Source organism: Chanos chanos, chromosome 9 (genome assembly GCF_902362185.1).
Source record: "Chanos chanos chromosome 9, fChaCha1.1, whole genome shotgun sequence".
Lineage (NCBI taxonomy): Eukaryota > Metazoa > Chordata > Actinopteri > Gonorynchiformes > Chanidae > Chanos > Chanos chanos.
Genome location: NC_044503.1, coordinates 13627022 through 13771200, shown reverse-complemented (window position 1 = coordinate 13771200; position 144179 = coordinate 13627022). Strand labels below are relative to the sequence as shown.

The 144179-nt window shown below is 39.0% G+C and overlaps 8 protein-coding genes, 1 non-coding gene and 2 pseudogenes across 9 annotated transcripts in view; 6 read left to right on the top strand and 5 right to left on the bottom strand.

Annotated features, from left to right (window-relative positions):
* Window positions 1-25419: 25419 nt before the first annotated feature.
* Window positions 25420-28070, top strand: LOC115821075 (pepsin A-like; annotated as a pseudogene).
* Window positions 28071-32603: 4533 nt separating this feature from the next.
* LOC115821076 (pepsin A-like) lies at window positions 32604-36892 on the top strand. Its single transcript, XM_030784834.1, has 9 exons — window positions 32604-32656; window positions 32896-33037; window positions 33150-33267; window positions 35181-35299; window positions 35512-35711; window positions 35956-36069; window positions 36217-36361; window positions 36454-36552; window positions 36755-36892. The coding sequence occupies exons 1-9, from the start codon at window positions 32604-32606 to the stop codon at window positions 36890-36892; spliced, it is 1128 nt and encodes a 375-aa protein (XP_030640694.1).
* Window positions 36893-53016: 16124 nt separating this feature from the next.
* On the bottom strand, window positions 53017-55957 carry LOC115821395 (pepsin A-like). Its single transcript, XM_030785222.1, has 9 exons — window positions 55905-55957; window positions 55602-55743; window positions 55159-55276; window positions 54290-54408; window positions 53900-54099; window positions 53688-53801; window positions 53440-53584; window positions 53264-53362; window positions 53017-53163 (listed from the first exon to the last, which is right to left on the bottom strand). The coding sequence occupies exons 1-9, from the start codon at window positions 55955-55957 to the stop codon at window positions 53017-53019; spliced, it is 1137 nt and encodes a 378-aa protein (XP_030641082.1).
* Window positions 55958-56961: 1004 nt separating this feature from the next.
* On the bottom strand, window positions 56962-57033 carry trnag-ucc (transfer RNA glycine (anticodon UCC)). Its single transcript has one exon. It is a non-coding gene; the product is annotated as a tRNA-Gly (tRNA).
* A 6839-nt stretch (window positions 57034-63872) lies between these two features.
* On the bottom strand, window positions 63873-65986 carry LOC115821394 (BEN domain-containing protein 5-like). The gene is made up of 7 exons (XM_030785221.1): window positions 65815-65986; window positions 65591-65721; window positions 65051-65178; window positions 64718-64845; window positions 64471-64547; window positions 64100-64319; window positions 63873-64000 (listed from the first exon to the last, which is right to left on the bottom strand). The coding sequence occupies exons 1-7, from the start codon at window positions 65984-65986 to the stop codon at window positions 63873-63875; spliced, it is 984 nt and encodes a 327-aa protein (XP_030641081.1).
* A 2927-nt stretch (window positions 65987-68913) lies between these two features.
* LOC115820107 (pepsin A-like) lies at window positions 68914-72222 on the top strand (annotated as a pseudogene).
* A 3885-nt stretch (window positions 72223-76107) lies between these two features.
* LOC115820335 (pepsin A-like) lies at window positions 76108-80261 on the top strand. The gene is made up of 9 exons (XM_030783874.1): window positions 76108-76160; window positions 76383-76524; window positions 76672-76789; window positions 77628-77746; window positions 77950-78149; window positions 78666-78779; window positions 78916-79060; window positions 79143-79241; window positions 80124-80261. The coding sequence occupies exons 1-9, from the start codon at window positions 76108-76110 to the stop codon at window positions 80259-80261; spliced, it is 1128 nt and encodes a 375-aa protein (XP_030639734.1).
* A 4128-nt stretch (window positions 80262-84389) lies between these two features.
* On the bottom strand, window positions 84390-96833 carry LOC115820334 (zinc finger protein 335-like). Its single transcript, XM_030783873.1, has 27 exons — window positions 96640-96833; window positions 95948-96218; window positions 95670-95747; window positions 94508-95554; window positions 94037-94183; window positions 93547-93711; window positions 93196-93454; window positions 92855-93032; window positions 92588-92700; window positions 92442-92460; window positions 92152-92268; window positions 91796-91872; window positions 91500-91660; window positions 91013-91230; window positions 90772-90862; window positions 90550-90638; window positions 89064-89347; window positions 88390-88456; window positions 87984-88187; window positions 87651-87793; window positions 87310-87449; window positions 86856-86956; window positions 86388-86474; window positions 85787-85870; window positions 85531-85596; window positions 85302-85407; window positions 84390-84750 (listed from the first exon to the last, which is right to left on the bottom strand). Exons 1-27 carry the CDS (start codon window positions 96829-96831, stop codon window positions 84626-84628), a joined length of 4629 nt encoding a protein of 1542 aa, XP_030639733.1. The 5' UTR covers window positions 96832-96833; the 3' UTR covers window positions 84390-84625.
* A 2818-nt stretch (window positions 96834-99651) lies between these two features.
* Window positions 99652-103913, bottom strand: mmp9 (matrix metallopeptidase 9). The gene is made up of 13 exons (XM_030785220.1): window positions 103779-103913; window positions 103279-103508; window positions 102769-102917; window positions 102526-102654; window positions 102012-102185; window positions 101757-101930; window positions 101362-101535; window positions 101098-101253; window positions 100794-100989; window positions 100527-100666; window positions 100282-100432; window positions 100016-100119; window positions 99652-99770 (listed from the first exon to the last, which is right to left on the bottom strand). The coding sequence occupies exons 1-13, from the start codon at window positions 103911-103913 to the stop codon at window positions 99652-99654; spliced, it is 2031 nt and encodes a 676-aa protein (XP_030641080.1).
* A 15838-nt stretch (window positions 103914-119751) lies between these two features.
* Window positions 119752-123125, top strand: LOC115821391 (arrestin domain-containing protein 3-like). Its single transcript, XM_030785219.1, has 6 exons — window positions 119752-120018; window positions 120287-120339; window positions 121638-121785; window positions 121987-122083; window positions 122274-122530; window positions 122997-123125. Exons 1-6 carry the CDS (start codon window positions 119752-119754, stop codon window positions 123123-123125), a joined length of 951 nt encoding a protein of 316 aa, XP_030641079.1.
* Window positions 123126-125667: 2542 nt separating this feature from the next.
* Window positions 125668-144179, top strand: part of LOC115821390 (arrestin domain-containing protein 3-like) — a 23644-nt gene continuing 5132 nt past the window's right edge. The window contains exons 1-7 of the mRNA XM_030785218.1: window positions 125668-125923; window positions 126231-126291; window positions 126528-126675; window positions 126885-126981; window positions 127187-127443; window positions 127933-128024; window positions 135975-136065. Of these exons, the coding sequence (XP_030641078.1) occupies window positions 125668-125923; window positions 126231-126291; window positions 126528-126675; window positions 126885-126981; window positions 127187-127443; window positions 127933-128024; window positions 135975-136065 (1002 nt within the window). The remainder of the gene's footprint in view (window positions 125924-126230; window positions 126292-126527; window positions 126676-126884; window positions 126982-127186; window positions 127444-127932; window positions 128025-135974; window positions 136066-144179) is intronic.

Below are 144179 nucleotides of genomic sequence, written 5' to 3'. Positions count from 1 at the left end.
CTAACAGGCTAGATTTGCTAGCAACTGATATAAACACAAACACCAACTGGAAACTCTCTGACCAGTCAGCAGTCTGCAGTGTTTCCCGTCATGTTTTGATCTACTCAGCTCACTTAGAACCATGACAGAGATGATTCCAAAAATTGTATTGGATACCAGGTACCAGGTACTAGATTTGCGTAATGAAAAACCGACAAAAGCGGCTCAAGTCGAGTCGAGCCGGTACCATGCAGTGGAAAAAATTTTCAGTTGTATTTTTACAGCTGTTGCCAGTAATGGAAGAACCATTCACTAGAGCGCTCACAGATTGTGTAGGTCCCCTGCCAAGGATAAAGAACAGCACTGAATATTTGTTAACCATATCAGACATGGCCACTAGGTTTCCTGAGGCAGTACCACTGGGAAATATCAAGACTAGAGCTCAAAGAGGTGCAGCATGACCTGGGATCAAATTTTACCTCAGGGCTATTTCAAAACATAATGCATGAGATGGGAATCAAGCACAAAATGTCATCTGCATATAATCCACAGTTTCCTGCTTTTTGTATTCAGAGATTCAGTGAATGACCCTACTGGTTTTAGTCGTCCATTTGAACTGGTATATGGACATCAGATGAGAGGTCTGCTTACATTGTTAACGGCATGAGTATCAGGAACACCCGCCCGATCGGCGCCACGCATCAGCCTGAACTACAGCATGCATGAACAACATTTACACGCATGCGTATACCAGTTATAGTTTATGACCCAACCTGATTTGCACTGCGTGTTTGCGACATTACATCATGTTTCTGTGTCCCCTGCCGAATATGCACCATGCACGTGCACTTTTTGTTATGCCTTTTTTCAAACACAGTATTGCAGCATTGTACTGACCACATGCATTGGTAAGTTGGAAATTTTAGGTTGTATGAGCTCTTAAAGGATTTCCTGTCTCGCGATGTATTTCAACCCAGCCTAACTATAAGGGTGTGAGGACTGGTAACCCAGGGTCAGAGCAGCCCCAGTGACTTAATGCAGCGTTTCTCAAACTCCAGTCTGCAGACCGGCGGAGGGGCAGGTTGAGGAAACTGCCAGGTCTCAGCCTCCTTGACTGAACTTCTTGCTTTGAAAATAGTAATTATTGTAACTGCCGGTCCGCAGAGCACTGCCAATGCGCCAGTCAAATTATGCTCTGTGTTTCTGTCACTCGGCAGGCGAAAATAGTAACATTTTATTTAAGACTCTAGAATGTTAAGTGTCCTCGCCGGCGAGAACTTAAAAAGTTCCTGTTTTCACCTGGCGAGTGACAGAAGCACAGAGCATAATTTGACCGGTGCAGTGGGGGGTTTTGTGGACTGGCAGTTTCCTGTTGTGAGTCAGAGTTTGCAAAATGCTGTCCTAATGGATAAGGCACTGGCCTCCTAAGCCAGGGCTTGTGAGTTCAAGGCCCATGTGGGGTTTTGATGAGCAGAGTGGCGCAGCGGAAGCGTGCTGGGCCCATAACCCAGAGGTCGATGGATCAAAACCATCCTCTGCTAACCAAGCTTTAGTTTCACTTTTAAGGTGACTGGTTGCAAGACTGAGAAGCAACAGCATCATGGTTTGTTCTTCGAGTCAGTGAGACAGGCTCGTGTACAGGGCAGGTGGGGACGATTCCAAAAGAGGAACCCAATTCGTGTATGTGTGTAGTCTTCCGGCAAAACTAGTGGAAGAACACACATAACCTGTTTTTGAAGAACTCAAGGCTTCTGTTCATTTACTTATAAATCTATGGTGTGTAATGGAAAATTCGTATACAGTGTAATGAATCTCTCTGTATGTTGGTGTAGCCCAGAGGGAAAATAAATAATTTATACAATAAATAAAAATAAATAAATATTTTATAGGAAAGCGAGTCACTGGGAATCAGAGGTGGATAAAGTAAAAGTAGAACTATTTTTTGTTATAAAAAATTACTCTATGTAGAGTTAAAATATCCCTCCTGAAAAATACTTAAGTAAGAGTGAAATAGTCACTCACCTACACTTTACAAAAACGGCTGTCAGTTTAACTCTACTTAGAGTACTTTTTTTTTTTAGCAAGAGTACTTCTACTTTTATTTTTGCTATCTCTGTAGTTTAATACATATGATATTAGTTTTTGAAGATTGCAATGAAATATGAGTAATGATCTCATTTTTCAGGACGCTGATGTAGATCAGTCCTACTAACACATTGCCACTGGGATTTTCATTGTTCAGAGTTAAGAAGGAGGACAGAATCCTAAATCTCCGCATCTGAATCCATCATCCATAGACACAAGCTATGTGCCTTCTGTTTGGTCTGACCAATGCATCACAACTCAGCTACCCAAAGTGTGCACATCACACTTTTGAATTCATCCAGCGGGTGATGCTTAGTCTGGGCAAGAATAACCAAAAATCAAATTGACAAACCCTGTTACATTAGTGTCTGAATCTTAGATGAAATCTCTCACTCACTCATTATCTAAGCCGCTTATCCTGATTAGGGTCGCGGGGGGTGCTGGAGCCTATCCCAGCGCACAGAGGGGAAACACCCTGGACAGGTCGCCAGTCCATCGCAGGGCAGACACACACACTCACACCTAAGGGAAATTTTAGTGTCTCCAATTCACCTAACCTGCATGTCTTTGGACTGTGGAAGGAAACCGGAGCTCCCGGAGGAAACCCACGCAGACACAGGGAGAACACGCAAACTCCACACAGAAAGGACCCCAGCACCCGGCCGGGAACCGAACCCGAAACCTTCTTGCTGTGAGGCAACAGCGCTACCCACTGCGCCACCGTGCCACCCTTCTTAGATGAAATCATAGGTGAAATAGCCAAATGCACACATGATAATGTATATAGACAGGACAGCTGTGTCATGTTTTGAGTATTTATTGTTTATTTGCTTGCTTATTTGCTTGCTTTCTTGTTTACTTGTTTGTACCATTTCTGGTAATGAAGCAGTACTAATGCAAAACTATATAATATTACACAATATTATGATTATACCTCATTATGTTCCATGGTACTATTACTACTATACCATATTTTCATTAAGACAGATGTAATCATTCTGGTCGGTGTGCATCACTTTCACAATACCTGAATCAATTTCCCATCAACATTCAGCAATCTAAATGTGAACATAAGTAAAGATCATTCGTAATGTTTGCCCTTGCGACACAGACTGTAGATTGTGCTGTTGCAGATTCACATAATGCTTTTGTTAAAACTTTCATGTAAATAAAGTCTTGATTTACATCACTGCCTGTCCTTGTTATGTATGCTCTTTGCATTTTCAGAGTAATGTTATAAGTCAGTAGACTGAAATTGACTCCTGTGAAATATTTGTCATGAAAAGCAGTCAATTATATTTGATAAGAACTTGACATAATCAGTGCTATAAGCATAAACTAGCAGGTGTATGCAAGTGTGTAGTAGTTACCTTATTTAAAAGTCACAAAAACAACAATAACAAAACAATATTACAACAAAAGAACACTTTTGAGTGAGAAAGTGGTGAAGTAGGATGTTAACGTACATGCTTTATGCATAAACCTATTTTTGTAATCAATACTTTTGTTGTCTTAGGGTCAAAAATGACCTGCCACTATGTTTAACAGCAGAGCAAAACCCCTAGAAATCTTTTTTCAACTTGAATTTTGATGGCTTTTCCCAGAGTGACCCCAAAATTAGAAAAAGTGAAACATTGCCTTTGTTCATATTTCCATGACACCTGTACACCACCAGGCCACAAAGATTGTCTGTCTTAGGGTCACTTTTGACCCTAAGTTTGACCCTAAGTTATAGAATCATTAACACACACACAAACAATGAGAAGTTGACATTATGTGTGCTACTGATTGAACTCAGACAAAACTAAAACTTTCTTGTGCAGGTACAGGTCTCCCCTCTATGACAGGTGTGTTGTAATAAAAATGAGTGGTGTCCATTGATTAAATGCAATCTTTCTGCACTGTGAGGAGGGAAAACGAGATATTCATAAAGTCTGTGATGAATGAATGGTTGTTTCTTCATGCAAAACAGATCTGGGGCTTAAAATTCAGTACAGTTTACCCCTCCATTTCTACTGCCATGAGAAAGAAATACTTGCGCATTTGTGATGTCATTGTGTCTGGCGATAAACATTTTAAAAGAAAAAATCTGTGCGAGTGGTAAGGCCACGTATTTCAGAAAAAGAATCGTGTTTTCAGAAAATCGCTTTTCGCTGTTAGGGTTAGGCTTAGGGTATCTCGTATCTGAAAAGCGACAAAAGTCATCTAGGTTCTCTTTCAAAGGTGTAGTGTGAAATCCCAACGTCACCAGCTACACGGAGGGGGTAATGCTCTGGGAAACGAACGAGGTACCAGGTACCAAAAAGCGAGTAGAGGCAAATCGAGCCGGTACCATACAGTGGAATGCGGCATAATTATGGGCTGACAGGCTTAGACACACCGTAACCACATGGTAAAGAGCGTCTGGGCATTGTCCTTTGTATGATTTTCTTCAAAAAGAGTTCTGCCCCATGTGCCACTTTCATTTTGGGAAGCATAAATACGCCAAATACCCATTCATACCCAAGAAGAAAAAAAGAAAGGGTTTAATTCCCTGTAAGTCCCACTGTGCGTTTTTTTTCTTTTGGTTTTTCGTTGTTGGATAATTTGACTGCAGGGGAGAATGCATCACCAAACATTAAGATACGTGATTACATTTAAAACCGGAGAGAATTGTGATGTCAAAAATAGAATGTACTGAACGTTCTACAGAATGCCCCAAAAAGTCAGAAAGTAACAATAATCTCAGTCGTGAACCGACACCAAAGCGATCAGACAGCTGTTATATTTCTCTACATCGAGCTACTCTTCAACTCTGAATCCACCGTTGAATCTTTGTTACCGATAACGAATTATTTGATCGATTAGTAACAGTTTTAAAAAATATCTATTTAATATATCGAAAATATTACTTGATTCAACTAATCTTCGCCGAGGACCTACATTAGCTCACAAGGCTATCTGCGAGGGAAACAGCTTACGTACTGCTGTATTAGCGGCTACATCTTCATTCATATTTCCAGTTATATTTGGGGTTTGGACAACGTCTAATCGACGACATATTTGCAGTTTTAATTGATTTTTAACTTTGATCTTTGTGTACTGTTTACTAAACATTACAAATGCAGGTTCACTTTGCCGTTTTAACAAACCGCTTTGGCCAGCTTAAACTACGGCCAGTGATATACACTGCCAGTTTAGCTGCCGCTGCGGTGGGAGCTTTTTATTTGTTTTCTAGGTTGCGGGATGACGAGGGACGGAGTGACCGGGAAAAGCAAACGGTGGAGACTAAACGCCAGACCGCTGACGAAGGTATCTAAATTTATTGAGAGGATTTAAGTATCGGCATTAGATAAAAAAAAACTGTAAGTTCATTAGTTAGGCTATTTAAGATTAGCTAAAGGTACTCTTAATTTGACACCGTTGATTTAGTTGACGTGCTGCCATGGCAACGTTGTAAGCATCGCTCTATTTTGGCTTTCCATTGTTGTGGCAACCGTTACTAAGTTCCTGCACGTGCGCAGTGAAGTCCGCCCCCCCCCCCCCCCCGGCCCGCTTAGAGTTACCTGCAAATCAAGCAATGATCTGACAATTAGTATAGATGTTCTTTACAATGCACAGGCTAAATTCTTTCATATTGAGATGAGTCACCTGTCCAATTTGCCAGAGTAGGGAACTGCATAAAGGCACTGAGCTACGGTTGAATACTGTCTTTTTAATTTTGTATTTCAGTAATAACTGAATTCATTGAACCCATATATCAGTTTTTCCGTGTTATAAAATAAGTCCAAAAAGAAATTACAAACACTAAAACCAATATTTTCAGTACTTCTGTATTGTGAGCTTGTAAGGAAAACACTGCTAGGTTGTCTCAGTGCAAAAATCTGCTTTTTGCTCATTGAGTACCAGAGCAAGAGTTACAGGACAGCACATTTGTTTTTACCAGTGTATTTTCCAGTGACGGGTCTTTTCTCTCGTATCAGTAACCATAGAGGGTGTGGGTCTAGCCATCGCTGTGGAGTGTGTTGCCGACCTGACAGACAACTCCGTGAGACATCGGACTTTTGGAAAGGACGCAGAGCTGTGTGATGTCACCAAAGCAGAGGTAGAGATATTTTCCCCTTTAAGAAATCTGGGTTAATGGGGCTATTGATAAAAGAAATAGCCTTGGAGAGTCAGAATGGACAGGTTCTGATTTGGCTTTTTTGTGGTCGTTCATCTTCTGCAGGAGCTGAATTCTCGGAACGAGCAACGGTTGCCTTTTGTCTGCAGCCCCCGATACTGTGGACCCTTGGTTGCCGTCAAAGTAAGACAGTGTATATTTTTCATACAGTGCATTTTCTTAACAGAGCACTCAATTTCAATCAGTTCTGTCAGTTTCTTTAATCCAACTTCCTTAGGGTTGACTTCTAGTTGCCGTCTTCCGATTGGTCTGTTGTATTTTCAGGACTTATTTCATCACTAAATGCATACTTACATAAAAGAATATTTTGAGAGAATGCGAGAGAAACTGAGATCTTGAAGTATATCTAGAGTGTGCATACACTATTTTATGAATTTATTGTGGTGTGTGGAGTTTTATGGTTCCAGAACATCTGACTGATCTTTTGTGATCATATTTCCTGTGTAGCAGAAGAACACAAAGAATGAGTCTGTGCAGAAGTTTCCCTATGACATTGTATACTGTGATCCATTGGTCGTTTTTATGGTAAGAAATCATCTTTTTCTTATATGTATATACTGTAATTAAATATATTTCTATCCATTTTTCTTTGATGATGAAGTGAGGAACTTTGGAGAATGTCAGTGTAACAGACCTCTGATTTGCCCATTTGATCCATAGGTGCAGAGGGCATTGAAGGAACACCTCTGTCCTTATGTGTACAGACCATTAGACTGTGGAGTCTGGATGCCAGTTACAGTAAGATTTTCAGTCTCTTTCCCTACAACAAAGAACAAGTAGAGCAGACAGAACTGTTGATTTTTAGTCTTCTGATTTTTTTTGTTGCTATAGTTTGTAATGTTACAATTTATGGGTCATTCTAATGGTAAGACTGTTCAAGTTTCAAGTTTATTTGGAGCCCAATACCACTGTTTGTCCAAAGGGTTTTACATGTACACAACATGTAAAACTGTTAACTAATAAGACTGTTGTGATGGGTGTCATCTCAGCTGAGGGAGGTGGAACGTTCTCTCACTGGAAAGTCTATCTGCCAATTGCAACTCAGACTACTGGTGTATCAACCCATTGTTTTACCCAAAACATTTCTTTTTGTTTCAAAAGAGTTAGTGGCAAAGTCCAAGGAGTGGCTCTCATCCCCAGTGCTGCATATTGTGCAAAATATTTACCTGCTTGCTAGTATTTGAAGGAAGTGTTTTAGTGTTTACGATGTGAAGATGTGAACTACTGTCTGTGTTTTACTACATTAAAGTTTAATGAAGTTTGTTTTCCCACATTGCAGATTTTCAAATGTGTCCTCAGCACAGGAGAGAGAGCATGGTCATCGCGAAAGAATCAGGCTCCACATTTTGAACATGTTAGAGGAGTAAGTTTGGTGAAATTTCTTGTATTCTTAGTGAAGTTATTGTACACAGTTACACTGGTAAATTTGCTGTTTGTGGAAGTAAAGGGCATCTGTCTTAGTATTAATCTGTCTGTTTTCATTGTTTATTTGTGTTTCCTTCACAACAGTATCCTGCTGAAGTTGAAAGCACAGACCTTGCACGGTGTTTCGAGATGTCACGCTTCATTCGGTTAAACGATTCAGTGGTACGCTTCCAAAACTGTTATTTACTGATTTGAGTTTATTTTCTTTCATAAACACATAGTCATGACCAATTCTGATGTATTTTTTGTACATTTTCTGGTGTTTGTACAGTTTTGTGAGATGAAATACCAGCACCTGGACCTGGTCAGAGGATCTCTGAGCCAGCGCTGGTGGATCTCAACGCGGGAGTATTTTACCCTGAATGCAGAGGTAGTGAACTTATACATATGAAAGCGTCACAGGGTCTTCATTTCTGGCCTCTGGGTCACTGAACTGTAAGAAACATGTTTGTTGTCCTTCTTGTTTTCAATGCTTATTCTCCAGGATCCTCCGGAGTGCTTTGCAATAGTGCAGGATGTCACTTGCGTAAAGGTAAATTCTGAGGCTCATTTGTGTTGGTCTATTATTTTCTGAAATCAGTCTTTTTCAGTCTCTTTGTTTGTCATGAACATGGAGCGTTTGTCTGCATTTTGTGTTTTAGCGCTTTCAAGGGCAAATTCTAAGGGTGACATCCTACCGCCAGGAGGCCAAGTCAGTGACCAAGAAATTTTGGGGATTCAAAGTAAGAGTTTGTCCAGTTGTCAGATTCAAAAGTCAATTTGTTGTGATCCATTAACATACAAACCTGTGTTTTAATCATGTCTGTTTGGTGTGTATCACAGCAAAAAGATGTAAAGAGGTCATACAATGTTATTTCATTTGGACGGGACGGAGTGGTGGAGTCTGAGGAGCATGAGGAGACATACTTCATCAGTATTCCCACTGAACCAAGGCCTCCTCCAGGGTTTCCTTCAGGACCACCTCCTGGATTTGCCCCTGGACCACCTCCAGGATTTGCCCGTGGGCCACCCCCTGGATTTAATCCCGGACCGCCTCCTGGATTTGCCTCTGGACCACCCCCAGGCTTTGCCCATGGTCCACCTCCTGGATTTACTCCTGGACCACCCCCAGGATTTGCACCTGGTCCACCCCCAGGATTTGCACCCGGTCCACCCCCTGGATTTAATCCCAGACCGCCCCCGGGATTTGCCCCTGGTCCACCCCCAGGATTTGTTCCCGGACCACCCTCAGGATTTGACCCTGGACCACCCCCTGGATTTGACCCTGGTCCACCCCCAGGATTTGACCCTGGTCCACCCCCGGGATTTGCCCCCGGTCCACCTCCAGGCTTTGCGCCTGGTCCCCGCCCTGGATTTGCACCTAGACCACCGCCTGGATTTGCCACTGGACCACTGCCGGGACTTTAATCTTTCACCACCCCTGGATTTAATCCCTTACCACCACCAGGAATTTCCACAGATCCAGCTCCTGCATTTAACCCTGGACCACCCACCGAATCTACCCCTCGACCGTCACCAGGATTTGCGCCAAATTCAGCCACTGGATATGCCCCTGGACCACAAGCTGGATTTGCTCCTGGACCACCCCCATGATTTTCCACAAATCAACCCTCTCACAGACCATCCTTGGGATTTGGCTGTGGGCCAACCCCTGGAATTGCCCCAACTGAGCCCCCAGCATTTGCCCCAGGTTCCCCCACAGGTCCAACCCTAGGCCCTGATTCAAGAGATTTCACAGGTGCTGCTGGACCTCAGGTAAAAAAGTTTCTCTTTCCATCGGTCGGAACTAACATGTCGGCTTCAGTTCAATTTTTGCTAATATGGATAGGGCCAAGTCGTTAGATTCTTACAATGTTCTGAGTATTTCGTCTCATTTATAACCAAATGATGGTTTTTCTCAGCAGATATTTGCACATGTACCAGTTGAGGCCAGATCGGTGCTTTCCATATGGTGAGTTTTCCCTTGTCTTTTGCAATTGTTGTTAAACGTAATGTGTGAAATGTCATTTTTTAAAAAACCAACCTCTCAGCCTTCGGTCTATATATATATGGTTCACATCACCTTTTTGATACATCAACTGACAAGTGGATTTAATCAAGGGGAAAGTTTTAAACTGTTTTTTTGTTGGTTGGCTGGTTACAGTCTGTACTCCCAAAGCCTTGGAATCCAGGATTTTCCTCTGAGACTCTCTGGCCTTTGTGAGGCTTTTACTGTAAGTGTGAGGAGCCTTCTCTCCACGAGAGTTAACACTGGAGTATTTCTCTTATATACCATACACCAGGATTTTGCTCTTTTTTGTAATCTTTCCATATTTCTCTTTAATCCTCAGATGCTAATGATGGATCAGCAGAAGCAGAACTTTGCCAGTTTGACTGTAAGTGGTTCTGAGCAGACTAGCCTCTTTATTCAGGAGGAGTATTCAAGCTCCTTCCTTTTCAAACCCAGGCCTGAGGACCCACCGAATAGCACATGTCCAATGTAGCCCCATGTGAATGTTCCTCCTTTGCATCATTTTGAGGGTGCTGATTGGTAGACAAGTTGTATCAGGTGTATTAGTGATGGGTTAGAGAGTTAACGATGGGTTAATGAGTTTTTGTCCAGTGGGTCTTCAGAGGTGGATCTGAAAAATGGTGTTTTAAGACAATAACCAGTGTTTTAGAGCTGAATTTGCATATTTATCAGCATTGTAACTCACGTTTACCCCCTCAGGACCAACAGACACTTAAGCAGATTTATGACCGGCTTGTGCTCTGCGTCCAAACTCCGGCCAATCACAGACCGATACAAGCTGATCTGGCAGAAAGCGCGGTGTCTAAATGAACATTTTCTACGATTTCATAGACACCCTCCCTCGTTACCAGCTCTCTTCAGTCCTTCATTCTACATTCTTTTCCTTCCCTCCCTCCACATCATCATACTTTCATCCTCTAATTTCCCCTTTTATTTTGGAACAATAAATGATGGAGCACTATCATCAGTTTGTTGTGTCAGTTTTAGTACATGACTGTAAGACTTGGTTGTGATTCAAGTCCTATCCAAGGATTTGATTTACTCTTCAGAAATTTATTACAATTTTGAGGATGAGTATCACACACTCCTCATGTGTCAGCACACCCAAATATGTAGAGATTTTATGAATTTTTATGTAAAAAGGTGCAGTGAACATTTACCAGAGGTGGACAAAGTACACAACCCTATTACCTGAGTCAAAGTATAGATACTCCTGGTCAAATATTACTCCAGTACAAGTATAAATTGTTCAGTTAAATTTTTACTTGTGTTCAACTTCAATTTAAGGTGATCAGGTTAGATAAACCTGATTTATTTGAGTAGGTAGAACTAATTTCATCCATGTTGTTCCAGTTCCTTTTACAAGGCTTTATTTGACTTACTGATGTAATGTTAATGCAGTTTAATTTAGTGTTGCTACTTTGTTACTAGAGCTGTCAGCAGAGGTGGACAAAGTAAACAACTTCATTACTTGATTCAGAGTATAGACACTCCTGGTTAAATATTACTCCAGTACAAGTAAAAGTTGTTCAGTTCAATTTTTACCTGAGTTAAAGTACTGGGGTACTTGCTTTTAAAAATACTGAAGTATTCAAAAGTACATCTTCTTTTTAATGTCAACACATTGTTGTAGTGTTGCCACGATGCATTTACAGAGCCTAATGACTCTGAAACAACCTACTGAATGCACTGACTTGCTTGTAGAACCTGTAGAATGAAAAGCTTGTGGAATATGCTACAAAGCCTATAGAAACACACTAGGTTAACTCAGACTGACCTTAAAGGGATAAGCATGTCACAATGTTGTAGGCTAGGTTAATTTACTTCTTCTAAATAGCATCGCCTGAAATGTGAAACAGCTGGATGACTCTCGTCACTGCTTGATTCCCACCCCTCGTCTTATTGGGACTGGGTCCTACGTGAATCCACTGACTTCGCGTGACCTCACTAATAGTACTATGTTTATCTGACAAAATTAGAACATATATTCCTGAAAGGACTTTTATCAGTAACGTTAACTCGGCATTTTCGCTAGCTTAGCGAAAATGCCGAGTTAACTAGCTAGCTTTCGCTAGCTAGCTTTCGCTAGCCATTAATATGCGTCAGCCGGTGTTATGTCCCAAATGGTTTCCAAGCTAATTGGTTTCCGCACGAGTTCGCATGCTCTGTCACCAGATTCGTCTCACATTCACAAACATATCAGTCGCGATATTCGAGTCGCGGGAAGTAATTAGCTTGAGAACCAGTTAATTTCAAAAATCTCAAACTTAAGATATAGCTATTGGTGCTCTGGTGACGAACGTTTATCTTTATCGTTTCTATCTGCCGTAGTAGCAGCCATCAGTTTAAACCGCCAAGTTCAATTGTTAAAAAAATGTGCATGCACTTAACTGACAGCATTGGAGTAGTTTACTGTCATTGTTTTTTCCTCCTGTGACGCACACAATATGGCCTATTTCATTTTAGAAAAGAAAACTCATCCGCTGGCTTCAAAGCTATGCTTCGAGGTAATGAGTAACGAGAACTTCATAGAAATGTAATGGAGTGAAAAGTACAATGTTTGTTTTTCAAATGTAGTGGAGTAAAAGTCATGAGTTTTAAAAAAAACAAAACAAAACAAAACCCTCAAGTAAAGTACAGATATTCGAAAAATGTACTTTAGTACAGTACTCAAGTAAATGTACTTCGTTACTGTCCATTCCAGACATTTATACCTTGTGTTCTCTAAGTTCTTACTGACAATATGAGGTTTTTTTATCGCTGTTCCTCAAATGACACACAAAAAAAAGAGATATAGCAGAAGACTTACAAGATGTTTTTTTTTTTTTTTTTTTTAATATTTCCCCCAAGACATTAAGTATAAAAAATCACATCACTCTGATTACAGATTTTTTCCTACTTTTATTTGATGAAATTGTGAGTTCCCTGTTTTTTGTCCTTTCTGATTTTCACTGACATAATATGTTTTTTACCTGAAGAATCTTTCAGAGAAGCCATAGCAAAGTTATCCTCAGTGTGAGACAGAGAAAGTAATAAAAATGTCGTGTCATGTAGAGACCTGCTGTCTTTACTCTGTATGAGGCAATAGGTATCAAGTCTGAGTCTGTGTCAAACACTTGTTTCATAAATTCATTCTATAAAGCACTCTGTGACCTGGGTTCTCAGCCCCTGGACCAACAGACAGACTTGTGTCTGTAGTAAAAGGTGGACTGTTTTCTTGGTGAAAGGAGACACTCCTTTTTAGTTGTGTGCTTTATATGATATGGTTTTGTCTCATATACTCTCCACACATGGCTTCAGACAGTACACATAAGAGAGTCACAGTATAGAGTCTCACACAGGATCAGTTTAGATGTGGATTGGAATGATTTATCATTATGAGATTGGACAGCTTTATCGGAGTTTGTTTTCCTTCTTATGAGTGAGGTTGTAATTGATGATGTTTTCTTGAAATATCCTGATGAACACAGTAATCAATTTTTTATTACTGTACAATGTTTTGCTGTCTAAAACATATACAGTCACAAAACTCTATCTAGTGTCTTTTGTGTGTCTTTTTGTAAAAGTGCTTCTGCTTCTGGGAAGGCTATTTTCCCTTTCATTCCAAGAGGTCGCAAACAGTGCTGTGTGCCCAAGGGAACTATGGGAAGTTGTGCTGTGGATTTTGGTAACTGCGAATCTGAGAATCCCATGTCAGCAGGCCAGCAGTCGCATTCTAAAATATTGTGTGCTCTCACTTGTCAGAACTTTGGCTAACTGCAAGTACATTTTGTGTATTTGTCAACTCAAATCCCCAGGTCTGTCAATATGTAATTATTACAAGTTTACTGTTCTGTGAAGCTTGCTGAGTGTTTTAGTTTGCATTATTTGATTGAGCCTCTGTTTGTTAGTAATAGCTCCTGGGGTGTATAAAGTGCAAGTAGAAGTGCTATTATTAAAAAAAATGTGCTCTAAGTAGATTGAAACTGACAGCCGTTTTTGTAAATTGTAAATGAGTGACTATTTTACTCTTAAGTATTTTTGAGGAGGGATACTTTAACTCTGTGTGCCCTTGGGCAAGGCACTTAACCCTAATGCCCCCTGGGTGCAAGGAATGCTGCCCGCTGGCCCTGTGTCTGGTGTGTGTGTTCACAACTGGTGTGTTGGATGGGTTAAATGAAGAGGACAAATTCACTGCTCACTGTTCCAGTGTGTGTGCGCGATCACAGAGATTTACATTACATAACATTACTTATGATGGATTCACACTACGTGATTTCAGCTCGATTTTGACACGATTTTTTGTCGCGGACAAAATTCAGGCCCGAATATGAACGCCAGGAATGATGAACTGGCACCTTTACCCCTTGCAGTTTGATATAATCCTAGAACAGCGATGTGTCGTCTGGGACGCCCCACGACACGCAACGACGAAACACGATGACACACGACACAAAAAGTCTGGCACGTCAGAAGTTTCTTGTATTTTCCTGCCTCGTTTGACATCTCCTACGACATGTTCCTTGACTTTGACCAAAAAGATGAATGACAGTCGTCCTCACCGACATCATATGAACTCGCGCAAGGTCGTGAAAGGCAGCACACAATGATTGGTTCGGGATCATACTTGTAGTGATGCTGGTCTGCTGGCCAAGACATGGCAACAGTTTATGGCACTGTGATTGCCTAATCTGACATCATGACCATCGTGAAAGACAAAAATATCGTGTAGTCTGATCCTGGCATTAGAGTACTTTTTTTTAGCAACAGTACTTGTACTTTTACTTTATACAGTGTTGGGGTATTATAAGACACCAATTACTTCTTTTCAAATACCTCTTCTCAACAATGTACCCTAGTAAGCATAGTCAAGGTCTGGTTTCTCTCTTTCTCTCTCTCTCTCCTCTCTGTCATTCTCTCTCTCTCTCTCTCTAAAACATTCATTTTAATATAAGTAATTATATCATTATGAATCTTAACAAAAATGATTACACTGATTAACTCACATTAATTAACTCACATAAGATGGCTACATAATCATCACAGAGATAATTATAATACCAAAACAAAGGAACATTTTTATTTCCTCCAACAGTGTCTCTGCACAGAGATGAAATTCCGCTTGAGTCCTGAAATTTGCTATGCCAATCAGAGGTGGCAAAAGTAAAAGTACTTTTCTCTAAGTAGAGTTAAACTGACAACTGTTTTTGTAAAGTGTAAGTGAGTGACTATTTTACTCCTACGTATGTATTTTTCAGGTGGGACATGATAACTCTATTGAGAGTATTTTAAAAATTATATATAGCAAAAGTACTTTTTCCTTTTGCCACTTCCGGTTGTGTAAAGATGTGTTAGTGTATGCAGTCATTGAGCATAGTGAGCTTTTCCTTTTATTGTAGTTTGATTTCAAATCATGACATCAATGTCTATATTGTCTAAAGACACACAAGAACATTAATTGAACAGTAAATTTGTGTTTGTTTGGCAATACCTCAGCAAGTGGATTGGGTATATTATGTGGTTTTGTGGTTTTAAGCCTGAATCCTTTTAGCTGTCGCTATGACAATGTAATTTGGCACACACATTAAATGTGAGTGCATTGTTGGATGACGAAATGTCACGGGTCACGATTCGCCGGAGGTGCGAGGGCCCACCATCGCCACTGGCGGCTATATTTAAAGATTAGTATTGCCTTTTTTTTAATTGAAGTGTAACCAGGTTAAAAAGTGTACATTTATTTTTTTTATGAACTTCACCAAATCCTGATATGGTTGCTATTATCTTATTTTATGTTTGTATATAATGTATCTATGTAATGTGTCTGATTTCAATACTGAGCTGTTTCACCTGCACTGTTTCTTTAAGAGATTGTAGTTCGTTGTTGTCATTATTGTATCGCTCTCAGTCTGCGGTTGTTGAACTGAGGAGAGGTTGCTGATGTCCTGTGTGTGTGCATGTGAGGCTGCATGTTAAACATTTCTTTCCGTTTTGTGTTACTTTGTGCAGACGGTATTTCTCCTCTAATAAAACCGACAATTGGAATCATCGGTGTGATCCTTACACTACTATCAAGTTAAGCAAACCAATGGAACACAACGCAGATTATAGAGGTTAATTTAACGGAGGTGCAGAAAGAGGAACACCCCAGTTACAGAAGGAACTGAGGGAATCACTGGCTGTGTCTGAAATGGCATACTAGCGTACTGCATACTAGCCTAGTATACACTGCATACTGCGCACTACTCCACACACTAGTACACAGTATGGTACGCAATTATGAGAACTTTCGTGTAGTGTACTACACGTTTGCTATCGGTTGGGCTATCTGTTCTGTTAAAATCGAACAACACACGACAACCACAAATATGTATCAAAAGTAGCCCTATAAGAAAGCGTATGAAGACTTATTACACCAAAATATGCAACTGATACATTTATATTCGGAACTGCAGCTGCAGTTGAAGTTGAAGCTGGTTCTGTCACTGTCTGCCATGTTTTTAAAATTTTTTGACAGTTGGAAATCACCGCATTGCTTCATGGGATGCAGTAGTCGGCGAAGTGAGCTCGGGATATGTATACTAGAAATTTTCGCCAGAGTAGTACATCATCCGGGTAACTGTCGTGTACTGCAAAATTTTTATTTTCACGTACTGCATACTACTTACTACTTTTACGTCATAATTAGTATGCGAGAAGTATGTAGTATGCCATTTCGGACACAGCCACTATCTTCCCCCTTGTTAGAATATGTCACAACTGCACCTGTGTTCCCAAAGGAATTCTGGGAAAGTGCCTTGTGCATTTCGGCATACAGTGCTGTAGTAGCCTGTTCTGTTGTTTTTCAAACTTGTGGATGCTGCAAGCTGTACTCTGTGTATTCTTCAGTTTAGTTACTGTACTTGGTAGAAATGTGTACATAGTGAAAGATTTTAATATTGCTTGAGGCAGGGGTGGAAAAAGTAGAAGTGCTCTAAGAATAGCTTAAGTATGTCTAATATCAGCTTTTGGCTTCTCTCTATTCACTTATAAATGGTGTGTTACTAAAAATGTCCATGCAGAGTACAGTGAAGGGGCTCTCTGTATTTTTCAAAGCTGTACCATGCTTATATGAGTCAAAGGAACAGGTGAGAAAGGGCTATATTCCCATTTGCCCCTGTGTGCCCAAAGGGAGCTCTAGGAGAATGACTTTTGGCTTTTCTCAACCACCACTGAGGAGCCTATTTCAGGGGGTCCAGTAGTCGCTGCAAATCAGTATCTTGTCGGATCCTTACCTTATCTTATGCATAATTTATGTATCCATAAGCCCAGTCTTACTGATGTTGCTCAATGTGTATTTGTGGAAGAGGTATCAAGTCTAAGTTGTATGTTGAACATTTTTTGTGATGCATGGTCAAGCAATGTCTTCAAAGTTTTTCACTTGTATCTTTACAGCTGTTGCCAGTAATGGAAGAACGATTCACTAGAGTGCTCATCAATTGTGTAGGTCCCCTGCCAAGGACAAAAAAAGCACTGAATATTTGTTAACCATATCAGACATGGCCACTAGGTTTCCTGAGGCACTACCAACAGGAAATATCAAGACTAAAGTTCAAATAGGTGCAGCATGACCTGGGATCAAATTTTACCTCAGGGCTATTTCAAAACATAATGCATGAGATGGGAATCAAGCACAAAATGTCATCTGCATATAATCCACAGTTTCCTGCTTTTTGTATTCAGAGATTCAGTGAATGACCCTACTGGTTTTAGTCGTCCATTTGAACTGGTATATGGACATCAGATGAGAGGTCTGCTTACATTGTTAACTGCATGAGTATCAGGAACACCCGCCCGATCGGCGCCACGCATCAGCCTGAACTACAGCATGCATGCACAACATTTACACGCATGCGTATACCAGTTATAGTTTATGACCCAACCTGATTTGCACTGCGTGTTTGCGACATTACATCATGTTTCTGTGTCCCCTGCCGAATATGCACCATGCACGTGCACTTTTTGTTATGCCTTTTTTCAAACACAGTATTGCAGCATTGTACTGACCACATGCATTGGTCAGTTAGAAATTTTAGGTTGTATGAGCTCTTAAAGGATTTCCTCTCTGCAATGTTTTTCAACCCAGCCTAACTAAAAGGGAATGAGGACTGGTAACCCAGGGTCAAAGCCGCCCCAGTGACCAAATGGATAAGGCACTGGCCTCCTAAGCCAGGGCTTGTGGGTTCAAGGCCCATCCAGGGTGTTGCTGAGCAGAGTGGCGCAGCGGAAGTGTGCTGGGCCCATAACCCAGAGGTCGATGGATCGAAACCATCCTCTGCTAACCAAGCTTTAGTTTCACTTTTAAGATGACTAGTTGGGAGACTGAGAAGCAACAGCATCTGTTTCATGGTTTGTGCTTTGAGTCAGTGAGACAAGCACGTGTACGGGGCAGGTGGGGACGATTCCAAAAGAGGAACCCAATTCGTGTATGTGTTTAGTCTTCCAGCAACCCAGTGGAAGAACACACATAACCTGTTTTTGAAGAACTCAAGGCTTCTGTTCATTTACTTATAAATCTATGGTGTGTAATGGAAATTTCGCAGTTCCATCAGTGTAGATCTAGGTATGATCTCCTTACTGAAATCATTTTCAGACCCTTTGTACTTGGACCTTTCTCCTACTTTAAAATATCAACAAGACATAAATATTTCACCTTTTGAAAAACTTACCAGATGTACCCAGCTTTGCCGAGAGACTTGGCCATCCTCAAGTACCTTCTGCACCGTTTGCATTTCATGTGTGCTTTTAAAACTTTTTTTCTTTTGCAGCCACTCTGTAAGTTTCAAACGTTTTTTTTTTTGTTTCCCTTACGTGGACCCTCTTAATAAGCTGTCTATCAAGACCTGACATCTTTGTATGTTTTGAGAGTTCAGGTGCGATTTTTTTTAAACCACTTTCACACATGTGGCGCCAAACGATCTGACAGAACTTTCCGGTGGGATCAAGATTCGACCACCAACGAGCCCACATATTTAGCTAGGTAATTGATCTCTTTGGTGATTCATTTTGAAAATACTGCTATATAGTAAATGATCTGCCTTTAAAGTAAGAAATGTAACTTTAGTTAAGCTGGCAAACCATAATGTTTATAGATAGCTATGTAATGTTAGCTAGCTAAGCTAGCTGTCTAACTTTTGCTTGCTAGGTCTACCTGTGTGAGTAGTTGCTGTCTATTGTTGCTTAACGAAACCCAAAAGTCTTTTATGCACGGTGATGAAAATGTTAATGTCTTTGAATGAGACTAACCATGCAGGTGGTATTGTGTGTATTAGCTAGTTCGCTATGATTTGGTAGCTAGAGTTAAGTTAAGTTTAATGTTACAGTGCAGTACTTGGGGCTCTGCTGATGCGTGTTGATTCATTATTTTTTGATGTCGACACACAACACACGTTGAAGACCAGGCAAGCAAGTGGAGCAGGACAAAGACCATGGTAATGGAAGTGTGTGGGTACTTTGTGCTGTTTTATTGAGCTAGCTAACTATGTCGTAATTGAACTGCTCCTCCAAATTCTGCGGGGGTTATCACTGAATTGGTTTGTAGCAAGTTAGTTGACTGGTAGAGGAGTGTAACTGTACGTTCACACTGACTGTACGTTCACACTGAGCGCGGCGAGAGCGTCAAAGTGACCGGAAGTCATTCATTTTCAATGAGAGCCAGCGTCTTTAAGCAGCGAAGAACGTCGCGGCAAAGGGCGTTGCGGCGAGGGTGGTTTGGGCGTCAAAATACAGTTGAAGTTCGGTTAACTTTATGGTAATGAGATATGATGCGGTTTGGCGGCAACCAATAGAAATTTTGAAGCGCTCCGCTCTAGAGAATTGTAGAGAACACAACAGTACAAACTATTGTTCCCACAAAACTTTTGGTCCTAAGCAAAATGGAGGAGAAACTGATTATATTGGTGGTGGGTTTCCCCATGTTGTACTGTAATGTAGGTTATGCACAAACGTTAGTGTTAATTAAAGACCAATGCTAGTAAACGTGTCCTATAAACTCCATGCTGGAATTTGACCTAGCCTAGCATTAACACAAAAGACACAAAACAACAAAAAGCTTTTAAGTAGTGTTTTTTGTTAGTTTATTTTGTTACGAAATATGTAATTAGCATTGTTAATTTATTTCTGTCATCGATTAATTTCTCACCTTCACATTTAAAATATCTCATAAGGTTAACTTATAGCTTACTGGTGGTCAGTCAGCACAAAGATACAGTTTGACCTGTTTGCTTTGTGGCCCCTTTAAAAAACATTTGCATAACCAAGCTTTCCGAAGGAACTTGTACCCGCCTATTTCATCAACGTCAGATCGTCCACAGTGTTCAACAGTGTTGTTGGCAGGGAGGTTTGAGCGACTTTTGATGCTCTCGCCGCTCTCAGTGCGAACGTACAGTAACTGTGGGAGGGATGGTATCAGGGTATGGATATGTACGAAGTTGAGTCCCACTAGGATCAGTGTGTGGGACCTTGATCTCCATTTGGCTACATAGCTAGTTAGCTAAATGATCTGGACAGAGCTTAGTACGAAAATAGTAAAATTTGCAGATGATACAAAGCAAGCGGATCTAGCCAATAGTTTGGAATCAACTAAGGTGATTCAGGAAGACCTAAAGATAGGCTAATCCAGAAGTTTGTTGATACCTGGCAGATGGTGTTCAATACAACTAAGTGTAAAGTCCTGTTTATAGGAAATAAGAATATTAGACAACACTACATAATGGAAGGAACAAAGCTAGAATGTGTTCAGTTTGACTTGGGAATTATTATTTATGAGTAACAATTGACTAATTCATGTTGGTTCCATTATGTTTTTATAAATTTGTAGGTAAAGACGTTATGCTAACACCAGTGACCCAAGAACTTCTAGTATGGAGGAACAAGACGATGGTCCTGCAGAGCCAAGTTGAGGAGTTAAAAGCCAGCAACACTACGATTCAATGCCAACTTGAGGAGCTTATTATGAGGAAAGGTAGATGACAATTTTATGGATTCCTTAGACATTATTAATTAGATTATTCATTTATTAATTATATATTATGGTGGAACTATTGATTCTTGACCAATGAAAAGTCTATGCACTGACAGTTATTAATGAATTGTTTACTTGCGCAGGGGATTCCAAAAGGGCCTTAAAACGTGTCTCTGTTCATGGTTTTTGGTGTGTGTGTGTGGGTGTGTTGGAGTGTGTATAAGCAAGAAAGAGTGTGTGCGTACAGGTGAGCCGCACAAAATCTCTCCATCACAAAATCCTTATGGTGTCTGTTGTTTGTCAGACGATCCTGGTCCCAGTATCTCCTCAATGCAAGAGGATTTGTGTGGTGATGAAGACTCATCAAGCGATGAAGACTCATCAACGAGTGATGAAGACTCCTCCACAAGTGAGGAAAAATATCATCACCAAAAAAAAGAAGTCCAAGAATAACAAGAAAAAGAAGAGCAAGAAAAAGAAAAAGTGGAACAAGAGGAGAAGAGAAAACTGAAATAAAGTGAGGTTTGTATATTTGATACCTCACTCTCTCACTGCATTGCTCACTCAGTCCGCTTTCTTATACACCAGCTCCTCACTAATTCCTAATTCAGTAGTCTGGAAACGGCAGTAAGCTGAACTGTTAAAATCCTGGAAATACCATTCAGTTATGTTTTATTAATTCCGAGCACCACTGCAGACAGATGAGCATTAAACAGAAATGCTATCGCACTTTACATCGATTGCAAAATACAATTAAGTGCACAAAGGAACACTATTGTTAAACAATACTATTTGGAGGCTGGTTGGCAATAGCAAGTTCACCTAAAGATCACTTATGAGGCAGATGCCAGCTTTCCATACTTACTTTTAAAAGAGCCTGGTTCTCATATCCTCCTATAGCACATTTATTGGTTAACAACTTTCGGGTTCTCAGAAATAGATACATGGTTTTTTTTCCCTGTTGCCATTTAAAGTTATGGTTTGTAGCATTTTGGTTTTGTAAGCTGTATCAGCTACCGGTACACAAACTCCTGCTGCTGATTTGATTGGTGGCAGCTATAAAGGCAGAGTAGATTATTTACAAATAAGGCAACAGTTACGGAGTGGTTAAAATCAAGGGAGTAACATTTTTTAATTTTATTTTGAAGTCAGTTTTCATTTGCAGTCCTGAGTCGTTATAGTGATTCATAAGGGCATGTAGATCTGATAAGTGCTAACCCATTCATTTGCTCAGGAACCTACTCATTCAGCCACCCGGGCTAATCCACATAGTGACTTATTCATACATACTTTTTTTCTCATTCAAACATCCTCACTGCTGCTTATTTACATAGGCTACGTCGTTTTGATTTGTTGGCTTGTAGGTTTTCTGTTTTTCTTATTGTGAAGAATGTCCACTTGCTTGCTCACTTTTATACTACTATTTTGTTAGTACTGAACAAAGTGCATAGGTATGATTATGCATTGTATGTATTGTTTTATTGTGTTTTACATTTTTTAAAGTAATTTCTTCTTTTCTTTACTGTAGTAAATACCATTCGAGATGTGGTGAGGCAATATAGGAGGCTACTGAAGATGACAAAAAGGGGTGCGACCATGACCAGAGCATTCCAAAAAGAGGGTGTGTCCTGGAATGCTGTGGCTCAGCTTGGACCAATCGCAGAATTATATCTTGCAGACCGAGCCCAGTTCAATTCCCTAACCTTCACATCAGGAAAAATGTCAGTTTGCCCAATTGTGTAAGGAAAAAACGACGGGAAATTGGAAGAAAAGTCACTGATATGAAAAGACAGGGTTTGCTTTTGCCTTTTCAGCTGCAGTAAGTTATGTCATGGGACACAGTTACTAACAGTAGAATTAATGTTATTTTGGTTTGTTCTTCCTGTCATTGGGCATTCATTGGTTTGCACAGGATGCTGTGGTTTCTTTTGTTAATATAATTGTTTTTATGTTACATTCATGAAACAGTTTAAGTGGAAAAATGATGACTTTTGATTTGATTTATTCCCTGGCACTGCGTTGACTGGGTGACTATTGAGCATTGACAGTATTCACACATTATATTTTGTCTTTTGGAGCAGCACAGTATTTTGTTTTTCTTCCAGTAAAAATGCAACATAATAATTTTATGTTGATTAAACATCTGAATATGAAACAATGTTTGTGCTTTTTAACTTGTTTTCCAAAGACCTTTTTGTGCTGACTTTAAAGTCAGGATATTTTTGAGCTGACAGTATTATGGGTAACTGGTCATTATCAGACATGCTGATGAAATACCCCTGAAAGTCTGCTGAACATTGAATTTGAAATAAGCAAATTGTAGATTGTATACTTAATTCAATAATTTTTCCCTTTATTTGGATGGTGCAAATTCAAACATGCAGGTCTTTACCAGAGAGTTGGTACAGCCCTTAGTGACTCTCTGTAGACTAGCAGTTGATGCACCACTGATAGTTAACTGAACACACATATATTTGTATAGAAACAAGGGGACAACTTTTCAGAAGAGCCAAGAATGATGTGAAGCTTTTACTGAGAGTCTGCTGAAAGACTGATCTATCAACATGAAAACTACGAGAGTCTGTTGCACTTTACAGAAATAACACTGATAATATGCTCACTATCTACAGATGAGTGTTGAACTGGTTATCACATGTACCTGATCATCTGTAGATACTGTATTTATAGTCAGCTGATCATCTCCCAGTATCTCTCTGTTGGTTTATCTGATCATCTGTAGATATTGTTTTTATAGTCAGTTGATAATCTACAAGTATCTACCCGTTCATTTACCTGATCATCTGTTGATACCTTATTGAAAGTCATTGATCATCTACTAGTATCTCACTGTAGATCATCATCAAAAATAATAAGGTCATGTCTAATATAGTTAGTTGATAGTATGTAGGTATATTTCTTAATTGAACCTGAACTGTCTACAGATGATCCTTTGTTAATAGTCAACAGATATGCTGTTGATATGCTACTTGTAGTCTGTTGAGCATCTACAGGGGGACCATCAAAATAAAAAGTTACCAAACAAGCAGCCGAGAGTCAGCCGAGAACCAGATCCATATCACACTGAGCACTTCCACACCAGCGCCGAGAGCACCGCAAACACCAGCCCAGCAGGCGGAGCATGTATGGTTAACTGCACAGTCTGCAAACAAAGCACCCCTCAGATGGTTAAAAACAACTGCCTGTCTTTCATCTCCTCATCCTCCCACCACAGCACACACATGCAACTGTCCACAAAGTTCAGTTGTTTATTCTGAATCTCGAAAGCACAACCCCGGATGTACAGCAATGACCGTGTGCTGTTCACTAGTTATTATTACCCTGCTGTTTTGCAGAGCATCTGAAGGAATGATCAAAAACAGAAAAAAAGATCAGTCCAATTCTTCTCTTACTGTCAACATCTACACTGTACAACTAAATGCTGAGTCACAGTAATGAACATGATACGACTATATCTTTACTTTGTGTGTTGTGTGGGTCCATAGTGTGCATGTGTTCACAGATATCATCGGGAAACTTATGTAAGTTTGGCAAGGGCATATTGTTCATAAGCCCTTTGCAGAACTTGCCTGACCAACTCGGAAAAAAATTATAGTAGCTCTCTGAAAAACTGAACACGACAAATGCACATTACAAAGAACTGGTTAAGACAATGAAATTGTGTAGCAAAGTAAATTCTATTGACTCAACAGATGAAATTTTATATGTTTTCACACTCGGATATTCTTTGATGAATTGTGTGTATTAAATAACTAGATTTCGAGAGTTCATGGCAATAATGGCCATAACATCAAGTGTATAATGCTGGATGAAAAATGAAAACTTTATAAAGAAACAAACTAGGATGCAGAGGCATTTTTACTATTTGGAGCATATTATACGCTGTGAAAAGAAATGATTTTGAGATCTAAAACCAGGTGATAAATGAACTGCAGAAGCAGTTGATGTTGTAAACAAGAAAGTGTTTTTCATCCGTTGTTATGCGACAGACACTTTCCTGCTTTTCCTGTTTCTGGAAAACGTTGATAAGATAAAATGAAAGAGTAGACTTATCAGTGGTCACAATGAGTAATGTACACCTTATCTAATGTTTTCTCCTTGAAATAATGTATTCATTTATGTAAGATGTGACATATTATTTGTTACATCTTTTCTTCTTTTGGTCAAACTAAAATTTCTAGCCACATATTTGACAATGTCCTGGAAATATAATTTGCCACCTGAACAAAATCAATAAAGTCCTTTCTCAGAAATCAAATAGGATGTATGTTAATGATAATACATAGGACCTGCGTGTGTTCTTACTATGACTGTTTTTTTAACCTAAAATGAATCACAGTATCCTATGTTTCAAATCTGTGTGGGGTGATTTTACCTTTAGCAAATAAGAGAGCTTAGCACTATGGAATATTAAGGAATTGTTGTACTTATCAAAATGTAAACATTATACATTAACCAATGTGCACATGACTCTTACAAACAGATGTAAAGGACACATTCATTCACTGTTTCCTACTGAAAGCCCCTTGTCCTCACCTGACCAAAAAAATTGTTATGAAACAGTTAAGACATTGTTTCAGATGGTTATTTACAGTCTGGTTAAGATCTTGCCCTCTTATCACATTAATACGATTTCTTGAAGATAAGATCACAGGTACTCTAGCATATATATATAAAGCAGAGGTCTTGGGATGTTGTGTTACTAGGTGGACAGAACTACTCTGATCTCATCGACGCGAAGCAGAACGACTCGCAGCAGCAATGAAGTGGGCCGTTGTCCTCTGTGCTTTGGTGGCACTCACTGAGTGTGTCAGGTAAGCAATAATCGCACTTTCAGAAAGACAACTGAAAGCAGAAGTCTCTTGCTGAGAAGGTTGCTGTTACATCAGAAATGTTTTCTGTTAATGTACTTCATGGGGTGCTTTAACTAGATGCAAACAAACATGATAAATTACAGTTTATAAGATGAGAATTGAGGTCATTATATTCTTTATTCTGATGGTAAAAATAGTTAAACTTTGACTGCAATATAGGCCTAAAAAGGAATTTTCTCTTTTTGTCCATCTCTCTCATACTGCAGGATGCCCTTAATCAAAGGAAAAACAGTCAGAGAACAACTGAAAAAAAGGGGGATGTGGGAAGCATATAGGAGGAAGTATCCATACAACCCCATAGTTAAATTCATACAAAATGGCGTTGAAACAATGACCAATGACGCTGATGTGAGTCTCTCAGAAGCAGTGCAGAATCTAAGAAGTAGATATATTTGCATTCATACTGAGTGATTCTGTCCTTATAATAATGCTACACATACATGCTTCTGTCTTTCTACAGTTGTCTTACTATGGTGTTATCTCCATCGGGACTCCACCTCAGAGTTTCAAAGTGATCTTTGACACTGGCTCCTCCAACCTGTGGGTGCCCTCTGTTTACTGCTCCAGCCAAGCCTGCCGTGAGTATTCCATTTTATAGAGCTTTTTGAGTAATTATTATGTTGGTGTTTATTATGTTCTTGACCAAACTCATGATCCAACATCCGAAACATATATGAGTTTCATTCTAAACTGAGGTTACACAGGTGGTCAAGTAAAGTGACTTCCTCTCATTCAGTTGTCATGGTAATTGTGTAAGACCTAATGATTGGGGGAGTGAAAACCTGCTTGTAAATTTGTTTGATGTATCATCTTCTCTCCCTCAGAGAATCATGCTGAATTCAACCCTCTGGCCTCTAGCACTTTCCAGTGGTCCTCCCAAACCATTTCAATCCAGTATGGCACCGGCAGTATGAATGGATATCTCGGATATGACACCGTGGTGGTGAGTGAACAAAAAAGTATCATTTGGCATGGACAATACTGACAACAAAGTAAATAAGTAGGTGAATGATTCTTGATAATCATGGTGTGCACATGGATAGCTGCTGTTCATGAAAACCTGCAATGCTATGGTAGTGTAGAAAGATAGTGGAGAGAGGTGTAAAGATCACTCTGACCTAAGCTGCAATGTTCTTCGCACCTCCCACCTGCAAGGTTGGTGGGATCACAGTGTCCAATCAGATCTTTGGGCTGAGCACAACTGAGGCTGCTTTCATGGCCAGCATGCAGGCTGATGGCATCCTGGGCCTGGCCTTCCCTTCCATCGCAGCCTCTGGGGCCACACCTGTCTTTGACAACATGATGAGTCAGAACCTGGTCTCCCAGAACCTCTTCTCCGTCTACCTGAGCAGCAAGTAAGACTGGCTCTTAATTCATGAACTGAAAATCCCTTTCTGAAAATATTTTGACTATTTGTAATTCAAGAACAGAATTCCAGTGAAACTTGATATTGGTTTTTGTGCCCTGGAATAGTATAATAATTTAGTAGTTTATAATAGTTTAGTCCTTTATTTTAAACTAAATTATACGAAGGTCAAACCAGAAAATAGTGTTGTTGTCTGCTCTAATGCTCAGTCCTCTTTTTTGCTAAAGTGACCAGAGTGGCAGTTTTATCCTTTTTGGTGAAGTGGACAGCTCCTACTATAGTGGAAACTTAACTTGGATCCCTCTCTCATCTGAAACCTACTGACAGATTACTATGAATAGGTAAAGCACTTACACTGGACAGACCAAAAAGCAGCTGAATTTAGAAGTATACTTAGAATCACTGAATTAGAAGTAAAGCAGTAAAATTAAAGAAATTTGGTTGATGGTTTTTTTTTTTTGGTTGAGATCATTCACTGATATGTTCTCCTCCTCAGTTTTACCATTGATGGGAGCGCTGTTGGTTGTGCTGATGGTTGCCAGGCTATCCTTGACACAGGGACGTCCCTCATCGTGGCTCCCAGCACTGATTTCAATAACATCACCTCTTGGATTGGTGCCACTGTGGACGAATACGGAGATGTGAGTGGACTATGGTCATTAGGTTTTGGTTTCAAAATACCACTGGTCCCCACATGAATTCATCTTTGTAAACACCACCTCATTGATAACAGGTCATTGTGAACTGCAACAACATTAACAGCATGCCCCCTGTGACTCTCACCCTCAATGGAAACGAGTTCACCATCCCTGCCTCCGCCTACGTCTCACAGGTCAGTGCACACATGACACCGTAAGACTCATACAGTCGGTACCCTTTCTAATGTTGTTAAGGAAATAGGAGAAAAGAGTAGAGTGTTAACCATTTCCTCTCTTTCAGAAGAGATTAATAGGGCTCTTCATTTTTGAGTTATGTAAAAGGGTGCAACAGCTCTACATTAAATGTCTTATTGATCTTTTACGTTATTCCTCCAGAGCAATGGTGAGTGCATGGCTGGTTTTGGAAACGGTGGCTCTCAACAACTGTGGATCTTGGGTGATGTTTTCCTCCAGCAGTTCTACGCTGTCTTTGACAGACAGTACAATGCAGTGGCCCTGGCACCTATAGTTTAAAGAGAGTAGCACATCTCCTCTGTTCAAATTGCGATTTATGTCTAAAATGTCTTACATTAAACGTGTATTTTGCAGTAGAACATTTTTGCTGTGTCTCTGGTTTTTCATCCTGTCTACGTTTGTCCTTTGGTCTGGATGACAGAGGATAATCTGAAGGAATGATGAAATTGACTTTTTAGGCACATATAAGTCAAAATTCAGTCAACACTATTACAATTAATCACTATTACCATGTCTATTACTATGATGCGATGCGGATGCAGTCTTCGATTAATATGGGCACATCTAAAATATTCACGTTTACTAACTTATCTACCATAATTACATTTTGTTTGTGTTCTTCTTCATAGATTTTTTTACTACATTTTTTACTACTACATGTACTGCATTTGCTGATGTTAGGGCAGCACACCAGACCAATTAGAATACAAGAAGCCTTGATCACTGGGGCTACTGATTGATTAAGTATATTCCTGCATACAAAATGTACATAGAAAGGCTTATCTGAAGCAGTCTAGCTGCCGTCTCTTATACTTTATCTTTGACACTGAATGTACCTGGTGTACTCATGCAGCTGTGTGTCTGGTCTGTTATTAATTTAAAAATATGACTGAATCACCTATGGAACTCATTCTGTTGCTATTGGGTAGTCAGACATTTAGCTTTCTCTCTGAGAGTAGTGTTAGGGTTACTCTGGTACAAGGTGCTATAAATTTATCTTTAGACCTCAGCAGATGTTTTAGCTCACTTTGCTAACATTCTTAGAGCTGAGATGTTTCTGATCAGAGAACCTCAGCTTTTATTTTGACTCAGGTGTGTTTATTTCATTTTCTAAATCAGGCAGCCTTTGTTTTTGATTCAACACTGAGGAAATAAAGGATCAATGAGAAATCACATGTGACCTGTGATGAAGTGAAGCGAAAAACTTTCAGGACTTATATTTCTTATAGTGTCATACACACAAAATGTCCCCTCAAAGACAATAAAGATCTAAAATGTTGTCTTAAAACAACACTCTCATCAGCTATTTTTCGTTTTCCTGTTTATTTAATTAATATTAACTTGAGTTCATAGTCACACTCACAAAATTATATTGTCTACACATACAACCCCTTTCAAACTATTTCATTATGTCAGCATAATGTGTACAATAACAAGTTGTTGTATATGGTGACAAAAGTGACCAAAATCCCATGGAAGAATGGGTGACTTATGGACAGTTCCCCTCAAATTCTCAGGAGAGCTGCAAGGAAGATAATGGCACTTTGACACATGAGAAATGCGTGAAAATGGCTGACAGTAGTACTGCTGCAGTGGTAACACGCCAAACTTAACAGTCATCAGAAAGAAAGTTGCATACAACATTTGTCATGGCTAAGTGCTAAATTACCATATATGCTCAGGATATTAATTGTAGCATTGAATTGTAGTATTGAATTCCAATTCGAGTTCACTTGAATTATGGTTGGTTAACTACTTGAGGGATATATACCATCATATTTAAAGCTGTTGTCACTGTTATTAGTTCTATCTTCTATGTTTTATTACTGTAGTATCTTACGGGTTATATTACTGAATGGAAGCATGTTACTGCTGTCGGTGTAGTGCTTATGATTTACACCTTGCTTCCTGTTTAGTATCTTCACCACCAAATACATGTGCTGTGCCCATACAATATGCCCTATTGATCAGATTTTAAAGATGCAGGGTACTCCCCAGATGACAGATACCAAATTTCATGCTGATTGGTTGAACAGTCTAAGAGCATTTAAAAATCTTAAATTTACAGATTATTCCAAATGGACAGTGAGAAAGTTAATGAAATGTAGTATGATGTATGGTGACAAAAGAAAAAAAAAAATCATGTTAATAGGCAAAACACTTCAAAAGTTACAAGCCTTTTACCTTTGTACTTCTGTTAAATTGCAATGCCACTTCCTACTGATCAAATGACTTAACAATTCTTGAAAACCCCCAGAGAATGGTAACAATGACAGGTACCAAGTTTTCTGTCACGACACTAAAGTGTTGCTGAGGTATGGTCTCACTTCCTGTTTGGCATCTTCGCTGCTGAATTCGTTCAGCAGTACAACCGAATGTGTTTGAGAATAAAAAAGAAGACAAAATGGTAAATTTGGTAAAAATCTGTAGGGGAAGGAAAGCGAAAAATAACGTTTTGGTTAAAATTCAATACGATGGAAATCAAACATGGTGGAAATCAAAATCGCTAATGTGTGCAGATGCTGTCATGCTCCAAGGAATCAGAAGAAAAAAGAATGTAAAGAGTGGATGAGGCCGACTCTGGTAATGACAATGAGTTCACCTGCTTCAAGTTCATCCATCATAACATCTTGATGGATGAAGCCGAAGAGCTGCTGCATGTTGACATATTTGGCTCAGTCCATGGTTCAGACAATCACAGGGGGCCCCCTTGTGGTGTGATAAGAAGAAAGACTGATACTCAGTGATAGCCAAGTTAGACATACATACACAGGTCGGCACGCAGATGTTCAAGAAAGGCCCTGTGCTGCTCACTAGCTATTACTGTCCTGTTTCGTGCAGAATTTCTGAAGTAATTATTAAAAACAGAAAATTTGTTCTTTTCTTCTCCTATCGTCAGCATCTACTTTGTACACCTGAATACTAAGTCCTGGCAAATAAACAGCATAAAACCCTGTCTTTTCTTTGTGTGTTAAGTGAGTCCATAGTTTGCATTTGTTTAAAGATATTATTAGGGAACTTATACAAATAATAACTTTTGTAAGGGGCACATTGTCCATACACCTGTGGGTGATTCAGCGAGGTGGGTGATTCAGTTCTCTTTCCATTCTGAGACTTGCATTGGGTGCTCCTCTGGATGGCCACCAGTGTTCACTGAGCGTGTTATCAAGGTGCATGGAAAGTGAGATGAAGGAAACCAAATTTTCATCACAGCAGGCAAGTTCCATCTGACTGTCTCTTTGCAAGCCTTGTTCGTAGATGGTACAGAGTGCTGACTCATTCCAGTAAATGGCAGCTGGCATGGTCCAGCACATAATCAGCCACCAACTGATTGCTCTGGGTCAGATGGATCAGCCTCCTACCTCCATCTTTACCACCCGTAGGGTGGTCAGACACTGCTTGGAACAGGGCTTCAAATCACTTGTATGAGGCAACTTCCTCTACTACTCTCTCAGATGGAAGTGGCCTACTTCAATGCTCTACCCATCAGGCAAGAAATTACCATAGCCACTTTGGATTCATCTGGAAGAGAGGGTTGGTGAGCAAAATACAACAAGCAGTGTAGAATGAAGCCCCTGCATTTCAGTGATGATGGGTGGGAATCACCAGAGGGTCCGAGGAAATCGGAAGTGTGGGAAGAGGAAGCGGTGAGATGGTGAGCAGCTGGATCTGATAGATGACCTCAACAAGGCAGAACAAAGTTGGGTGAGTTTGTGTAACTGGTGTGCCACCATACTGCTCAGTGCTGGACCCAATGAAGCTGAAATGAGCATGGCTGAATTTTCGTTGCTCAGGGCTGGTTCGCTGCATCCATGACAGGATGAGGTCTTAAGTCAGGGAGATCTTGGGAAGCCAGATACATTTGCAAATGTTTATACACTAGTGACAAACTTAGGCAGAGATTTCTGAGCAGCAGGAAGTTTGGACTCAGACAAAACAGGCTAAAAGGTACACAAGGACAGGTATAAGAGGACAGAGCTCAGAACTAACCAGACCACACAAATTCATGGACATACGCTGGTCTTCTGACTGAGGATTGATGTGGATACACAGGAATAAAGCTCAGTTACACATGGTAAAGGGAAGACTTCACAAATGTTAAACAGAAATGAACAGAAATCATGTGGAACAGATGATTAACTGAATCGCTGATATGCCAGTGATAAGCAGAACAGTGATGTATTCATTTATGTAAGTTATGAGAAGTTTTTATGTCTTATAATTTTTCTTCATTTGACAAAGAAACATTTCTGGTCACGTATTTCACAATGTCCTGGAAATATAATCTGCCACCAGGAAAAAAATCAGTGGAGTACTTTCTTAGACAACAAAACAACAGAATGTTGATAATAATATGTAGGACCTGAGTGTGTTCTTCATATGCCTGCGTCACAGTATCCTGTGTTTCAGATCCGTGTGAGGTGAGTTCACCTTTGGCAAATGAGACAGCTTAGCGCTATGGGATATGAATGAATTGCTGTACTTATCAAAATGTAAACATTATGCATTAGCCCATATGTGTGTAACTTTTACTTACAGATTTAAAGGACACATTCATTCACTGTTTTCTACTGAAAGCCCTTGTCCCCATTTCACAAGAAAAAATATTAGGAAACAGCTAAGACATTGTTTCAAGTAGTTATTTACACTCTGGTCCTAATCTTGCCCTCTTATCACATTAATATGACTTCTTAAAGATAAGAACACAGGTACTCTAGCATATATAAAGAAGAGGTCTTGGGATGTTGTGTTACTGGTTCGACAGAACTACTCTGATCTCATCGACTCGAAGAAGAACGACTCGTAGCAGCAATGAAGTGGGCAGTTGTCCTCTGTGCTTTGGTGGCACTCACTGAGTGTGTCAGGTAAGCAATAATTGTACTTTCAGAAAGACAACTGAAAACAGAAGTCTCTGTGTGAGGAGGTTGCTGTTACATTAGAAATGTTTTGTTCCTAATGTAGATAATGGAGCTGAGATAAAGTTTAGAACGTTGAGAGTTGAGGTCTTTTTGACATGCAAGCTGATGATACGAATCATTAAAATATGATTTCAGTGAAGATCAAAAAAGTAACTTTATTTGTCTGTCTTTCTCACGTACTGCAGGATGCCCATAATCAAAGGAAAAACAGTCAGAGAACAACTGAAAAAAAGGGGGATGTGGGAGGAGTACAGGAAGAAGCATCCATACAACCCCATAGTTAAATTCATACAGAATGGTGTTGAAACCATGACCAACGACGCTGATGTGAGTCTCTCAGAAGCAGTGCAAAATCTATGTAGTAGCTGTCCTTGTATTCATACTGAATGATTCTGTCCTTATAATAATGCTACACATCCATGCTTCTGTCTTTCTACAGTTGTCTTACTATGGTGTTATCTCCATCGGGACTCCACCTCAGAGTTTCAAAGTGATCTTTGACACTGGCTCCTCCAACCTGTGGGTGCCTTCCATTTACTGCTCCAGCCAAGCCTGCCGTAAGTATTCCATTTTATAGAGCTTTTTGAGTAATTATTATGTTGGTGTTTATTATGTTCTTGACCAAACTCATGATCCAACATCCGAAACATATATGAGTTTCATTCAAACCTGAGGTTACATAGGTGGTCAAGTAAAAGTGACTTCCTCTCATTCACACTGTAAAAAATGATTTGTTGTTTTAACTTAAAAAAGTGAGTAACCTGGTTGCTTTAAAATTTTAAGTTGAAAAATTATATGGTGAGTTAGCACAGTGAGGCAATCAAGTTGCATCAAATAAAGATAGTATGTTGATCTGACTAATATTCTAAATCAGACAGTGTTCTATCAACTAAAGACTTTTTATTAACACAACATTATCTTTAGTTAATATGACTTGAAATTATACATCATGTCAACTCATTTGAGCATGGAGATGCATTGAGTTAATTCCGAAGTTTACGTTAACTCAACAAACAATACATTTGTACTTGTATGTTTGTAGTTGTATTGATGTGTATTTTTAATTTGTCTCGACTAAGATCTTACTCAGTTCATCTACATATAGCTTGTATTAACTTTTCAAGAAACTGACTTGGTTGCCTTAAATATCTTAGCTCTCTTAACTCATCAGTTACACAGATGGTCAAGTAAAAGTGATTTCCTCTCATCCACACTGTAAAAAATGATTTGTTGTTTTAACTTAAAAAAGTGAGTAACCTGGTTGCCTTAAAATTTTAAGTTCTATGAAAATCATAACAAAATGACAAAAGCCCTTTTCTACACTGTAAAAAATGGATTTGTTGACTCGGCTTAACCCAGTCAAGACATCGTTTAGCTCTGACTGAGTTAAGTTATGTCAACGTGTAGTATCAAGCTTATTACACTTACATAAATTAGTTCATACAACTTGCAGTTTGTTGACTCAACTTCCTATGTCAAATAATTTGGACTAGAAAGGGTTAGATAAGAGAACCGAAAAAGACGTTGGTTGATCTTATTTTATCAAATTTGTACAAATGTGGGTCAAGTTTGCTCAACGTAAAATACCTTCCTTTCTTCAGTTCTTTGAGGGAAACAGTGCTTTTCTTTACAGCAGCAGCTCAATGAACTTTCAGACCATCCAATTTTACACATATTGTAACAAAGACAAAACACAGCTCATTACCTGTGTTACCTTAGAGAGCATTTAATAGACAAGTTTTACCTTACATTAGGGACACCACTGAGACATAACCATGTGCACTAGTCAATTTCCAACCGGTAACACACGTTCAAGTCATTACCTGAGTCGATAAACTGAAGATAACAAGCGCACACACGAAACACATTACAGAACGGTAATCTTCTTAAGTAATAAAAACTCTTTAATAAACATTACTGCACAACAAAATTCCACTCCCAGCATGTCCTGTACAAACCAGGAAGTAACAGCTACAGAACTCTGTTACAGTATGTTCAATCATCGTTATCAAGTAAGTACATTTAAATTTAGTCTAGCCAGTTCATCAGCAGGCAATACGAATTAATCATCTAGTCTCTGTCTCAGACAGCCTGTCACCACAACTTTTGATGCATATTTCATGCTTAGTTTGGATTTCAGAATGCGCAACACTGTGTCTGTGGTAATGACGTCATATTGCAGGCGCATGCGTGTGACACAAAATACCCAGACCTGACATATGTTCTGAAGTTAACTGAACAAATTACTATGAGTTTTCAAGTCTTTTTTCAAGTTGGAGTTGTTGTAACTCATCATATTTTGTTGAAATGTGCAATGAGTTCACTCTGCTTGATTGCGCTAGTCCACCTGACTAAAACCCCAAATCCTTTTTTACAGTGCAGTGGTCATGGTAATGTTGAAAGACCTAATCATAGAGGGAGAGAAAACCTAGCTGTAATATTTTTTGATGTGTCGTCCTCTTTTCCTCAGAGAATCATGCTGAATTCAACCCTCTGGCCTCTAGCACTTTCCAGTGGTCCTCCCAAACCATTTCAATCCAGTATGGCACCGGCAGTATGAATGGATATCTTGGATATGACACCGTGGTGGTGAGTGAACAAAAAAGTATCATTTGGCATGGACAATACTGACAACAAAGTAAATAAGTAGGTGAATGATTCTTGATAATCATGGTGTGCACATGGATAGCTGCTGTTCATGAAAACCTGCAATGCTATGGTAGTGTAGAAAGATAGTGGAGAGAGGTGTAAAGATCACTCTGACCTAAGCTGCAATGTTCTTCGCACCTCCCACCTGCAAGGTTGGTGGGATCACAGTGTCCAATCAGATCTTTGGGCTGAGCACAACTGAAGCTGCTTTCATGGCCAGTATGCAGGCTGATGGCATCCTAGGCCTGGCCTTCCCTTCCATCTCAGCCTCTGGGGCCACACCTGTCTTTGACAACATGATGAGTCAGAACCTGGTCTCCCAGAACCTCTTCTCCGTCTACCTGAGCAGCAAGTAAGACTGACTCTTAATTCATGAACTGAAAATCCTTTGTGAAAATATTTTGGCTTTTTGCAGGTTAAGAGCTAAATTTTGTTTACACTTGAAAGTGATGTGGATTGACTGAAAAGGATTTTATAGCAACATTGTGCACTATCATGACAAGTTTGCTCCTTTGTTTTGAGCTACATTATATGAAAGTCAAACTAGAGAATAGTGTTGTTGTCTGCTCTAATGCTCACTCTTATATTTTCCCAAGTGACCAGAGTGGCAGTTTTATTCTTTTTGGTGAAGTGGACAGCTCCTACTATAGTGGAAGCTTAACTTGGATCCCTCTCTCATCTGAAACTTACTGGCAGATTACTATGAATAGGTAAGGCATTTAAATTGGTTAAATACGCAGCTAAACTTAGAAATACATTTTGAAACCCTGAATTAGAAACACAGCAGAAAGTGAAATAAATCGGGCTGAATGTTTGCTTTGGTTGAGATCATTCACCAATACGATTTTTTCCCTTAGTGTTATTATTGATGGGAACACTGTCGGTTGTGCTGGTGGTTGCCAGGCTATCCTTGACACAGGGACATCCCTCATCGTGGCTCCCAGCACTGATTTCAATAACATTGTCTCATGGATTGGTGCCACTGTGGACGAATACGGAGATGTGAGTGGACTATGGTCATCAGGTTTTGGTTTCTAAATACCACTGGTCCCCACATGAATTCATCTTTCTAAACACCACCTCATTGATAACAGGTCATAGTGAACTGCAACAACATTAGCAGCATGCCCCCTGTGACTTTCACCCTCAATGGAAACGCCTTCACCATCCCTGCCTCTGCCTATGTCTCACAGGTCAGTGCACACATGACACCGTAAGACTCATACAGCCAATGCATTTTCTAATATTATTAAGAAAGACATGAGAAAAGAGCAGAGTTATCCTTTTCCTCTCTGCCAGAAAAGGACAATTAAGGCTGTACATTTCTGAGTTTTGAAAAAGGGTGCAGCAGCTCTACATTAAATATCTTACTGATCTTTCACTTTATTCTCCCAGAGCTATGGTGAGTGCATGGCTGGCTTTGGAAATGGTGGCTCTCAGCAACTGTGGATCTTGGGTGATGTTTTCCTCCAGCAGTTCTACGCTGTCTTTGACAGACAGTACAATGCAGTGGCCCTGGCTCCTATTGTCTAAAGACAATAGCACATCTCTAATGATATAACAGTCTATTGAATTTGCTATGTATGTCCAAAGATGTTTTTAAAAATTAAACATATTGTTTGCAGTAAAAAGTATTTTTACTGTCTGTTTTGTTTTTCATTGTGTACATGTCATTGTTATTTGCTCTGGATTACAGAAAAAAGTCAAACCAACACTATTACTATTAATTACAATTTTGCAATCTAGACACAGTCTATGATTAATAAGGGAATATCAAAAACACTCACGTTTACTATCTTATCTAACATAAGTACATTTTGCTTGTAGTCCAATTCATAGATGTTCTGGTTTATTTTTTGACTACATAACATTGTCACTTACCACTGCTAATTTTACAGTTTGTCAGAATTAATCCACATCTTCCAAAAATTTTCAAGATAAAATTGAAAGAAATGAGTTACAATTAACTTCTGGAATCCTAGTTTTAAGGCAGCAAACCAATGATATATACATTTTGCACCTGTTACAACAGCCAAATAACCAGGTGTTGCTATTGACAAATCCTTGATTTGATTCTAACATTGGAAAGACAGCCTGTTTCTACTTAAGAATGCTTCCAAGTCTGGGACACTGTTCTCAATTCAAGATGCAGAAAAGTTGGTTCATGTTTCTATTTGTTCGAGGCTGAACTACAGCATTGCTCAGTTCTCTAGATGTTCCTTAGTGTCATTAAACAGAGGTGGATAAAGTAAAAGTAGAAGTACTTTTGCTATAAAAAAAGCACTCTAAGTAGAGTTAAAGTATCCCTCCTCAAAAATATTTATGTAACAGTAAAATAGCCACTCATTTAAAATTTACAAAAGCGGTTGTCAGTTTAACTCTACTTAGAGTACTTCTGCTTTTCTTTATCTACCCCTGAACAGGTCACAGTTACTTTAAAATACAACTATCAGAGCTCTGACAACATCTGGCAAAACACAAACATTAGCCCTGCCTCTTCATTTCTACATTTACTTCCTGTTAAATATTGAAAGAGCTAGTAATTCACACATCAAGATGAAGGGTATTGTACCAAAATTACATTCATTTAAATACACACACTAGAATTTGTATACCACAAGTTCCAGTTATCAAAAACATTAGCTAAATTTTCATAACGCTGTTTATGTTGCACCCACAATTAGTTTCATATTTTCTTTTATATTTCAAATTGCAGGCATGCAATTCTCAGGGAATGTCACGCTGGAGTGGAGTGGTGCAGGACCCAAGCACGAGACACGAAGGTTGCGCCGACAAAAAGGAGGACTTTACTTGAAAAATGAAGAACAAAATACAGGTGCAAACTGGAACAAAACCGATAACAAAAAGGCGCAACCTAACAGCGTGCATATAAACACAAACGATAGACCAAGGACAGGTGAAACACAAGGGCTTAAATACAAGAGGAAAACTAAACAGGGCTAACATGATTGGATGAAATTAACAAGGGGGGGAACGAGGTTAATAAATACAACAAACAGGATCAGGTGAGGGGTGGAAACACACAAGGAACAGGAGCACACGACATTTCAAACTAAAAGTCCAAAGATGAGGTGCAGGCTGTGACAGGGAAGCAAGTTATTAAAGCTAAATGAAGGTCAAGTATTAAACATTTTATCATCAAGTTTCAAGTTCAGTCTTGGGTATTTAAATTTGTCGTACAGGGGTTCTAGGAAATATAGTCAAAAACAAAATAAGGTCGAGTGCTATTTTAGCCAGTCGGCACCAAGGTCAAAACACAACATCAGTACATGAGCAGGAGATGGATAAATTATACACAGGCACAGAATAGTGTACTAAAAATGTCAAAGAATGCGGGCAGATCTTTTTTTTTTTTTTCTTTTTGTGACTTCTTGTTGCCCATCACAACCCAAACTCTAATGCACACACAGACATTTGGGACATTAGTTTCCTTTATACTGAATGTGTGTCACCTTGAGAGGAAGCGGCTACAAATAAACAAACTTATTTTTGTTATTATCTGAGTTTTTCTGAGGTTTCAAAATATGTAGGTCAGCATTTATCACAGTTTTAACCTTGTCACAACTTATGTGGGGTATTTAAGATTATGTTGTTGCCTTTATCAAATACCTACAGTATCAACCCCTAGACAGGCTTGTAGAACCTGTATGATAATCAGACATGTGAGAGCTACATTGGTGCCAGCTTGGAATAATGCCATGTAGGTTATGGTGGATTAATTTTTCTTTGTGCGAGTAGTTTCCATTATATATTCATGTTAGTTTGTTAGCTACAAATGTCAAAGCAATCTTCACAATAATTTTGTAGTATGTCAACAAACAACACTTCGTGTAATTTTTTTAAATATTGTTTTTAGTATAGATTTTTTTGGTATATATATGAATTTATTTTAATTTATTTTAAAGGGGAAAAGGCAAGATAAAATGAGGATGGCTGAGAGGGAGTTAGTTGGGGTTTGAGTTTTATCAAGCTGTCTTTGATGGTAAGCTGGTTAATTGATTGTAAACTTGTAAACTTGAAATCCTCATCAAAGTAATCCTATGACTAGCTAGCACTGCTAGCATCTGAGCTGATATATGAGGTAAATTAATTAAAAACTACATGCCGGACAATACCAGTGCCATAACCCCCCCCCCCTCCTTCACAGGCAGGTAATTGTAGAAGTAAGATAAAATATTCTGAAGTGATCTGGCACTGGTGCAATTCACTGTCACTTTCTTGAGGAATTAATGGCCATGTAGTTCCACCATTCCTCCAGTCTCATTGGTTACCCTCCCAGTAATGACATTCATGAGCACTGCTTCCTCACAAAAATTAAGCACTTTTTATCTCCATGTGGTATGACTGAACTCAGAGGCCCTCTGCCGTAAAAATGTACCACTCCAATATGGGAAAAAATATATTTGAAATATATTTCGATGAGCACTTTTGAAAATATATGTAAAAATTCAAAATTGGCCCAAGAAATATATTGTTAGTATAACATATATCAGTATATTCACTATGGCTTAATATATGTCAATATATTTACTATACCAGCATTCAATGGGCAAAAAGTAGGGAAGCACCCTACACCGGTTGCTAGTCCATCGCAGGGCAGACAAACAAACAAACATTCACACCTAGCAGCAATTTAGTGTCTCTAATTCATCTAACCTGCATGTCTTTGGATGCCTGACTGGGAATCGAACCCAGGACCGCCTGGCTGTGAGGCGACAGCACTACCCACTGCGTGACTGCACCACCCTATTTATGAGCTATTAAATATATTCACTTATATGTATATTTCTGTTTGTATGCACATATATGTGCATATATTTTTGACTTTGAGATAATTGTTTTGGTGAAATATATTTTGAAATATAAATCTGATCTAGTTCAATATTTTCACAAAAAAAAATGCATTTTTCAGTTTAATCTGAATTTGTGTTCTCATTCATTCTATTCTCATCCATCTTCACTTCATGTTAAATCTAAGCTCAGCCAGCTTTGAGTTGATGGTTGTCCCTTTGGAGGCCTGGGGGTGTTTCTTCATAGCTGCTTACTTTTCAAAAGATGTACATCGAAACATGTGTATAAATGTAATAATTGAACTAAGTGCTGTTTTAATGTAGCTCGATGTCTTAGGGAAGCAAATGTAATTTGTCATTTGACATTACAGTCATTTAAATGAAAGTATACAGTATATAGTATAGTAGTATGTAATATAGTAAACAGTAGCAAAATCTGTTATTGTTTTGTGGGGAAAGAGGAGGTAGAAGTAATTCCTGAACTACTAAAAGAAACAGAACATTTTGGCCCTTCTTTAGCTGTATAAGCGAGGTGCTTCTGAGACTGAAACATATACATCTGAAGAACAGTCAGCTTCATGACTGCATAGATTTTGTCATATATTTTGCATTTCATGTTATAGATTTGAGTATATTTGAATATATTTCACAATTAATACATCATACATTTTGTTATGTTTGAAAATATATATCAAAATTACTAAGATATGTGAACAACAATGCAAATATGTTGCAGTGTATTTACAATATATTCCACATATATTTAGACATTTTAAAATATATTTCAATACATTTTTTTCTGTATGGGTTTAGCCTTTTTTCTGGCCCTCATTTAACCACTTACCTTAAATTTAGGCCAAATGAATTGCATCATAATTTTATCCAAATTATCTCATTTTTACTCTCAAAAACTGATATTATTTGCATTTGTCATAACAGGTTCAAATACACTTTACTAAATAATTTGTGCAAAATCTTGTTAATAAAATAGTCAGAATTCCAGTAAAGGAATTAAGCCTTATTCTACAATGGTCTGGATATATGACATACATCTCCATAGTGTCATACCATTTTATTTAAACAGGAAACCACTTTTTAGAACATCGCTAGCCAAGAGAGGAAGAGTGTATTCAGTTCAGGGTGAACTGGAAGCAATTTTCAATGGGCAAACAAGTGCCTTTGCAGATGAGTCAGACTGGTAACTGCAGTGGTCATAATAATGACATAACCGAGGATGCAAAGGAGCGGGATTATAATGAAGGCACTGATCCAAGTGAAAGTGAAAGCAAGGGCAAAAGTTAAAATGAGAACCCGAGGATACTGCTCAGGGAGGATAGTTTGTCCTGGCACATCACAGTGCAGACAGAATGGAGTCAGTTTCAGTATTGCTGGCTTAAAAGAGTTTCTAAGCCCTGAAACCACTGTTACATGCGTTGATTATGAGGCTCCCTCCAGGTATACATTGCAACCACCTTTACAGTACAGTCAGAGATTTGTGTCTTCAGAAAGGCTATACAATGTGGTGGTGAGCAGCAATAAATGCAGTCTCCAGATATATGGAAAATTATTGACACCCATTGTCAAGGAGAACAGGTAAATGATTGGCAGGTAGCTGAATACAGATATAACACCCAGTACCAGGGTTCACTAGGAAACTGATGCATGTTACAGCCTCATTGCAAACATAATTTGTCCTAACTGTCTTCAATCTTTGCTTTCATCGATCCATTTTGTCAACAGCCTAGCCTTTTTGGGAGAATGGAAAAAGGAGAAACTCTGGAAATTAGCCCATGGTTGGATGAGTTAGGGGAAAACTGGGTTCAAGTAGTGCCAAAGGAACATAACTCTATAGATGAAATGATGACTTCTCTCAAGGGAAAGTTCAGCTGCATCAGACAATATATGCGTAGAGGCTACATCTCTGTGGCTTTGAAGACTGGGTTAGAACAGGACACTCAGGTGTACACTTTGGCTTTGATGTGTTTTTAATTTAACGAGAATTTTCAAATTTTGTATCATAACTTAGGTGGAAGTTGAAACCAGTTTCATGTTGTGAATAAATTCTTTTTTTTTTTTTTGCATACCTCTCAGAATTATTATAACAGGTGCTTAATAATGTGTGGTCCCATGTGAAAATGTGTATGTTGTCATCCTCTGGATTTGGTTACAGGAATTTGTGCCTTTGTTAAAAATTAAGAATGAGGAATATGGTCTCCTGAAATGTTTTCTTTTATAAGCTCATGGAGACCAGAAGTTAATGAATATCTGAAATAAACAACTTTTTTAAAACACACCTAAACAGTTCTGAAAAGTTGTTAAAAGCATGCATATACATATACATATATAGTGCTAATGTATATGATAGCAAGAGAGTGTGTATGTAACATCATTATGAAATTGCACCATGGAAGAAATGCATCATTTGCAAGTATCAGTTAGCAAGAAACACATTTTGACATATCTTTTATTATATCAGCTGTTATATCTGATGTTCACATTCAGATTTCCACTGTTGATAACTAGGAGAATGTTTTAAATGTGATATCTGTCATAGTATGCTGTATTTTAGTTTCTCAGCTCCATGTGGGATAACTTCACCTTCAGCAGCAGACACAGTGTGGAACTGGATGTGTATGTTGGTGCATATCAGATGTAAACATTATGCAATGATGTTTACATTTGATATGTTAATCTTGTACAACAATCCCTGTGCTCATGATTTATCTAAAGAGATATAGGCCTAAAGAACATATTAATAGACTGCTATTTGTCCTTGTGCTTAAATAACAACAAAACTGTGACAAAATAGCAACGCCATTGCTTCAGATTATGTATACTCCAGATCTAATCTGCTTTCTTTTCATACTGATGATAGGAGCTCAGGTACTAGTGTGTTTAAAAGATACGGGTCCTGGAATGCGTTAGTACTGTTCTGGTACTGTTCTGGTCCATAGAATGACTCTGAGCTGCCATGATGAAGTTGTATGACACTAGAATGTTTCCAGCTAATAAAAAGTGTAATAAAAACCTCTCTCTCCAGTTGCAGGATTCCCCTGATCAAAGGGAAAACAGTCCGAAAAAAGGCTGCGAGAGAAGCATTGTGGGAGGAGTAAAGGAGAATTATCTGTACAAGCCATTGGTTAAGTTCAGGCATGGACAATGACCAATGATGTTAATGTGAGTGTGTTAGAGTTAGTGCAGGTCAACAAAACTCCCCTGTTTGACTCTTATGAGCCATCTAGTATTTCACTTGTTCAAATAAAGCGAAAAGCTATAAATAAATGCCTTTTTTTTCCTTACAAATGAAAACCCTATGTACTGCTAAATTGTCCTATGCTGAGATGAAAAATATAGTGACTTTCCCTGTGATGATGCTATGATGTACGAAGCCTCAGCAGACTCTTTCCCTTATAACATTACATATCCAAATTTTTCTTTTATCTCTAACCAATGTCATCTCCGCCATGATTGCACCTCAGTGTTTTAAAGTAATCTTTGACACTAGGTTCTACAACTTGTGGGTGCCCTCCATTTAGTGCTCCAGCCAAACCTGCTATGAGTACTGCATTTTGTTGGGGAAATTGAATATGAATTTTTTTAGATACATTTGTGATCAATTACTCAAAAATGGAAACAATGTAATTACTTAGACAAATGATGCGTAGTAAGGCTGTTAATGCAAATCTGTAGTAATTCAAAGGATGAAGACTTTGATTTCGACCCAAGAAAACAGAGAACAGGTAAAATACAACAAAGATGAATAATGGGACTCTGATTGAATGAATAAAGACAAGGAAAATGAATAAAGGTCAATAAGGGAAACATATGAGTCATATTTTTCTCACATATTCAACCTAGTACAGTGAAAGACAAGTCAAAGTGATAATGATGTACAGATCAAAGGACTCTTTGATGTGACGCAAGATTGTTGGTGATAAATCTATACTACACACTGGAGCTCAATCACAAATTAAAACATACCAAATGCTGTGAAGAAAAGACAGGTTTAGCAAAGTTTAGCATAGACAGCACTCTGTATTTTTAGCCACACTGGAAGATCATTTTTTAAATTATAGCCTACCACACATGCCATATTTTTTTCCTTGTCCCTTACTGTGTGCCACATTAGAACTTGCATTAGACACTGTGTAGTAAGCCTCACACTATAAACTATATATAATTTGGCTCAGTTCAATTCCTTTCTACCTATCTATTTTTAAACTCCCTTAACGGCGAGCTCAAATAAGACTGTGTTGTAAGGGAAACAAGTCGTCACTCAGGCTTCGGTTTCTTGTCAGTCTGATAAGAGCACACTGATGGAAGGAGGGATAACCCTGTCATCCCGTGTTTCTAAGCACACAATGTCTGACTCAGAAGGTCTGACTGACGGACTGAAACAAAAACCCCAAGTAGCTGGAGTTCCGTCATATATTCCATCATATATTTTTTTTTCAAAGAGAGAAAGGTCTTTGCTTTAGATTTTCATAATCTAAGCCTTTCAGCACATACTCATACATACACTCATCTGCACACATTATCAAGATGATAAACAGTTTTATTAAAAAGACACTTAATAAGCTTGGTTGAGCTGGTGACAAAGGGAGGGAGAGAGAGAGAGAGAGAAAGAGAGAGACAGACAGATGAAAAGAGAAGTGTTTGCCACCAAGAAATGGACTGAAAACTGCTATATTGATGACTGATGACAAAACGGCACTGACTCTCCTCATAACAGTGTATCATATTTATGACATTATTTTAAAAACTGAAAACATGCAGCCACCTTTCTGTTTTAGAGTATATTGTTTGAATTGCTTACCTTTTAAAGCAAAGAGCAGGTCACAGCACACATTTTCCAAATTGGGCGCTTTGCCTATGTAGATGAAATGTACAATTTCTTTAACAACCTCTACTGCCATGTACTTTTCCTCAAACCGGCAGGGAACACAATAACAGATATTAACTTCACTGGCCTGGTCTGAGACATTCTCCACATTCTGCACCATGCTCAGCTAAATATGCATAGACTGCAATACAGTCATACTCACCCATCACTCTGTATAATGATCAGTATCTATTTACAAGAGTGTCAGTGTTGCCAGAGGTCATCTTGGAGACATATAAACAGATGCTAAAACATTCTAATCAATCTCCAACTGCAAATATTCTGTTCATTCATTCTCTCCCCATGTTCCCCATGACCATCCCCATGTTTTGGCCAGATACATGTTTATGCTAACAAATACATTTTGAGTGGATTAAAACAGTCTAGAGTGGATTAAAACAGTCACTTTTTTTTAAAAGAAAAAATAATAAGGTCATTAATATAATTGTGGTGTCGAATTAGAGTGACGTATTTCTACAGTGAAAACAAAGTGATAATTGTAATGAATTCTGACTAAGGGTAGTCTTAAATTTCCCAGTCTGCACAGGGCTTTAATTTAGGGCATTCAGCATCAAGAACAACTCAAAACTGTCAATTTATCCATCATCAGCCTAGCACTGGGATGGTCAACTTGTCATGAGTCAAGAGCTCTTCTGTTAATCGATTAGGATGTCATGATGGATGAACTTGAAGAAGTTGAACTAACAGCCATCAAAAGTCAGACCAAAGTCAGCTGTCTATAAATTTCCTGTGAATATAGCAACACAGCAAGTAATTTTTTCATGCATTTTAGTTAACATAAATATTCATTTTAAAATGTAAGTAAATAATAAAAATGCTTTTATGACTCAACTGTTTGGTTCATCTCCACAAATCATCCTCCATAAATCTGGATGAGAACGCTATCTCGGTCTCAGATTATATCAGATCCTGTACAGATTGCTATGTTTCTTCACATTCCATTTCATTTGTATATACTTTTTTCTAAATCCTTTATTGTGACTGTGTCGTGGCTTTTATTATTCTCATTTTTCCTCTTGATTTTTTCTTATTTATTATTAATTCTTTTAATAATAAATATTATTTTAATTATATATAATTCTTTTTTTATTATCTAATAAAATTGAAATAGATTTAATCCAATATTTTCGCGTTGTGGATCATTACCCAGCCACAGGCTTTAAAGGAACTGCTATAATGCTGAGTTGTTCCACTTGTAACATATGGAGCTGGCATAGGCGGCTACACTAGTGCTCTCTGTTGTTGAGAAGGGGTAGCACACTGAATTTGGTCACAGAATACACACGCTTACTGCACAACAACTGGTGAGCTGTGTAGGTGTAGGAATACCAAAGGAGGTGATCAAGCAGGTGACTATTTTAATCTTCGTAAACCTGTATTGGCTCCTGAGGATGACACATCTCTGCACCCCAGTCTACCACACACAAATGGATGGCCTGGAGGATTAGTTCTACCAAACGCTGAAACATATGATCTGGAGAGAGGTCAACATGGATTGATGGGCTTGGCAACAGCTGTTGCCGTATGTCTCACTATCCATGAGGAGCTTCGGACTTCCACTGGATTCTCCCACTTTTCCCACTGTTTTAAGGGCAAAGAACCTGAGAACTGTTGGAGATTGCAAGTAAAGCAACCATCCCGACAGCAAAGCCTGGTGAAGCATGTGACTACAATGTGAGATATGATCAACTGTATCATGCCAGTAGTTCAAGACCTTATCGCAACAGCTCAGAAGACTCAGCAACATACCTGTAATTGACCTGTTCAGCCAGGAGAGTTACAGGTCAACAATAAAGTGTTGGTCCTACAGTCCTACAGCATGGAATGATCCAAAATGGCAAGGTCTCTGCAGTATCCTGTAGCAAGTCAGTGAAATTATCTAGAACGTACAACAGCCTGATAATGGAAAACTGAAATGTACACCTACCTTGGCCATCTCCAGCAGTCTTGAGATCTGATCAGAATGGGAGAAAATACTTCTCCATGGCAGGTACAACACATGAGAGTTTCTTGATCAATTTTACAATGTTTACTCCTCCACATCACCTCATTGAGCAGAAAACCCAGGCAAAGCCAGGGCTGGTTGTGACCATGGTACCCCAATGTGTTGCTGAGGAAGAAGGCAGTGAGTGAGGAGGTGGAATGGATGAAGCAGATGGACATCGTTGAGGAGTCTCATAGTTCCTGGAGCAGTCCCATCATCATGGAGTCAAAGCTAGACGTGACCCCCAGGGGAAATGAAGCCCTGTGGTCAAAACTGAAATTATATGCAATTGCATCATGCATTCAGTGCTGAGTTTCATTGGTAGACATGACAAGCTTCACCAAATGCGGAAACTGCTCACAGGGTTAAATTTGCCCCTGAATAAGGGCACTTGTAAGGCCATTTGTTCCTGAGAACTGGTTGAACCATAGGAGTGAGCAATACACATCTGGTGTTACCTGTGAACAGTCACTGTGTATTCTAATCTAACTCTGTCTCCTAGTGTTTGTCTACCATTTGCTTGCTATTCCCCCTGCTTCCAGGACACAAGACAACCTGCTGTCACAGTGGTAGATGTCAGCATATTGGGGTTTAGGGGTAAAATGTATTTAATGAATGGAAAATGTCAGCACATAGGAGTTTATTATCATTTTAATAGTCTCGGTGGGAGGAGTACAAGGGTCTCAGTTGTATAACATTAGGATAGGTTTTTACAATTTTTTTTTTTTTTATAAAGAATAGTATCTCTACTTCAGTCAGGGGGCACAAAAGGTGACTATACATCTCCTTCCTGAGGTCCTCAGATGTGTTCATTCACTATACATGCAAATTTTTATTTGGCTGGTAACTTCTCTGTTCTAGATGGGTATTTAAGGGAAAGACTCAAAGTTGAGCTTTTTCTGTATACAGAACTCCCACACATATCCTTGTGTGTAGTCACTCCTGCCAGGTATGATAAATCTTTGACTTTTGGTTTTTAACTTGTATTATTGTTACTTGCATTAAATCTTTATATTTTTATTTCTAATTTGGTCTGGTGTTTTGTGGTTTAAATATTTCATTGGATTTATACAGTAATTTCGCAGTAATGTTTATTCCTGGCATCATAATAAATTGTTAATCTGTAGTATTACTTCTTCTGAGGTTACTAATGTCAGCTGTTACAAGGAGTTTGAGTATCAGGCAACAAGTAAGCAGGATTAATTCTAGATCATGGCAGAGTTGGGTGATAGTCTAAAACACACAAGCTACAGACCGTGCTCGACTAATCACTTGCTTAGTTATACTGAAAAGGTTATTCCTTTAGTCTCTAAACTAAAGTGAGTGGTCGTCCTCCAGTTCCTGAACTAAACTAACATAGTTATACTGGACAGGTTATTCCCTTAGTCCCTGAACTAAAGTGAGTGGTCGTCATCGAGTCCCTGAACTAAACTAACATAGTTATACTGGACAGGTTATTCCCTTAGTCCCTAAACTGACTACCGACAGGTTGCATACACGCAGATAAGTCCTTGGCGAATAAGTAGTAAATTCACAGAGAGGCATAACATTAATAATATCACTTTGATAAAATTTAGCTGATAAATAATAAATGCAGTCAGATTAGTTAAGACGTAATTTCAATCATATGAGCATTCTCAGCAGCATGCGGGATAAGACAACCGCGCATTAAACCTTAGACCGTTAGATTGGTTACCGCCTTCGGGCCAGCAGCGGCTTCCCTACACACTAAAATGCAAATGCTGTAGAATCACCTGCTCTTTCAAGTTGAGTAGAAATGTGACTGCTTAAATTCAGTATCATTTGCACCATCCAGGGACATTGGACTCAATTCTTCAACTCCAAGAAGCATAGACCTTTTTCTAAGCATAGAATTGTGAATTGGCAGAATTTTTGTATTTTTCACCTACCATTTTTCATACAGGAATGTTACCAAAATGGTAACAACAATGCATGTCAGCATTGTTGGATTTACTATTCTGAGTGACATGACTCACTGAATTCAGTCTTTATCATTTTGTCTGAAGTTAAACAAATGCACGGCTCTTTAACTTTGATGCAGCTCCGTCCCTCTCTGTCAACCTCAAGTAGTCCCACTTTTTTGGTTTTTGTTTTAGCCAGTTAAACTCCCTGAATCAGACACTGAGGGCTTAGAAAGAGGGGGTGAAGGGGTTATCCTTCCATCTGTAAGTGTGTTCTTATCAGACTGACAAGAAACTAAAGCCCAGCAGAGGACATTCTTCCCTTTCAACACAGTCGGATTTGACTTTGGCACTGAGACACTGTAAAGATAAATATGTAAAAGGTAAACTAAACTAAACATATTTCAGTTTTATATAGTTTGCAGTGTGAGGCTTACTCTTCAGTGTCATCAAATTCTGATGCTCTACACGTTAAGGAGCAAGTATAAAAAATTTGGCATGTGTAGAAGACAGTAACTTGAAAAATGATTTTTCAGTGTGGCTCAAAATACAGAGTGTTGTCTGTGAAGGTCTTATAAGAAGATCAAGAAGGAGAGGCACAGACACAGGTGATTGTCACATTTATAAATCCATAACAGAATAGACATATAGCCACGTATATGATGAAAGGTTGGAAGTTTATCCAGTGCACTCTGATATTCTGTTTCTCAGACTCAGTATTCTCATTCTCAGATCATTTATATAAATCGATATAAAATGCACCATTCAAACACAGCTGCTAGACAGCATACTGTAGCATTGCAATAAGGGCTCAAATTGTGGCATTGATGTATGTCAGTTCATTGTATGCATACCACAGTTTTGTTATTGAACCAGTAGTGAGTCATTGTATGGATAATTTTCAAAAGTTATGGCATGCCTCGTGTTGAAGGTATACCTAAACCCCTGTTCGGTAGCATTGCAAGCAATTTAACTGTGTATATATTTCATGTTACTTAGCACTGGTCTACTAGATCTTTAATCTATATACTGATCTTTCATTTCAGTTAACATACATCTTTGCTGAGCAAACTCATTAAATTATTATCATTCAGTAGAACATATGATTGCAATCAATTGTATACTTCTGTACCTTATTGGCCACCTATGTATACTTTTGTAGTTTGTATAATTACCGTGTAATTTATCTTATTATTGTTACATATCTTTTGTTTATAGAACCACACAAACATGCACACACAGATACAAAGATTTCCAACAGAAGTCCATATTTATACTTTCCATTAAAGTTCTTGGAAGATATCTTCATTGAAGTATTATTACTGGATCTATAGCACACTGAGAAAAAAAAAGTTAAATCTACTTCATTTAATTGTGGAGAGTTTTTCCACAAAAATAAATCATGTTCATTCAAAGTTAAGTAATTTTGTTGATTTAATAAAATTAAAACAGATTAAATGAATGTAATTTACTGTGGTAACTTCAATTTAAGGTGATTAGGTTAGACAAACTTGATTTATTTGAGTAGGTAGAACTAATTTCATCCATGTTGTTCCAGTTCCTTTTACAAGGCTTTATTTGACTTACTGATGTAATGTTAATGCAGTTTAATTTAGTGTTGCTACTTTGTTACTAGAGCTGTCAGCAGAGGTGGACAAAGTAAACAACTTCATTACTTGATTCAGAGTATAGACACTCCTGGTTAAATATTACTCCAATACAAGTAAAAGTTGTTCAGTTCACTTTTTACCTGAGTTAAAGTACTGGAGTACTTGCTTTTAAAAACGCTTAAGTATTCAAAAGTACATTTTCTTTTTAATGTCAACGCATTGTTGTATTGTTGCCACAATGCATTTACAGAGCCTAATGACTCTGAAACAACCTACTGAATGCACTGACTTGTTTGTAGAACTTGTAGAATAAAAAGCTTGTGGAATATGCTACAAAGCCTGTAGAGACACAGGTTAATCGAATGCTTCCTCTTTAAAAAACAGTGTATAGCTTCAGTTAAATAGGCCCTAGGGTTAACTCAGATTGGCCTTAAAAGGATGAACACGTCATAATGTTGTAGGCTAGGTTAATTTTACTTCTACTACATAGCATTGCCTGAAATGTGAAACAGCTGGATGACCATCATCACCGCTTGACCCCCCCCACCACCCCTCGTCTTATTGGGACCGGGTCCTACATGAATCCACTGCCTTCGCATGACCTTACTAATAGCACTGTGTTTATCTGCCAAGATTAAAACATATATTTCTGAAAGGACTTTTGTCAGTAATGTTTACTCTGCATTTTCGCTAGCTAACTATTAGTATGCGTCAGCAGTGGATTCACACAGGACCCGGTGTTATGTCCCAAATGGTTTCCAAGCCAACTGGTTTCCGTACGTGTTCACATGCTGTGTTAACAGTAGCAGTTGTAGTCAGCCTCTGTCACCAGATTCGGCACACATTCACAATATTAATCGCGATTTTCAAGTCACATCTCATATCTGCTGCGGCGAGTATGATTGTAAGTGCTAGGCGAACAAAGCGCGCGAACGCATACGGGAAGCAATTAGCTTGAAAACCAGTTGATTTCAAAAATCCCAGACATGGACTTAAGATATGGCCATGGGTACTCTGGTGAGGAACCTTTATCATCTTTATCTGCCGTTATAGTACAACAGTGAAAAGTACAATATTTGTCTTTCAAATGTAGTGGAGAAAAGTCTCCGAAAAAAAAATAACACTCAAGTAAAGTACAGATACTCGAAAAATGTACTTAAGCACAGTACTCAAGTAAATGTACTTCATTACTGTCCACCCCTGGCTGTCAGTGATCCAGTTGGATTATGTGTATTTAACAAATAAATCTAATCTAGCATAAATGCTAAAACTGAAGACTTAACTGAAACCATTTACAACCTACTTGGTCTGACTTGGTCATGACAAGGACATTTTGACTTGGTCATTTCCCAAGCCTTGTATCCTAATTAGTGTAGCAGGGGGTGCTATCCCAGCATTCATTGAGCGAGAGACGGGGAAACACCCTGGACAGGTCGCTTATTCATTGCAGGGCAGACACACAGACAAACACATTCACTCCTTAGGGTGTAATTTAGTGTCTCCAATTTGCCTGACCTGCATGTCTTTGGACTGTGGGAGGAAACCAGAGTTCCTGGAGGAAACACACACAGGGAGAACATGCAAAGTCCATTTTATGTGACTGATTTTAGTTGGTTGAACTATTGGCTTATTTATGCTCTTTCAACTATAACATTTCAAGTAATACATGGAAATTCACGACTGCAAGTTATGTATTTGCAAGTTATTTATTTGATTCATTTGCTTTAATCATACAAACATCAGTTTTCATTTTTCTGAGTGCAGCTGTAATTCTTAAACCAGTGATTAGTCCAGCAATGCTTCAACACAACATATATTAATGAGGTGCTTTTGGTGTCAGTTACAGAAGATATATTAAATGAGACTGCAGTGTTCGACTCATTAGAACAGAACTCTTAGTGAAACCGTGGTCTGTGTAGGAATAAACTTCATGGATCTACAGTTCCATAAATCAAGTCAACTTGTGCTCTAATTGGTTTGTGTTCTGTTTACTACTCTAACACCAGCATTCTGAGAATCACTTATAGCTTTTAATATGCAACTAAGAACTTTATAACCCAAATCTTTCATTTCTTTCAGTCTTTCAGATTTTTGGAGAATGTAAGTTCAAAGCAGCTATAAATAAGCTTACACACAAAATGTGATTTTTGTAGATTGGATCATAAACATTAAGATATTAGATGCACCCATATTAATCACAGATTGTATCCACAATGTCTAATGGTAATGGTAAAAAACAGGTCTCATCATTCCTCGACATCATTTTTTGTATCACCATGACCAAATGACAAACGTAGACATGATTAAAAAAAGAAAAAAACCCACTCAGACACCAAACAATTTCTGTTGCATTCTAAATCACTTTAAAAATTCTGCCATAGTTTCTGCTAAGAAGAGCAAATATTCTGTTAGATCAGTGATGACGCATTACTGTTTTGCGACTGTAGGAGCCAGAGCTACTTGGTTGTATTGTCTATCAAAGATAACATAGAACTGACGGAGGAAAACATCACCCAAGATCCACAGTTGTTGAGAGCCACCATTTCCAAAGCCAGCCCGGCAGCCATACTTAGTCTGGGAGAAGAAAAAGGATCAGTAAAACATTTCATGTAGAACAGGGGCATCCCAAAACTCCGAAGTATAAAACGTTCCTTCTAACATCAAGTGTACTCACCTGTGACACATAAGCAGAGGGAGGGACGGTGAAACTTTTCCCGTTAAGATTGAAAGTCACAGAGGGCATGCTGTCAATTTTGTTGCAGTCCACGTTGGCCTGTGGTATTTAAAATGATGTATTAATGTAGGTAGAGTAACAAATAGGGGCAAAAGTCAATCACCCTGGTCACTTACATCTCCATATTCATCCATGGTGGCACCAATCTTAGAGACAACGTTATTGAAATCAGTGCTGGGAACCACGATGAGGGACGTCCCTGTGTCAAGGATAGCCTGGCAACCACCGGCACAACCAGCAGCTCCCCCATTAATAGTAACACTGGAAAAAAAGCACTTTGGTAAAAACTAGCCCAGTTGATTTATCTGTTGTTTGCTGCCTTTAAAGTAAGGGTTTATTAATCAGTCCACCCTAAGTCTCTTACCTGTCCATTTTAACCTGCCAGTAGGTTTCAGATGACAGAGGGACCCACGTTATGCTTCCACTGTAGTAGGAGCTGTCCGTTTCACCAAAAAGGACAAAACTGCCAGCGTCATCGCTGTTGGAATGAAGAAAATAAGACTCAGTATTGGAGTTGACAAACATGTTCATGATTAAGGAAGGCTCTGAGGAAATGACAGAAAAATACAATCTAACTTCTTGCTCAGGTAGACAGAGAAGAGTTTCTGGGAGACCAGGTTCTGATTCATCATGTTGTCAAAGACAGGTGTGGCTCTAGATGCTGAGATGGAAGGGAAGGCCAGGCCCAGGATGCCATCAGCCTGCATGGTGGCCATGAAAGGAGCCTCAGTTGTGCTCAGCCCAAAGATCTGATTGGGCACGGTGATCCCACCAACCTGAGACATGAGAGGTGAGTAGAGCATCACTGGTTACGTTACAATGTTTTTGTAACTTTTCCAACTGCCACTGCATGTCACGCTTTCATTAGCAACTGCTTTCTGTGTCCACAGTAACAGATTAAGAATTATAGTATTTACTTGGATTTGATGGTAAGCCATACCAAATGATCATTTCTTGTTTACTTACCGTTAGAGTGTCATATCCAAGATTACCAGTCATACTACCAGTGCCATACTGAATAGAAACGGACTGAGAGGCCCACTTGAAAGTACTGGAGGACTGAGGGTGGAACTGGGCATGGTTCTCTGAGAAAAATAATGCAACATACTACACTTACATGTTCTCTGTACCTTAATGATTAAGTTTTATACCATTGATGTAACCAAAGGATAAAAGGAAGTAACCTTCCTCACCAACAGCACTCACACACATAAGGAGGAGTTGAGATCTACATCGGTCAGCTTTTTAAGTGCTATTTGTTATAAATGCCTTTATAAATGCCTTATAAATTCCTCAGATGGTATGTTTTATAGTATGATTTAGATTATATGTGTTTCACTGTTTAGTCTACTTTTAAAGTTATTGTTAGAATAAATCCACTTGATAGTACAAGCTAGTATGACTGAGAAACCTGCTTCATGTCAGAGATTTTTATCTCATTTTGTCTCAGTCTCTCATTAATAATCTCTGTCGTAGCTCGCCAGAGTGGCAATAGTTTTGCTAGGCGCCTATAACTCATAGTTACCTTATCTGCCTTCATTTATTTGACATTATGATTAATCTGTTGTTGCAACCGCATTTGAGCTTTCTTGGTTTTTATCCATTTTTATTATATTTTAAACATCATCTCATTTCGCAGTCAACCACTTCTGCTTGAATAAAGTTCATGACTTGTTTCAGATCCTAATTATTACAAATTTAAACTCGCAATGCTATTTGGGAAATTCCACCAGTCACCCTAAATTATCATCAGTAATATTTATAATTGTTATACATTAGATTATTTCAAATGCAGTCATCAGGAATGATAAATATCCACAAAATTCAGCACTCACTGCAGGCTTCGCTGGAGCAGTAAATGGAAGGCACCCACAGGTTGGAAGAGCCCGTATCAAAGACCACTTTGAAACTCTGAGGTGGAGTCCCGAGAGAGATGACACCATAATAAGCCAACTGTAGAAACAAAACATGGATATATAACTTTCCTATAAGGGACAGAGTCTATTAAAGCTTTTCATTCAGCATAGTTAAACCATAGCTTGTCTTTGCATGTATTGTATGTACTCATCATGTAATTTCCTCTGGATAAAAGCATCTGACAAATGAATAAATGTAAATGTAAAACTTTTCATGCACTTGCTTTTCATCTAAGAAAAATCACTGCATATATTTGGCATGTCAACAGGTATTGCACTATTGTGATGGATGAAATTTTAAACCACTACAAGAGCTAATCAAGGAGAGTTTCATTAGTTTGCATGAATTCTAGCACACTCACGTCAGCATCATTGGTCATCATCTCTTTACCACTCAGCATGAACTTAACCATGGGGCTGTATGGAAATTTCTTCCTGTACTCTTCCCACAAACCCCTTTCTTTCAGCATTTCTCGGGCTGTTTTGCCTCTTATTAGAGGAATCCTGCAGCAGAAGAGATGAAGAGAAAAAGAAGTTTTTATTAGACTCGGTCAGAATGGAGCCAAAATCATCAGCATTCATGACACACTGGCTGGCAAACACTTTTCATGAGCAGAAAACACCTCCAATATGACAATGTCCTTTCTGGGGAAGTGATTACTTACCTTATGCATTCAGCAAGTGCCAACAAAGCACAGAGGACGATTGTGCACTTCATTCTTGCAGCTCAGAGTTGTTCAGTCAGACTGGAACAGTTGTAGAGAGCATCCCAAGACCCTTGCATTTTAAATACTAGAGTGCCTTTTGTTCCTTTCTATGTAAACCCTTATCAATGGGATAAAATGGCAGATGAGGTCAGAGTGTAAATAACCATCTGAAACACTGCCATCATAAGTTTCCCAACAGTGTTGTTGATATCTTGCCACAAAGGCTTTGGATTGTAAACACTGACTGAATACTTTCTTTCTTTCTTTCTCTGTGTAAAAGTCTGCGTACTGGATCATGTTTACATTTGATATGTGCTACAATTCATATCCAGTGCCAAGCAATCTCATTTGCTTAAGGTGAAGCCATCTCACGCAAAACTGAAGAACTATCAGAGAACTCACCAGAGAATGCTGTGACGTACATCACATTCATGGGAATCATCAGTGGAAACTTTCGTACATAACAAATGAGTAATATAAATAGAAAAATCCTGCTTTTTAAAGATCTTTTTCTTGCTAACAAAAAACCTGAAATATTTGTGGATGAAAAATGCAACCCATTATTGGATACTCTTGTAGTGAGTTTCATAAAGCTATCCTCAAACACATACACACTCACTGCAATATGCAGAAATCAACACTTTCTCACACACATGCACATACAAGTCTGGAAAGTAAACAGTAAAACAAGTAAAATAGTTTTAATAGTTTTATTAACTATCTCCAGATGCTGACATTCGACAAAGACCTGAAGAGCTTTTTGGTGTTAAGTTACCCTCCATACATCCCCGAGGGGAAATTCGGACTCTGCATTTAACCCAGTCAAGCTGTGAGCACGCACATACCCGGAGCAGTAGGCAACCAGGTCACAGGCTGCAGCGCCCAGGGAGCAGTTGAGTTAGGTGCCTTGCTGTGGATTTTTTTTTTCCTGCTGGTCTTGGGAATCGAACCGGCACCCTTTCTTTTACAAGCTTCTCTAACCTTTAGGCCACGGGTTGCTACAAAAGCAAATGCATGCGTTAGCCGGGAATCGAACCCGGGTCAACTGCTTGGAAGGCAGCTATGCTAACCACTATACCACCAACGCTCACTTTTGTCCTTTATATGTTAGCAACAATGGTCCCTTTTATTGGCTATATGTTTTCATCATTAGTCCACAAAGCAGGACCTTTCAAAGTCAGAAATGTTTCTTTGAGGTGTATCAGTGAATCTTTCTGAGTTTCTTGTTGAGATTTGTGCTTTGAAGAGATCATGCTATTATGATTGACACCCATTTAATGAAAACAACTTTTTGATTTGATGTGCATTTTTTTTTGTAGTAATGTCTGACCTCCGTTAAACTAAATGAAGAATGGAAACTGTCTGCTCACAACCAGAGTTATTATAGTTAACGAAAACTAAGACTAAAACTAAAACTAGCAAAAATAATTTCGTTAACTGAATTTCGTTGACTGAAATAAAAATAGGCGACAGTTTTCAAAAAGACAAAAACTAAATAAAAACTGCAATGAATAATGCAACATGAACTGAAACAAAATATAATCTCAGGTAAAATCATCTTTATTTTCCTATTTGTCACGTTTCGTTTTCTTTATTCCTTTTTCAGCTTCTATAAATCAAGGTTTTCCTCATAATACATGAAAAACTAAAACTAATTAAAAACAAAACTAAAACTAGTCTATTCCTCAAAATAAAACTAAAACTGTTTCTGCACTTGTAAAAAACTAACTAAAACTAAACTGAAATCAAAGACCAAACTAAATGACTAAATAAAAATAAAAACTAATGAAAATTTCAAAACTCACAGCCCCTGGTGTAGTCATTCTCAGGGGAAATACTGCAAGTGTCCAAGTTTTATTTGTATTTAGTCATAGTTGACATTAAATATGCTAGACCATCTTGTACGTAATATTTTCATTATTCTACTCATATTTGAAACAACTTCTGAAAAGTATTCCTTGCTTGTAACATTCAAGTTTTCGTTAAACAATAGATTTACAAACATGTTACATGTTAAGAAGATTAAATATACATAAAATTAAAACCCCACATAGACCATTTTTGTTTAATCATAATTGACACTTTTCATGTCATTATGTAAAAGCTTTATGGTAAAGACATCAAAACTGGCATGAGGGGCTGTAATATGGAGCTCTGCATACTCGCCAGAGAAACTTCCATCCACACATACAAAAGACAAGTCCCTGTATGGTACATACAAACTGATATGAAAGCTACTGCTCATGAATAGTGCATCAGCCAACTGTTTGCTTGTGCTAAATGTAAAATGATATGGAATGAAGGAAAGATGGTTACTGGAAGATAATTAAGATAAACAGAGGATACATAACAGATGTTGCTGTGGACATTTTTTTCTTCCCTATGTATGTTGGCTTACATAGCATAATTTTCATAATACATTATTGCAGCTGTAGGTCACTACAGGTCCCCACTTCCACTGATTTGTATGGATGAATGTTGGTGTGTGTAATAAGCATACACCGCTCAATAGTACAGCATCTCATTCCAGTCTTAATATCTGAACTATATATGTATTATGATAACTGCTTTACCTCATTTGTATGTGTTGTCCTCTGTGTTCTGGACACATTATTTTGTGACAAAATAAAAGTTAAATGTGTAATCTTAACTTTCCTTCGTCGCCTTCTGTACGCAGGCAGGAATAAGAAAAGGCTGTCTCACAGGAATGTTCCTCAGGGGTCTAGTTTTGAATATTCATTCCGTACCATTCATTAATTATTGCCAGTTTTTTTTTTTTTTCACATAGAAATATGTGGGTGCTAGAATTGGAAATAATGATAAAATAAGGATGGAGTTCAGAAATTTCTTCCAAAGCTGTGGTATGCGTTTTGATTAATTTAACGATATAATGTGTGTGTGTGTGTGTGTGTGTGTGTGTGTGTGTGTGTTGTAGCTGAGTGTGATACCTTATAAAAGGGGTGATCCCTTCCTGAGAGATATTATTTTTAAAATAATACATTTTAAAAGTCTTTACTTTTATTTGTCCAAATGATTTTAGAACAAAGTTGTTGCAACACCCTTAATGATGCAATGTCACTGACAATTCATTACGGGGGCATTTTATGACGAAACGTCTGCTACATATCAACAGAGGAGAGAACGAATGAGAAAATGATGTGTTGCTGCATTCACAGGACATTTAGAAATGGCTGACTTTGATTTTGGCAGTGAGTTCAACTTCTTCAAGTTCATTCCTCATGACATCCTGATAGATGAAGCCAAAGAGCTGCTGCCTCATGACAAATCGACCATCTTCTGTGAGGTAAACCTCAGTTTGACCACCACTAGGCTGACCATGGATAAAGTGAGAGCTCTGGGCTACTTCTGATGCTCACCACCATAAATTATAGACCTGAGAAAGCTGGGAATTTTCTCCTATGACAGTTAATACAAGAAACCAGATGGAGAACTGGTCTTAAATCTTTTGAGAGTTCTCACATGTTTCTTTTGTCTGTAACTTTCAGATAAAGATGTTTGTGCATTGTTAGGTCACAATGTTCTCGCTTTGGTATCAGAAAGAGGAAAAGCCGATAAGATTTTCATTGGAAGTGCTCTGTATTCCAGCAATGTTCTATCCATGGCTGAATGCCTGTAATATCACTCTTTGACGTCAGGGGGCGCTCCCGGTGCTGCACTGATTTTCCCCTGGCGAGTGATACTATTATCAGTTTGCTTTCACACCTGGAACAGCCTAAGTATTCTTTAAAATCAGCTATTGTTACAAGTAAGTTATTGATTTAATTTACTCCTGACAACCTAAATAGTGTACTAAAAGGCATATCAGGTGCCAATTATAAACTTTTATTTAGGTGGTTTGATTTTTCAAATTTGCAGATGAATATTTGTTTCTAATTGATATTAATAGCTTTGCTAAGAGGGAGCACATGAGCATATACAAGAACATGACAACAACACAATAAAATAGTAAAGCTCTGGATCATAAGACTTATTTTCGCTTTTTGGCTTATGACTGCCACTGAACGTGAATGTATCTGAACAAAACAGCACAAGCACAGGGAAGGTTTATCAGTATCTAATAGTGATTGATTAGTCTGGCTTATTGTTTCTTTAGAGTAGACAACTGTGGCACAAGACTCTGGCAAACGTGACATTAATATGAATAAGCTTCTTGATTAAACCTTTGTGATTATAAATATTGAATATGAGTGATTAATTAGGACTATGTTGCGCACTTATCTAGGTGAGCTTGATGTACTATCAAAGGTTCCCAAGTCCACACTAGTTGGTGAAATTGCAGACCATAATTGGTGAAGTTGGGGATCATAGTTCACTGACTTCTCTGTGAGGGTTGCTGGACAGAAGATCCAGCTCCCCAAAGCAATTCTTGCAGGTAAGGCTCTTGTGCATGCACACAGACATGCATGGCTCCTTAACTGCAATGCCAACTGCCATAGGTTTGTGTAAGGTCAAGCTAACTCCGCCCAGCAGCAAAAGCAGCAGTTTTATCAAACCTGTTTTAAAAATTGTCATTCGAACACTGTCTACATGTCTTTGGTGTATTATAAAGAAAATTGCAAACAAATGCCAGCTTGCACCAAAATACTGCATTTATTACTGTTTAGCGGAGAATGTGAACTTGAAGCTAATAATGTACTTGACTGCTGTGTTAGTAAACACCAAAATGAATACCATACCTTTCTCTCCTGCAGCTCACTCCCCAGTATTCAGTGTCATGTTTCAGTACAGCATGATGTAGAACAATCTTGTAAGTTGACTCACCAGAGTAGATATGATGTCATGTGTTATCTTATAACCATAGCAAAGCTTCTTTACGGTTAAAACAAATTTTATTTGCGATGATGCACATGTAGCAGTCACTTTAAATTTTCTCTTTGTTTGCTATTGGTTTGTCTGTGTCCTTTGAACTAAAACACAATGGTTGATTTTGAATATTTTCTGTTTCTTTGTTCTCTGCCGTAGAAGCACACTGAGGTAAAAGACAATGCATCACATGTTTTTAACGAAATTATGCTGATTTTCTTTACACCGGTAGAACACTCAGTTTAGAAATAATGTCATGGCGCCTCCCTTTCGCTGCTGAAAGAAAGGTGACAACATGCTTTCAGCTCTTCAAGTAATATCTTATGTTTCAAAATAATGAATTTGTATGTGAAAAGTCACCACCTTTTTGTATTAACAAAATATGCAGTTCTGTTTGGTTACCATTTCTTTTTAGCTAGCAAAGACTGTAGTGGACAACAGGACTATGGAAATTAGATAAAGTGAAAATTTCACATCTAAGGATCAAAGAAATTCTGTTTCTTCAGTCCTCTCAGTACCTGAATCCAGGATGCAAAGATGTCCTCTCTGATGTCATCCTGACATTTACTGAAATAAAGTTCATTTGACTTTGATTTCATACTATTTTACAATGAATGAGTTCTTTATTATTATTATTAATATTATTATTATTATTTTTAATATTATTATTATTATTATTAATTTGCTAAGAAAATCATGCCATTGATTCATCTAACCCTTCACCATCTGGATGCGTTCTTGTCATCAGCCCTCTCTGATTGGTGAACTGCAATGTAACTTTCTGTCATCAACCTTTTGTGGTCAGTGGACTGCACTATGCCCTCTCACACTAGCATCTAACTGAGATGTCCAACATTTGTTGTTTGCATTAAGGGAGAAAATGCCATCTAGGTCATTTAAAACACCTCATTGTGCCTGAATAAATAAACCCATAAATCATATTCTCATTTAAAATCATTTGAGGTTCAAGAAATTAGTGCATACCCTTCCCACCTCTTCTCAGTAGCTGGCTGTGAACTTGGTTTTGTATCCATGAACTGGTGATGCCGAGATCAAAATAAGGGCATTTATTTGTTCATTTTTTCACGCAGTTGGACATCCTTCATGACCTTAACATTTTAACCTTACCATAACATAACACTGAATATCTTATCATTCTTCCCCAATCACTGTTACTGCATTCCTTCCCATGTGACAAATCTATGTCCCTCAACAATTCTGATTAAATTTTCTCTCAGGCTCTGTCCATGAACCTTCTCTAACACTTTCAGGTGTATGAAGTGACAGAAAAGGGTCAATGAATCACAGAGAACATTTTATAAGCAGTCTCTTTTAATTGTAAAAAAAAAAAGGCTTTATATAACCATTAAAAGGAAGGTCACACACCCAAATATGCAACATCACTGCAAGACTTAGACTGTCCTCTCAGCAGGAACAAGAGTGAAGAAAACTGAGTCTGACAAGGTTTAAGGCTAAAATAGATATGGATATAAAAATAATAATTAAAAAACAATATATATTTAAAAAAACAAGGCTTCATTTTTTCTTTGGCGACTGACGTGTATCAGGAGGATTTTGAGGCTGTTCAGTTGTTCGAATCATCTCCAATGTCACTGCTGATACTTATTATTCTCAACAAATTTCCCCATTGGTTTTGATAATATGTAATCTTTTGCTGTTATGTTACATATAAACTAACTTTTTTTTTCTTTACAAACATTTTTAAAGAAAAGGTCATATATGGCAAACTAAAAAGTACTTTCAGAAACCACCATTTTACGAGTGACAGGAGCTCATAATAGTTTCCCCTCATTCCAGCTGTACTGTAACTATCTTATAAATAGTTCATAAATACATAAATCTTACATTGTAAAAATTATTGTACGTAATATCTGACATATTTGTCTGTTACAATTACTTCATAATTATTTAACAGCGATTTTTTTGACGTGATCGCGGTTTCTTTGCTAAAGCTTTTTTTAAAGCTTCTTTTTAATGAGATAGGTCAAAGCAGGAGCACATTTTTGTTTGCATCCATCAAACACGTTTCCAATGCGCGCATGCACTCTGTAGCGCGACAGGACAGTAGCTATCCTATCAGAGGACGCCCGCCTGCATTGATTTACATGCTGTCTTCAAATGCTTATTGTAAGATCCTATTTCCGAGTTCAGAAATCATAATTACTGTGCAATTTGTCACGCATACAAGTCCGTGGCTCGAAATCTAGCACAAATAAGGATGCAGCTTTGAAAAATGGACGACCTGTCAAAAACATTGTTTTTTATAGCTGATGTTTTCTCAAAAAAAAAAAAAATACAACGAAGCAGTCTTGGACAGAGACAGACTGAATAGGAGAGGATGCGCATCAGGTGTCCCTAGTGGAAATTCCAGTAGAAAACCAGTAGAAAATCCCAGTAGAAAACCAATAGAAAACCAATTGAAAACCAGTAGAAAACCAATAGCAATTCAACTGGTTCCCATTGGTTTTTATAGGGGAATTGAAACACTTTCAACTGGTTCCTACTGGAATGCCCAGTAGAACACCAGTAGAAAATCATTTAGAAACCAATAGAAATTTCTACTGGAATGTATTGGTCTGGTTCCAGTTGGGAAAAACTGATAGAAGCTACTGGTCTAAAATGGTTGAACTTGTCTCAGATGGTCTGTATTGGCTGAACTGGTTTCAAATGGTCTATTGGTTCTAGCGGCCGTTATAACGTATATAACTCAGTATACTGGGTTACCAATGGTGTCTGAAATGTTAATGTTGGTTCTTAAAGGCAACGGGTGGAACCTGGAATTATAGTGAATACATAACTGCATACGATTCATGTTCTAACCGTTTATGTCCACCACTCCCACAACACACACACCTCTGTATACTGTAACATACATACACCTTGGTAATAACAGTTTAACGGAGAATATTGAGAGAGGCAACAGGTAAATGTATAACAAACACACATACCTTTATTACACACAAGGAATTGAAATATAAATACAAAATTTAAATACAGAAAAATATAGGAATATAAAAATATGTATAAGTGATTGCGGCAAGTGACAAGTGTTGACAGTGTCACTTTGTGGGGTTCACACTGCTAAAATTTTTTCTGTGCTTTCTTGATGTCCATGATTTTTTCTGAGATATACTGCCCAATTTTACGGCTGCGCATAGCCACCTCAGATTCGGACACGCCTTTCTCCAGCAACCATGTCTTGAAAGAGTCTGTCATGTAGAAAAACAAAACAGAGTTGAGACAATATATGTAATTTCCACAGGGATAAACCCTAAGTCTTGCATCTTCCACAAAAATAAAATACCAACCTTTCACTGCCTGGTATTTTTCTGGCGTGAGGGGAGGTTTTGCAACGGCTCCTTGGGCTTTGAGCCGGTTGCAGACCTTGCCCTCAGTGGAACGGTTCAGCAGGACCTCTGACCCCCAGATGGCTACAGCTAGGTCCTTGCAGAACCGGGAGTCATTTTTAGCTCCCCTAATCCAGCTCCAGGTCCCTACTGGAATGTAGGCACCACCCCCAATGTGTGTCTAAGACAATAAAGAAAAATTGTTAGGGAAATTGCATTTATCCTATTTGCAATACTACTTGGTTCAATCGTCACAATTACTCTGAAAGTATTATGGTCACACAATGACACCGGGAAAGTACCGCTAATTACAGCAGAGTAATGAAATGTACCTTTCCTTCCGGACATTGCAGTATTGTCTCTTCACTTGTCCGTGAGGGGCTGGGCAGCACCGGTGCACCAAAGGATACTGAAAAAAATTAAACCTTTCAATTTTACTTAGTACACTTTAACAAAGTGAAATTGCAACAATGTTTTGTTGCAATTTTCATTCTTACTACCACAAAGATGGTAGTAGGAATGAAAATAATATGGTAGTTTCATATCAGTTATAATTGCATCATTTGAATGTTAGCTCACCCTCCAACGCTTCCCCTTGGAGCAGTGATCTTATCTTGTCCTGGATGGACCGTAAGTTGACACATTCTTCTTTGTGTTCGTCAAGTTCATGCTGTGTCTCCTCTTTTGCCTTCTCCAACTCTGCATATCTAAGGTTGCATAAAAATGGAGAAAAGACAAAAGAATTTTAACTCTGTGCTATAATGGTAAAGACCACTGCCATAACTGCACAACCACAATCCTACAGATGAGGAGAACATAATATTTTGTACATTTACCACTGGGAGCCACAACCAAAATCTATCAAAGGCAACAACTGTCCCAGTATTGACTCTTTATGTGCAAAGTACTTACTTATGTTGAAGAACACTGAGCTCCACTGCCAGTCGCTGTTTTTTCCTCTTCAGTTGCTGGTACCCTTGGAGCAATTCCTCATACACTTGCTGGGAGATCATGCCCCCTTCATCAGCGCCACCAGAATCCTAATTGTGAAGGAAAGATTTTAATGCGTCTCTCGAGATGTTTACTATATAGTAATAGTAGACTGTATTTATACTATAAACTATCTATACTTTATTTACTATATGAGACAATTAACAAACCGAAGCAGACAAAGTTTCCACACAAAGTGGATTTTTTCTTTTGGCGGCGACTTTTCTCCCCAGCACACTGGTGCCTGTTGTCTTAGCCTACAATTCAAGAAATGGGATTAGAAACTGCATTACTTTGCACTAGATCACTTATTCAGAGCGGTGGACTATGGCAAATTCTTCACTTTAAAACACCATCCATTTCTACGCTACTTCACAGGCCAAATATGATGAACTAAGCACAACATACGCTACTACTAAAAATATATAAATACAATACAGAATTTCTATTTTAAAAGCATACTTGGCCGGTCTTATTTGCCGCAGCCTCCAATCCAGCTCTGTCTTTCCTGGGGGGTGTCGCGCTTTCTGTCCTTATTTTCGGGACGGGAGCCCTCTTGCTCTCCAGACGCTGCCTTAGCGTGTTCTCTTTATCTGAATTATAAAAAACCCATGACCATGTTACACTCATTACCAGCAGCGGGCATACACGTACAATATAAATCATCCATCCATCATCATGCTTACCTGAAAGCAGCAAAACTTGGCCTTCGTAGTAGGCTCCGTCGTCCCTCCACAACACCGAGTACTTGGTCGTTTTGTCGAAATCATCGACGTTAGCTGGATCGAAATCCTTTATGTGGGAAACTAGAACAATATCCCGGTAGTTGTCCTCCAAGTATCTTACGAGAGCAAACATTTTCACTGTGACTTCACGACGGCAACTGTAAAGCTGTGTTTGTACCGGACGCAATGTGAAATACGCGGCTTTTGATCGCTTGCCTTCTCGCTACGTCACAGTGAGCGTTTGAATGCACCAATCAGATTACACATGAGGAGCTTGCCCGCGAAAGTTTTGTCTGGCGAAAGCCAATCATCTTCGAGTATGGTTAGAAACCACGCCCCATTCCCAGAAATCTCTTCAGGTAGGGTGGAGTTCAAGCTGATCGTGCAATCTGGTGAATTCAAAAATCCGTGTCTTTTCTTTTTGGGCAAGCGATCGAACTCGTTCGAGGACAGTGAAAACACAGCGAAGATTAGCATTATTAATTAATTACGTTAATTTAATTCAAGAAAATAACCGCATATGCAGATTCGGAAATACCTCATTCTAACTTTCTGTTTATGAAACGAGCTTTGCTGAAGCATTGTCACACGCATTTAACGTACAACACGATAGTATTAAATAAATTAATTCTTACCATCTATTGATGCCTTGCCTTGAGCTATGATTGTGCCATCCCCCTCTCAACGTCACACCTCGGCAACTCGAGTATCATAGAAAAGTTCGAGCGTCCCACTAGTAATTATGACTTTGTTCGAATAATCATGTGCTCAGAACTCCTAATTACGATATTTGCGATAGCACATGAAGGCCACAACAGTTGTGAAGTCAAGTCGCTTTTGAACGTTACAAATCCAAACAGAATTGTTCAGTATCGTGAGAAGCGGTGTTATACCTTTGAGAAATGCCCATAACATTAAACTGATACACGTTTGGTTTTCTCGGGAGTTCTCATTTAGTGTTAACTGTCCCGTTAGTCCTGTCAAAATGTGGGGAGTCTGCAAGCCCACCTGAGTCCAGCTAAACTACGATTGGGCAATCGGTCACTTGGGGACAAGAGGGTTAGAGGGATTGGACTATCAGCCTTCTGTCAAGCAAAAAATAGAATGGTTTACTTCATAGGCTGTGTACTTGTGTTATAACATTACCTAGGTCACATAACAGTGAAGTAACCAAAAGATGTGTCCTGGGATTCATTCAAAAGTTTAATTTGTTTGAAAAATAATAAATAAATATATTTTAATTTGACCGAAAAAGACAATTATATTGTTAATCGCAATTATGATACAATTAACTGTATATCAACATTTGAAACTGTTACAGCTCTAATATTAGTTTATGTTATCTGGAAAGTGTAACTGTAAATTTCACTTTGATGCCAACACGCAAAGGAACTGCATAGCTTAGCAGTGTTCCCCACAGGCACACTAGTGTTGTTTACCAATAAAGTTAATCTATAAATTCATTTATAGACCCCTAAATTACCATGAAAAGTGTTTGTTGGTTAAACCATGAAAAGTGTTTGTTGGTGGTTAAAACACGCCTTGCATTACCAGGAAATGCTTTGTGAAAGCAAGGAAGATGAGGAAAAATATTTTTGGCTTAAGGATGTTCTTTGCCATCTAGATGACACTCGAAGTCACATGATCATAGTCTTTTTTGGTAAAAATTAAAATTCTGATGTTGTGAACTGTCTGGCATTGCCTTAACACTTCCGGATCATTCTTCTGTTTGATATGTGAGGCATGTGAACTGCGAATTTGGATCTCCAGATTCAAATGATAACACAGAACACTATTCTGACCAATTTGTCTGTGAGTTACACAGGCTGCGTATACAGCTTTCTTAGCTACATGCAGGTGTCATGGATGACCTGTGATCTCTGGGAGATTTGAATCTAGTGTTGTTCTCTTCTGGGTTTGTCAGTTGGAGCTGGAATTGATTTGTCGAGTACTCTGGCCTCTGGTTGCCTTCATAAGAATCTTTGCCCATGGTCTCATGACTTTTGATAGGAATGTACATCGTAGGTTAAACATCATGGAGTTTTATCCCTGTGGAAGTCTGACTTTTACCCCTAAAAAGACTAGTTTCCCAAGCTAATTTCTGTTGAGTTCTTCTGTTGCTAAAGGATTATGAGTCCACAAATGAAAATATCTGAACAGTACAAAGAAACGGTCTGTCTTCCTATCACTTCATTACCACCAACTCCCACTTTAATGATGGGTCACTCCTTTATTTGATGCGTGAGGCTGGGGGAGTAAATCTGTGTCCATTGTTTTTGATGTTGTAACATGGTATGTCCACAGTAAAGAAGCGAAAAGGCTGAATTTGTGAGGGTTTTTTTTTTTTTGTGCGTTTACACAAGTTTAAATTTTTTTAATAACAATTAAATGCTTTTTATTAAAGAAAAAAATGTGCCAAACAATTTATTGTTTATGATCAGGGCTATGGTTGGAGTTAGAGTTGGGCGTGGGATCTTTATTAATAGTATCATGGAAGTCAGTGGAAAGTCCCCATTTGAACAGTAAGGCACGTTTGTGTTTGTGTCTGTGTCTGTGTTTTTGTGTATATGCATATGTGTATGCTCTTTTCCATTATTACGTCACTTTGGTGCAGGAAGTTCTTATGTTGGATATTTACATTGAAATTTTCACTGGCAACTCCTATGACTCTGCTCTGAGTCTGTAATGTGTCATAACAGTTTCGGAGTTTCACTTCCGTTGAAGGTGACTACCTATAACAACTGAGACAGTCGTGCCTGGCACTACACAGAAATCCCTATGTATGTCAAATGTTAGGTTTATGCACATGACTGTTGATAGAGATGTGAAAGGCACATTGATTTGTTCAACTCATACTATTCCAAGACCTTGTATTCAAATAACTGTCAGAAAACAATGAGTAATGGCAATGGTTACTCATGCTCTGAACCTAATCAACCTTCTTATCAGACTGATAAGGCTTCTTAAAGATGGTGAAACAGGAACCAGTATTCAAAAGGTGAAGGTCTCGGGAAACTGTACGACTAGTTTAGTTTGGCAGAGTGACTCCGAAAAGCAGGAATGAAGTGGATAGTTATCCTCTGTGCTTTGATGGCACTCTCTGAATCTGTCAGGTGAGTGATAAGAATGCTTTTCAGAAACAACAGGGGAAACAATGGTCTTTTGTTCATGGAGGTTGCTGTCAGTACAGAGAGCTTTCCTGATAATACAATGTGTTTTCAACCAACAAACATATTTCTTGATACGTTGTGGTTCAGGTCAGAGGGAAAGGTTATTACGTGTAGAGATTTTTGGTTAATTCTTACTCAGACTAAATCAGATTGGATCAATACTGATGATTTAAAAACTGGCATATGATTAGTTCATGTGAGTGTAACAACTGTGAAGGTTAAAGCACACGTAGCACAAAAATCTTAGGAACAGATCCTTTTGGCTCGTTTCTCTCTCTCTCTCCCTCTCTCTCTCTCCCTCTCTCTCTCTCTCTCTCTCTCTCTCTCTCTCTCTCTCTCTCTCTCTCTCTATCTGTCTGTCTATCTGTGTTACTTGATTTTTCTTTCTCTCTCTCCCTTCCATCCTTTAGGATTCCTATGATCAAAGGGAAAACAGTCAGAGAAATGATGAGAGAGAAAGGGTTGTGGGAAGAGTTCAGGAAGAGATATCCACACAATCCTACAGCCAAGTTCAGACATAATGGCGTAGAGATGATGACCAATGATGCTGATGTGAGTTGAGTATATAAATAAATAAATGTGATGAATGAAGTGTTGAACTGATCATTATATTGAGATGGCAGAGATGCTCAATGACACTCAGTGTTGATACTGAGTTTTTATTTTTCTGCAGCTGTCTTACTATGGTGTTATCTCCATCGGGACACCACCTCAGAGTTTCAAAGTGATCTTTGACACTGGCTCCTCCAACCTGTGGGTGCCCTCTGTTTACTGTTCCAATGAAGCCTGTAGTGAGTACTGAATTTTGTTGGACATATTAGTTAATTATTATTATTACTATTTGCTTACATAACTGTGATTAATGTATGTGTAATGTATAATAATAATAATAATAATAATAATAATAATAATAAATGTGACTATGTGTAATTTGGGGAGATAGTATGTTTCACCACAATATATTACATATAACATATAATATGAGCTTAAATTTGTGGTCTTTAAAATTTGAGGCAGATTTGAGGTATGAGAAAACATAAAGAAATCCCAGAGTAGGAATCCCATCATGTCTATCCATACCTTAGATAGCAAATGGTTCCAGTCAGACCTGGGTGACCTGCCCTACGCAGTCTGATCTGTGCAAAGTGTCGCCTGGTCATCATACTTCTCTGAGACCACATAAACAGTCAAATAAAACGATCTTCCTAACAACTGTCATTATTGTAATAGCATAAGATCTATACAGTGGGAGACAAACACTCTTGTGAAGTTGTCTGATGAATCATCTTCTTGTCCTCAGAGAATCATGCACAGTTCAACCCTCAGGATTCCAGCACATTCCAGTGGTCCTCTGAAACCGTTTCAATTCAGTATGGCACTGGCAGTATGAATGGATATCTTGGATATGACACAGTGAAGGTGAGTAAAGAAAAAAAAATAATATAAATGTTCTAATCAAGGCAAACAAGTGAATGATTCTTAAAAATTTTAAGAGTTTTAAGATTGTGTGTCCTAAGCAGTGACCCTCTCATCTTTTCTCATGTCTAAGGTTGGTGGGATCACAGTGTCTAGTCAGATCTTTGGGCTGAGCACAACTGAGGCTCCTTTCATGGCCAGCATGCAGGCTGATGGCATCCTGGGCCTGGCCTTCCCTTCCATCGCAGCCTCTGCGGCCACACCTGTCTTTGACAACATGATGAGTCAGAACCTGGTCTCCCAGGACCTCTTCTCCGTCTACCTCAGCAATGAGTAAGACTGTGTTTTGGAGCAGTGTTTCTCTATGCTTTTTGGGGGGCTTTCCCCAGTCATGGGCATGTTTGCGCAAAATTTGCACCCATACAAACCAAATCTAAAGTTTGACACAAAACTACATACCCCTGAAGATGAGAGTGTGATGATGTTTAAATATGGATCACTCTTTGTTCATGTTTTCACAATTTTACAATCAAGAAATGGCTTCGTTATTCACAATTTAAGTTATTTCACTTGATTCACTGAATTTAATGAACATGAACCAACACAAGCAACACGAGCTGATGCCATAGCAGGCTTAAATTCTGAAAACATATGAAGAAAATATGTTGCGTGTCTTCTCTAATGTAAAATCTTGTTTATCTTTTACTCAAGTGACAACAAAGGCAGTTTTGTACTTTTTGGGGAAGTTGAGAAATCCTACTACACTGGCAATTTGACTTGGATCCCTCTCTCATCTGAAACTTACTGGCAGATTAACATGGAAGAGTAAGGGACATAAAGTGGACTGACAAAAAAGCAGTTCACTTTGAAAACATGGAAAACTTCAGTAAAAATTAAATAAACATTGCATATTTTTCACCTTCATTGGCTGAGCATGTTCACTAATTTGCTTCTGTTTCCAGGGTTACTCTCAACGGAAATATTGTTGGGTGTGCCGGTGGTTGTCAGGCTATCCTTGACACAGGGACTTCCGTCATTGTAGGTCCCAGCGCTGATTACGAAAATATCATTTCTTGGATTGGTGCCAGTGAGGATGAATATGGAGATGTGAGTAAATCAAAGTCATTGATGTTTGGTTTCAAAATAAAGCTGGCCCTCACATGAATTCGTCTTTCTAAATATCACCATATTTATAACAGGTCATTGTGAACTGCAACAACATTGGCAACATGCCCCCGGTAACTTTCACCCTCAATGGAAACAAATTCACCATCCCTGCCTCTGCCTATGTGTCTCAGGTCTGTGCACATCACACGACATCATCAGTCTCAGACACCCAGTTTGTTTTCTATGATTGTTAAGGAAACATGAGTAAAGATCACACTGTTTACAGATTCCATTTGTCTGAGGAGGATTCCTCTCAATGCATCATTTCCTTGATTTGCACTGCTCTTCAAAGATTCAGGATACTATAGGCATTGTGGATGGAATTGCTGCCATTTTGCTTCAAACCATCCACTCTATATTAAGAGCAGATCTTGTTGTAACCTTGGAGGGATAAAAAGGTCCATATTTCTTAGTTTTGCAATGGAACACCACAGCTCTATTTGAAGTGTTTTACTAATCCGTGATTTTCTTCTCCTAGACTCAGTATGGCTGCATGGCTGGCTTTGGAAATGGTGGCTCTCAACAACTGTGGATCTTGGGTGATGTTTTCCTCCGGCAGTTCTATGCTGTCTTTGACAGACAGTACAATGCAGTGGGTTTGGCTCCTTTAGCTTGAGGACTGTACCACATTTCCACTGATTTGACAACATGTTTTTTTTCTTTTGTTGTAGGGATTAATGATCAATATTAGCCCAAACATTTGTCTTTGAAAATTAAACGTGTATATTGTGTCATAATTATTGTGTGATATATCTGTGTGATTATTTTGTCATTTGTTATTTGTTGTTTGCTATTTGTTGTTTTGCATTACAGTAACCAAAAGGGAAAAAAAGCAAAAAAAAAAAAAAAAAGAAAGAAAGAAAGAAAAAAAGACTTGCTTTTGAGGTACATTTCAAACCAATGTTATGAATTACCATTAAACAATGTGGATACAATCTATGTTTAATGGAGTCATCTATAAAAGACTAATTTTACTGTCCTATCCTACACAAGTACACAAGTAGATGTCGCTTGTGGGCTCTCTCACAGATGTGGTGGATATTTTAGGACCAGGTGCGGCTACAGAGCTGGAAACAGAGGAGGAACAAACCACTGCTTTAAACCTATCATTATTTTCTACATGTTCCAGTTAATCCGCCTTTATTAACAATAAAACTAACGATTCGCAGAAAATTTAACTCCAATCGTGTAAATAAAGTTATTTTGTGATAGAGTTACTGTTTTTTGGCTAAACTTTATTGTGCATTGCACTCAACGCTGATGCGTTATACAGATAAAAGGTCCTGTTTTTTTCTAACCTAAAAGTTTATTCTCAGAAGTTGACATCGATTTCAATAACTTCACTTCCGTTTTGTAAATTTGAACTTCGTAACACGAGAACGCTACAATGTAAAACACACTGAGGGATTAGTTTTCCAATACGTATTCAGATAGCTGCCATTCTTGTTCAACAGTTTCATGTAGTTTAAGCTATAGTACACAAGCTTCAGACGATCTACGGTGTTTTGCGAGTATTTAAACGGCAGAATCTTACAAATCAGACGAGCGTATTTGACATCAATATCCCCTGACGTCGGGCAGATCGCAAATAATCAACAATAATCAGCAAACTACGAGAACGTTTGGGTATAACAATTGCTACACAGGTCAGTTGATGAGAAATAATACTATCACCAAATGACACTGGTAATCATTTACTCTAATTATGCGACTGGTGTTAATTATTCTGCGAATCGTTAGTTTTATTGTTAATCGAGGTGGATTAACAGGACCAGGTGGAAATTACTGATAGGGCTTGTTCCTCTTCTGTTTCAAGCTCAGTAGCCGCCACTGTTTAGAACACATCTACGTTAAGTCATTGTTACTCTCCTCTGCTAATTCAGCACATGGTCAAAAATAAACTTATGTCTTGAAGTGTTAAATGATAGAGATAAATTTAGAAATGATGTTCTCTAGAATCTTAGACTCCGGTCTGACTATGTCCTGAGCAAAACATTGCCTCTTGTAGGCTTCTGACTCTTTTCAGGCTGATAAGAGCATGTTGATAGAAGGAGGCCCCCTCTGGGACAAAAAACGGCTGACTCAGAGTGTTGGACTCAGACTAAAACTGAAAGGGATTGGCATGATGTTCCTGAAGTAATCTTTAAAAAGCTAAATAGATTTCAGAATTGGTGAAAGAGATGAATTAAAAAAAGCAAAAGTCATTGTGACATTGATTAAAGACAACCCCCGTGATAAAGTATGCTGTGAGTTTATTTAAACTACATCAACATCATATTAGCAAACCTACAAAAATGTATGTTTAATATGATAGTGATAGAGACTATTTCAGAATCACTTTATATTAAAATTCTTTTTTTCAAGACATAAAATGTTGATATTGTTGATATTGCTGTCAGTCTTGCATAAGATTTAAAGAAGAACTTCAGTTATGAAAATAATTCTTGGTTTATCAAACGGAGCTCTTAAACGCCCTTAATGTTCTTCATAACAGTCTGGCTATAGTGGAGTACTCCACAGCCTCCCTTCCCTCTGCTGGGTCAGTGTTGAGAGGTTCTTGGCTGTGCATTGGCAGATTAGCATATAGGTTAACTGGCATTTCACAAGGTGTGAAGTTCACTATGGTTTAGATCAGCTGTTCTCAAAGTTTTTTGAGCACTGGACCCCTACTTTATTTTAACCCAACCCCAAGAACGTTTGAAAAAAGACCTCAAATATGAACTGGTAAATAAAGGGGACTGAAAAAAATTATAGCCTACCATTGTAAAACAGAGGCCATAATACCATATTCCTTTTACTACTGCCATTTTAAAACTTCATTGCTACATTGCTAGCTACCAATGACTTAGTAAAATGGTTTGAGGAGAGAGTTTGAGGGCACTTGTGAATGAGTTAAGTGTGAGTGTGTGAATGATCAAAAACTGTTTTGATTACACTAGGAGTCAATCGCTTAAACCAGTAAGTTTGTATTTTTCAAAATTTTATAGGTCTGCAAAACTATTTTAAATATCTTCTCACATTGTTAGCAACATATTCTACTCATATCTCATATTTTACACAATTCAAAAATCATACCACAGATTATACCTGCAGTTAGACTTTGGACAACGGGTGACCCATGGATGCCTGCTTGAGAAACATTGATCTAGATCAGGGGTGTTGAAATCCAGTCCTGGAGGGCCAAGGTCTTGCTGGTTTTTGTTTTCACCTCTCAGTTAGTTGCTGAGTTTAACCTGGGAAACAGATGTGCGTGCTTCTCAGCCAATCAGAGACCATATGTCAATGACTGACAAGAAAAGCAGCAGGATCTTGGCCTGTCCAGGACAGGCATAGGCGCCAATTTTACTTTTTCCCAGTGGGTGCTTGAAATGTAACACTATAAGCTTTAAACTGTGCAAAGACCGACTTCATCAGCAGCAACATCATCCAGCTCTAAACTTCTGGAGAAGCTCAACTCGCTAGGGTTGCTGCCGCCGTCAGCATCACTTGTCTGACTAGGCCCACTTGATTGGTGTGAATGAGTGTCTTCAGAGCCGCTGTCCTTTCTAAGTTTAATTAAAAACTTAAACCATTTCTCATAATGTTTAAAACGGACGATGACATGTGTCTATTATTAGATACCTTTGCATTAGCCTTGATTTCAAATCTCAAAGTAAAAGCCAACGCAGCACTTTTGATCGGTCACTTCTGGACCGTGTGGCCTAGAGCCATTAAGTTCATAGCATCACCTGTCGATTAAAGGTGATGTTTCTAGAAAAAAAAAACTGAGTGGTGAGGTGTTGGACAACAGTAACATTTCCAGAGTAGACACAAAGTTAAAAATTCACTGAACAAAGCATAATTTCCCGGTGGGTGCTCACCTTTTTCCATGGGTGCACAAGCTCCTGGGCACCCACGGAATCGGTGCCTATTTTTTTTTGTGTGTGTGTGTGTGTGTGTGTGTGTGTGTGATTTAAGGTTTAGAGAATTTGTGGTATGATGCTTTCAGGGTATGTCTCTTCCAGATTGCTGTGATGAACACACCTTTCAAAATGTTTTGTTGCAACACCTCTTTGTCCCATAGTTGGGCCATGTTAAAAGTCATTGCTACTACACTTAAGACGTTTGACAGTGAGTCAGGTGGAGAAGAGCCAAATACCCAAAATTTACGCTTCATTGGTATACACAGCCCGCCCCTACAAGGCTATTTGCTCATGTTTGAATTAGTCCTCTGAAAAGGGAAAAAAAGGCCACCATAACAGTCATGAGTCTGACGTCAACTGTCATAAGGCGAGAGACAACTTAACGAACTTAAGAACCACATCAGTGCCTGGCAGGAAACTAGAGCATTTTCTTCACATAAAAGATTTGTTCAAAAAGAACAAATGATTTATGAATTACAACCTTACGTACTGACAAGAGTTCTTAAAGATAGTATCACGGGAACGACTATTGAAAAGGTAAAGGTCTTGGGAAACTATTCCACTAAGTTAGTTTGACAGAACGACTCTGAGAAGCAGGAATGAATTGGATAGTTATCATCTGTGCTTCGATGGCACTCTCTGAGTGTGTCAGGTAAGTCAAGAACCCTTTTCAGAAACAGCAGGTTCTCAGATTATAACAGATTGGATCAGTACTGATAAAATAAAAACTGGCATACAATAGGTATTTGTGAATGACAGCAACGATGACGGCTAAAGTGCACATGGCATAAAAATCTTAAGAATAGACTCCCCGCCCCCCCTCGTTGTCTTTGTTACTTGATTTTTCTTTCTCTCTCTCCCTTCCATCCTTTAGGATTCCTATGATCAAAGGGAAAACAGTCAGAGAAACGATGAGAGAGAAAGGGTTGTGGGAAGAGTTCAGGGAGAGATATCCACACAATCCTATTGCCAAATTCAGACATAATGGCGTAGAGATGATGACCAATGATGCTGATGTAAGTCTGCAGAGTGACAAAACATCCACCGTTTGGCTCCTGAAGCTGTTCAACCTAAAATAAAACAAAAGTGTTGAACTGGCTGTGATGGCAGATGTGCTCAGTGGCATGTGTTGATATAGAGGGATTTTTTTTGTTTTTGTACAGCTATCTTACTATGGTGTTATCTCCATCGGGACTCCACCTCAGAGTTTCAAAGTGATCTTTGACACTGGCTCCTCCAACCTATGGGTGCCCTCTGTTTACTGCCCCAGCGAAGCCTGTAGTGAGTGCTGCATTTTATAGGGCATATTGCTTAATTATTATTGTTTACTAGTAAAACTGTGCATAATGTATAATAATTATTAATGTTATGAGTCATTAGGGGAGATTTCATTTCAGTGATCAAGTATAACATTTCATATTTCTAATAATTAAATTCTGCAGAAAATTGTGAAAGTAGAAGAGCTTTATTGAAATGAAAAACATATGAAATATAATGAAACAACTGAATAAAGGTAATGAGTGAATGAATTGTATCGGCCCAGTGAGCTAAAGCACGTCCAGCAAACTACAAGGCAGATTAGTAATCATCAAAGAAAAAGACAAAGTCTCTTATTTCAAGTAGGTCAAGTGTCTGGTGGATTTATTCTGACAATAATTTAAAACTAAGTGGAGTGAAATTACAAGCTACAGCATGCCAAATGCTATTCTGAAAAGGCAGGTTTAGCCATAATTACACTCAAGCCAGTGATGTAGGTCGACATGCTTTCCCAGATCAGACAAAACACAGAACTGTGCTAAGTCTGGATTTAGGTTGAAAGGGTCAACAATGAAGATGTGCTTCCTGGTCCCAGGTCATAATTTTGGGAACGTTTTTGACACAGAGGAGGAATCCCATCATGTCTACCCATACCTTAGAAAGCAAATGGTTCCAGTCAGACCTGGGTGCAGTCTGCTCTGTGCAAAGAGTAGTTTGGTTATCATGCTTCTCTGAGACTACATAAACAGTCAAATTAAATTATCTACCTAACATTTGTCATCATGGTTATTGTATAACATCTATACAATGGGGGAAAAACACTCTTGTGAAATTGTTTGATGAATCGTCTTCTTGTCCTCAGAAAATCATGTACAATTTGACCCTCAGCATTCTGACACCTTCCAGTGGTCCTCTGAAACCGTTTCAATTCAGTATGGCACTGGCAGTATGGATGGATATCTTGGATATGACACAGTGAGGGTGAGTAAAGAGAAAAAAATTAATATAAAAGTTCTAATCAAGGTCAATAAATAAGTGAATGATTCTTAAAAATCATAATCTACATCTCGATAGTAGTTACTCTCAAAAGCTGATATTCAATTCTAATGTGGATAAAGAATGGAAAGGAGTTGTGCAAATGTGTGTCCTAAGCAGTGACCCTCTCATCTTCTTTAATGTTTTAGGTTGGTGGAATCTCAGTGTCCAATCAGATCTTTGGGCTGAGCACAACCGAGGCTCCTTTCATGGCCAGTATGCAGGCTGATGGCATCCTGGGCCTGGCCTTCCCTTCCATCGCAGCCTCTGGGGCCACACCTGTCTTTGACAACATGATGAGTCAGAACCTGGTCTCCCAGGACCTCTTCTCTGTCTACCTCAGCAATGAGTAAGACTGTGTTTTGGAGCAGTGTTTCTCTATACTTTTTTTTGGGGGGGGGCGGGGGGATAATGGATATGTTTGGTCTTGCACAGAATTTGAACCCATACAAACCTGTAATCGAGCTCAATCAAGTGTAGCAGTGCAGACAGTACAATTACATACGCCTGAGGATCAGAATGTGGAAATGCTGCTGAACTTGTACAAAATATCTTGATCATGTTTGAGGCAGTATATGATCTGTGGAAATGATGTTTAGATATAATGCACTCTTCATGCATGTATATGAAAATAGTTTGGTTCACAATTACAATTTACAATTTCATTCACAATTTAAATTGTTCATTTCACTTGATTCTCTGAATTTAGTTAAATTAGATCCGAACTGAGCCCAGTACTGAAGAGTTGATGCCATAGTGGGCTTAAATACTGAGTGAATGCTGACTTTGCTTTGACTCACATTATATGAGGGGTAGAAAATATGTGGCATGTCTGCTCTAATGTCCTGTTTATCTTTTACTGTAGCAACAGGAAAGGCAGTTTTGTACTTTTTGGCGAAATTGAGAAATCCTACTACACCGGCAGTTTAACTTGGATCCCTCTCTCATCTGAATCCTACTGGCAGGTTAATATGGACAAGTAAGGGACATAAAGTGGACAAAAAGCAGCTCATTTTAAAAACACAGAAACCTCCAGCAACAGAAAAATAAAATAAAAATGAAATATCTTTCATCTTCCTTGGATGAGCATTCACTAAATTTTTTCTGTTTGTTAGGGTCACTCTCAATGGAAATATTGTTGGTTGTGCTGGTGGTTGCCAGGCTATCCTTGACACAGGTACTTCCGTCATTGTAGGCCCCAGCGCTGATTTCTATAACATTGTCTCCTGGATTGGTGCCGATGTGGATAAATACGGAGATGTGAGTAGACCAATGTCACTGGCTTATGCCTTTAAATGAAACCCCACCTACATTACTTAACCATTCTAAATATGTATCACAGGCCAACGTGAACTGCAACAACATTGACAACATGCCTTCTGTGACTTTCACCCTCAATGGGAATGAATTCACCATCCCTGCTTCTGCCTACGTGTCTCAGGTCAGTGCACATCACATGACAACAGCAGCCTCAGACATTATCTATTGTCACTAAGGAAAACACGAGAAAAGAGTGAGGTGGTTACTATTTCCAATGGATTCAACATTCAAGATTCAAGATTCAATACTTTATTGCCATACAACTTAGTTGTTAGAAATTCACCTCAGTGTGCTCATGACAGGACAACGAACAATCACAACATAACACATAATAAGAAATAAAAACACACAACACATCACCCCATTACATACATCCATGCATGTAAGATCTAGTGCAAAATAACAGTAAGAATAAAGTGTCAGGTGCTTTAAAATACAGTAAAATACAAAATACAATAAAATACAGTAATATCTAGTGCAATTAGGTATAGAATGTCAATTCAAAATACAATAAAATTCAGTGGTAGTTAGTGCTTTGCGTTCGCAAAGTGCTGATGCTGAATTGTGGAACCATTTAGCAATTTGATGGTTCCGCAGTAAGTGCTGCTGCAGAGACAGGTCCTGAATCTTTTCCCTGAGGGGAGGGTTATTAAGAGGCGGTTGGCAGGGTGCGTGGAGTCCTAGAGTCTTTTTAGACCTTTGTGCTAAATGCGGGTCTTGTATATGTCAGAGATGGAGGTGAGTTTGCAGCTGATGACGTTTCTGAGGAAGATTCCTTTCAATGTATCGTTTGCTTGGTTTGCACTGCTCTTCAAGGAGCTCAGGATACTGTAAACAGTGTGGATAGAAATGCTGCCATTTTGCTTCAGATCATCCACTCTATATTAAGAGCAGGTCTTGTGATAGCCTGAAGAAAAGAAAAGGTCAATATTTTTTAGTTTTGCCATGTGATGCCACATTTCTACTCGAAATGTCTTTATGACTCATGCTTTTCCTCTCTTAGAGTCAGTATGGCTGCATGGCTGGCTTTGGGGACGGCGGCTCTGAAAAGTTGTGGATCTTGGGTGATGTTTTCCTCCGGCAGTTCTATACTGTCTTTGACAGACAGAAAAATGCAGCAGGTTTGGCCCCTATAATTTGAAGATAGTAGCACATCTCCAGTGACTTCACAACATATTTTTCTATTCAGGGGTCAATGAGCATTGTAAGCTTGAATATGTGTCTTTGAAAATTAAACATGTAATTTGACATTAATATTGTTTGATGTCTGTGTGTGATTTTTTGCAATTTGTCATTTGGTCAAGATGACAGCAACAAGGAAAAAATATTCAAAGAGTTACTTTTGAGGCAAATTTCAGAGTCAAAACAACACTATGAATTACCATTAAATAATGTGGATATAATCCATGATTAATGTGGCCACACATACCAGATTCATGTTTACTATCCCATCAGAATCCTATCTTATCAGAATTTCATGTTGCTTGTGGCCTCACTGATGTTGTGGACATTTTTGAACACATCTACATTGTGTAATTATCACTCCCCACTGCTTACTTAGCATATTGTAAAAATAAACTCATGTCTTGAAGGCTTAAACGATGGAGATATCTGAAGAAATGATGTTTTGTGGAATCTTAAACTCCAGTGTGTTTATGACCTAAGCAAAACATTTCCTCTTATAGGCTTCTGACTCTTTTCAGGCTGATAAGAGCATGTTGATAGAAGGAGGCCCCCTCTGGGACAAAAACATCTGACTCAGAGTGTTTGACTCAACCCAAACTAAAACCCAAAGGGATTGGCATGATGTCCCTGAAGTAATCTTTAAAAATCTAAATAGATGTCAGAATTGGTGAAAGAGATGAATTAAAAAGAGCAAAAGTCATTGTGACATTGATTAAAGACAACCCCCGTGATAAAGTTTGCTGTGAGTTTATTTATACTACATCAACATCATGTTAGCAAACCTACAAAAATGTATGTTTAATATGATAATCATAGACATCATCTCAGTATCACTTTATATTACATGTTAAAATTCTTTTTTTCAAGACATAAAATGTTGATATTGTTTTAGGGCTGTCAGTCTTGCATAAGATTTAAAGAAGAACTTCAGTTATGAAAATAATTGCTTGGTTTATCAGTCTTCAAACGGAGCTCTTAAACGCCCTTAATGTTCTTCATAACAGTCTGGCTATAGTGGAGTACTCCACGGCCTCCCTTCCCTCTGTTGGTTCAGTGTTGAGAGGTTCTTGGCTGTGCATTGGCAGATTAGCATATAGGTTAACTGGCTCCTCACAGGGTGTGAAGTTCACCGTGGTGTAGATAATGGTGTTCTGTTCCTTGGAATCAATGAATAAAAAAGAGTGCAATTTGAGTAACATAATCTGTGTTTGCAATATAGGAAGTGACAAACTATTTCTGCTCATGGAAAACTAACAAGTTTTTCTTTTTGTTTGTTTGTTTTGGGACTTTTTTTTTTTTGTTAAAGTCATTTAGGGTATGAAGCTTGCAGGGTATGTCTCTTCCAGGATTGCTCTAATGACCACAGCCTGCTTTCATAAGGTTTAGTTGCGACCCATCTTTGTCACTTGACACAGTGCTGGCTTGTTAAATGTCATTGCTACCATATTAAAGACATCTGACGATGACTCAGTTGGGGAAGAGCCAAAAAAAAAAAAAGAGCACTCACTGGTTGAATGTCAGAAGGATCAAGTTTCTTTGTTTCTTCTGTGGGAAAGATAAATATATGTTCTAGTTCAAACAAATACAATAGAGGTTTAAGAAACAATGACTTTACTTATAATTATGGGTGCTAGCTCAGATTTTGGGTAGAAGGATAGCAGCATGTTATTTAGATATAATATTTACATAATATTTACAGACTGCTAGACAGACAGAACAGTTATGCATATGCTGGTAAATATAATATTTCATTGCTGAAGTGTAGCAGTGATCACTAAGAGTTCCATTTTATACTCTGTTAATGCCATTCGTATTATTCTCTGAGAGAAAAGATCATTTAAAATAAACGTACCTTTTCTCCTTTTTCTCTGATGAATCATACATGCTATTATAACACTGAAGAGGGTTCCTACAGCAACACTCAGCCCCACACCAAGTATGATTCCCATGTTCCATCCATCACTGGTTAACAAAACCAAACAAGAACAAAATGAACTTGACCACATTGCTATGTGATGATAATAGCTATGCCATACCTAACATATGATAAATGTAGTTTCTACTGGATTACACTTCTTTTATGTATTATGTAATGAATGAAATATGTTGTGGTTATGTTTGTGTCTGTATTTTGTGTGAGACTTCACCTCTCTACATTCTGCTCTAAGAGAGCAGGTGCTGAAGTGATGACCTTGGGGGCAATGGTTGATTTTGGAGAAAGTGGTGGTGTGCTCTGGCCACCTACAGCATCTGTGCATATAAATTGTTCCTGACTACAACTGGTATCTTTAAATCAACAACATCAACAACAACAACAACAACAAAAATGTTTTCACTTAATTTTATCACCCCTAAAATGGAGAGAATGAGATGATTTCTTAATATACACAGGAATTAGGTGGAACAGTCAAACTCAAATCCTGAGACACGACACTTAAAGCATTCAAATGTTTTTGGACTTGAGGTTAAACTGTGTCAATGCAATAAAGTCTCAAAATGCATATCTGATAAATACACCAAAATCTCTTACCAGAAACTTCAACAGTAAAGTCTGTGTAAAAAAAATATGATTCCAAGTGTATGCTACATCTGTACATTCCTGCATCCTCTTTCTGTAGTTTTTGAATGTTCACATCCATTCCTCCATTGTACTCATACACTGATACTCTCCCAGCGTACAGAGAACTCACTTGACCTTTATTGTTCACAAATGTGAGACAATTCATATTCAGGAACTTGCAGCAGGACTTTGCATGAAGATTATAATTGGGATGAAAGAAAAATCTGAGCAGGACATGTCCAGACAAATCAGTCCTCTGTTGCCCTTCGGACAGGGGTACTTCTGAAAAATACACAAGTTACATTATCATTACTGTGATTTCTGGAACCTTCTTTTTAAAAGGAATACAAAATTCTTGAGGCCCTCTCACCATTTTTGAGAAAGAAAAGAAAGAGAAAGACCCTCGTCTTAAAGCCGTCCATGCGTCCTCAGAGATGGTCCTCCGTATTTGGCCTAAGAGGCAGAAATATCCTCAAACAACACCAAAGTGACTCACTCCCATTACCAAAAAAAAAAAGAAAAAAAAGGGGAATTGGTTGTATATTTAGCAATCTCAGTTACTAGTTACTAGGATGTAACAAAAAAAATCACACCCCAGGAACTGACATTTAACCAAGTTAAATATAGGTTTCCTTCTCTGTGTGCTTTGGTCCAACACTAAAGAAAACCCAAAATAAACCAGTGTGTAATATTTAAATCCATTAGCTCTGCAAAAAAATCTGTTAGTTCTTCTCTAAAACCACAAAATTTCAAAATGTTTGTGAGGCTTAATTATTTGTGTTTACGTGTGAACTCCTGAGACAGATCAAATCTTGTCTCATGGCAAACACCACTTCTATGCGTGATGCAGATTTTGAGAACGAGTGATGATTGAAAGAAAAATTGTGATGTGTCACAAAACAATAATGTAATGATATCATTTTGTATGTGTGAATTTGTTAAAAAAGAAGTAATCAAAACACCGTACATACGATATACAAAGCTGTTAGGTTGTTAGTTAAAGCAGTATCGATTTATTTGGCGTCAGCTTCATGTTTACTTTATTAAATAATACCAAACAAAAGCAAGCCAATATCCCAGGAAATTAAATTTTGTTTTATGTACAACAGATATACATTAGATACATAAAAGGAGATCAATTCTCCCTCCATGAGTACCATGTTTGTATAGATCCTTGCCCTAAATTATTCATCGTTCTATTAGTGCTCCCTAAACATTTTTTAGTATGATTCAATTATAATCAAAGGAAGCACTCTGGTACCTGGTACCACAGCAGTCAAATCACGAGTTTCTACATGATACCAAGAAAACCCCAAACAATGCTCATCATTAAAAATGAAATTTTCTACGCAAGGCCACCTTTTTATCTATAAAACAGGCAAAACAGCTGAGGCACAAACAGAGATAACATTTCAAATCATTAGAAAGCCCCCCCCCCCCCCCCCCCCCCCCAAAAAAAAAAAAATCCCACTGAGGACATTGTGCATGTAGCATTACACTGTACAGCACCTTAATGGTTTTGCCAGACCATGAGTGAGGGAGATATTTATTTTGGAATTTACAAAAGCTCAACCTATATTACAGTGTCATACAAGGTATATGAGAGCAGCCATTCCTCCGTGTCTTCACTGATTCGACCAGTCCCACAACCATGCAGCACTTCAAAAACAGCTGAGGAGGCTCTTGCACAGGTTCTGTCTCAGGTAGAAGCAGTCACAAAGCGGGTGTGTCGGTGTCAGAGCACATTATGTTTCTCTCTGCTACTCCTCAGTCAAGGTGATGACATCATACTGAATGCCCTGTTGCTGCATCTGTTCCAGCTGTTCGGGCGTGGCCTGTGTGGTGTAGACTGTCTGAGCCTGGGCCATGGCAGCATCTGCAACAGCTGTCAACAGAGAGGGATTTTTAATTCTTCAGTGATTCAGCTTTTTGACTAAGAACGTCAAGGGCTGAAATCTGACGCTTTTCCATCCCTTATCTCTGGCGTGCAGACTACAAATCAGTAACTACAAATCAGTAAAAAGATTTGTAGTCTACAAAAAAAAAAAACCCAAACAAAACAAAACAAACAAAAAAAACAGCTCTTCTATTCAACAGATCTCAGAGGCAAATACCCAGTCCATAATCTTAAGAGTTCGATTTGAGGTTACTCACTAAGTCTGATTCTATTGATATCAGCACTTAAGGGTTAAGTACAGCTCAACGCCAGCCTTGCACATGTTTATCAAAGGCGTGGGCGATTTCGATTTCATAACTCCAGTTTCATCACGGAACACCTCTATTTACACAGTTACAGAGAGCAAAAGAACCAAACTACCAAACCTTTGTGACGTTGATGTTCTTGCTCAGTTTTATATATCGAGAGGGTGTCCTTGTGTCTCAGTTCTGGAGAGGGACAAAAGAACAATGCTTTGTACAATGGGTCAAATGCCATACCAGTCATGGCTGAATGGGCGGCGGCCTCCAGGTCTTCGGGGCTGACTATCTGCTGCTCGGTACTGATAGGAACGTACTGGATCTGTCCATCATGGGTCAGAGCAATCTGAGAACCAAACACACAGACCACAGAGAATATGATCAGAACAAATAAATGAGCGTTTGGACTTAGTTAGGAGAACAGCGCGACAAATGGTGTGCACTGATTAAAGCATGTGTCTTTCCTCACCTGTTGCTCCTGTAGGAAAGCTCCCTCATGCTCGTACTGGATGTGGGCAATCTGACCATCCTGCATCTGTTGACAAACAGAAAGTCTTAGTCAGGAGACGCTGTCTAATAACTTCGACGAAGTCCTGAGCGTGTCACAATGATTCGCACTCTTTATCAGCAAATTGCTCATGTCTACCCATTTTCAGTTAGTCATGAAGTGGGCACGAGCTATTCATCAACTCTTCCATATGTGGATGAGAAATCAACACACTGACCTGAATATGGTTGCCGTCGGATACCACCACATACTCTTGAGGAATTAAGTGCTGAACGCCATCCTGAGAGATTATGTACTGCACCTGTGTGTTGGGCAGACAAGGGGAAGGTTAGAGCCAAATTTAAAATCAGATCCAACTTCCAGACCAAAATATATCCATTTCCAACGACTGCACTATTTATGTACTATCCCTCAAACATCAAGAGATTTCCCATAGTAGCACAAGCAATTTTTAAACAAAAAAACCCAATAAAACACATAAGCATTTACACAACAGCAGCTAACAATGTGCGTTATTCTATACAGATCTAAAATTTTTAGTATATGTATAATGCCCATGCAATGATTTCATATCAAATAATAAATAACGTAGTAAAATATTTATAGACCTGGGTGACATTATATGATAAATACCCAAAGAGCAACAACAGAATATGAGTCCAAAAAAAAAAAAAAAGTTCAACAGCCTGGTCTTTACGTATTACTACCGTACCCTATCTTAGGGAGACCTATGACTAACACGGCCAGAATCAGTCCTTAGAGAAAGATAACAATGCGGACTAAGTGACTGGTGCACTTCCAGGTAAACACTGCCTCACCTCAGTCACCTGATTATCAGCCGTCATCAAGTGTTGAACTGTTTGGCCGTCCACGGTGGTGATCTGCTGGATATATGTGGCCTCCTCCTGACAACAATGCAATGCAACCATTTGTATTGACAGTGTCACTGAGGGGGGGGGGGGGGGGGGCAGTTTTTTCAAACAGTCCTATTTGTCTCAGTTTGAGTCATCAACTGTCAAAAACCCATTTGCTATCAACACATATAATACTGTAAAAGAAATCACTCTGATAGGTGATTAGAGACTAAATCTAAATGAATAGAGAGCTGGGGCACACAAAGTGAACGAAGGTGAAAAGTTTGTTTGGCATATGGTGAATGTCCTCTTAAGAATCTCACAGTACCAGTACAGTGAGACAGAATGCCGGTATCTGTAAGAGCTGTGTCACGCTATGTAAAAGCAGGGCTGAGTCACGCTGTGTAGGCAGAGTGAGAGGATGTTGTCTACCTGGTCAGAGAGAGCCTGCTCCTGAGCCACGATAATATGCTCTCTACCCAGCGCCTGCTGGAGTCTCTCTGGACTGATCACTGTCTGTCCTGCCTGCAGGGCTGCTACACGCATGCAAACGCACACACAAGCGCGCAGGCACACACGTGCACACAGACGTAAGCACAAAATAAATCAAGAGACATAAACACACATAAATGAATCTGACCAATAAACAACAACAACAAAAAAAAATCAACTGCTTGTATTGAAAGCAGAACTAGCAAAACTGACATACTACAAAACGTAATAAAAAAGGGAATAAACTCTCCGGCTCGCGGTACGTTATGTGAAGATACAGTGGCAGTGACATGTACAGGTAATAGACAACAGTGCTATAAAACAGTGAATCCAGGAGAAGAGTGAGGCATGCTGTGTATAGAGCTGTCTGTGAGTGTGTAAGTAGGTAACTCACACTGTAGTGTGGCTAAGGCCTCTTCATCACTGTTGACGATTATTGTCTGTTGGGAGGGGACAGTCCTGGGCTTACGTGCTGGAGGGTCCTGGCTATGCAAACGCTCCATGTGAAACTTGAGGTGGCCATTACGGTTAAACCTGCCAATACATTGAAAAAGGAGAACGGTGCTCAGGAGGAATGGAGAGCATACATATCAATATATAAATACATTGATTTAAATATATTTTAAAATATGTTTTCAAAGACATCACTCAAAGCACACAGTTTTGTCCGCCCTAAGTACTGTTTGAAGACAAGACTAAGAAAAAAAAACCCCATGGAGAATATAATTCAGTTACCTCTGTCCACAGAGCTCACACGCAAAAGGCTTCTCATTGGTGTGAGTCATCATATGGCGTCGCAAGTCCTTCTTGTTCTTGGTGGCAAAACTGCAGGTGCTGCACTTGTGAGGTCGCAGATATGCATGCATGCCCATGTGAGCCTAAAAGAACGGATCAATGCATTAAAAAAAAAAAAAAAGACTGAATTGCTTTGGTAGTAATGACCAACCTTAGATTAACACTTTCTTTTAATACAAATTTGGGGTTACGATTCCAAACCAATGCTCTCATCTCAAATTATCAGAAGCAACTGACTGAGCTTTGACTGAGACATCATTAGTTTGCCCTAACCTTGACTTCAGGCCAGGATGGAGCTGTGAATTCGCAGTCCGGACACTTGAAGGTGTTGGGGTCCAAATGCGCCCTCTTGTGGTTCTCCATGTCAGAGCGGCCATGGAAGGACTCCATACAGATGCGACAAGAGAACCTCTTTGGGTTGAGCTGTTGCTGGGGGAAGGAGCTGGCCGAGGGGGAACCTGGAGTCTCATTGCTCAGCTGCACAGAGATGGCAAAGTTACAATGACAAACAACAGACTACACAGTACAAACAAAGCACTAGCTCAATACTGGATATTAGGGATTAATATACTGAGGAAATATACTGAAATCTTCTCTGTAAATAAAGGAGAAAGATAAGCTTGAGTGAAATGTCTGAAAGGTGTTTCAGACATATAGAAAACACGGAACCCTGACTCACCTCTACCTGTTGTAGCACGCCTTCTGCCAGGCCTGAGCCTGCCGGGTCTCCGGGACTCTCCTCTGAGCTGTAACCGACACACACACACACACACACACACACACACACACACACACACACACCTGCTGTCAGTATGTAGCAGACTAGGGCAACCATCCCACTGTTGAGCTGGTTTTTCATATTACAGATTACCTTTCCTCTGGGACAAAGGTACAAGGAACAATCCATGCATGCAACTCTATGGCTTGTATGGAAAAAATACAATCCCAAAATGCATTTACTGTTGTGGTAGCCAGAAATTTATATTGTGTGTATATATACACATACATGTGTACAGTATATTCACAACAATGTTATACGTCCAAACTGTTCATCCCAAAGACTTCATACTGTAAACATTAGGCTGTATACAGAGCAAAATACACACAATACACATACACATTTTTCAGGTGTCTGTAGCTGTGACACGGTGTAAACTCAGGGCGGTGTAAAATACACATGCCTTGCAATTTGTAGAGTGTTTACCCCTGCAGATCTTACAGATGGTAAACCCTTAGTATATATTCACCTGCATACAGCAAGCACACGCTGCCTGTGAATGTATGTTTATCAGTATTTGCTTGTGGCGTAATCTATCAGTCCTTGCTAACCTGTAACTGTGAAACATGCAGTACCTGTAAGCAGTGCCGCTGCTGTTGATCTCCTCAGCTGTCTGCTCCACCACGTTAAAGTCGCCGGCGCTTTCGTACCCGGCGATAGCGATCTGCGTGATCTCTGAGCCTCCGTCTGTGCCGGCCACCGCTGTCTCAAAGGCCTCCTGCACCAGAGTCTCCCCGTTCTCTGCCACGTGGAAGGTCACAACCTTCTGAGGCTGCAGGGATGACCCTTGACCTGCTGAACTGGTTCCAGCCCAAGAGCCCGCTTCCAGAGTCTTACCGTCTGATTTCAGCACTGCCACCTAAAAGAAAAAAAACAAAGGATCCAAATCCTATCATTCAAGACCATCAGAACACACTGATTATTTCCAAAACATAGTTGGAAAAAATAGTGGCTTAATACATTCACTCCATTTGAACCAATGCACAATTTACTATATTCCAATCAGAGATTTTAATGCATTTGTGTGAGCAAAAATTGCAAGTCATTTGCTTACTTACTCATTCCCTGAGCAAATACTTTGTAAAAGCACCTTTGGTAACAGTAACTGGATTGAGCCCTCTGGGGTGTGCCTTTATCCCTGTCGGATTTAATTAGGCTGTTGCCCACACTTCACGGCAGATTTTTTTAAAGAAGACTACATCCGTTACTTTGTTGATCAGAAGTCCTCAGGTCTTGCTACAGAGTCTCCGTGGATATCAGGCCCTGGGCTTTGGTTGGTCTGCTCAAAGTTTTCTACACTGCTTTATGCTTGGATTTGATGTTAATGTTGGAAGATCAATCTCTTTCCCCAATGATCAAAGTTGTTTTGCACAATGAGAGATTTACCTGTGTTTCTCACCATTCCATTGTTCCCCCTAGCCTTACGAGTCTCAGTCTCTTTTGATGAAAAACGACACTGTAGCATTATGCTGCCATCATCATGCTTTACGACTGCATTATGATCATCAGACCAAAGAATCCTCTCACACAGTCACAAAAATACTTGTGATTTGTAGACTCCAAGGGCGCCATTGTTTGGCTTGTCTGGCTTCTCTCCCATTAAGGTTTCATTTTGAAGAGCTACACAGACTGTTGTCTACTGGGTTTGTTATCCCATCTCGTCTACAGAATTCTATAATTCTGTCAGGGTGGTTGCTGGATTCCTGGTCCTACTCTAACAAAGGTTCTTCTTGCTATGTGTGTCTGGATGACCTTTTCCACGAGCAGTCCGAAAGGATCCATATTCCTCCTGTTTCCTACATATACTGATGAACTTCACTTGTGCTTCACTGTACCATTTTTATTGCCCTTATTTTGATGTATATCTGCACAGAATTCTACCAGAGCTCTATAGATTGGTCCTGTGTCTCGTAACAGTACAAATGAACTCAATAACTCCACAAGTCTGTTCAACCTCGCAGGGAACATGCTGTTTGTTTACTATTTCACGTCATTGACTTGAGTCACTAAATAAATCAGTACAGAGGGCAGAATGTCTTGACTTCGGTGGGAGTTCAGTACCTGTAATGAGTTTCCTACAAGCTCGCGGGCATTGCTCATGTTCAGCAAAAGGTCCAGTGCATTCTGAGCAGACAGCTCTGAAGACTCAGCTGGCATTTGGAAAAAGAAACAAACAAGTAAACAATAAGTATCAAATTACCCACATGCATCCTAAAAGCCTAACACTGGAGTCTCTCCATCACAATGCCCTTATAACCAGGAAAAGCCATTCTCTCCATTAACCTTGTTCATAGATGATGGTGGTGTTTCCTAATGCGTCTTGTGAGACAGCAGCATTCTCCATCGTCTGAAGTGTCACGGGATCCACAGAAACCTAACAGGTAAAAGAAAAAAAAACAGATCCTCAAACGAGCAAATTCTCACACATTTTGTTTGTGTGGAAGCAACATACTGAACTACATACCTGAATAAACACGTATTTGTGTGTTTGTGTGTGTGTGTGTGTGTGTGCATTTAGACTCACAATGGAGTTCTGCAGGCCCTGTGTGTCATGTTGCTGTTTGAGCTCCTCTATCTGCTGTAGAGTAAAGAAGGGGCGTCGACGGCGACGGGTGGGCTCCTCAGGGTGGGCTTGACTCCACTCCTCAAAGGCCTCGGGGTGGCGGCACTGGACATGCAGCCGCAGGTTCTTCCTGTGCTTGGTCATGAAGTGGCACATGTCACAAGAGAATGGCTTCTCTCCTGCAGGACACACAATTCCAACCCGAAGATCCATGTGAATCGTATTTTCCAACACAATAATAATTAGACCTGTTCTAAAAGGTACTGATCTGATGCAAGGAATCCATAAAGTTTCAGGCAGCATATGTACATTGAAGGAGCGTTCGCAGTAAAAGCTGTTTCACACAGAAAGGCCAAACTAAGGTTTAACAGGTTGACCGATGAGATTAAGCATCATCAAATGAGTGCTGACACATGGACAATGTACAATTCTAATGTCGCTGACTCACCAGTGTGTTTAATGGCAATATGAGACACTAGGAAGTCCTCTTTGGAGGTGGAGTATTTGCAGTAGTCACATTTGAATGGCTTGTCATTAGTGTGGGACAGTTGGTGGTTTAGCAGAATCTTCTTATTGTTGCACTGATATTCACAGAACTCACATTTGAACCTTGAACAAGAAAACATTCTATGAATCTTACAGAACAATCCAAAGGGTCATTAAGGCCCGAAAAAAATCAAAGTGCAAAAACTGCACTGACTAAATCAGTATTGTTGAAAAATAAAACATCCAAAGCTCTCTTACGTGCTATTTCCACAATTCTGGATGTGTGTGAGAAGATGCATCTTGAACGTGTAGCGCTTTTTGAAGGACTTCCCACACTGTAAGGTACAAAATTAGCTTTACTAAAACAAATTGCACATATTTCTAGCCAATATTCACTTCACTTGTGAGAGAGGAGATATGATTTTTTTCCCCCATTTTGCATCTCCAAAAGAAGGCAATATGGCCACTCAATGGACAGCAAGCGAAGTCCCACCTCAGTGAGCAAAGCATTACCACAACTGTTACAGAGAAATGACTGTTCTCTGAATTTCATGTTGTCTTTCTATGGATTCAAAGAGACTGAACGCGATCATGGTCTTCGTTGACACTCTCACCTTATCACACATATGTGGCTTCTCTGTGCTGTGTGTTTTCATGTGCTGAGTCAGCCTTTTCTGCATAGGATACACTCTCTGGCATATGGGACAGGGGAATTCAGACACCTTGGGAACCTGAGGGAGACCAGCAGACGACTGCTGCCGCATGAAAAGCAAGCAAGAACTACAGCATGCTAAACCATTACAGTGGAAATAAAAAAGTCACAGGAGTGAAGACTAACTAAGGTTTTGTGCTTTAGAAGCCAGAAACAAACTACTGACGTTTGGCAAAGTGAACAAAATCTTACCAGTGCTGTTTTCCTTTTCCTGGAGTGGGAAACACAAATCATAGCAATTCATTATTCGCAAACTCTTGAGATCAAACTCACGGCATCAGTGCAACATGGTTTAATGCTATCTTGTCTAGTTACTTCCATGCTGTAGTAATACATACTTGTCTTTGTTGTGGACTGCAGAATGCCTTATCACGTCCTTCCTATAGACACTGCTGTAGTCGCACTCCTCACACTTGTATGGTTTTGTGCCTTCATGATTGAACATATGCTCCTAAAGAGATTATCAATGAGATCTCGCAATATTCCAGCACAGTACCTTGCAACTCATTAACTGTGCACCCCAGAAACCTGTTGTCAAAGACACACAGTACTTGCACCCCACACAAATGTATATGTTGTACCATTGTTTATCCTGTCGTATTTACCTTCAGCGAGGACCAACGTTTACAGCGGTAGCTGCACTGAAGGCACTTAAAGCGCTCTGGATCGTTGCCTTCATGGGAATCGACGTGAAAACGAAGGTCATCTTGTGAGAGGAAGCGTGAGCCACAGATCCAGCAGTTATGAGGCCTCAGTAGAGGCTTGAGAGATTTGTAATACTTGCTATAAAGTAACAACAAAGATGACAATGTCAATATTAAACAAACCAGAAAAGGGCAAGGTCTTTTAAGTCAAACGCACATGACTCAAACGGACATGGATGCATTAGTTTCAGATTTCACCTCTTTGCCAAAAAACAATGGAACTAGGTGTGTCTGCAACTTACTTTCGGTTCATGTACTTCTTATACTTTTTGCGAAGAAAACGTCTGGAGGGTCTTCCACGTTTCCTCGGGAAGAACTCCGCATCCTCCGGTCCTGTGTTTGATGAGGGATCTTTGTTCTCAGAATCCGATTGGCTGACGCCAGGTTCGACTGTGTTACCATTGGACAAAGAGGCATTTCCATTGCCAAGCCCTGAGGAGCTTGCTTCCTCAGGTGCCTGGGGATCCACTGCTCCATTCGTCTGAGACACTCCCTCTGCCTCTGTTGCCAAAAAAGTCAAAAGCAATTAGTAAAAGATCTGCCCAGTGGCATCACATTAGGCCAGAGCTTCAAATCTCTGTCATGAGGCAGACCTTTACTGTTGTTGTTGCTGTAGGAGTAGCTGAATTTGCGCGGCCGGCCCACTCTTCTGCGTGGCCTGTCATTAGAGGAGGAGGAGCAGGAGGGTGGAGTTACATGTTGATAAGCAGGTTGCCTGCCCCTGCAGTCCTCATCTGCTGGGTTATAGTCACTGTCATCTGAGGGGAACACACAGAGCAGAGAATGAATGAATGAGGGATAAGATGAGGACATGATACGGGACATAACATTTAAGCACATTGTGAATACACACTGAAAACTTTAGTAAATCAGACTTATCCTCGAAAGATGAAACCATCATAAAAAACTCCATTTTGCAAAATTCCTAGGGAACCTATTAACAATCAAATCTGTAAGCAGCACCGGCCTTAAACAGACATTATTTTAATCTAATTCGGTTTTGAATGAAATCTGCATTGCACTGAAAAACAGCAGCAATATTGGGATGACAAGAAGGAACTTTCAAAAATTTTATCCACTAACCTTTGGGATCATCAATAGCACCAGCATCCACTATGTCATCTTCCTCTTCCTCCTGCGGTTCCTCCACTTTTACCTCTTCCACTCTTCGCGCCACCATGTCACAGCGTCGGGGTCTTCCTCTCCTTCGCTTTTTAGGCGGAGAACCACCTGAGAGTCAAAAAGCACAGCATAAAGACAAGGGGAACACACTATATGCTTCTACTCACAAATTGCTCCCACACTATTTCACATGCGTCAGTGGACCAAACTTTCCTCGTGAAGATTCATTCACCCACATAATATTCCAATCCTAATCCAAGGTTGTTTGCATCTTCATTCAGATTCTGATATGTTCTGAATTCTAGGACCAGCTGTCAAAGATTAGAATTAGAGTAAAATCCTTGAGGACAGAAGATCTCCAAGAGGAAAGTCAGCCACAATTGAGTGAGGTACTCTTTTTAAAAGTTTCTCAAAGGCAATTAACATGCTTACCTGCAGGCTTGAAATGCTTATCTCTCATGTGGTTGATGAGGGTGTCTTTGGAAACACTTTTATAGGGACACATCTTGCACTTGAACTGTTGAACAATCACCACTTCCATCATCTGCTCTAGCTCTTCTAGGTCTGGGGGTCTGTCTTCTGAAGCTCCCTCCACCCCTGACTGCACTACAGCAGCACCATCACCATCGTCATGTGGCTCCACAGACCCCCCAGGCTGTGGAGCTGGGGACCAGTGTGGGACCACCTCGGGTTCAGGTTGAGTAGAGTAGGTGCCACTGCTGCTAATGTAAGGGCCAGCCTGGCTGTCACTGCACTCCATTTGATCTTGGAGCTGTGAGGCCACTGTGTCCGTCACCGAGTGTCCAACCCCTCCTTCCTCGTCAGCGAACAAAGACGCTCGGGCAGGACCGCGTTCCACGAAGCACGTAGATGTAGAGTGTCGTGGTTGCTCCGCCTCTTCGTCCGGCCTGTCTCCGACAGCAATGTCCTGCTCGGAGGCGGTGACGCACTCCACGTAACGTTGGGCGGGTTCCACAGCGTCTACGCTGCTGTCGATGTAGCGGGAGTGCCGGGGCTGTTCAGGACTGTCGTCCGCTGCGCTGCACTCCAGGTAACCGGCGCTGCACTCCACCACGTAGCGAGGGTGGTGCCGTAGGGGAGTGGAGGCCGTATCACTGCATTCAGCGGGGTAGCCACAAATGGGCTCCTCAGAACCATCCACGCTGTAGTCGGGGAATCGAGACTGTCGGGTCTGATCTGGCTCAGATACGGTCTGGTCTGGGTCATCCCTGTTGTACTGGGAGTGGTGAGGCTGGTCGGGAAGGCTGCTGCTGCTACTGCTGCTGCTACTACCATCTTCATGCTCTGGATAGCCAGAGTGGGCTGGCTGATCAGGTTGGTCAGGCTCCAGGCCGCTGCGCATTCCCTCCCCCATGTCACCCTGGTCCAAGCAGGTGGATGTTGGGCCATCCGCCAGAGTTTCTAGGGCAATGCGACTAGACAGTGCCGAGGATGACATCTGAGCCACCATGGGAGCACCTTTTAGCAAACAGAGAGAGGCCAAAAGATTTGCAGAGAGGAGGTAAAAAAACAAACAAAAAAAAACCCCACACATCGCAAAGCAAACATGAAGAGCTCTGAGGTACATCCTTACCATCATCTGGGCCTTGAAGAATCAGATACTGTGTTGTCTCAGCACTGTCATCCTCTGCACTGGTTACTGCTATACACCCTTTAGGATGGAAGGAGGTAATGGTAGGGAAAAAAAAGAAAAAAAAAAAACTTGAAAGATGTTCCGCATACAGTCCATTAACTTTTATATTACTGGATGGTACTATGCAGGTTGGTATATATTGTGATAGACTATACTGTTTATGAATGTCATATAAATAATATGGTAATATTTCTGGGAGGTTCCATTGCTTTCCCTACCATTCATAATATCAGGGCCAATAGTGGACTCAATGATCTTGTCAATGGCAGAACCCAGGTCTGAAGAGGTGGAGGCAGTGGAGTCTGATACCATCATCCCTCCATCCGCCACGGCACTGGAGTGCACTAAAACCTGAGCTGACTCCGACACCAAGATGGACTGCGTTACGGTTGAAACACTGGACACACTGGTGGACTGTGCCACAGAGGAGGAGTCTGGAAGGTGGAGTCCACGGACATCAGTGCTAGAACTTGTCTCTGGGATGAACACCTGTAGAAAACAAAAATGATAAAACGAAGTGTATATACAATAAGGTTGAACAGAACAGTGCACCCTAACCACAAGAGGTGATTGAGAATATGTTAAACACAGATACAGGAAAATCGCTGTAAGAATGAGTTGCAACAGATTCTGGCCTGAGTGACAATGCAAAGACTATTCCTCATTAAGATGCCATTTCTGAGAATGTGTTTGGAAACACCTAACACTAGCTTTCTTCTCAATCTTTTGGTTACAATGTACACAGTTCCACACTATTTCTAGAAGGCTGACCAATCTACATTTGGGGTAAACAGGGTAACGTTGACTGAAGGAAGACCAAAGCTCCGCACAAGTCATCCAGTGACCATGTGATGTACAGATCAAAGAAAAGCATGCTAGGCTATACATAGCAAAATAATCATAAACTTACCACCAGCCCCTCAGAACTCTGTCCTACATGGCAGTCAGACTCTGGTGCCATGGCAGGTGTGGCAGCTGCATCGCTGCTGTCTGCTGACATGGCTTCTGAGGACTCCATTCCCATTCCACTCTCAGAGGGTTCCTCCATTCTGGAATGTCCCACATCACTGCTGCTCTCCACCTCCATCTCCTCAGAGTCCATCTTGACTCTAAGAGTGATATAACTTTGTTCTAAAACACACTAAGCGTAGCTTTGGGTGTCTTTGCTGTTTGTACACACTGTATATTGATTGTACAGTACAAGGTATTCTATATATTGCATTATAGAGTATGTACACTGGATATTTTACACCATTATATTGTATAGTACACTAGGCATTACACTGGCAACAGACTGAGAGCACAAACATGAATAATAAAAAAGTTAAACAGAAGAGCTTGTGCCTTAATAGAACCAAGAAGAGAAGCCCAATACAACACTCCTAACAGCATTCTAGAGCTGGCCGTTTATACACATAACACACATATTTCTTTTCACCGTTTACAGAATAGAGGTGAAAACAAGCCATTCAACCTATGTACTGTCACTGCATTAAGCAATGCATGGTTTACGTTGAGAGAGAAGTCGTGTTGATACCGAATTTGACATCAGCCTGAATTTTGTGGTCAGTTCAGTCTTTGATGTAAGTTCAGGCTTTCAACAGCAATTTACAGTGAGATACATTTAAGATAAATTGGATATTCTCTCCGTAATGTGTCAGCGTTGGCGGAAATTTTGACACGATATATAAGGACACCTTGAGTACCACTGTAAAATGTGATAAATACGTTGTTTGCCTGCCTTCCAAATTGACTTCAGTTCAGGTAGCAGTCTTACCAATGTTTCTGGTGACTGAATCAAACGATTAGATCTGGTGACTACATCTCATGTAAAGCCCTTGGGATGAATAGTGATTAGTGACTGACACGGCTCAGCAAGCACATACAACACAGAGCCAAAAGACATTTTAATTTAGTTCTGTTAGCAGTTAAGACAGTTTTGGAATAAGTCTAACTTTAACTCGAAAAAGTATGTAAAAAAGTGTGTAAAAGTAGCGTTAGGATAGCTACATTCGCTATCAAGACATGTCAATTTACTACTCATTTCAGTCAGCTAGTTGAGCAAACGTGGTAGTTTGAGCTAATCGACTTCTCGCACGCGTTGCTCAAACACAACTTGGTCGCAAAAAACTAAAATGATATGCTTCTAGCTTGGACGGTCAATGCCCAAGAAACTGACTTTCTCTTCTGATCACCATTCAATAGACTAACTGAACGAAGCGGTTGCTGGCTGGCTAACCCTTTTTATAATTTAAACGAGCCAAGCTGCCCTCCCTCTTGCCTGCTACGCAGCGCCATTTTCTAGGCCCTTACTTTACACTCAGGCAGTACGAAAGCTCCTATCTGTAGCAGGGACCTCGAGGGCCTTCGAGCAAGACAGACCGCCTGAATTTTGTCCCTGAAGAAAATTAAACTTAACACTCTCACTCACGCCACATTTGCAACTATGTTTCTTACCGTGTGTTTCGAACAGTATTGTTCTCCCTTTTAATGGCAAACCGAAGGAAATACGTTTTTGTAATACGAGCTACTTGCTACTGCATTCTAGTCGGGCGCCATGAATATCTCCTCGCTTCCTGTTCGATATACACCGGATCTCATTTATCTCTTCTATTCGGAGTAAACGTGCAACACTGTCACTGAGTAATGGCATGTTAAAATACTCTCAAAAGCTAGTTTGCCTGTAGAGGAAAATTGTGGATATATGGGAGGACTGTAATTATTCATTAGATTTGTTCATTTGAAGGACTATTGTTTTCAGAGGAAGACATGTAGCACTTGTTGTCACCGAAACGCGGATTAATATGAGTTCGGAAGCGAGGTCAGTTGAGGGTTAACCATTGAGAGAAGTTGTGAAGCGATGTGTTGCTGCCGAAATTCTAACAATTTGGAGCAGTAAACGAATGTTCGTTCTGTGATTGTAATATTGTTTGTTGTTCGGAAGGAAAGACCTAGATTTTTTTTCTTCAAAGCTTTAATCCTTCGTTGAGCTTGTTTTGGTCGTATTAGTGGATTTATGTCATTATTTGTTTGAAGTAAAACGGCTAGTTTCTGATTTGGTGATACTTTGATACTTCTGGTGACCATCAGGAGTGAAAATGTCATATTCACTTTTATGGTCTTAGTGTGTAAAATGTGTTGCAACGTTGCAGCATACTGCAGTTTTCTTAAAAAGCGACCTAATCACATCATAAGTGATTTGACCGGAGTCTGGTGTTTGTGAAATTGCCTTGCCAGTTGTGTATCAGACATTTGGATTTGGATCATTTTCACAGTTTACCAAACACACAATAGGAGTTCGTATCTTAGTGTCTCTCTACAACCTACATATGAGTAAGGACTTCATGTCCGCAGTGTGGAAATTAAGTAACAGCAAAGGATTTTGTTTCTTCCCGGATTTATTTGCAAGGCTGTTTATAATTACTCAAATAATTTAAATAACGTTCAAAAGTGCAAATGCAATTCTTTGTCTTATAAAACAACAACAATAATGCTATCAAAATAAATGGATAAATTAATTCCACTAATTAATTCTTAAAATCTTGAATCATTGCCCCCCTGGCAGATAGGAGGCAGTCTGACATTGTGGTCTCTTATTTTTGTACTTTGCATATATTACAAGTCATCAGATAAATATTAAATTAATGTTACACTCAGAACTAATAAGTAATTAATAATATAATACTTAACAGGATCAAACATACTTATTACATATTGCACACTTATATGAAGCATTATTTCAGCAACTGGGTCACAATTTTCCCATTTTGAGAAAAGCTCTCAGAGTTTAAGTCCTGGAAGACTAACCACTTCCAGTGTGCTTTGTTATATTCTGTGCTTTCTTCTTAAAGTGAATGGGATCTGCATGGCTGGAGCTTTCTCAGCAGGTCATGACTGGATTAGCCAACAGCGAGATGGACATTCATTTGTGGTGGTAGGCAGGGCATTTCAGGACATCATATTTCACATATCCAACCCTGTCAACTTGTCGCTTGGAATTCATTCTCCAGTAGAAGCTTTGCTGGCAGAAGTAGTAATGTCCTGTAATTGAATGATTAGAGCAGTTCAAGTGAGTCATAAAGACACAGACGGTCGATGATCTACTTATAAGTGTAATATACTGTCTTTGATAGACAAACAGCTGATGATATCCAGACTTGAATGTACATAAAATTAAACAGAGAGAGTGAACAACCATTTGTGGTTAGTTATTTGATTATACAACCTTAGCTACTCTACAAAAGTAAAAGAGGACAATAAAGTTACTTAAAAACTTTAACACTTACCCTTGTAGAGGAATACATCATGAGGTTTATTTGGGACTCCACCAAAGACATAGTCTGTGTATCGAGGATACCCTGTGTCGACCGCCTGAGTCTTGACGTCCAGTCTGAGAGGATTCATGCAACAGTAACATTGAAGAATGAATACCATCAACTAATCCTACAAAGTATGACTATTGCTTAGAAGTATTGGATGAATGAGAGAATATGCAATTTATAAGTGAATCTTTCGTGCATGTACCACTTATTTGACTCATTAAAAAGCTCACCTCCAGAATTTGTCTTCACTGAAAAGGAGCACTTTGCCTTTTCCCCGTGGTAGAGACCCTTCCACTCTCTCCAGACTGGCAGGCAAACCCAGCTTCTCAATTCTGCGTGGTCCTTGGACCTGATCTCCAGTGTACACCCAGAACTGGTTGGCTGTATGAATGGAGATAGTGAGTTAAGAATTAAGTCCACTTTTAGCTTTTAAGAGAATATCAACTAAATATCACGTTACTGTGCACGTTCGTACCTGAGAAGAAATAGATTTTCTTTGTCAAGATGTCCTCAAATGCAGTACTTAGGACGGCTGGCAGTGCAGGCCAACTCTGCTTGATCGGGAAAGGACCGTTTAGCCCTTCCTTACGCTGACTTGACATTGTCCAATAGTATCTGTGTAAGTCAACAAAGAGTAAGAAATATGAAGGAATAGTGACATGTTTTCTAACCATTCATCCACAAGCTATCAGGCAGCTCCATACTGGCTATACAAAACCGTGTTTAACAAACTGTGACATACCCATCCTTAAATAAATGAAGTTGTCCCTTTATCTCTGCAATTGCATCAAATTTATCCACTTGGCAGGCGTCATCTTTGGGGTCCACAGGGTGTGGGGTGGTCTCTGTTGTCTCCCTGGTGGGTTCAGTGGTCGTAACTGGGGGGGAAGTTGTTGATTTGGGCTGGGGAGGTGTAGGATCTGGACCAGTTTTGGGTCCTGTCAGGAAAGAATTGTATGTGTTTTTAAGGATGCCATAAAATGTTAATCACAATAAATCACAGTAGACCCTTACAATGATAAATATGGTTCTGCAGAATTTCTTACCGTAGAGGAACTGAATGCCTGCAGTGTCATCGCTGTGGAGAGAGAAATCCTTGACATATTTGTACATGGGGTACATCAGAGCATCTTGAATGCTGGAGTGTTCCAAGCCAAGGGCATGGCCAAATTCATGAGCAGCCACCAAGAACAGACTGTAACCTAAGAAAAAAAAATGTATTGCCTTATTAACCCATACCTTTCTGAATGTGGCTCCTAATGTTCTATACAGTGCCACTGATGAAGTGACTGATAACTGTTTTTAATTACCTCTGTCTGGACAAAATCCCCATTTCTGATCTTTGTCATAGTTGCTAGTCGTAGCGCACCACAGTTTACCATCGCCCCGTCCCTCACTGGTGCAGGACGTGTATGTCTTATCCAAGAAGGTGAATGGGAAGTGACAAGGCTCTCCCTCTGAATTACCTCCAATCACAGCTGTATCTGTTTGACCAAACACATCTTAATTTCAGACCATATGTACAATATATCGCATGCTAATATAATCTAGTGCTCTAATGGGAAGTTACAACATGAATGCTTTTTCAAAAGACAAAAATGTGTCAAGAGAATGTCATGCTTTGTGCTGCCTTTGAAAAAAATAATGTATTTGTATTTTTGAGCTGATGCAGCCTTTTACATGAACAAGGGCTCCAGCTCCTCACCTCGGCTCGGGCAGAATCCGTATTCCTTATCAGTGTCAAAGTTGGATGTTGTAGCACACCAACGGTAGCCATCATTCCGCCCTTCTGTAGTGCAGCTGTTGTATGTCTCTCCATCAAACACGAAGGGGAAAACGCATGCCCTACCATTGCTGTTTCCTCCATATGTGAACAAAACTGCAGAGAACATGAACATCTGAATCACACTCTTAAATCCTTAACAGTTCACCAAATGTCAGCTTGAGGTTTTCTACTTACGCTCGCTTGGACAGAAGCCAAATTTTTTGTCCTCATCAAAGCTGGCGGTGGTGCTGCACCAGGGCAGGCCATCTTCACGCCCTTCAGTGGTGCAACTGGAGTAAGACTTTCCAAGAAATGTGAAGGGAAAGTGGCATATGGCGCCATCTGCGTTGCCATAGCGAGTCTTAATCACTGGAACAGACATGGTTGGATATCTTCAAATCTCAGTTCAAGAAATATGAAGAGTGACTCACTTTATGATTAACCTCTAGAGGGAGACATTGCCTCAGGCCATAGCTTGATGAACAAAGGTTAGCATTACGCTGATTGTTTTGTTCTTCATTTGCACGTTGCTACCTTTCAGGCATTGCATAAAAAAATATGTGAGGAATAAGTTTAGACAAACCGAGTATACAGCGTGCTGTCTTGCATTTAGATGCTACACATTTGAGTTATACAGTAGCAATTTTTATGAATTGATGTGCACTTAGAAGAGTAAAAAATGTTATGTTTATGTGTCCAAAACTCTCACCTGCTCCATTGCCAAGGGTCCAGAATTCGTCATCATCAAAGTGGGCATCTCCCTGGATTCCCTCCCCTGGAGGATAGGCATGGGCGAGCAGTCCATCTTTTCCATCAAAAGGGTAGGGATCCCCGTGGTCTGAAATGTAATAATTCTCCACTTAGCGCATACACTTTTCCCCGCACTCTTGGATGCAAATCATGGGTTTTTCATGTAAGTTACCAAATGGACTTGGAATGAAACCAAACTTACCCAGCTTTCCAAATGAGATCATGATATCAGCAGTGCCGGCGTAGAGGCGCGTGAATGTCAAAGGTGTCACATCACTCCATACCTTGAAGGCACGGGCGAAAGCATCATCGATGAGTGATTCATCCATGTCTGGTGAGTAGTTCAGAACCCTGCAAAACGAGATATTTTAGCACGATCAAACTTGTCAGCGTGTTAGTGACAATACTTTGTGAGATCTTCAAATATTAATCACAAGTCAAACACCGTGAATGGCTGCTAGTATGGATCAGACATAATACTGACTACCAAAATTACTTGTGCATATGAACCTGTGATGAAAAGAAATTATGTACAATGTAAATTATGTACAATGGTCCTAGGAGCGAAGATTCTGCTTTCACTTGAGACTTTTGAAAAATGATTTTCCATGTGTCATGACTATGGTAAAACGAACAGTCCTGCACTGCCTGTGTAAGTAAATGTTTTTTGGTGCATGTTCTTTATATTATTTGGTTCACATCTCGGCATTACCTGTACGTGATGTCGTTATGGTCCCACTTGAGGTTCCCTGCAAAGGTCTGGTAACTTCGAACATCAGGAACACCACAGCGAGGCTGATTCATGGCATTGATTGTAGCCTGGTCTAGTTCACCAGTCTCCTCCAAGCCCAGCTGTTTCTGCATCTTCATCAAGGCTTTGGACTGAGACTGGAGTCCACTTTTCTCAAGAGTATTTATGTAGCCAAATCGTTTCAAGTAGGTCTGGAGGGAGTCGCCAAAAAGTACATTAAATATACATCAGATGGTTGCTGTATTTCTTTTAACCAGACCACATATAACCATGTTATTATGGGAAACAATAATTTCATTATGTAAAGCAAATACATAGTCATTGATATGACACCACGAGAAACAGCCTCCTTGATTGTCTATCTATGTAGGCAGTTATTGCAACACATGAATTTTCCTGCAAGGAAACAAACAGAAAATAAACGAAAGAAAAAGATCTGCAGTAAAGGATGTAGTACTTACATCTGCCAGCTCTTCATCAGTCATGTTTCTCATTTGATCTCCAGGAAAATTCACAAAAACAGATTTAATAGGCCCACACCATCCACTCAGTGTGAACATGCCCAAAATGAAAAAAGTTATTACTATTCGAGTCATTGTGACAGCTCTCCACTAGCAGCTCACAGCAAAAAAATAATGCTCTATTTTATGTACTGTTAAACTATACTATAGTAAACTGTAAGAACTATATAATATTCTATAAATTATTAACTTTAAGTGCCGTTGTCCCCAGTCCCTGCTTCTCTTGTTTTGACTGTTCTTCTGTTTGTCCTTGGTGCTGTGCTATCCATATTTATATCCTACATGAGGGCTTATTCACCCCCTGTTCTGTCACCACTCCCACACATGTTGCCAGACTCCCTCTTTCTCAATCTGACGAGTGTTTTGGAATTTTTTCAGTTTTCAAAACATCGGGGCTTTCCCATATGAGTGTTTATAGCACCTGGAGGCAGGAAAGATGCATTTTTGCCTTTGAAGTGCTATAGTATTTTAGTATTTGTTGTTTTGCACTACTTTAAAAAAGACATTTTATTATTTTTCATTAGATTTCTTTAGCTTTTTATCGAAATCACAAACTTGTCAGTGAGGTGTTAAACACAGCATTTATTTTACAGTTTGAGACTCTGTCTGTGAAACTACTGTCAGCTAGACTAAAAAACTTGCCCTTGGTATATTTTCAAGACCCTTTAATGAAATAATCAACAATAGTTGTCCTCCTTCATTTCCTTTGTCTTGCATTACCATAGAATTACTTCACTTACAAATTACTCAAGCAAGTTCTCTTTCTGGCAAAAAAAAGAAAAACAACAAAAAAAACTATTACAAATTATTTGCTAATTTCAGAACGCAATAAGCAACACCAATCTGAGGGTGTTTGTCGCATTTTTTTTTTTTAAAAGATAATTCTTAGAAACCTAAATTACTCTTTAATTCATATCATGAATAACATTCAGTCCACAGGCAACCATGTCTTACTGTGGTCCTGTATTTCCCAAAACATTAACATTTTTGATAGTGTATATATATTGATAGAGCCAAGTCAGTGTATTTTTTCATTCATTCAGATAGTCTCTGAGAAGAGAACAGGCAGTCTTTGCTGACATGGAACGCCATTTCCTTTGTTCTTCACACTAGGTTTGACAATGAGTCAGAGATTAAATTTGGCTCGGATTAAATTTGGCTGCAAAAAGCTGTTGTTTGTTCCCTCTATGACTACATCTGAAACTATGTCTAAAAACCAAGACACGTAGATTGCCACACTCAATAAGTGTCTAATTGGCGTGTGTCTGACAAGAGATTATGTGTCATGTTGTACACTAATTAAGGTGCCAGTACTACTAAACAATATTAAAATGTGTGAATTGTCAAAGCCTATCTAAAATGTTTTGATATTTAGCTTCTTCCTCTTGTTTGAGTTCCATAACACAGTTATATTGCACCAATACACTGCGCCGGTAAAGAATAAAACGAAAATGTGGCAACAGAGTTACATTAGTTAAGCCCAAAATGAATGGCATCATCCCAAAATTAGAGTCTAACTCACAATGTCTGCAGAAGTCCCTGTGGTAATGTCTTAATGATCATGCCTGATGTAACATCCTTTTTGATGACAGTGGCTTTCCTGTTAGGTGATCTTAATAATTGTATCACTGCTTTTTTTTTTTTTTTTTTTCCTATTTCCAGTAGCTGATTCTCAGAATGATGTAATTAACAGGGACAGTGTTCCTTATTTTTGTTATGTGAACAATTTTCTGTTGGAGCCTTCTTGTGAATTAATTAAAAAAAAGCCTGTATATATATATATTGCAAAACACAAGCAACTGTTATCATATACATCCACAAACTACTGTGAGATTTCACAGATCCAAAAACCCGTCCTCCAATATTTGGGGTATTTCTGTTGCTTTTATTTGCTTTAAAATACCAGTTTCATCTTTCTAGATTAATGAAATGGTGTCTGTGAACGATGCCATGCTGGAAAAACTCCAAGACCAAGTCAGTAATCTTCCATCTCCAGTTTGTCATCATATTTTTTTTTTTTCAATACTGAATTTTATCTAGTCTTGGTTCATGACCATACTGTGCTTACACTGAATCATAGTGATAAGGCTTGAGAGATGTGATAGTTGTGGCCTTTCATATTTTAACACGTTAATTGTCTGTTTTACACAACCTATATAATCTATAATGTCGTCCGTGACCCCTAAACATGTGTTACACTAAATACCATTCCTGCTTTGGTCTACTATCCCATTATTTGGTGTTTAATTGAGTGGATGTATAGTACAGTAGAGTAGTGGACAGCATGTGCTGATTATTTGTTTTGGTGGAGGATTGGCAATACATGGGTGTGTGAGTGTGTGTGTGTGTGTGTGTGTGTGTGTGTGTCTCTGTTTACCCAAGATCCTGCTACAGTAGCAATGTGCACCAGGATACTGAGTCAGTTGTTTTACATCAGAGCTTTGCTTGCTCAAATGGGACTTTTTCTTTAGAAGCCAAACCACATAAAATGTGTCTTTTCGTGTTGCTCACAACACACAGGAGTGATGCAACATACCAGCTTTCTTCCTAGTAAGTTTTGAAGAAATCAATTTTTCCTTGACGAATTATATATACACATTTTAAATGATTGTTTTACTTTCAAATATTGCTTCTCCACGTCCAATAGGGGCTGAATGTTATTCGGTGTCCTGTGTTTACTCATCAGGAAGCTGAAGATGGAAGCATCGTGTAGCTGTCTGCAGATGCCGTGCAGATACAATGTTGAGATCCTTATTTTGAAACCAGACTGATTAGTAATGAGGTTTACAAACCACTCACACAACTTTGTCAGATGTAATTGATTGCTTAAATCATGGCTATCATACCTACATCCTTGTTGTAAGTGTTAACACTTTGGAAACGCTCTTTTGTCATTCTGTCAACTGGTAATGATCTGGTATGTGCCAGCCAATGACCAGTTGAAAGTGACCAGTTCTTCACAAAGATTACACTATGCTTAGTCGTCCAGGATTAGGGGCACATCGTAACCATTTTTTGTGGAAACTGCATTCCTTATTAAAGCAGTTAAAACAGATAAATAAAATGTTTATCGTAGAGGCTGTATCCAGCAATGCACTGCACAGCCCCCCATTTATTGATATGATTATTAGTCAGTAACCTGATCTGACAGCAGAAATCTTGATAGTGCACGGTGCTACTCAAAAAATGTCATGAATAAGTAACTTTAAAGTTTCTGAAGTTTCTGTGTTGTTTTCATCAAGGGTGAATATTAAGGGTGAATATCAAGTAAGCAACCCTGTGTGTTATCATTTGCTACTTTTTTACTAATGATTATTACCCAGTAACTCACTGTTTTCTCACTGTTTTTCTATTAAGTACCTGTAACTAAGGAGACTGTGACAGGAATTATTACCACTAAATTAACTTTATTAATGTCAACACTAAAAAGCATAGCAAAGTGTATCACACACAAAGAAATATAGCAGATATGACAGTTTGGCATCTAGACCACTGCAAAAAGATTAACTAGAGACACTGGCCACAAAATTAATTATCACTTTTAGTTTAGCATCTACTAGTCATAGGTCTCCAGTTTATCATTTCTAGACCACAGAAACAGACTAAATATAAACATGCATCACATACCGTCTTCAGTAAATTGATGGAACCTTTAGCACCACTGAGTTCTGTGAATTCACTTAGTCTCCCAACTTTATGCTTTTGACTAACCAAATAATCAGAGTTTGAATTGGCACTATTTATAGCGCACTTTAGAGCACCAGGTAAGATCACTGTTTTTAGTTTATTTACACAAAGCCATTCTACTGTGTTAGATTTGAACACAGCAACCTTATTTATTCCGAGTGTGCTTTGCCTATGATAATTTCATCTAACTTTATGATAACCTGAATGTAATCATAAGCTTCACTTTATCATTGCCTCAATATATTGCCTCATTTTATATGCCTAAAAATCCCCCCGTACTTCTTTTTAAAGACATCTGTCACTGTTTAAGTATGGCGTCAAGCATTTAATGAACAAGGCTCCAAGGCTGTCGAGTCTGCCACAGCCAGTTTGCTGCATCGACCCAAAGACATCAGGTTCACCAGCTGAGTTCTCGTCTCGTAGATGCAAAACAGATATCATGACTGGCACTGTGTCGTTCACTCATTCAAAGTTATCTTTTATTTTTTATTCCTGTGTCTAATCAGAGCAGAAAAGGAGCTGAAACACAAACTTAACATATTTGGTCACAAAACCTTTTTGGTGTCTTCACTCACAGCAGTTAAGATCAGTTGAGAGGTTGGAAAAACTGATCCTGGATCTGTTAGAGGTTCAGAGGAAATGGATACCGTCGTACCGATGGTACTGAATAATGGTAGCCCTAGTGAGATTACTTCTTGGAGCCACTTTAAGAGTAGGAGTACAGACACTGAACTGACACTATTATTTGCAAGTTGTCTTTAAAAAAAATGTTTATGCATGAAAATAATTATGCTTTAAATGTCACAAGCAAAAAAAATGTTGCTTGTAAAACAACCACAATTCTATGGTCAGCCCTGCCCAGCTCCGCAGCCTCAACAGATGCTTAGCCTTCATATTTGGCCTAAACTTCGAGAGTGAAGCTACTTTTTAAGGACAACAGCACCCTGTATGGCTGTAGTATTATTGTTGGCTCACAAATAAGATATTATGCAATGGTGTCATAACAACACCAACTTAAAAAATTAATAGACAGTTTGTTCATTATTAACATCAGCAATAATATATGACTAAAATGATTTATTGGATGGAGGCTTCTGCACAATATCTTTTCTACAAAAAGGTTGGAATGATCTAATTTTATGTTAAAAGACATACAACCATCTGATAAAATACAGACAACACTGATTTCACAAATAAGGACTAAGAATAGACCACTGTTTTAAATGGAAAGTCCTCTGTTTAGAGTGCAATTTAGTCTCAGTTGAGATGCTTAGCTCAGAGAGCTGCTGAGACAGTGTAAAGGATGTTGGATACAGAGGTGCTGGTCTTTTGAGACGTGTTTGTAAATGTGGCCATTATATTATTTTCAGGCTGTACGCACCATTATAAAGTCTAACTGGCTGCACTGGAACTAGAACTGCCAGAAGGGTATGATATACAGCATCATTAGCTTTTCACCCAGTGCTCTTTGGCTGAAACTGACTCCCTCACTGAGAACTAGGTCAAACGGTTTCTGTTTAAAAGTACTTTTTTTTCAGGAAAAATCTTCCTCTTACAAAGGAAGGACGATTCAGCATGACATCGCGAATGACTTGGCATACAGTAAGTAAGTAATTCCTGCAAGTGTTAGTGTGGATTACCACTAAACAGATACCAAGCACAATGCACATATGTTTTCTCCGCTGCATCTGAAAAAAAATATTGAAGAAGAGGAAACAGAATCAGATAGCGATAGGGCTGTTTTGTACTACATTCAAATATTTCAAGATTTGACATATGTTTGAAAGCTCAGATCAAATTAATTGTCATACTCGTTTGACATCATTATTAAATTTGCTCAGTGCTATCATTGGGTATAACTGCAAATGTGATGCCCTGTGGTCTTCCAGTGAAGTGACTCAGATAATACCAAAATATAATAATAATAATAGTAAAAAAAAAAAGAGTTCTTAGAATTTGACCAATGCATTACTTCCTCCCTACAGTCTTGTTCAGTTTCGATGACTGAGGTGATTTACGCAAACCCAATCATAGGCTGTAGTTTGAATCACTTTAAAAAGTGCATATAGATAACTGGATACAGACAAACCATTAGAGCTGACTGTGAAGGGCTGTGTTTGGTGACTATGGTTCACAGTCTTCATGTTGTGGACCTTTTGAGTATGTTTAAACAGAATGATGAACAGTGTAAAAATTTGATCATGGTTGCATGTGTGTGTGCGTGTGTGTGTGCGCGTGTGTGTGCGTGTGTGTGTGTTTGTGAGGGTGTGGTCATTTAAACAGTCATTTAGGGGAAATCAGTCCCTCAGTGCTTAGAATGGATCACATGTACATCTGAGCATATGGTAAAGAATGACCATGCTTTGCACATTTAATGTAGATAGTCTTTGTGGTCTGTATGACATGTCTCATTTGTGGAAAAAAATGCAGAACACAGGAGTTTTTAGCAGTCAATATGTGTCATGTCCTGAACTCTTGCTTTCTCTCATTAAAGATCCTTTTTTGGTTTTTAGCAAAACTGATATTTTCCCTGATAGGCGCTCATGTGCAGATGTGACAGTCGTTCACATGGCCTATACACTTAATTACTGTCTCAGGGAATTACTTGAGTGTTTTCACATTTACATTAACTCTTCTGATAGAAAGATTCTGAGTCCCGAAAGTGCAACACAATTATACAAATACGATCCTACAATAATAGAAATGAGTGAAACTGTCATGAAACACAGAGAGCAATTTTAGAATAGGAAACTGGCACAAATAAAACCAGAGACGACTAAAAAGAAACTCCTCTGTCTGATAACCCTGGAACAGATGAGTCAAAACATGTTGGTTAGTTCACCACATGACTTTTCTGTCTGGCTATAATACAGTTCTGCTTAATCTTGTGATAGGGTCTAATGCAGTGAACTGACTCACTCTGACACAGGTGGATGACCTTGGCTGTCAAGGTTACACACTGGTTCTTTGTTCAGTTCAACCTTGAGTGAGACAGAGATAGGGGAGAGAGAGAGAGAGAGAGAATGTGTATATATGTGTGTGTGTGTGTGAGTGCATGTGTGCGTGCATATTTGCCAGAATCAAGACTTGGCACCGTCAGAAACAGAGTAAATCGTTTTCATGACTATCGAAGATACTGGATTAAATGAGCAGGTTACGAAAGTTAGTAAAAAGGATAATTATTAATGTAGGATGAGGAGTAGGAGAGGTAAAAGGCGTTAGAAAGGCAGAAAACATGATGTCAGAGCAAAATAAATAGATATGACTGTCTCTCCCAGATGAACCACAGACAGTGGGACTCAGCATGGCTGGGTCAAATACCTTGAGGAAACTGTGGTGAAGAACACCGGACTCTCCCCACATTACACACATCAACGCATTTCCTCTCAGATCTTGTGGCAAAACATAGTGCTGATGGTAAAGAAGAAACCCAAGCAAACACACTTTATGCTGCAAAACAACAGAAGAAACTACAGAGGCAGTAGCGTCTTTTTTTTCTTTTTCTTTTCTTTCTTTTTTTTGTGTGTGTGGTTCAGTTAACCACATGCTAAAAAACAACGTACAAGACATAAACAATTCTGTTTAACAAGCTGGTTTAAAAGCAATTAAGGCATGTTTCAATGCAGGAGAAGGATATATGAACAGTAATAACACAAAGACAGTCAGCTGTAAACACTTGTGGACTGTTGGCTGGCCCAATTTGACCTGTAAGAATCTAAAGGATAGACAGACAGACAGACAGACAGAGAAATTGGAAATATGGTCCCATCAGATGGGTTACTTTAAAGTGGTCTGGGACAAGAGATGTGGTTTCAAACCAAAAATTGTCACCCAGTGCCACAGGGAAATGATAGAGACAGTCAGGATACTTTGAGCTTGGCTCTCCCCAGATGTAATTACTGCCTAATTCAGCTTGGTGGCATACCCAAGACCAAGCCCCCATGACTTTTAAAATAATGTCTGTCATTTTGTTTAAGCTCTTGTCTAAGGCAGCTAACCAGCCTTTGACTGTCACACAACCCAAAATATGCAACAGAAACACTTTTGCAATAAAAAGTACACATGGTAAATAAATAAATAAATAAATAAATTGGGGAGGGAAAAAAAACACATTCGTTGTATGATCTTCATTCTGTTTATCAAGATCAAGTGGAAGCAGTAGGCCCAGATTTTCAGTAAGTCACTCAAATAAAACACTTGGCAAGCGCTACCTGGAAAAGGGGAAATTGGGGAGAGGGGGAATTCCGCAAAATAGCAAAGAACAACTGCTGATCCAGGAAGGTGAGTCAGGAGCAGACTTTATACAATCTTAGCCATAGTCATTGCTGTAGACCTGTTGAAGCGACTAAGCATTTAAAAAGTGTGCTTCTTGAGGATCTTTGGAACCCTCAGTTACCCTGAATCGCCCTCCCATACCATCAACGCACCATTAACAATTTTCTCATGGGAACACAGCATGTCAAACGGTGACACATGTTTTTTTTTTTTTTTTTTTTTTTAATGTGGAAACCCGTAAAAACAGAACTCACAACTCATTTCCAAATAATTCATCTGAACTAAACCCTAAAATTACTGGTGAACACATTGCATCATCACAGTGTTTTGTTGTTGTTGTTGTTGTCGTCTTTGGTTTTTTGTTTGTTTGTGTGTGTGTGTGTGTTTTTTTTTTGTTTGTTTGTTTGTTTCTTTGGAACACTGAATATGATCCTCTTCTAGGGAAGAAGTTCATTCATCATCAGACCATCTCTTATGCTTAATGGTCTGATTTATTCCTCCTTCATGCTTAACGATCTGATTTGTGCCTCCACCCTCTTGTTTGCACAGGCTCGGAATGCACATGACCTTTGAATGAGCTTTTAAATAATCCTTCAAATGTACTGTGTGATTTATGGATTAACCATTTTAGCTGGAGATGTCTGGCCTTTGCATGTTGAAATAGTTCCAGCCCCTTACATGCCTCATCTGTACAGATAACATCATGGGATGAAAATAGGACACCATGTCAGTATTTGTTTATTACATCGTGGGGGAAATCTCCAAGTCTATTCTCTGATCAGGAAAATCAATTGAGGAAAAGTCTGGTTTCTTACAAATTATAAGCTGTACTCTTACAACACAAGAAGTGTGGTTAGGCTCGAAACGCTGACTTAAGTTTTGACAACTTTAAATTTGTCACAGCCTTGTGTCTTGTGTTCTGTACAATGTGGTTTTCTGTCTGCGAGTGTGTTTCAGTTTTAATGGAAGGATTACAGTGGAGAAAATAACAGAAACCGTCGGGCCATTGTGGAGTAGTTTCAAAAGTATGTGCGTACGTGTGTGTGTGTGTGTGTGTATTTACGCGTGCAACAGTAAGTGTAATGTGTATAATGTTTCTACAGTTTGTGTATTGTGCCTGCATGTGTAGCTGTGTCTTACTATAGTAGAGATAAAGATAGGAGGGTCAAGAAAAATTAAACTATATACATATATATAAACTATATATAATTAAACTATGCTTGATTAAAATAACTGAATTGGTTATGCTATAGCTGAGTACTATCTATGATATGTGTTAGAGTTTGTGGTGCCTTCAGTGATTCTGAAATTCAGTGACTCTAATATTTTGTAACATTTGAGTACATATGATACATTTAATGCATCCACCACCACCCCACTCCCCCCTCCCCCCAAGAGTACCTCATCTCTCTCACCTCATCTGCTCCATCATTCATGGTTCAGGGAGATGAGCCAGTCAAGGAAAGAACCAGTGATAAATCCTCCCTCTCTCAGCAGACATACTAGTGATAGGGTTATTAGTTTAAGCCTCTCTTGTGATGTTATCTGGTTCCCTAAACCGGAGCTGGTGGTTCAAGGGCTGCTTTAGGGAGAAGTGGTTACACTGGTACTGTTATCCTGGATTGGATTTGATGTTTAAGGGTTGATTGCAGCAGACATGAGCCAAAAGAGAAGAGGGAAGTAACCTGGGTACACCTCCCCCCCCCCCCCCCAAAATGACATCGCGGCAGTTTTAGCATCTAGCTTACTTTCTGACTCTTGGATTTCTGACTCTGAAAAATTGAAGGCCAGCCCAGGTCAAATGCGTTTGATTTTTCTCCAGCTTTTCCTCGTCCAGCAGTGGAATGGGATTTCCTTTTCTATGCCAGCTGCTTGTTTTACCTCAAGGACCTCCACCACTTAACTGGTGCTGCACACTCTCCACTGGATACGGTGGCGATTGCCAATACCATTGGATGGCTGCCCCGTGGCTTGTTTAACAATTTTCTCATGTCTCTTATGGCTATGAATCATTAGCCCTGTACAAGCTGTTATTCATGATGTCTGCCACCTTTATCGGATTCATTCCACCTTTTTATTCACTCTGTTTCTTCTCGCTGTCCTCAGGCTGCTAGGAGTCAACGTTGTTCATCACAACGGTTCACTGTTGGCCAGACTCCAAGCCAAGTACATTTACACACTGGTATGTGCAACCATGGAAAATTCAAACTACTGAATTATTTATTATGGTTCAATGCATATTTGAGGCCCAATTCATATATTCTTCATCTTATTTTCAATGAAATATGCATACAAGAGAAACAGTATGCAGCATGCACACTTAACATCAGGCAAGCACACTTAAGATTTCAAACTGAGAGAATACTGAGGATATTCATCTCAAGACACTGCATAACATATGAACAATTATAATTTCATGTTATTCAAGTATGTATATAACTGATGTTTACATTTTTTATTCTGTAATAGGGTGAGGAAAATTCTTATGCACCCTTTCAAATCAAAATGTTACACCTAATTCCTGGAGAACAAAATCTATACAACATTCAAACAACTGTTAAACAGCTATCTTGATGATTTTAATATTTGAAACCATGTTTTAGAAGATTTTACATATAGGAGGCTTTGTACATAGGATATTGAACTACATGTCCTGGTTCCATCATGCATTTAGCGAACACCACTAACTGAACATTCAGCATTATTTTGTGATTCTCTACTGTAGCAGTCCTATGTAAAGATAAAGAAAAAGAAGCAGTGTTAGAAAACCTGCGCAACACTTATATTGTCCACTAGGGGATGCTGTTCCGTTTTAAGATTACAAACCAAGAACCAAGAGCAGTACAGCAGCAGGCACGGTACAGTCCCTTCACAAAAGTGAAAGAGTACACTCCCATTGCACGGGCCAGTATCTCAAGTCAGATACGATTACTGTTTAATCCAATAATTTAGCATTACCTCTGATGGTGTTACAGCTCTATCTGCACAAGGGATAGCAGTTCACATGGGCCGGTGCAGTTTTATCAGAATATTGAATTAAAATGTGGAATAATTTTGTTCTGTTTTGCTCAGAATGCGCACATTGATACTGATACATTTAAAGTCTTCCGTGTTCTGTAAACGTATTATTTATGTTCTCTGCCGTCCATCATCTAACGTCATAAAATCTGATATTTCCTTCATTAAGTGTCACAGTCCTTGCATTAACCTGCAGGTCATGTTTCTATCAGATAATTATGTTATTAGAGGAAAAAGATACATTCTGATGATTTTGTAAAAGTGACTTCATTGCCCCTCTTGTGTGTGAGTGCTGTAGACTGTGACCAGAATGCTAAGAATGGAAGGCACATGTGGATGAGAGAAGAGGTCCTCTGGGACAGGCTTCATTAAGAGTACAACAGTGACCGCTGTGCCCTCTATGGATGAGGCTTGCAGATCAGAAAACCCAAACCCCACCATGTACCAAAGCCAACCCACTCCCCCTCCCCACTGTGAGATGGATCTGCGAGTGGCTGTGAATGAGGAGGACTCGGCTGACGTGGGTGACTTTCACTGGGTCTATGTAATCCAATGCCTTGCTAATGGACATCCATACCAATAACTTGTCTGTTCTGTATCTTCTGCAGCACAAGTCATTGTTCTGCATCACTCAAGCTATATAAGATCTCTGTAAAAAAAAAAAAAAGGACAATATTTTATCGATTTTTTTGAGTGTCAACGTTTGTCCCAAACACGCTTTGTGACATTAAAAACAACGACTCAACACTACTCTCGTTGGAAACATGATTTTAAACACTGTGCAGCTATCTTTAAAGGAGATATTTGTTTAAAAAAAACTTTAATATTCATACGGCCTTGATTTTACAAGTTAGCTGCTTATTAATAATTGATACTAAAAAGAAGAGTGTTTAGCCTGTGGTTCCCTTTGCTACTTCTGTGATCAGTGTTACATTTCTGCCCAACTATCAAAGGTTCACTAAGTAAATGTAATGTTTTCTTTTTTTTCTCCCCAGAATATTCTGTAAAACCCTCGAAGAACTTGTCGCTTTTGATCTGACAAACAATGAAACCATTCCTTACCCAACAGATTCTGAAGTCTCGCTTATGCTCAGTGACCTAAACCATGTTAGATGAGAGTGACTATCAATAATTCATAAGAAAAAATCCTTTTGCTATAGATCAAGCACAATGTCTGTGTATTTTCACTCTCTTCTACCCAAAAGAAGGTTCACAAAACAGTGAAACAAAGAAGATACGATACTCATAATAATCTGTTGAAAAACAAAATACCACATGTGATTAAATTGAAGATAATTCAAATCTGGACTGTGTTTTGCCAACAACCCCTGATATAAAGAGAAGGCCAGTCATTAGCAAAGCATTCTCTGTCAGTGTATAGCGGATAAATATATCACGGTTGTCCACACAACTTCATTTTATGTGTGTCACATTATGGCATCATCAAAATTTAAATCAAGTAGGGTCAATAAGATCTTTCTTAATTCCATTGTTAGCGACTAAATGAACATGAATTTTTAGGTGCTTCGGTGGTATGCTGGACCAGTATAAAACCTCGTTTTAAAGCAAGAGGATTTTAAAACTGAAACATTAAAAAGTGCTTTCCTGCCCGCTTGTCCAGTCAGTCCAGCACCGTTCTAAACGGGCACCAGATCAAGAAAGATGAAATGTCAGCAACGACCCTACACTATAAATAATAGTTTTGTGAGGATCACTTTAGATGAAGTTGATACTGCAAAGGAAAGCAAGTTTCCTCTGAGCATTGAAATTGCACCATGGCCATTCCACTATTGACATATCATCAGAATGATTTGGTGAATGCCCTGAACTCTGAAGAAGAACATTGTATGCCACCATGTGTCTCAGTTTTTCAGTTAATCTCAGAGGAGGATATAATCACTGGTTTAGTCTTGCTTATCGCATGACTCTGAATTCTTTGACTCTCTAACATGGGTGGGGCTCTGATTGGACAAACTGATTTGAACACCAGCCTGATAAATTAAAGTGTGTGTGTGTGTGTGTATGTGTGTGTGTGTGAGAGAGAGAGAGAGAAAAAGAGACAGAGAGAGAGAGAGGCTTTAAAATGATTGTGAGTGATTTAATAAAAATGAACCAATCGGGAAAAAAACAATCATATGTTTATTTGGAAACCATCTGATAATCATAAATGATGTAATGAATACCAAGGAAATTGCAAAAATAAGCCCATATATCTCAAGGTGAACGTCCCCTTTCCCCTTTCAAAATTCACAACAAAGGTATGGAATCATAAGCTTCATCTGTCCTTTTTAAAAGACAACATTTGCAAGATATGTGGACAATAACATTTCCCTCTTAAATAGGAGCCAGTCTCTTAGAACTGAAAAATACTAAAGCCAGTGACCTGTACCATACACAGCACTGGATAAAAAAAATCCTTTCCCACACACTCTTCTTTGATTACTCAAATTAGATGAACAGGAAATGGAACCACTAACATCTCTCCAAAATCTGAGGACAGACTCTTATGAGTCACTCTGTGCTCATCGTGCTGACTCAATTTACAATTGAGTCTACGAGGGACTCAGGTAAACACTGTCTGTTTGACTCTTAATTACACGTCTCTTACTGAAAAGTGTCGTCAAAATTGTTTCCTTGGTTACTCTAATGTCGGAGTTTTAACTGACAACCAATGCATCACAGCTGGAATGTTCAGCAACAATAGAAGTCCCCAAAATGGGGAGGCTTGTGTGAAGCATTTAGTATTCTCCACTGATATATCATAGATTCTGACTCTCTCTCAAAGAACATCTACAATCACCCATCAAATACTGTATTCAAGAGACTTCTAAACAAAGCAGATTATGGGGTGAAACCAAAGTTACTACCATCGACCTAATGGCATAACTTTCCACACTGAGGTGGATGATGGGAAAGTTAAAACATGGTGGACAAGCCCAGTATTACTTTACATATGAATGCTGTTCTTTCAGTCCCACAGTGGACTGTTGACCCCAAATAGAAACAGACTTATTTATTCTATTGTATTCCTCTGTGAAGTCATCACCTTTTGTCTGTTTATACAAAAGCTGATGTCACATGACTGCATTCACATGATAACTATAAATCCTCAGTCTGAAGGTTGCTGCTCATCCACACAGCTGAAAAAAAATTAAAAGACCAGCAGAAGCATTGTGCGGGAAACTACTTGGTTTCTGATTGAGCACCCACTCAGTACTGAATTTTTTTTTTTAATTTATGCAGGCTTAATCCAAAACTAAATATAAAACAAGGGGTTGTCTATTCAAATCCACATGATAAATTTCTGTTACATTTTTTTTGATGAATAATATATTTAAAAAAAAAAAAACTTCTCAGGACAATGACAGTTTTCATTTAGTTCAGAGGAATTTGGAGTCTAGTCAGTTAAAACTCATACACATGGGCAACCCAAACAGTCAGGAGGCGATCCCAGTCGGTACACTGAGACATGTTTCACAGCTCTAATGTTTAACAACATTAGGGGTCCCCAAAATGGCAAGACATTTGTGAAGTGAGGTTTCTGATCGGGCATCTGTACAGTTCTGAATATATTTTAAATTTCTGTTTATCCAAAATTAAACACACAGCAAGGGGTTTTCAGTTCACGTAATGGACTTATAACATGATTAAATACAACATAGTTTTAATTTTTTGATGGATGATATGGCAGCTCATTGTTAAAATAATGGCTGAGGGTTTTACTAGTATATTAATTGTCTTACATACAAAAGGCAAATCAAATCATATTAAAATCAGTTGTTGGCATTAGACCTCAGTGTTTGTCTGACTTGTGTTTGTTGTGTAATGCAAGGCTTCCCGTGTGACGAAACAATGTCACCAGTCATGTGTCCGATGATGACACTAGTTGCTGTCATTGTCTGGGTGAACACTGTGAACTGATTTTTAGGGATCACATTTTCAAACATTATTTTTTTCAGCACCCACGCAGAATGTGGTTACATGAGCGTTTGTTTTCCAGAACCCATGCAGAACATGGTTACGTAAGAGTTGTAATAACGTATTTCTGGTCTAACTATGCTCAGAAAAGATAGGGAGAGCTCTTTACTTTTAAAGCGCTAAAATACACTAAAACACCACTAAAACACATTTACCAGAACAAACAGGAATTGATTTGTGCTGAAGTTTTGTGAGAGTTTATGTGTGGCTTTTGTGCTGTCAAATGAAACAATTTTGAAAAGTAACAGAAGCTTAGAGAGAGTAGATCATGGCTCTGTATTACTATGGCTGTCAGCTTGTGAAGTCACTTGAACAAAAGAAATCCCTAAGGAAAAGATTGAGAACCACCGATGAACCTGTTACCGAGGGCTCCCCTGGCATACAAAGTTATACTCCAACCCAGAACCATCAAACCTGACTCCACTGATCAACTAATCATCAAGCCCTTGATTAGCTAAATCAGTTGTGGTAATGGAGAATTAAAACAAATACATGCAAGACGAAGGATCCCCAACACTGGAGCTGAATTAATATCATTGGACTATTCCAACTATATCATTAGATGTAGTTATTAGACTAGACTAAGATATTGGACTAAGTTATTAGATTACGCAATATCATTATTTGGTCTGCCACTATATGAAACTTAGGGCCAAAGTTATTTGAAACACTATAAGAGATCAGTTCTAAAATGGGTTCAGTGAGTGGACTGGTGGAAAAGAAAGGAAATGCTTAACTTTCCTCTGAAGGAAAAAAGAAACCTGTTGAACTGGTTTTTAGAACAAATTCTTTCCACTGTGTGGTCATGGGCAGGTTCTGGCCTATTTCAACTGACGATTAGGCATTTTGTCACTTTGAGGCTGGAGTTTGTTGTGCTCTGTCTGACAATTTCTAAACATCTGCTTTACTCTCAGTGACAAGACAGGGGATTAAATTTAGCTCCTCAAAGTTAATTATGACAGTAAAGGTCAAAATTGAATATAATGCCATAAATGAGCGCAACACCTTCTCAAATGGGGATATTTTGACAGGCCGAGTTATTCTGGAAGTATCAAGGAAAACAGAATTCAAATCTCTCACCATTAAGACAAAAGGAAAGGCGAAGGTGTTGTGGACTGAATATTGTCCTATCCAGAAACGTACTCGCACATTGTTTGATGACGAAAAATACTTCTCACTGGAGCAGTTTCTTCTTCGTGAGGAGACACATAAAGGTAATGTCATGGTTCACTCAATACCTCTGACTCCTTTAAATGGAGAAACATTTGAGGGAATTTTGCCAGTGTTGCCATTTTTGACACAAGGCGACAGGATTGGACATAAGGAACTTAGTAAGAGCATTCAAGAGTGTTGCACATGGGATGTAAAGTTTTAGAATTTGTTTTGAAATTGTAACATTCAATCAGTTTTGGAGCATTGTCAAGATCTAACACCCCAGCACCCCAGCTTCTTAAGTAAGTTTGCATTTTCCTTTTTCCTCAGATTTAAACCCTCTTGGACCTGGGAGACATGTGTACCCTTTCACATTTCAGATTCCCTTCCAGTAAGCCCTGAATTTGCACCAGTTTCTCTCATCTGCTTTGAATTGAGGGTTACCTTTAGTACTTGTGTTCTCTACTGCAATTCCTCAGGGTGACGCCAGACTTTGATTGACAGTTGAGGTCTAGAATATGACATTATGTTGCGCAGTGGTGTGGAAGACGCCCTGTGCGTGCTTAAGTTGCACTGAGAGTGTTAAGTAAAGTTAGATAACATCTGTCACCAGTGTGGTTAATTCTACAATAAGGAGACACAGCAGTACTGGGTGGCACTCTGGTTATTTCTTTTGCGTGTATGACCGTAACATGCGGCAAGGTGTCAGCCAGAGTATGCAGTTATAAGAATTAGAAAACCAAAAAATAATCAACTTCAGTGGTTATATCTCAGCCGTTCAATCACTGATTTTTTTTATTTTATTTCAGCCTCTTACAACTGATGAAATAAGCTAAAAGCTAATGTAATTGGTCAGTCATTTGCGGCAGGAATATTTTTTGTGATAAGCTTCATTTTTTGTTGAAAATGAAAACTGCTGATGCTTGAAACATTTTTGATACATGTATGCCTTTTACCTTGCAAAAAAGTAGCTAGTGGTGGGCTGATCCACGTAAGTACTGTATTTCTGATAAGGAAACAAAGAATCATGGATCATTTTGACCGTTCCCTGGACATGAATTACGACGACTATATGATCAAACGACTCATGTGCCAAGGTGCTAGAAGACTTGAATTTGAAGTTAACGAGCGAAAACCAGAAACATTTCACTACCTCTGAGACACTGCTAAATGCTAATGCAGTGGTTCTCAGCTCCAGTCCTGGGGGCCCACTGTCCTGTACATTTTTGTTTTAACTCTCCTGAGCTCAGGACTGACACACCTGATACTACTGATCAATTAATCATCAAGCCCTTGATTAGCTCAATTAACAGTGATAATGAAGAGTTAAAACAAAGACGTGCAGGATGGTGGGCCCTCAGGACTGGAGTTGAGAACCAGTGTGTTACTGTACAGTTAACCCAGAGGTGTTGGGGGAAGCAAGTGGCATCCGGTGAGGGAACAGCGGTATTACCAGACGAATTAGTGTGCAAATTTATCTTCTTTTACTGATTGTATAGTCATGATTTGTTAAATGAATACCCCTATGAAAGTTATCATGAACAAAATATTTTGTAAATTCTTTTCAAAATCTCCTTCTCTTCCCTAAGTACGGGATAGCCTGCCTACTGTGACCACATGTCAGTGGTGTGTACGTGTGTTGCTCTTGTCCGGTGCAACATTAAGAGTGACCATTTCTTTCTCTTTCAGAGACATGCCCCCCACCTACAAAGGTGAGCACGGGAAAGTCAGATACACTCTTACTGCGAAGCTGAGCAGATCACTGCATCTACCAAGTAAAGATAAGACAGAATTCCACTTCATCTCCCAGGCTGACATGAACAATCCTAGTCTCATGGTATGGACATAATTAAATGACCTTTCACATTCCTAGTCCTTACCTTACTGTGCAGTGTAATCAACATGTTTAACTTGTACACAAAATGTATGTTTATATTTTAAAAAAGAACTGCAAAGATGAGACAAATCCTAAAGTTTGTCAACCACCCTGTCAAAACTCTACAACTGTAATAGCAAGATGTCCTTATATGTTTTTCAGGCACCACAGTCTCAAGTAACAGAAAAAGGCCTCACATTTTTTGCCTCAGGAAACATGTCCATGGACATTTCTACAGAGAGGACAGGTTATATGCAAGGTAGAAACAGGAACTGAATGTGTGTTTTGGTGATTAATATCATTGGAATGAATTCATCAAAACCTAGAAAGATGATGACAAACTGTTTATCTTAGTGGGTTAAAGAATGCTCTTGAGAATATGAATAATAATAACAATAAATAATGCTAATAAGTTACTGGGGCGCACTAAGCTGTTTGTTTTGTTGCAGGTGAGGGTTTAGTAGTGAAGGGTGAAATCGTCAATAGCTCAACACGCAAGATTGTACCAAAATACATCCTCTACCAAAAGCAGAGCTTCTTTGCCTTCGGCAAGAGACGAGTACACACCTACGATGTCCTGAAGGAGAAAGGTGAGCCTTTACCCTCTTCCACAAGGCAGACTGTGTCCAAAGTGCTGACCATACCCAGGGAGATCACCCCAACCATTCTCAACAGTCGCATCCTGAAGGTGGAGTACAGGTTGAAGGTACGTGTTTTCATGAGCTGCACAATTTAATTAAAAACAGAAGAGAAGAGAAGTGTTAAGTGATTCAGTAGGACCACACCCACACACAGTACTGTGTCATAGAAGAAAATGGTGACTTTTCAAGTGTCAGAGTCAAGTGGCTTTAAAAAAAGTTGTCAAATTTAATTGCAATTGATCCAAAATAATAATCAATCTGAAGGCCTGGTTTAAATACTCTTACATGTAACATTCTGTGACAAAACTGCCAGGAAATCACAAGATAAAAATGAAGCCAAACTCAGGGTGAAAAATTAGGAACTGCCAGGGCTCAGGCCTTGTGAAGATATCTGATGGGAAATGTGTTTATGAAGCAGGTGGTGGAGTACCATGGAGAACTACAGTCCTAAACTGATATGACCCTTTCTGTTAATTTTTTTTTTTCATATCATAATAGGCTATACTTTTCTATCATTCAATTTATTTGCAGGTCATTCTGGATGTCTCTTTCAGCAAAGATCCAGAGATGAAACTGCCTATCATTATTCTGCCAAGTATCGGGGGATCAACAGTGAAGGGGCTAGAGGTTGGGCAAGAGAAATCTGGCTGGAACATATGACACTCAATAAAAGAAGCACCACACAGCACTATTTTATGATGTGATTTAATCTGACATTTACTTCAGCTCACAACAGATCAATTAACATTCTTAAAGGGAAGCCAGACTTCAGCGAGGACAAAAAGCAACCAGGCAAATTGTTATTTTGAATTAACATTATTGTCTAAGAAATGTTTTTATAACATGTTTAGCATAAACTGAGATTATATGTTTTCTTACTGTATCCATGTTTATCATAAAATAAAAGTATGATTTGAAAATACTAAACTGTGATCAGCGTCATACTGTGGATACCTTTTGTTCAGGTATCACTTTCAGAATCCCAATATTTACCAGTAATTAATTCCTTCAATCAAAGCTGGTGTGGCATAAGTTGTTTCTGATGAAGCATGCATTCAGGTGTGCAATAGCAGTTTAACTTGCTCTTCATTACATATCTAGACTTGCTCTCCGTATAGACTTGCCTCCAATACATTTACAAGTTGCTGAATTAAAAGGAATTTCCTTATTTTCTTACCAATTCCACAAGGCCTCTTAACCATATCATTTTATCTGAAAGCCGTCAGTAAGATTCTTGGCTCATCTCATAATGTGTTCCTAAAGTCATTGATTGACTAAATCAGACAAGCTAGCACAGGACCAAAAAAAGAGGGCTACAGACATGGAAACTTGAACAAGTAGACTGAGAGACCCTGTAATAGATTATACATTTACTGATACAATTTTCATTGTAAAATTATTGTGATCCAAATTTATTATTTTACAGTAGTTAGGTAAATGATAAGGGGCTACACTTGTTTTTACAAAAACAAAAATGCTTAGTAAACATCTCTGTCGTTGTAATCATGCTGACTCAACTTACTAGTGAGTATAGGAGGAATACCTCTGAGGAACCTCATAGGTTCTAAGATAAACATGGACAATGTCGACATGGTCTCCTGAGTTAAAAACAAACACAAACCTGATTAATGAATAAAAAGGGGAATTCTTAAAAAAAGGGGGAAAAAAAACAACCAAAGCTGGCTCTGCAAACATGCAACCAACAAATCAGATTAATGGAGTCAGTTTCAGAAATTATTCCCAACAACTGGTATTCCAAGTTTAAACAAGAAATAGAAATGCAATAATGGACTATCAGTTATTTGAAGGGAATTTTAATGTGCTTGACAGTATTTATTACTGACCCACCATATGCAATTTGTTTGGTACTCTAGTCCAGGAATTTTAACTGACCATTAATCACGATAAGTTTTGAATATATTTTAAATTTCTGTATGCTTAATCCAAAAGTAAATATACAATAAAGGGTTTTCAGTTCAAATGATGGACTGAACACATGATTAATAAATACCACGCAAGTTTAATGTTTCAGTGGGTGATGTAGTGGTTCACTGTTATTTAAAATAAATAAATAAAATTAGATGAATTGCCTGTAAGTTCTTTAAAAAGTACCTCATTTCTCACAACCTAAAAGGTAAATCATATCACATGAAATCAATTGTATTAGGCATTTTTTAAGAACCGGTCCCCTATGTTTCTCTGATTTATGTGTGGTGTCATGTGAGGCATCTCATGTGACAAAACAATGTCACCAGTCACATGACCTATGATGGCACGAGTTGTGGCATTGTTTGGGTTTACACTGTGAGCAAAAGGAAAATCTTTGGCTTTTAGAAATCGCAATCATACTTTTCAGCATCATTACATTGCACAATACCCACGTAGAATGTGGTTACTCACACATTATTCACTAGTGCTAATGTAGTCTTATACAAATGCTGTTTTTCTGGTCTGGCCTATGCTCAGAAAAATAAGGGAGATCTCTTTACAACTAAAACACTTTAAAGTATTTACTACTGAAACATTTTAAAGTCTGCACTTTTTCCAGAAGAGACAAGAATCAATTTGTTTTGAAATGTTGTGACATAAAACATTAAACAATTTAAAAAAATAACAGAATATCACAGAGAGCAAATCATGGGTCTGTATTAATATGGAATTCAGCTTGTACAGTCACTTGAACAAAAAGAAAGAGTAACACTAAATCAGTTTTTCTTTATTTTACTTTTTGTTTGTTTCTTTTGTGCTATTTCCTATCTGTACACGAAATCAAAAAGGCAGAAAAAAAATAACAAAGAGATCATGGAGAAAAATCAATCAAAAATCAAAATCATTAAGGTTATTGGACTAGTTTGGTGGGGTTATTGGACAAGGCAGCACCATCATTTGGTCTGTCACTGTGTGAGACCAAATTTATCTGAATAACTGTTAGAAATCAGTTCTACAACAGGTTCAGTGAGTGGACAAGTGGATGGAAAAAGAATTGCTTAACTTTCCTTTGCGGAAAAAAGAAACCTGTTCAACAGGTTCTAGAGTGAATTCTTTCAACAACGTGGTCATGGTTACACCCTATTTAAACATATGTTTTAGAATTTCGTCACTTCAACCCTGGAGTTTGTTGCCTGCTTAATAGTTTCAGTGAACAGTTTGTAAACCCATAGAGACAAGACAGGGGATTAAATTTAGCTGCTCAAAGTTAATTATGACAGTAAAGGTCAAAATTGAATATGATGCCATAAATGAGCGCAACACCTTCTCAAGTGGAGATATTTTGACTGGGCGAGTTATTCTGGAAGTTTTGAAGAAAACAGACTTCAAGTCTCTCACCATTAAGGCAAAGGGAAAAGCAAGAGTGTTGTGGACTGAACATTATGGTCAACACACCCACATCACATACTATGACAAAGAAAAATACTTCTCACAGGAGCAGTTCCTTTTAAATAAGAAGAAACATAAAGGTACTGTCTCAGCTCACTCAATACTTCCACTTTATTAAAACAGAACAACATTTGGGGAATTTTGTTAGGCAGGGTTTTTGACACAAGGCAACAGGATTAGACATGCAGAATCTAGTTGAAGCATTCAAGAGTGGTGCACATGAGATGCTTAGAAAGTTTAGAAATTTTTGAAATGTAATTGAGGATTAAATCCATAGTGTACACTAATGAGATTAGGTGAAAAACATTCATGTTGATTTATCACAATAAATTTTTTAATGCTTTGTGAAGGCTTGTTAAGTAAGTTTGCATTTTCCTTTTTCCTCAGATTCAAACACTCTTGGACCTGGGAGACATGTGTACCCTTTCACATTTCAGATTCCCTTCCAGTAAGTCTTGAATTTGTACCTATAACTCTCAGATACCTTAAAAAATAAATTGCTACCTCAATACTTCATATTTGAATATACATTCTCTGTTGTTAAGGCTCCTGAAATAAGGCTTACATTTAGCATTGAGTGGAAATATGTTTGTTCATTTATCCTTTGTATGTGTGTGTGTGTGTGTTTGTGTGTGCGCATATGTGTGTTATATATTTGTTAACATAATGTTCTGTCTCTTACAGAGACATGCCCTCTTCCTACAAAGGTACATGTGGGAAAGTCAGATACACTCTTACTGCAAAGCTGAGCAGATCACTGCATCTACCAAGTAAAGATAAGACAAAATTCAACTTCATCTCCCAGGCTGACATGAACCATCGTGGTCTCATGGTATGGACATAATCATAATCAAATAACCCTTCATATTCATAGTCCTTACTTCGCTGTGTAGTTCATGAATGTATTTAACTTGTACAAAAATTTATTTTCATTGCTTGTATTTTACAAAAGACTACATAAATGGCAGAAATCCTAAAGTCTATTGACTACTCTATCAAAACTCTACAAGTGTAATAGCAAGATGTCTTTACGTTTTTCAGGCACCACAATATGGGATCAAAGACAAGGATGTCACATTTTTCGCCTCAGGAAACATCTCCATGGAAATTTCTACAGAGAGGACAGGTTATACGCAAGGTAGAAACAGGAACTGAATGTGTGACTTGTTGATTAATGTAATTTGAATGAATTCATCAAAACCTAGAAAGAATGGATGATAACAAATTGTTTATCTTAGTGGGTTAAAGGATACTCTTGAGAATATTAATAATAATTAATAATAATAACAATAAATAATGCTAATATGTTACTGGGGAGCACTAAACTGTTTGTTTTGTTGCAGGTGAGGGCTTAGTAGTGAAGGGTGAAATCGTCAATAGCTCAACACGCAAGATTGTACCAAAATACATCCTCTACCAAAAGCAAAGCTTCTTTGCTGGTGGGAAGAGACGAGTGCACACCTACGATGTCCTGAAGGAGAAAGGTGAGCCTTTACCCTCTTCCACAAGGCAGACTGTGTCCAAAGTGCTGACCATACCCAGGGAGATCACCCCAACCATTCTCAACAGTCGCATCCTGAAGGTGGAGTACAGGTTGAAGGTATGCATTTTTGTGGGGCACATAATTTCATTCTAATGACTTTCCCTGAGAGGAATTAAGTGGGTCAGTAAGACCACACCCACATATCATACTGTATCATAAAAAGCAACTGTTCAGTTTCATGGTCCAATGAATTTAAAACAGCACGTTGTCAAAATTAATTGCAATTTATTGAACATAGTCCCACTGTGAAGGCCTGATTTAAATATCCCAACTTGTCACATTTTATTTATTCAAACTGCCATAGAATCCACAAGAAACAAGCTTCTGGCCAAACTCAGAGTAAAAATTCAGGAATAGTCAGGGTTCAGGGCTTGTGAGGAAATGGGATGGGAAATGTGTTTATGAAGCTAGTGGTGGAGTAACATGGAGAAATACAGTCCTAAACTGATATGACCCTTTCTGGTTTCTATTTTTGTTGTTGTTGTTGTTGTTTTTTCTTTTAGATTATAATAGATTATAATATTCTAGTATTCTATTTATTTGCAGGTCATTCTGGATGTCTCTTTCAGCAAAGATCCAGAGATGAAACTGCCTATCATTATTCTGCCAAGTATTGGGGGATCATCAATGAAAGAACTGTCAGCTTGGCAAGAAAAATCTGGCTGGAACATATGACACTCAACAAAGGAAGCACCACACACTGAAAATAGCAACCAAGCAAAGTGATGATTTGAATTAACATAATTTTCTAAGAATTGTTTTTATGACTTGTTTAACATAAACTGAAAATAAATGTTTTCATACTGTATTCATGTTTATCATAAAATAAAAGTAGTTTTCTAAAAATATTAATTGTGATCAGTGTAGCGCCCCATTGCTGTACTGGCATTAACTGAAGGAGCTGCCCTGAGTTCTTTTTTCAAACGATATATTATTGTCTCCTTTAACCCTCTGGAGTCTGAGGCCTGTCAGCCTCTTTTGAGGTAGTCTGACATGCCTTGACATTTTTATATATTTCACCTATCTAATAAACATTGATCCTAAAGTTTTCCATATGCTTATATTCAGCACAAACTCAGCATCAATAATCTGAGCATTTAGGGCTACATCAGTACCACAATATAGACACTTTATGTTCTCATACCACACCACTTCATTCCTTCAATCAAAGCTGGTGTGACACAAGTTGTTTCACATGATGCATGCATTCATCATTGCACCAGTAGTTTAACCCACTCTTGAATTTGCTACGTATGGACTTGGTTATAACAACCTCCAACACATTTACAAATTGCTGAATTAAAAGGAATCTCTTTATTTTCTGACCCTTTTCTCCAGGCCCCTTAACCATGACATTTTATACTGGAGGCCATCAGTAAGATTCTTAGCTCATCTTATAAAGTGTTCCTAAAGTCACGGATTAACTGAATCGGACCAACTAGCACTGGACCATGGAAGAGGGCCACAGACATAGAAACTTGAACAAATAGATTGAGAGACCCTGTAAAAGATTGTACTTTTAAAGATACAATCTTCATCATAAAATGTTCTTGGTCCACATTCTTTGTTTTCTGGTAGATGGGTACAGGATAAAGGGCTACACCTGTTTCTCTACACTTCTTGATACATAAACATCTCCATTGTTGTGATAATGCTGACTCTGAGAAAACTCATAGGGACTTAGGTAAACCCTGGCAATTTAACACTTATTTACACATCTCTTTCTGAAAGGGGACTGTCTGTACTGTGGACATGGTCTGCTGGGTTGATAAATCAGATCTCAATAAATTAATGAATAAAGTATTAACAATAATAATAATAAAAAAAAAGGAATTAAAGCTGGCTCTGCAAACACACTGTCAAAAATCAGATTGAAAGAGTCAGTTTCAGAAATTATTCACAACCCGTGGCACCACTGTTTTAAAAGGTAATCAATAAAAGAAATGCAATGCTATACATTTTAATATACTTGACAGCATTTATTACTGACCCATTATATGCCAATTGTTTGTTATACTAATGTAGACATTTTCAGTGACATCTGCTTACGATAACTTCCTGTTACATTTTGCCTGATGAATAATAGTTTTCTTTTAAACCTAACAGGGCAGTAACAGTTTTCATCCAAAACCCCCAAAGAGTAATCATACTATATAGAGGAGCAGTTTATCAGTTGGAGAGGAATTTGGAATCCAGTCAGGAGCGAGGTCGTAGACATAGGCAACCCATATAGTTGGGTGGACATACATATTTTAGTATACTGGCTGGTATCACAGCTGTAATGTTTAGCAACAACACAAGTCCCCAAAATGGCAAGACATTTGTGAAGTGCTTCATATTCTCCACTCCATTCATAGATTCTGACTGTCTCTTGAAAAACATGTACAATGCCCAATCAAATACTGTACCTAAGAGATTTGTAAGCATAAGAGAATATGAGTTGAATCCAAAGTTATTACTGTCACAGTGAAGTGGATGATAGGAGACTTCAAACATGGTGGACAATCCCAGTATAATTTTATATATGAATGCAACTCTTTCAGTTCTCCCCACAATTGACCATTGACCCTAAATGGAACCTAATTCACATTCGAGGTGAATTTTGTTCTTCTGTAAATAATGCAATTGTTATTGTCTTATTCTTATTTAAGTCGTTTAAATAAGAATAAGTTATTTTCTGTCAAGTCATCACCCTCTGATTTTACAGATGATGAGGTAGCTCACTGTAATTTAAAAATTGTTTTCAGTTTTTGTAGTACATTAACTGTCCATAAATTCTTTGAAGAGTACCTCATGTTATGTGGCATCCCAGGAGACAGGTGGCAGCAGACAGCAATTCACTGACAGGACTCCAGTGATGAAGTCAGCCTCATACCTGAGCCTCATTCTGAACCTTGTTAGGTTGTGTATTGAAACCTTGCTGTTTCGTCATTCTTGGCTTGGTCTTGTGTTTGTTTGTTGTGGTTGCCTATGCTTAGGAATTCCTGTATTGGAAGTTTAATGGTTTATTATGAGGGCATTCTTTCTCTTTCTTTTCTTTTAAACTTCTCATGCAGTGTTGCCTCCTTAGGTTATTAGGACAATGTTCAAACCCCACAGCTCTTGAGCAGTCTTTGCAAGTAGGGCCTGAAAATTTGGACAAACCTTCCAACAAGGCCAGGCCAGAGATATGAACCAACACAGACAGAGAGAATCTGAGCAGCTGTGGTAAATCAGGGAGACATAATTGAAGCACACCAGCAACTACTGAAACCGCTGTCACAGTCCATACAGCAGGTACAAGAGGCAATACAAATATTTCAGCCTCCTTCACTCTGACTCATTTTCCAACATCTCACCTAATCCTATGGGCTTTCCGCCTACAACAGCACTTCCAACCCCTCCACAAGCTTGAGAACCCTAAACGCCAGGTTTGCTCAAGTATGACATGATCTAGGAGTTGCCTCACTCAGTGTTTGAGTTACAACTACTCTTTTTCAGTACCGATTGAGTTATGGTGGCATGATTTCACTTGCGTGGGTCACTGTTCATTGGGAGTTACAGACACTGGACTGTGCACAGTTTGTATTGTTCAATCAGGAGATGAAATGAGTCACAGAATGTTCAGTAGCCAGGCAGCTACTTATTCAAAACAGGGGCCTGTTCTGTTTCTGACTATGCACTGGGATTCTGTACTGTAGCATTGGAGAGCCACTGGAGCCGAGGGGCCTTGATAGCTGCTTTCCACCACAGACTGTCTTAAAGAGTTATGGGTGAGCTGGTTTGTAGAGGCTGGGAAAATGACCTAGAGTCAGTCATTTCTTTTTTATCAACTCAGATTGACAGTCAAATCAGTGAAAGAAGCAGGGAACTGGCTATTCTGAGCTTGTATGTCTTGTTGGGGTGGTTGTGTATTCAAGAGAATACGCGGCCAACCTCACAACACCACCAAGCTCTTCATTAGAGTCTTCTCCTGTTCAGAATGTGGATCACATGCACTTAAAAGACTTATTCTCACTGCCCACAACTTTCAGGGAAAGAGCAGAGTCATTGAGGGGAGGGAAGGCATAGATGATGAGAGCAGTCTTCTGACCATAACAGCACTCCTGGCTCTTATTGCTAGGGACTCTGGCCAGGCTGAATAATCATCTCAACCTCATGTCATCATCTTGAGGTATTTGTAGATTTAGGGGCAGCAGGTAATTTTTTGGATTTCACTTTACCTTAAGCTGACATTTTATCAGGATAAAGGATAAAAGTTAAGTTAAAGGTGCGGTCTATTGCTGGTAACCCACTTGGCTCAGGTGAAATTTATCTCCAAACTATTCCTTCACAGTTAACTGCAGAACAAAACCACACACTACCTTTTATGTTCTCAAGTCCCTGCTGAATACCCTTACTCTGGTCACCCTCACTCTGTGCAATCACCAGCTCTCCAGGTCTTCAGCCTCCCTCCCTGCCTGGGGCCCCATGTCTGAAGACCTATTATGCTGGTAATCTAACAGTTATTGTTGTCACTTCCATACAGTGCATCCCGGCCTTAAAGTGCACCAAAAGGCCTCAGATGTGTTCCCTAAGGTAAGTTCTGAGTATCGTGATTTTTCTCAAATTTTTACTGAGCAAAATGCCATAGCCTGTGCATCTTTGTGGTTGAGGTGGATGTAGGGATGAGGGTCTTATTGTCCCAGACTTCACTGAAAGAAAGAGGATTGCATCCTTATGCTTTTTTTTTCCCCCTAGGACACTGTCCCATTCAGTGAGAAATTATGTGGCTGATCATGAGCTTCTAGCCAAAAAAATAACATCAGAGGAGTGGAGGCACTGGCTGGATGGGGCTACCATCCATTCATCATTTGGACACATCATAACACTCATCTAAGAGGCCAAGCTGACAGAACTCAAGCCAAACCAGGTGTCCATTTTTTTAGTTGCTTCAGTTTTCCACTGTCCTGTAGTCCTGGGTCAAAAAATCAGAAGGCTGATGCTTTCTCCCATCAGTGTGATTTCTCCCAGATTAACAGATACCCTTCTATGTCACTGGAGTGGAAGATCCAGAGCATTGTGGGGGAGGCACAGAGGCATGAATCAGATCCAGGTGAAGGTCCTCCTGGATGTCTGCTCATGTCCCATTCAGCACGTCCTCAAGTTTTGCAAAGGGGTCACTTCTCCACGTATTCAGGTGTCAGTCAAACTTACAAGTTCCTGAGAAGAAGGTTTTGGTGGCCTAATATGCACCAAGATGTTTGGTCCTTCGACCTTGTCTGTCAAGGCTATGGCCAGAATAAATCATCCCATCAGTGACCAATAGGGCTGAACAATTAATCGATTTCAAATCTAAATTGCGATTTGAAACAATGTGATTAGCAAATTGCAAAAGGCTGCCATTTAGGATATACGTTACGAAGTGCGTCTGACCCAGGGTTTCACAAATTCATACCGTCCTCCTTATGTGACAGGCATGCTCACCAATCAGACGTGCCATGTTCCTCATTAACCAGTCATGCTCACCAATCAGAAGTGACCCAAGGCAACTGCGTATACGCCCACCAACAACAAATGCATGAAACTCAAGAAAAATGTTACATTCCTGGCGCAGAAAAATGGCCTCTGCCGAGCCAGAAGCAGCACTGGAGAATTTATTTTTTTTTTCTAATTATTATTCCTTTATTTATTTAGCTTAACACAGTCACAGCTTTTGTGATAATTGTTCTGTGTTTGATTGTTCTATGTTGTATGCCAATTAAGTAAGGGATAATGTAACAGCAAGCCAGTCATTATTGACAAATAAATCCCCACAGGGTGATTCGCATCGGGGTCCTGCATCACCCTGTCGGGATTTATTTTGCAGTAATGACTGGCTCACTGTACATTATCCCTCTTATTACTCAGCTGCTTAGTAAAGAAATCAATCTGACACAAAATATTGATTTAAAAATGATTTTATTGCTTCCGCTACAAAGAAAATAGTCCGTTAGTGATCAGAGCTGCATCCATAGTAATGATCTGTTATTCATAGCCGCAGTCTGCTGTTCAGAAATAACAGACCACAAAATGCCATAATTGACCAATCAGAATCAAACGTTCAACAAAGCTGTGTAATTAAAAAAAAATCTAATAGATACATGTTGGAAGCAATCTCTTTTAAGTTATCATCCTTGAATTAGAATATAGAGCAGTTAATATTTCAATAGTATCTCAGGTGGTAATGTTCCATTATTAATCAGTTCAATATTCACTGTGTATTAAATCTATTACACAGTGAATATTGAGCTGAAGCTTGACTTTAAAAAATTATATCGCAAATAAAATCACAATTGCAACATGTGTCAGAAAAATTGCAATTATATATTTTCCCCAAATCATGCATCCCTAGTGACCAGCAGGACTTTTTCATCTTTTCCCCGTTCCTTCCCATCCATTATCATGCATCTCCATTGATCTCATCTCAGGTCTCCCTCCCCAGGTAACACCACTATTTTAGTAGCTTTTGGTTGGATTTCAAAATCCACACACTTCATTGCTTTAGCTAAGCTTCTTACTGCAACACAGACAGCAGAGATCTTAAGGGAGGTATTTAAGATTCCTGGGTTTCCCATGGACATTGTGTTGAGGTTTGGGTCCAAGTTCACCTCCCAGTTTTGAGGAGTAGAGAGGGTCAACCAGAAGTTTAAAAAGTTCCTCCAGCGTTTTGTGTCCAACCATTCTGGTGATTGGAGTAAATGGTTCACTTGGGCGGAATTTGGTCATAACACTCTGCAGAACTCATCCACCGTGACTTTTGTAGTGTCAGTTTCCAGCCTCCACTCTTTCCTGAACAGGTGGTGGGGGTCCTATCAGCCAAGTGTCTAGTGAAACACTACTGTAGAGTTTGGAAGGCAGCTCCTTGCCACACTAGCAAAAAGCTCCACAGAACAGCAACAAGCAGAAAACTGATGACAATCAGTTTATTCCGTTACGTCGGAGAGCGCAATCCTCCACTGAGGAACTACCCATTTTTTTTACCCAAATTTTTGGAGAGCACTACATCTAAAAGCACTATATCTAAAAGGGAAATCAAATCACATTAAAATCAAGCATTTTCAGCATTTGTTTGGAATTGGGCCCCTATAACAATGACACCGGTCATGTGACCTACAGTGGATGTAGTTGCTGCCACTGTTTGGGTTTACATTGTAAATGAAAATGAGATTCAAAAAATTTTGCAATCATTATTTTTTTCAACGCCACATGGAACGTGGTTACATGAGTGTTTCCCTTTCAGCACCCATGCAGACTGAGATTATGGAAGTGTTGCAGTATTGTTTCTCAGAAAAATGGGGGAGAGTTCTTTATAACTGAGATACTTCAAGGTCTGCATTTTTAACTGATGATATAAAAATTGATTTGTGCTGAAGTTTTGTGAGCGTTTAAGTGTGGCTTTTGTGCTGTAACGTGAAAAATTAAACAATTTTAATAGAACATTAGAGTAGATCATGTAGATCATGGCCCTGTATTACTATGGCAGCTTGTGTAGTCACTCAAACAGAAGGAATACCTTAGGGACCTATTACTCAGGGCTTCCTTGCCATTGATTCATTCATTTTCAAAGCCGCTTAGCCTAATTAGGGTTGCGGGGGGTGCTGGAGCCTATCCCAGTGTTCACTGTGCGAAAGCCAGGGAAACACCCTGGACAGGTCGTCAGTCCATAGCAGCTTCTTTGCCATGCAAAGTTTTATTTCAGCCCAGAACTATCACACCTGACTCCACCAATCAACTAATCATCAAACCCTTGATTAACTCAATCAGCTGTGATACTTGAGAGTTAAAACAAATGCAGTCAGAGAAAGGTTCCCTTAACACTGAAGCTGAAAACCACTGACCTAAATCATTAAGGTCATTTGGCAAGTCATTAGGGTTATTAGAGTAGACATTGTCACTCTTTGGTCTGCCACTATGTGAGATTTAGAGGCAAAGTTAATTGAATAACTCAACATGATAGGATTCCTTAAATTACTTTCAAGGAAAAAAGAAACCTGTGGAGCTGGTTTCAGAATGAATTCTTTGAACAGTAGGGACATGTCAAAGTTACAGTTTATTTAAACTTACCTTTAAGCATTGTGTCACTGTGAGGCTGGAGTTTGTTGTGCTCTGTATGGGAATTTATAAACATCTGGTATACTTACACTGACAAGTCAGGGGATTAAATTTAGCTTCTCTAAGTTAATTATGACTGTCAGAATTGAATACAATGCCATAAATGAGAACAACACCCTCTCAAATGGAGATATTTTGCCTGGGCGAGTTATTCTGGAAGTTTCGAGGAAGCTGTTTAGCTTTCATGATTTAGCAGGTTAAAAGGTGATGATAATACTGTTGTTGCCTGTCAGCGTGGCAGTATCAGTAGTAGTAGTAATAGTTGTTGTCACTAGGGTTCACTGCACTAAAACTGTTTGTTTTGTTGCAGGTGAGGGTTTAGTAGTGAAGGGTGAAATTGTCAATAGCTCAACCCACAAGATTGGACCAAAATACGTCCTCTACTAAAAGCAGAGCTTCTTTGCCAGTGGGAGGAGACAAATATACACCCACAGTATCTTGAAGGAGAAAGGTGAGCCTTTACCCTCTTCCACAAGACAGATTGTGTCCAAAGTGCTGACCATACCCAGGGAGATCACCTCAACCATTCTCAACAGTCGCATCCTGATGGTGGAGTACAGGCGAAAGGTACGGCAAACAATTTGATTTTAATGACTTATCCTATCAGAGAAGTCTTAAGTGGGTCAGTAGGACTACATCCGCATATAATACTGTGTCATACAAAAGAATGGTGATGGTTTAGTTTCAGAGTCAAGTGGGCTTAAAACAGTTGTCAAAATTTATTGTAATTGATCAAACATAATGATCAAATATCCCAACCTGATGCATTCTGTGACAAAACTACCAAGAAGCCAAAAGATAAGAATGAATCCCTATTCAGGGTAAACATTTAGGAAATGCCAGGCTTCAGGCCTTCTGAGGAAATGTGATGGAAAATGTATTTATGAGGCTGGCGGTAGAGTAACATAGAGAAATACACTCCTAAACTGATACGATCCTTTCTGTTATTTTTTTCAGTATGATAGGCTACAATTTTCCATTGTTCTTTTTGCAGGTCATTATGGATGTTTCCTTCAGTAAAGATCCAAAAATTAAAGTACCTCTTATTATTCTGCCAAATATTGGAAAGTCAGCAATGAAAGAGCTAGAGGCTTGAAAAGAGAAATCTGGCTTGAAGACATGACACACAACAAAGGAAGTGACAAATGCCAGTGCCTTATGATGTGGACTTAGTGAGACATTAACTTAAGCTCATGAAGGATCAATTAACATACAAAAGAAAGACAGAGGTCAACATGGACAAATACCACACAAGCAAACGGATGACTTGAATTAACATTAGCCACTAAGAATTGTTTTTGAACAAGGTTTTCTTAAAAGTAATTTTCTAAAACAATGTGAACAATACCGTACTGTAGATACCTCCTCTCCATATTCCACTTTCAGGATCCCAGTTAAAAAACAAAGACCAAACAATGATCCAAAAGAAATATTTACTAGTTTCCATTTTAATTACTTAATTACTTCAATCAAAGCCGGGTCACACCAATTTGTATGATGGTGCATGCATTCATGGCAGCAGCTGTAGTTAAACTTATTCTTGATTTTTGCTATGTATAGCCTTGGTTACAACAGCTTCCCATATATTTAAAAACAGCTGAATAAAACAGTTTCTTTATTTTCTGATTCATTCCCGAAGGCTTCTTAATTGTGGCAGCTTTACTGAAAGCCCTCGGCAATATCCTTAGCTCATCTTATAAAATATTCCTAAAAATTCATTGACTGAAACAAATATGGCAGCACTGGACCAAAAAGAGAACTGAGGACTTGGATACTTGCACAGTTGTAACGAGAGACCATTTTGATAGATTTTACTTTTAAAGTTATATATATTTACTGTATATTATATGATTTTCACTATAAAATTGTCTTGGTTGACTTTTTTTTCCTGTTTCAAGTAGATGTGTATAGGAAAGGGGCTACACCTTTCTGTATACACAACAATAGCCTTAAAAAATACTGACATTTCCTTCCTGAGGAAAAGTGTAGTACAACCCACTTTCAAGGAAGAAGCACATAGAAAGAAAATAACACAGATCTATTCCAGAGATTCATACTAGCCTCCTTGGGATTCTGTTGAGCTATTGTTTTTGGATGGAATTCTATTTCTCTGTGTCCTTGATGAATTCGCTTGGACCAGCTCATTTGATTGCCTATTGAATTATGTCTTGTTTCATCTGGGACTTCATCTGAAACTGTTATGCTGGGATGCAGCATGCAAGTATCATTAGGTCCAAGAGGTATTTGATTCCTTGGAGGGGAGCATATGGATGGCTTTAATTGACTACCTGGAGGGGACTAAGCTCAGCCAGATTACTCCCACTGAAGCACATAAGATGGCTATATAACTCAATGCAATCTCTTTTGAGCTCGATTCAGAATAACACACTTCAGAGCTTCAATGTTTCGTCTCACAGGTGGGGAGCGGCATGCTACGCTGTGGGCTGTCCAATAACAATGAGATAAGCTGACACTACGTGACAGACTTTTTGTCTCTCAAAGGATCGTATGAGCAGTTTGCTGTTGAAAGATGATTAATTCTTCCATGCTTGCATTATCAGGATACATTTGTTTGGTTAGGAAATGAATGCTGAAGTTGTCGAGGATTGGTTACTCTTAGATTCAGCGCCACTGAGGAACCTCAGATGTCTCCATAATTTACTTACCACTTCAACTTCACCCTCAGTGGTGTGCTTAGTTTTTCCTCCGTTGTGCTGCTGAGCGCATTGTAAGAAATCAGCATTTTGAAGTGTGGTTATTGTCAACAGAATACCAGGACTAATGCAACGGCAGCATATTAATCCGACTATTGTCTTTCTGCTCTTACATTTTATTATTTGTCTTATAACAACAACGGAGAACTATTTTTGTAGCTATTTTAGTGATTAATATTTTGTTTCAGTTCAGTGGCATGCACTCATCCACATCCAAAGAAATAAAAAAAAGAGCTTTGTCTTGATTGTCATCAGACGTAACTATTTAATGGCCCACACGTTCACCTGGATTCATAGTGCCTAGTGTTTAGTAATTCATCTGTGCAGTAGATGTTTTCACTTACAATAAATGTATTGTGTATGAATAATTTGGTATAGCGCAGTACTGCATACTGGGTCATATGATGCCCAAAGGAGCACTGCCATACATTTCACATGTAACATCAGTGAACATGACAAGAGATGTTTTACCCATGGATTAGCAAAGTGTGTGCATGTTACTGTGTGTGTGCAGGTTACTGTGCCAGTTCCAGGATCGTGATGGAGAGTATTCCCAATGGTTTTAAGATGAGGCAATCCATACTGGGAGAAAACATACAGTACCTTTACACTGTTTTGTGTTTCTGTGTTGTCAAACAGCACTCTGATCCCTTTTAGGTGCTTCTTCACTCAACCGTGCCAACCATTTCCTGTGTGGTTAGACCTCCTCAACGCTCTTTCAGGCTGGACTCTGACGTTTGTGAGAGGTTGTTAGCAAACTCAGCTGGTATTTCTTTAGGCTCGGTTTTACTGCTGGCATTGCCAGATGGCAGGAATTCAGCAACTGGGGAGTCATGTGCTGTTGGAATGGAGACAAAGAGCTCAAGGGCATAGAGGGAGTCTGTGTGTGTGTGTGTGTGTGTGTGTGTGTGTGTGTGTGTGTGTGTGCGCGCGCATGTGTGTGTGTGAGAGAGAGAGGGAGGGAGAAAACCCATTGTATAGGCACTGTATTAACCACAAAGTGAGGAAGTCAGTTGTCTCACTCTTCAAGCACTAATGAGACATTAATAAGACACTACTGGCTGTCGCACAAAGTGAAGCAAAGATAAAGAACTTTAGTTATTGCTATTTCACTGCACACCCTCTCTTAGAGTAAATTACCAAGACCTTCATTTAACACTCTGGACAGTGTTAGGCTAAGAAATCATTCATGCTGGCAGGAGGAATTAGTAGTGATCACTGCAAAGATGAACTGTCACCTTTGTTTCAAGAAAAAAAGAACAGATTTTTCACACACAAAGCTGGATTAGTTGGCTACGAATTGTGCAACCTAATGCCATCTTGACAACCAGAATAGAAAGCAATCACTGAAAATATCTATTGAAGATTAGCTTTATTGATGATCCTACATTTTCAATTGTACTGAATTAGGAATAAAGAGTCTAAGGGACTAGAGTCACAGACTATGATGTGTGGAGGAGATTAACAATAATGTAACAATAGAAAGTCAATCAATAAAGCAGATCAATTAGTGGATGTCTAAAACAATAACACATTTTATCCACCCTTTATTTTACTCTTTACAGTTAGTCAAACTTGGTCAACTAATTAGTACCATTGCTGGGATAAATTCAAAAAAATTAAGTTGTTCTGAGTAAAGTACATCATTATGGCATTATACTCAAGCTTGTGGCATTCTGAATCAATAGGCATTAACAATAAAACTTGTATGCTGTTATACTGCTAGGTTTTATAGATTTTACTGGCTTACTAAGGGCTAGGGTGGAAGGGTCACCTTTTGTGTCCATGAGAAAGAGTATCAATCTATGAGCAGAAAGAAATTAACCTTCTTTTCTTTTGTCAAATCTGTGAGGTGTGCTGTAACTTAAGGTCTCAGCTGTTTGCCTATAGACAAATTCCTCCTCAGCGTGATTTCGGAATATAATCGTGATTTTGGTTTAATATTATCATTTAAATATGATAAGATAGCAAAAGATTGCATAAGAGACAGATTCATCAAAGTGTAAATAAAGCCCTTGTTCTTTTCCATCCCTATCATAATTTCACTTTCAAAATCTTCCATTGAAAGCACATATCATATCAAGAAAGACAAGGTAACACTGTATAAACGTGCATGACTTAGTATGTTCACTAGAGTAATGGTGAAAGTAATGGTGACCAAAAACATCTAGATATGTGCAACATATTCTGAAAGAATAGCAGATAGTAAAACCAAATAGAAGAGATAACTACAACACAATTTGTGTCTTATGGCGTGTAGCAGGTGTGACAGCTTTTCATCTGGAAAAGACGAATGAGGCTTTTCACTAGTGGAGAAAGCATTAAACATGCAGTTTCATCTTTGCCTCTGTACTCCACCTGCTACATTCCTACTCATCAGAGCATTGTAGACACCTCTTGAAGATGTCCACAGTAGACAGCAAAAATCCGCCTTTCTCAGCCTCAGTTTGGGCCTGTGTAAACCAGACCGTATGCATGCAACCAGGTCAAGCCCCCATGGAGAGGGAGAGCTGATTCTAAAAGGTCAATTTGCACAGAGTCTTAAAAACATAGAAGAGGCGAAGTTCTAACACAATCTTCTTGTGAACAGTTTTAGGGCTACAGTGGTAAGAACTGTCTAATACGCACAGAGTTAAATGATGAGGCCCATAAAATATTGTTAAATACTTTCATTAACATTTAACTAAAGGGAATGAGGTTAGTCAAATGTTACATCGTGCTAGTTATCAGCACTGATCGTCATCGCTGACTACAGCACGAATACAGAGTGAGCAGAACCTTTCTGGTTCAGTGAATGATGTAACCTTAAAACAATGAATACATCCACAGCAATTACAGATAAAATGTAGGACATTAAATCTCGGTCCCCATCAGCCTCCTATCCCCATCCCAGAAAAGCATCAAAGGAATATCCACGCTATCGTCAAAGGACATTGACCGTTTTTTCTCTCTTAGAGGGTACAACCAACATCTTTGGGGGGGTGGGGGAGGGGGGTGTCCTCATTCAGATGCAAGTGCTTTCTAGGCATACTGGTGGCTGATGTCCGAGACAAGGATTAGGATTAATTTTATACCACACTGAATTTTGAAAGTCTCCACTCAAGAGGTAATTCTTCCCAAAATTAGACCGATTCCATGTCTACATTGCTTGACTTGTAGCATTTAGAAATTGACATTCAGCAATTTATCTTATTTTTTGTGTATAGCACGTTTTGACCTTGATTTTCAAAACATATTGAATTGGTCTCGCACATAAATAACACAGAAACCATTTAAAATACAATCAACTCTGTTTTTGTTGAACATTCAGTTCAGAGGTTTGATTGAGGCTACTGTTTTATGGCAGTGGATAAAAAAAGATGGCACAGGAACAAGACAATTAAATCAATACAAAAAGTGGCAGTGACATTACTGACAAGATTACTCACATATTGGATATCAGTCATGCCGTTTAATTGGGGAGAGCAAGCAGGGGAAGTGGTGACAAGGCTGTAAGCACTAGTTAAGTAATGGGAAACACACAGAAGACGCAGTCTTCCAAACACAGAAGACAATTTCTTGCATTTGCTGTCATACAGTTCTTTCGTATATTGATATAACTGTTTCATTTTTAAACCGTGTATTTAAACTGACTCTCTTTTTATCATGTAACTTGGTTACAGCATTTTTATCGATTGTTGACTTGACAAGTCCAGGTTATCAGTGCTGACGCATAAGTTTAGCAAGGGATTTTATTTGAATCTTATATAGACATGATTCACAATATTTAATAACTAAATACTTTGTTTGCAACACTTAAGACAAAAATAATCAGGTGTTCATGAACACCATGTAAAGCTAAAATGCTGTCAGCTTCACATGAATTTGAGGGTGTCTGCTGACCCTGGGTGTCCACGGCTTAACTGTAAATGAAGTTCTAGTTTTCTCACTTGTTCATTTTTTTCATGTGGCTGCGTGTGTATGCGCATGCAATTGAAAAAGAGAAAGGCTGTAGAGCTGCACAGAGGTGAGTCAGAGTGAAAGTGCTAAAGGTGACTTTGTTACAGGGTAGATGAAGGGTCAGCGCTACTTTAAAAGTCTGCAGTTAAGTGGCTAGGGGCATGCCTCAAGGGTCTATTCTGGTACCAGTGCCCAGTTTTCCTCTATATGACAGAGCAGTCTGTCACGTAGTCACTACCAGACTAATTACATTTCTCCACAAACATCTCATCCACCTTCACTACTCTCCCTCAGTGAAGTGTCTGCCTGTGGGTATACACATGAGTAAAATCCATACATTGGTATGACACCAAATGAATGTGAGTGGGTAAGATTAAACCCAAGTGAATGTGAAGTGTAGGATGCTTGTGTTTTTTTTCCCTACCCTGAGCTCTAAACTTCCTCTAAGCATATAAATAATGTTGTTTTGTCCTCTTGTCCTCTGCTATTTTTTTCCACGGTTGGGCATTGTATATATTCTTTCACTAGAAGCTAGACAATAAATATAGCATTCCAGTGGACAGCTTGCCAGATTTTCTCCTCCTTTGTAGTCATACATATTTTTTGATTTGCATGTTTGTTTTTTCTTTGGCTGCACTCACACTGGTCCACACCCCGACTAAACCAAAAAGTGACGAGATGTTGAGAGATTGACAAAACCGCACAGCTCTGTACCATGCAGCGGCACAAATTTGCAATCTTACAGCTAATTTAAGGCACTTAATTGCAGACTTTTAAAGGAGAACTCTTAAACAATACTAATAGTCTTTTCATGTTTGTTCATAAATATACTACTTATAGATATCCTTGGTGACAACCTCTTTACTGTGTGGGCAAAAACCTGCAGTAAAAGAGGAGTAAAACACTCAGGCCTGTGGAGCTGTTGGAAGACATAAAACTTTGGGCTGGTTACTGGTCACACCACCCATTGTGGTTTCATACAACTGCTCCACCTGTGGCAGTCTGTTCCTTAATATTAGGCTCTCAGCATTAATCACTTGAGATTAACAAGTTCAGTGTCTTTGCACCGCACACACTGATGTGCCACGGCTTAACCCAAAGAAACAGTAGGCAGAGGCCAAGGGAGAGATTTACTTCGAGATGTTGTTTTGCACTGGGGACTTATAAAAACCATTTCAAGATCCATTTCAAAGTCTTCGTTTTTCTTTCCGTGTCATCAGGCCCAAATAACACAATAGAGACAAAAGCGCGGTCCGATTCATCTTGGTCCTGTGTGACTGTGATATTAATAACTGCACGCTTGTTGTTCTTTCCCTCTTCACTTCTCCCCTCGCTCTCTCTCTCTCTCTCTTTCTCTCTCTCTCTGTCTCTCTCTCCCTCCTCCAGGGAGGTTAAGACATGAGACAGCTCTCTCACCACTTCCTCCTCAATATGTGTGTGTGAACACTACAAATGGTAACCACAGGAGACAGTAGTGTTGGGTGTGAGAACTCTGAATACTGCTTTGTTTGAAACTATGTTCTCAACATAAATCCATGCCATTTTTACAAAAGAAAATGCATCCTCCCTTCCTTATTTCAACAAAAGATTTTCACACCCAAAATAAAACATTTAACTGTTGTTTTCATTTACAGTTCGCCTTTTTGGCAGTCGAAGCGCTTTGTTATGTAGGTCAAGCTAAGATGGAAAAGCTAAATTTAGTTACTTAACTAGGTGCTGGTAATAGAGGTTTTATTTGACAGCTCATCACATTTTTTTCTTTTAGGATTTATTTAGAAATGTATAGAACTCTGAAACACTTGCACCTTTTAAGTTGTAGTATTTTTTGCCAGGCTGTGTGTTCATGGACTGAGCAGCAAATCTGCACCTTTCTCTATCATTCTTGACTGTATTCTCATTAGAATTGTATGAGGCCCAGTTTGCTGAGCGAAGGAACAAGCTTGGCACCCACAGAGACAGAATTAGCACCGTACAGCAATCTTATGACAGTCATTTTTTTTTTAAATTTATGTAGCCTAGTTGGTTAAA

What these genes read in the sequence shown, in the direction of transcription:
- LOC115821391 (XM_030785219.1), top strand. Translation starts at nt 119,752, where the DNA reads ATGACAGTAAAGGTCAAAATTGAATATAATGCCATAAATGAGCGCAAC. An exon ending in GAGGACAGGTTATATGCAAG is followed by an intron (nt 122,084 to 122,273) that starts GTAGAAACAGGA and finishes GTTTTGTTGCAG; the next exon opens with GTGAGGGTTTAGTAGTGAAG. An exon ending in AGGTGGAGTACAGGTTGAAG is followed by an intron (nt 122,531 to 122,996) that starts GTACGTGTTTTC and finishes ATTTATTTGCAG; the next exon opens with GTCATTCTGGATGTCTCTTT.
- LOC115820334 (XM_030783873.1), bottom strand. Translation starts at nt 96,831, where the DNA reads ATGGACTCTGAGGAGATGGAGGTGGAGAGCAGCAGTGATGTGGGACAT. An exon ending in AGCAGGCTCTCTCTGACCAG is followed by an intron (nt 86,475 to 86,855) that starts GTAGACAACATC and finishes CATTGTTGTCAG; the next exon opens with GAGGAGGCCACATATATCCA. An exon ending in CTTTCCTACAGGAGCAACAG is followed by an intron (nt 85,408 to 85,530) that starts GTGAGGAAAGAC and finishes TTTGGTTCTCAG; the next exon opens with ATTGCTCTGACCCATGATGG.
- mmp9 (XM_030785220.1), bottom strand. Translation starts at nt 103,913, where the DNA reads ATGACTCGAATAGTAATAACTTTTTTCATTTTGGGCATGTTCACACTG. An exon ending in CATAACGACATCACGTACAG is followed by an intron (nt 102,918 to 103,278) that starts GTAATGCCGAGA and finishes CTCGTTTTGCAG; the next exon opens with GGTTCTGAACTACTCACCAG. An exon ending in TGGCTTCTGTCCAAGCGAGC is followed by an intron (nt 101,931 to 102,011) that starts GTAAGTAGAAAA and finishes TGTTCTCTGCAG; the next exon opens with TTTTGTTCACATATGGAGGA.
- LOC115820335 (XM_030783874.1), top strand. Translation starts at nt 76,108, where the DNA reads ATGAATTGGATAGTTATCATCTGTGCTTCGATGGCACTCTCTGAGTGT. An exon ending in GCACTCTCTGAGTGTGTCAG is followed by an intron (nt 76,161 to 76,382) that starts GTAAGTCAAGAA and finishes TCCATCCTTTAG; the next exon opens with GATTCCTATGATCAAAGGGA. An exon ending in CTTCTGCCTACGTGTCTCAG is followed by an intron (nt 79,242 to 80,123) that starts GTCAGTGCACAT and finishes TTCCTCTCTTAG; the next exon opens with AGTCAGTATGGCTGCATGGC.
- LOC115821076 (XM_030784834.1), top strand. Translation starts at nt 32,604, where the DNA reads ATGAAGTGGGCAGTTGTCCTCTGTGCTTTGGTGGCACTCACTGAGTGT. An exon ending in CTGTGGACGAATACGGAGAT is followed by an intron (nt 36,362 to 36,453) that starts GTGAGTGGACTA and finishes CATTGATAACAG; the next exon opens with GTCATAGTGAACTGCAACAA. An exon ending in CCTCTGCCTATGTCTCACAG is followed by an intron (nt 36,553 to 36,754) that starts GTCAGTGCACAC and finishes TTATTCTCCCAG; the next exon opens with AGCTATGGTGAGTGCATGGC.
- LOC115821394 (XM_030785221.1), bottom strand. Translation starts at nt 65,986, where the DNA reads ATGTTTGCTCTCGTAAGATACTTGGAGGACAACTACCGGGATATTGTT. An exon ending in CCAAGTTTTGCTGCTTTCAG is followed by an intron (nt 65,722 to 65,814) that starts GTAAGCATGATG and finishes TTTATAATTCAG; the next exon opens with ATAAAGAGAACACGCTAAGG. An exon ending in CCAAGGGGAAGCGTTGGAGG is followed by an intron (nt 64,548 to 64,717) that starts GTGAGCTAACAT and finishes AATTTTTTTCAG; the next exon opens with TATCCTTTGGTGCACCGGTG.
- LOC115821395 (XM_030785222.1), bottom strand. Translation starts at nt 55,957, where the DNA reads ATGAAGTGCACAATCGTCCTCTGTGCTTTGTTGGCACTTGCTGAATGC. An exon ending in TTGGATATGACACTCTAACG is followed by an intron (nt 54,100 to 54,289) that starts GTAAGTAAACAA and finishes CTCATGTCTCAG; the next exon opens with GTTGGTGGGATCACCGTGCC. An exon ending in CCTCTGCTTATGTGTCACAG is followed by an intron (nt 53,164 to 53,263) that starts GTGAGTACACTT and finishes TTCTTCTCCCAG; the next exon opens with ACTAAGTATGGCTGCCGGGC.